We start from the raw sequence: 140,772 nt of genomic DNA on the forward strand, positions 1-140,772 counted from the left end.
GGACGGCGAAGGTGAGCGGGAGGAGGCGGGCGGCGTCCCGCATGCTGTCAGCGGCGGCGGGGCACGGGCGGCGTGCAGCGCTCAGCGCCCGGCCGGCATCCTCGGGCGGGAGCGGGGACCGCCGGCTCTCCGCCCGCCGCTCACCGCCGCATCCCGGCTCCGGGGCGCCGCCGGGACCTGCCGCCCGCCGGGGCCGGGGGCGCGGACAGCAGAGGCGAGAGGGGCGCGCGGGCTGCCGAGCAGCCCTGCAGGAGGAGGGAGAGGACGAGGAAGGCGGCCGGCCCCGCTCGCCGGGCTGGCAGCGAGCTCCCGTGCTCCGCTCCACAGGCAGCTCCGAGCACCTTCGCGCCCGCCTCTGGCACTGGCAGCGCCTAGAGGGGATGGAGGGTTTTATTTTTGGAAACCTCCCCCTTTTGTGTCTTTTTGATGCTGACATCCCCCCTCTCCAGAGGACACGGCTCGGCCCCCCTCCTTAGGAGAGGAGACATTCCAGCAACACCCACTTTGGCAAAGGGAAACAAACTACAGCGGAGACGCCTTAACCCCTGCCTGGCCGGGGAGACCCGTCCGCCGCCTGCCCGGCGGCCGGCGCGCAGCCCCGCAGCCCTCCCTGCCGCCCGGCCCGCAGCGAGCCGCCGGCTCCCGCCGCAGCTGGAAGCGCTCGGCAAGGCGGAGCAGCCCCAGTGTAGGGTGGAGGGAGCAGGAGACACGGGTCCGGAGCTAAACGGCACCGAGCCCCAGCGTCTGGGGACTTTTGCGGAGCTACATCGGCAGCGCTAGCCCCCTCGCTGCCCAAATCGCATCTCTCAGCAGAAAGGCATGGCCGTGGGAAGAGCCTTATTTGCCAGCCCACCCTGGCTACAGAGCTCTCCCATCCCTTCAAACCCAGTTCGGGGCTTTATAATGACCCACCTAAAAGCTCCAGGTCTTTCAGCTGAGAGATCTTTCGGGAGACATATCCCACCAACTTAGAGTAGATGTCCATCTCTTCCTGCATCTGTCCCTGCGTGGGCACCTGGAGGTTAAGGGATGGCTTGGAATGACTGTTTTATATACACTGAAAAAGACTGAGGGGAGAGGAAGAGGAAGGAGAAAGGGGAGGCAGAAATCCTGTCTCAGCCACACAGATCAGCTTGGCTTTGTCCTCAGACACATCTCTGCTGCCCTTGGCATTCCTGGGCAGGGCAGGGTGTCCCAGCCCAGCAACAGGGTATATTTGGGGTGGGCTTATTCTGGCCCACAGCAGCGGCTCTGCACACAAGAAGGCTGAGGAGGGCACCACAGGTGCTCATGGGAAGGAGATGTTCAGCAGCATATGTCCCTACCATGGGTGCTCTGACCAGTAACACCAATGTGTTTTCACCACGCCAAGCTCAGGCAGGCAGAAAGTGTACCTTGCCAGCCCAGCCCTGCATGCCTGTGGGAGAACAGGAGCAAATCTGTGTGAATGTGGAGCAACCCTCACAATATGCCAGCAGCCTGTGGGGTAGGGGCTCATGCTGCAGCTCAGCTGCTGGGTTTAAAAGGCAAATTGTCATATCAGCTTACCAGTTTCTGTCGTTTCTTTTGTCCCTTTTGATGTGTCAGGTATCTACAACACAGCACTGGCTTTCCTTCCATGCCCACTGCTCCCCCAGCCCTCACAGCACTCTAGCCCACTGGTGTTCCTCTCCGGCCAGCCTCTCCCACTGCAACTGCTGCCTCCCCTGGCCCTCACCAAGCTGTCTGCTTCCCAAAAAACTTAATGGCAGAGGGGTCCAGCTCTCCACCCTCCAGCTGTTGTGCTCCCAAAGCCTCACCTGTTTGAAACTGGTAGCTTCAACTCCCTTCTTCCCACTGCCCCTTGACTTTTAGGCCCTCTCAGACTACAGTCTTCTCCTTGGGATGAGAGTATGTCTGCCTGTCCTCCAGGTGCAGAGGAGCCAGGAAAGGAGCAGAAGCACAGGGAATCAATCCCCCAAAGGCATGCTGAGTCTGGAGCAGAGCAAGACCACAGCACATCCCCAGCAAGTGACAGAGAAGGGAGGTAACTTGTCAGGTAAACCAGTACAAGGGGAGCAAGGGGGCTGAGTGGGTTCAGGCAGTGACTTTGACATAGGCAGCTAGTTTACAGTGCAGCAGCATCAGAAGAGTGTGGGAGTTTAGCATTGCCTAGGATGCTACCAGCTCGCCCATCTGACCACCCAACCCACCCACTTGGGCAGAGGCTTGCAGGGCCCTGTGTGCTGGGAGCAGCGCCTGATAACAGCCTGGGCTCGTTTCTTTGTTCTAAGGAAGAGGAATGTCCTTTCCGTCCTCACCTAATTACTTTCTTATGCAGCAGTGGAAAGAATGCTTGTGCCTAAACCTGACACAAGAAAATTATCAACGCCATAAACCAAGCAGCTGAGAGCCAGGGCAGTACTCAAAGCTAGAGCAGGCAACCCTGGAGCAGGCTCGCTTGGGATACAAGTGTATTCTTCCTCCTTGGAGTGCTGAGTCTCCCCAGGGAAGCAGGGGGACCCGCAGCACCTCCACAGAAGCGTGCACTCAGGGCCCCAGCGGTAGGGAGGCTGCAGGAGCCTATGTCTCCCTAACAGGACTGGAGAATGACATGCAAACCCAACAAAGCCATCAATGGCCTTCGGTACCTCTCACAGCTGCCCAGTAGATCCTGGCCCAGGGAGCTGGCATCCCTTCTCCAACCAACTTCAATCTGTGTTCACCGTAACTACCCCCAGAGCCAGACACGGAGCTCCTTCAGCCTCACACATGCACACCCTCCTTTGCTTTTGCTGGGACAGGCACCAGCACTGTTTGATCCCAGTAGGTGCTGAGGCTGAGTGGGGGCCGTCCACAGTCCTCGACACCCCAAGACCACCTGGATCAAGGGGCTGCAGGCACAGGCCCAGGAGCCACTGCCTCCCTGGTGCAGGTGCTTGGGCATGGCCTCACTGCCTCCCACCCCCATGGTCCATTCCCTCCTTGGCCATCCCCACACACAAACCTGTTAGAAAAGAGGCAGTGTGGGGCATGTGGGGGAGACCTCGTGCTGGCTGGGCCTTAGTGTGCTGCTCAACAAACACCAAACACCTCCTTTCTCAGCAGCTCCCACAGGCAGACCGCCCAGGGTTGGTCTGCTCACTGCTGAGATCAAGCCTGTGCCTGGAAGGGAGAGCAGCAGCAGAGAGATGGGCACAGCAAGTGGGGAGCAGGGTCAGCCCCCATCAGCAAAGAGCACAGGGCTCCTCTGAGGCCATGAGCTGCAGGTTAACAGCTCAATATGCTCTTTGCTGCCTTCATTTCCCTTTAATTCACTGCACGAGTTTCTAGGCAAGAGAGATGGCACGAGAGGAGAGGCCGCAGGCAGAGGCAGCTGCAGCACCTCTTCAAGGCCATGCTTTCCAGGGCCAAGGGCGCTGAGGTAAATGAGGCAGACCTGGGAGACAGCACAGAAAACAAGGGGGTCACAGAGAAGCAAAGCAAGAGAGGACGACTGTGCTGATGGCATGGCACTTTGTTCCTGCCCCTGCTGCAGCGGACAAGGAGGGGTGCTTGGGCAGCTGAGGATCGAAGGCATGTGGCCAGAGGCAGGGGAGTCAAGGTGGGCTGTGCCCTGGAACCATGAGTACAAGTCACATCTCCTTGACCCCTCTCAAAGGACAGGGAGAAGGGACTCTTCAACACTGTGCTGATGAGGGTTCCTCTGAACCAGGATCCCTCATGCTCTCATGCCCATTGGTTTCACACCAACTATGCCTGACTCCCTCAGGGGCATAGCACCTGGAAGCCACCCTTCCAGGGCCAGTTGGCCCCCAGATGCGTCTCCTGGCACTGTATCCCTTAGATTAATTAAACACTTTTCTTCCTCTTCAGAAGAGTTCACAACCCACATGTGCTTCTTCCTCCACTGTGAGCAGACCTCTAACACGCTGCAGATGGGACACATTCCATAGATTCAGAAGCTGCCTGCAGATCCCACAGAGGAAGAAGGAGTGCTCCCGCTACTTGTGGCTGAAGGACGGGGAAAGGTTGGCCAGCCTCACCATCTTAAAAATCAGGGTGTGCAGATAGACTTTTAGAGGTACAAGTCTCAGCTTCTCTGAAAAAAAGCATCTCGCACCAGGAGGGAGGACCTGGCAGCCCTGGGGAGCTGGATGGAGAAACAACTTCAAGGCAGCAGTGCAGAGAAACCTGTGGAGAGGACCTCTGTAACCATAGACAGAGAGGCAGGAAAAGCAGCTTCTGAATTTGCAAACCCAGGCAGCAAATGCTCCATGGACAGCATTCCTATTCCTTGCTTTTGCCAGAAGATACACGCAGCTCAGCACACTGGTGCTTACGGCACCCAGGCAAGGAGATGTTCTCAGCGGACAGACAAGCCATTCCAGACAGACACCCAGCCTGGCCCTCCAGCCACCTTCACCCACTCTCCATGCATCCTTCAGAGCCTTGGGATACACTCCAGCCTCTCCCTGTGAGGGGCCTGACAGCAGTCAGCCCAGAGTCACATAAGCCATAGTTTGTTGTCAGAAAACAGAAGAGAAGCTGTCCAGCAGAAGCTCCTATTCAGAAGCCAGTGTTTGCTGGTTTCATTCTGCTTTCATTTAGCCAGGACCATGTCCAAGATGGCGAAGGGAGGCACAAACCAGCCAAGTGGGTGTCCTACAACTGGACTCCTCAGTTGTGCTGTTGTCTAAACATCTGTCTGTGCATTACCAAAGGTTGAAACCACAGGCTGGAAAAGAGGTTACAACAGGAGACAAAAACATGCTGCTAGCAACAAGAAACCTAGAGAGCAGGACCAGATGGCAGAACCCAAGGGATGGGAGTGCAGAGTGAGGCAGAGAGGAGGTTGCTGTGGGTTATTGCTGCAGAAAGGCTCTGGTAGGGCTGGCTGCAGAGCACAGCTGGTTCCTTATTTATCCATCACACTATTTCAAACCTCTGAAAAACTCCAGCTTTACTAGAATGTGACTCATGCAGAGCTACAGCAGCTCAGAGGAACCTGTACACTTATAATTAATGAAGCCGTGTTTGCAATGATCCGACTGCAATCTCCCCTCTCCCTGGGAGGCTGGTCTGGCCTCTTTGCTTCTTCCATACCTGCAGCTGGAACTTCACGTGGCAGGGGACATGAGTCTGGAAACCAGGAAAGCCTGAGGATCCCCAAGGAGCACAGAGGCTGCCCTGACCAGGAAACCCATTCCATTGTGCATTCCCTGCAGGAGCAAGCCTGCTCAGGACATCAGCCTGATGGGGGGCTTCAACTAGAGTGCTCATTAGTCAGCTGTCCTCACTGAGGGAGGAATGGAAAGGAAAAAAGGAAGCTGAATCTCGTGCCATTTTTAAGGGCTGTGACCCACAGAGGGAACACTTGCCATGTGGACAAGGCACAGTTGAGAGGAGTGTGAATTGCCATAACCTTCTCTTCTCATTCTCATTAAAGTCTTAATGCCAGGAGGCTATTCCTGAGGTGGCTGTCAAACATCAACTTGTCACAGACTGAAAGGGAACAGGGGATCAGGAGCAACGGCTTGAAGATAGGAGGGTGCTCTCCTCAGGGGAAAGTCTCCCTTCCTGATGTCTGGTACCACTTCACAAGCAGTGCTTCCCAAGGAGCCCACAGCCTGGAGAAAAGATAGAGATCCAGGCAAGATGATCCAACAGTGAGGACAGAAGAAACCAGGCAATCTCCAGACTGTGTTGAAGAAGCATTTCCTGATAAGTCCCTCCCACAGTGAACTTCTCTCAGACAAATCACAGTTCCTTTGCCTTATCTTAAACACCAAAAAGACCGGAAAAAACCTGAATCAAACTTTGAATTCTACTTATTATTTGAGATTAAAGTAATTTCATTCCTGCTTCCAACTCCAAAAACAATCTTTCTAAAAATCAATGACTCCCAGTTCCTTCAGGTTGCTGTTCCTTCCCTAAGACCTTCATGGGAGCTTAGACTGGAAGTCCTTCAGCCCATCAGCTTTGCATATGGGAGGAAAACTGATGATTCCCTGAGATGGGAATGATCAGCAGGGCTAATGTTCCATCTGTATTTTAGTCCTGTTACTCTCCCAGCCTGAAATTGCAGGCCCTCTCCCCTTCACAGGATTTTAGGTGCTTTCCTACCAATTTGGGCGCTGGAATGGCTGTATGGGCAGTGATCTCAGATCATTACAATGCAGTGATTTCAAGTAGATGTTTAATAGCTTATTAATAAGTGAATCTCAGGGAACTGCAAAAAGTGGCAATTAGGTGGCATGTGTTAGAGCTAAAGTAACAGTCACCAGGCAATAGACTGGTTCATTGACACTTTGCAGTCCCATTGGGTAACTACTGGGATTAGGCTGAGTACCCAATTTCCCAGCTATGACTGCACGGGCTGAGAATCCAGCTCTCGGGTGACATCACAGCTCCAGAAGTCTCTCTCACCAGTTGCCAACACTGACTCTGCTGTCACCCACTCTAGACACGGGAGTGGCAGAAAGCTTTAAGAAAGGGCCCAAACTCTTACAAGACATAAGAATAATGAGGAGTGAGAGTTTAACAAAGAAATAAATACAGGGCAACTGCAGAGAAGATGAGCAAAGCATTTCTGTGCCACACCATATTAGGTCATCATCTTCTGAGAAAAGCAAGGAGCTTGGGATGGGGAAGCACCCACTTCCCACCCAGACAGGGGCCACAGCAGGTGCAGAACAAGAATCTATAACAGGATTACAGAGGTAGCACTCATGAGGCTGTCCTCTGTGCCAATGATTACCTCTGCCTCCGTTCTGAGCTCTGGCAAGCACTTTCAGGACATACCTCTGCCTTCCCTCCCTCTCCCCTTCCCCTCTCTCGGCTCAGCTGAGCAGGCAAGGCAGCCTCACGCAGCTCAAGTGTGCAGCAGGGCCAGCAGCCCAGCCTGCACTCCCTCAAGGCTGCTGAGCATCCCTAAACCAAGGAAGAGTGGCAGGACTGAAGGAGGTGGGCTCCTCCTGATGTACCCGGGGGACATCCCTGCAGCAGCACTAGCAACTAGAACTACCTGTTCCAAGGCTGTGTGAGCTAGACTGGTCTACAAGCCGCTCATGCTGCTGCTGAGCAAGAGATGGGCAGGCATGCAGGCAGGGATACAAAGCAGGAAAGGTACTTGCACAAACCAGGAGTGCAACATGAGAGCAGATGAAAATGAGGCAACAACACCAGCTTGCCTTATGCCTACCAGGAGGGACGAGGGGATGTCAAAGGCTCCTGTGGCTGGGCACAGAGCACGACCAGGGCCACCCCAGGTGCAGAAGAAAGAGCTCTCTGAGGGAACTCTGCTCAATGTCACTTTGTGCTCTTGTTCTATGAAGAGAGAGAAATGATACAGCCTTTGACTTTCCTCAGTGCTGCTCCTGGTCTGAGTTACTCCTGCCTTGCAGCTCACTTTCAGTAAAGGCAGCTACCCCTATGGCACATGCTACCCACTTTGTTGCTTGGTCAGGCTCTGCTTCACTGCAAGCTTGGCTAGCTCCTTGGGGGCTCTGGAGGGTATGAACATCACTGACACAAACCACCCAGTGGTACTAGTGGAGCCAAAATCCTATGTGAAGGCAAGCTTGGGTGGTAGGGGGATAGATCATCAGCATGGCTCTCACCTCTGAGCCTGCAGGCACTATATATAGCTAAGATGGTGTGGTATCAGCACCCTGTGCTTTGCCTCATCCCATCCAAAGGCTCCCTGCCAGCCTGCACCCAGGGCTAGTGACCCCCTCTCTGTCAGCCTACTGCTGCTGTCACTAGTTCTCCCACTGAGACAGAATCATAGTTTTTGTGAGCCAGATCAAGGCCCAGCAGCAGGACATGTTCTCCAGCCCAGGAGGGGCACTTGGTTTTCAGGCCAAAGGCACAGCTGAAGTTTGGCCCAAGGAAGCACTGCCTCCTTTCAGTTCCTGGGGCAATGCCAGGAAGGAGCTGCTGTGACCTGCAGTGCCTCCCAGACCGCAGAATTCCTGAACAGGTCAAGGTAAACAACATAAAAATACCCCAGAGGCTAGCTCTAGCCCCGTGCTTCCACACCAGGACCAAGCCTGAGGCACCCCATGAATATATCCATGTTGCTCACACAATCAGGGCAGCCTCTTCTGAGAGTGTTTCTAAGCAGAAGCTGGGAGTTGAGGGAAATTCTGGCTTGTCCTTCTCTTCCCTCACAGTCTGACTCTGGGTTGCCATGAACTACGGCTGACCTACAGCTCTCTGCCTTCCCTGTCCCTGCCCCGGTATCCATATCCTATATGGCACCAGCCCTTTGGCCCTTGCTCAGTTCAAGCCTCCAGCTGGCTTTGGGGCCACTGCTAGAAACATTATAGCACACCTGTTCTTCAGATGAGGGTTTAGAGCCAAGCTAGCACATCTGGATTGTAAAATAGACATTTGGAAGTTTATCAACATGCTTCCAAACAGTCTGGGTATGGCAGAGATTCTGTCTTGATGCTTTAGTGGAGGAAGCAGCTGGGCTGGAAGGATGGTTCAGTGCCCTTCTCACGCCCCATGCAGGCTGGCCTGAGCCACCCCCACCCCCCTGAACCAAACTGCCTCTTCCTGACACAAGTGATCCAGGAAGCAGTGTCAGCAAGGCTCTAGGTGAGGAAGTGAAATCCAGTGCCCTCCCCACCTCAGAACCTGCTGATGCAGCTGCACTGAGCCCAGACTTCAGCCAAACACCTCCCAGAAACACTGCCTGCTCAGAAAATTGGTTGGGAATCTGGACCATATGTGCTGGGGGTGGATAACTGACTCCATCAGCTTGGTCTTGTGCAAAGCTTAGCTGCCAACAGCCTCTGGGGCTTTTGCTCTCAGCAAAGTCCTGATCAGCAGCAGCATCAAGCTGCCACTAATGTGTTTGTCAGCACCGTGCAGATCTAAAGGAGGAACATGGCCCGCAGTCTTGAGTTGTTCCACGTTTCCTCTCCTATTAGTTTCTCAGATGTGCAGCACTCACACCCATGGTAACAACAGACCTCCCACGCAAGCATTCAGCAACATACTCTGATTTTGGTCTTTTCCCAGCCATCTCTCACTAACAGAAACACAGCTGATACTTTGGGGTGTGAGTGATACAGAGGCAAGAAGACCTGTGAAGCTGATGCAGCAGGAGGTAGCTCTGCCCCTCATGTGCAGGTGTCCTGGTTTAGGCCCATCAGGGAACAAAAGACCACGATTAGCCTCAAGTACCAAAGACCTGAGGATTGCCAAAGGGCAGGGAGAGCTTAATTGCCACTTAAGGTTCAGGACAAAAGAGACCAGGCTACTGGGCTTGGGGAAGAAAACAGAAAGTTATTTAATACAACACCAACTAAAGCATAAAACCCCAAAACATAACCAAAATAAAACAACACAGAGTAATACAACAATGAAGAGTCCAACCAGCCCTTTAAGAACACCTTCTCCCCACTCCCTCTCTTCCCGGGCTCAGAGCCCTGATCCCCGTGTTTTTACCTCCTCCTGCCCTGAATGGCCCAGGGGGGCAGGGAATGGGGGTTTCAATCAGTCTATTCCCGATAGCTTCTGCCATTTGTCTCTCCTCAGGACAGGTGGGTTCCGCATCAGTCCTCCCTGCAAGTCCGTGGGGTACCTCACACACACAGCAGCCCTGCACGGGCTGCTCCGACATGCATTTATCCCAAAGGCTGCAGCTCCTCTCTGCCTCTCGTGTGGGGCTGCTCTGGGGCCCACAGGCTCTCCAGTATGGCCTGCGCCCCGGCCGCCTCCTCACACAGTCCCTCACCAGTCTGGGTGCTCTCACACAGAGCTGCTGGTGGCTCTCAGTCCTGCCATGGCCCTGCATGGGTTGCAGGGGCACAGCTGCATTCTCACTGCGGCTTGCAAAGGGGTCTCTGGTCTGGTGCTCCTCCTTCCTTCCTCCTCCTCTGGCTGAAGGGTCCGCGTGGTGGCCTCCATCTTGTATCACTCTTACACCTGCAGCACTTCAAATTCCCATCTCTAAATAGTGATCACAGAGGTGTCAGATTGGCCCAGCCGGGCCAGAGGTGGGTCTGAACCCAGGAGCTGGGGGGGAGTCAAAAGATTCTTTACCAGGTCTTCACTGCAACCTGCTCCCCCTGTTACCAAGCAGAAGCTGGAGGTGACAGCAGGAGGGCTTTGGTAATGTGGTGATGGTGACTTCTCACAAGATCTTTGGATTGCCCAGGTCTAAGTTCACAGCAGCAAATTAACAATCCTGATAGCACAGCAGATGCTAAATAGAGATGTGCTCTCCAAAACTGCTCCTCCTCTCATTCTCACCCCACAATAGCCTGGTTGGTCTCTCCTCACCTCCTTCCATTTTTCCAGTTCACCTACAGGTGAAGATAATGTTATGTGCAGTACTGACTTCTATGGTGTGCTCTCAGCCCTTAAGGATAGATCTCTGCTAACTCAGTGGCTGAGCACTGTATGAGTACCTACAGGAACTGGAAAAGATGGCACAAAAGGACACACTTCTTTCAAGCTGGATCAGTCTCTTTACTCCTCTGCAATGCAGTAGACTATAAATGTATTTATCCCTGTTTTACAGCCCTTTGGAGGCTTGGGCATACCCTTGATTGTTTTCCTTGGCTCCACCTGAGTAAATGTCTTTCCTTACACTGCTCTCAGTAATATTGAACTACCTCTTTAGAGGCACTAATTCAAAGTGGATTCAAACGCAGAGCACTTTGCTGGAGGAGGCTGGGGAGAGACAAGGGTGTGAGGGCCAAGGGTAACACCAAACCTTCAAACACTGTACCTCCAGTGATGAGATATAAATGCATTTCTAGAGCTCTTTGCACTCAGCCAGGTTCTTCATCCTTATGTATTTGGTGCTGGGGCTGCAGAGCACCCAACAAATCCTGGAAATACGAGCAACCTGACTTAGGTGGATGCATGGAAAAGCACCAGCAAAGAGAGATCTGACAGCATCTGAACAGAGCCCATGACAACAGGGCTGGGTCACTGCCCCATGGTGCCGATGCTGGGATGCAAGTTCAGTCCTAGCTCTGACACAAACTTTTTCTGTGATCTCAGATGAACCATCTAGCTTCAGCCCTCAGGTACAAAGTAGAAAAGAGACCACCCCACACACCCACTCTGTGCTTGACTGTATTCCTTGGCTCCCTGGCACTAGAGTGAGACACGTTACATAGAACAAAGGGTATAGTGTAGGAGAAAACATCTGAATTCATGTGAGGGCTGTACACATGCCACTGCTTAGGGAAAACAAGCATGGTTAGCTACACCCACCCCTGAGCACATACAATGTCTGAATTCCATGCTAGGGCCAAGTTCACTACTGGATATTTCTTCCACGGGACCTGGAGGGGATGCAAAGATGCTAACAGCAATTTAGGCTCAGAGACACTGTAAGATACGACAGAGAAAGATAGGTTGGAAAATAAGAAAAGGGGATACGAAACATCATTTGCATCTTAGCAGACAAATTTCCCCTTGTATCTGGATGCACCAGTGGGTGCCTCTGCCCAGGCTATGCCAGACGGTGTATTTCTACCAACAGAGCCAACGTAGCTTTGCATCTCTCAGTAAATTGAGTCGATCATCTCTAAGCTTCCAGGTCACTGGGTCTGCTCTCTCTTCCTCCCCCCTGGAGCATAAATCTGACCCCCATCCCAAGCCCTCCCTCCCGAAGGGCAGGCAGGTCTTGCTTATGACAGCCAGTGCTTTGTTCAGCAGCTGAGCCAACACTTCCTCTCAAGGGAGAGTGTAACTCCACAGAGGAAAAGGTCAAGTGTGCTCTTCTCAAAGCCGAAGATTTGCCTTTGCCACTTAATCCAGGCTGAGATCTGACAGCCGGCACAGAGCTTTCTCCAAAGACTGGGAACAGAGCCTTTGTGGGCAGAGGAAGGAGTGTGCCGGGGCACACATACGAGAGGAGACACCAAGCATCTACCCTTCATCACAAACATTTAGGGCACCAGCAAGGAGGCAGCTAGAAAAACAACCCCCTACAAGATACTTCACTGCTATTTCATGAAAGAATCCTGCCCGTGCCCCTACTGGTTCAGGCCTAATACCAGAGTCAGCCAAATGGCTGTTGGTGCCTGACTTCCAGGTTGCTTCACAGCCTTGACTCCTTTATGCAGCAGTGGAAGCAAGGCCTAGAGGCAGCAGGTCAGATGGCTTCCAACAGTGCTCTGCTGTGCCCAGGGCTCAGCCACAGCCCTGCAAGGAGCAATATGGGCAAGGGAGCGGTGAAGGACCCCATCACTGGTTTTGCAATGGAGGTGAGGAGGAAACAAGCTCCCACTGTCCTTGGCTCAGCTAGCTATGAGCCTCCCAGCCACGGCCAAGCAAGCATGTGGTCCTGGCAGCAGGAAGCATCCTCTGGTGCCCTCCCATATGATCACAGACTAGTTGAAGTGGGACATGAGCTCTGCAGATGGTCCTCTTCAGCCCCTGCTCAGGCCAGGATGTGCAGGGCCACGTTTGATTTGGTTTTTAAACCCCTCTAAGGATGGAGGCTCTCCAGCCTCCCTGGCAGTGTGGTTCAGCATCATTCACACTATCCGACCTCTAACACAAGTGGCCATCAGCCACCTTGCTGCAACGGGTTTGGTCACTACTGGAGGAGCTGGGGATGCTTCTCTTAGGGCCATGACACACACACTGCTCTTGGTTGCACCTCCTGGCTCCAGTCCGCAAGGGGGTCCCTCACCCCTAAGTTACAGGGCCATGCTGAAGAGGCTAAGCCTGGAGCACCCCTCACTCACACGGACCACACTAACACAGCAACAGCAGATCCAGCCCTTGCTGTTTCCCTCTGCTTCTTTCTGTTCAAGGGAACTGAGGAAGCAGGGGAAGGAGACAGGAGAGGGGGAGACATCCTTTGGCATGAAGACTTTCTCCTTTTTGAGTCGATTGCCTCTAATATTGAACATTAACCCTACAGGCTCCCCGCTTATGCTCCACGCTTGAAACACCAGACTCCCCACAGCAGGGCCAGCCCTCCCTCCAGCCCAGCAGCCAGCATGGATCCACCAGGATCCTGCACCCACAAGTGTATTTTCATGGATCTGTGCATTTTTACCTCCCAGTGCTTTTCTGGTTCTCATTATCTCCGCAGTGCTGATGACACTTAGATATATCATCTCCCTGAAGGCTTTTTCTGGCACTTTAGGTCCAATTTATGTAACATAGCCATGGCCTTCCTGATCACCCATGCTGATCTCTGGCCTGTTAACACCCTGGCTGGCCAAGGACCCTTCCCCTCCCACTGGCATATCCAAACCAGCTGAACCCCTGCACCAACCGGAGTTAAAGCCTTGACAGCTTTCTCCTCCTATCCCTTTGCCTCTTATTCATTGCTGGTCAGTAATCACAGCAGCCTCTTTCCACAGGGATCGGCCTCCACAGAGACCTGCCCCTGCAGCTGCCAGAACAACTCCCAGAGGCAGGCACTGAACAAGGGCAAACCCAATTAGCAGTCTTTAGGTAATGCAACCAATACCCTTAGCCTGGTCATTAACCTCAGCTGCTCATAAGGCACCAACAGCTCAGGGTCCTTCCCCAGCCCAGCAAAATGATCCTGGCAGGGAAATTATAGCCTCTTCCCCAGGCTTATGTCTTCTCCTCTTCCTAGGAACCAGTTCAGAAACACAAGTTTGGGATCTAAACAACTCTTAACACTTATCGCTGCTTGTCCCCAGAGGCAAATCCAAATCCAAAGTACAGCTACAACACATATACATCTGTTTGCAGCACCTCATTGGAGAAATTAAAGTGACAATGATACTGTACTCAGGACACGATGACAACTGCTTCCATCGAGCCAAGCAAGACAGAGGCCAACGCTGGTCCAGCCCACTAAATGGTGCTAGAGCTTCAGACTGGGCATGGTACCAAACATTACAGTGGAGCCCCTCTACATGGCCCCCAGACATCTTTGCCTTTGCAGGCCTGATGACCTTTCCAAGCTTCTCTCCACCACCCTGTTATTTCTTTTCAGGCTATTTCTTGCTCCTAGTCCACACTGCCTGACCAGACCAAGCCATTTTGCAGGAGGAAGGATCATCTCTGTTTAGCTGTCTGCACTGTACCTTATGCAAGGCCGTGTGCAGCAGTGCCTCTGCCAGGCAAACCCTGCACCTCTGCATTGGACCTGGATGCATCTGTCTGGCCTGTGCTCGGGGAAGTGCCTGCCCCCGGCCCAAGCCAGCCGCTTCAGTCACCGGGAGAGGAAGGGGGGCAGTGCTATAGCCTGGATACCCTGCACCTTCCCTCCAGGCATTGGCAGCGTTCACATCCAGCCAGACCCGTCAGGGAGGAGGACAAAACAAGGGCAGCTGGACAGGAGCCCCACAAGCCAGCCAGGCCTCCACATACCAGCCACAGAATTTGCATCCGAAGCCGCTAACAAATGAGGTGTAGGAAAAGTCTGGAACAGGGACCAAGTCTGGTTTGAGTCCTGATTTGAGAGCAGCTGGTGCAGCCTGGCAGGCAACATGCAACTCAGCTGTCCCAAACACCCTTGCTGAGCTGAAACTTCCTCCAGCATGGGCCAAACATGCCATTTCACCTCTTTCAACTCCTGCAGCCTGGTAAAATTACAGGTAAGGAAAAAACCCTGCCCTCCTCCCAAAGCAGACTTTATGCATCCCGGGTGCGATGCAAGAGCAATGGAATCAAGAAAGCAGCTGCCCAAAGTGGTTTGCAGTGATTTGTTGCAACCAAATACCGCCCATCCATCCCTCCCCCCCTGAACCTCACAGACCCAAAGACCCCAACAATGTGTCATCTAGAGCACAGCGTTCCTCAGCTCTTGCTGTGCCATGAGCTCCCCTCATAACATGGGTGCCCCTTCTTACTCTGCTTGCAGAGCTAGGGCAGGCTTTCATCCAACTGGATGCCATCCAGAGCCTCCACTGAGCTGCAGAGGAGGGAGCAGGAGGTGTTCTGAGAGGTGGGAAAAGGAACATGGAGGCCAAGGCTCACGGGTTAGGTTGCACTGCAAGACCTTATTACCTGCAGGTGTTGGGGTGAGAGGTACTGTGGGGTCAGACCTTTCTGTCACTACAGCTTTGGAGATTTCCCTCTCCATCTGCCTTCCCGCCATCTGCTGAGGCAACTGCAAGGGAGAGGAGGTTTGCAAGGGTCACTCCTGGGCCAAAGCAGATGGAAAGGACCTGCTGTGAGCATTTTACTAGAAATGAGCCAGACAGCTGCAACGTGCCCCTCAACCCCACCAGCTCACTGCATCATCCAGCGCGAGAGCCCCAGGGCCAAAGAAGCTGCTCACAACTGCACTAGTGCCCTCAGGGCTTGCTTCCATGAAAGGGGCAGCAGCTGGACAGAGGAGTGAATGAACAGGCTGTTTAAAGTCTTTCATCAGAGGCCTGAACAAACAGATGTTGCCAGGCGCTGGTCTCTCCCCTTCTTGAGGACTGTCCTTCTGGTCAGAGATGTTTTTTTCATGGTGCTTCCCAAGGGGGAAAACCAGCAGCACCTTTGTTTGGTACACACAGCTCCAGGGCCTTCTCCTCCCCCTGTGCCTTTGAACTTATTCCAGACTTCTCAGCCCTGCAAGCCTCCAGACCTGGCCTGCTGCAGACCTAATTAACTCCCTTGTTCATTTATGGTCTTTTGTCACTAAAGCAAGTAATTGGTGCACATCGGCAGCAGCTCCTTGGAGCCCTGAGTCAGCCTGCTGCTGGGGAAGCCCTCTCCCCCTCGCCACAGGTGCCTGCAGCCCCTCTCTGTGGCTAGTGGCTCCAGGAGCCTCTACAGAGAGCACGCTGCTTCCTTGCTTCCAGCAAGCTCCTTCTGTACCTCTGCAGCCATCAAAAGACAGCAGTTTCCTCGGGGCATGACACCTTTGATGTGAAGCAAGTCCATTTGTCCAGAATCGGGCAGGCAGCCTAACCTCACCTCCCCTGCTAGCCACCCCCCACTCCTCTGCCTCGCATGTTTCCCCACACCTGTACAGGCAGTTGGAAGCCTCCAGCTCCGGGGCAGGCACACACACAGGGCCTGGCAGTGGGTCCTGCCACAGTAGTTTCTCCCCACATTGGTACTCACTCAGGTCTGCACACAGCCAGCGGGATGCAAGAATGTGATCCCACTACTCTTTTACACACCAGACCCTGTTTTCCCTGTCACCCCTGGCACCACAACAATGGAGAACAGCAAGAGAGCAGTGGGGCCCTTTCACAGGGGGATAGCTAGGCAGGATTATCCCAGGGTTCCTGGACCAAACAGGCAGCTCCTCAGCCTTTGGAAACCTCCTTGCCTTTGTTCCTTGGCTTTCTAGGGTTGGGGGAAGGGATCTCAATGAACATGTTTGTGCTGTTCTTCTTAATAGGGTGTTGTGTAACACAGAGGGAAGTGACTACACCGGGGACCCCAGCTGAGAACAGAGACTTTAATCCTGCTGCCCATGGAAAACTTGGAAAAAATACCTACATCTGTTCTGTTGCATTAGGCTCATGGCTCAGAGGCTGACAGCTGACCCTGGCTGTTCATGATGCCAAGGTGCAGCCCCTGCCAAACAGTGCCAGGCTAAATTACCATGACTGATTAGAAAGACAAAAGGCAGCCAGAGAAAAAATGGGGAGGGAGCTCTCCCTGTGCAGGTTTCTGGAGAAGGGACAAAGCCAAGGCAGACTGTATCACAGCACTTTGTCTTCTCCACTGCCACATTGACAAGCAGAGCAGAGAAAGAGCAATAGTGGAAAAGAACAGGGCAGCAGATGAGATGCAGGAAGACGGATGAAGGTGAGGAGACAGTGGAGAAACCACAGTTGCATCCACCCCTCCACAGGGCTCACCAGAGATGGGCTTCAGGAAAAACCCTCCTCATCAAACCTGTGCTAGGCTGAGGCCGTGGAGGAAAAAAGGTGTTCTTGTATCGACAGGCAGGATTCATAGTTCAAGAAGAGTACAGAGCAGATGTCAGTCTCACAGAGCAGCACATACTCTCCCTGCCGTGAGTCTGCCAGCTCTAGACCATGTAGGAACACAGCTGTGGGGCTCCCTTCCACAGCACCACCGGGCAGCTCCCCTTCCAGGGCCAGGCTTTGTCATCACCTCACATCCACCCAACAGCTCAGAGAGGACTAGAAAGGAACTTAACTATCCAGGAAACAGAACACTACCAAAATTTTGGCTAACAGCAGATATCTAAGTCCTCTGGAAACATGTCATAGACTTCTCACTGTATTTGGCAGGGCTCTACATTGATACACCCACTGGTGTATCAACATGGTGCTGCTCTGTGACCACAGGGCATGAGGCAGAGCCGCTTCTATGTGGCACAGCCTCCTCTTACAGGCACAGCAGGATGCTGAGGGTGGCCCTCCCCTAGATGGGAGAGAGTTTTTGGAAAGCCGTTAACACCCAGTTCTGTGAAGGATCTGCCTGTTTATTGTTCAAGTATTAAATTGGCTAAACCTTAATTAGCATGACATCTATGAGAGGATTAAAGCAGATTCTGTGTTCCTCTTCCTGCCTAGGGCCGCCAGCTGCCAAACACTCCTCCAGGCCAGCATCCTGCACAGGATAGGGGCTAGCTTCAAGAGAAGCAGGAAGAAAACTCCTTTCTAACTCCTGTCTGTCAGAAGCAGGCTTTGGCCCTGAAGCAGGAAGGTTTGTTTGCTTTAAATCTTATTTAAGTATGGACGTTTTCATTATCCGCATCCATGTCACACTTTTATCCGCCCTTAGGAGGACAGGGAGGAAAGCTCTTGATTTCCTCACTCCATCTGTGGAGCAGATAGCTTTGATTAGCCACGTGCTCGTTGCCTTTCAATCCCTGCTTGCTGTCACTTTGACCTTGTTTGACAAGACAAAGGGCTCAGGAGGAGCTGTGCGTTTCCTCAGCCCCCTTCAGCCTTTTATAAATGTCTGCCTCAACACCACAACCTCGTATCAGACTCTGGTCCTCCATTTGTCTTCATAGGCTACCCCTTTCTCCAGTTCCAAACCTCCTGCACTGCACTGCATGCCTGAGGAATGCAGCCAGAGAGATGCCTTCAGATGTGGGAGCATTTCTGCACTAGAAACTAAAGATGTCTCTCAAGTCCAACACCACCTGTCCCATGCCTCTACCACCTTCCTCTCTTGTGCTGTTGGCTGGTTACCCTGGTGCCTTTGCCCCTGCTCCCTACGCTGCCAGGGAGCAGATCCTTCACAGTGAGAGCCTCAGGCCTAAGCAGGCTCAGGGGCATGAAGTGCATTACACCTCACTAATGTGTTTGGTATGTGGCTCCTCTGAAACCCTGCCACTTTGCACTTAAGTTGCAGCTCAGCCCTGCTTGCCAGGAGGAACCCAGAGAAGCTGAGGCACAGCAGAGCCAGCTCCTAGAAAAACATTCCCAAAGCACCTTCCAAAGCCACTTCCACTGCTGACTGCAAAGTGCGAGGTTAGCTGGGCCAAGCCACTTCTACTCAAAAACACCCTGATGCAGAGTGTCCAAGGCAGGTACTGCCTGTCCAGGAAGCACTTCAGGACAGCTGGCCCCTGAAGGCGGTAATGGGGTTCCTTTCCCCTCCTGTTCTTGGAGCTTCTGCACTGCTCCAGTCACCTGGAGCAACGCACCCATATGCCCATGTCAACTTCCACTTCTCCACGCTGTCTGGAAAGGTTAGTGCTGCCTGCAGTTAGTTAAGAGAGTCCATTTTTTTATAATGAGCTCTAAAAAGAGAACATCAGCTCCCTCTGTGCATCAGCTCAGTTCTGCTTTCATGCATTAGAACTCCCTCTCCCGTTGCAAACCAATGAGTAATTGTTCTCAGAGCCTGAGGGAACACATCTAATCTGGTTATTGTTACTGCTGTTGTTTGTTCATATTAAGCCCATTATTCTTACTAAGCTATTTGTCCTGAGCCTCCTGAGAGACTGTACTGCAGGTTTATCATACATGTGTAAATCCAACTTTCTATCACACATTTTAAATATGCTGCCTGTAGGAAAACAAATGGGCAAGGGGGAGCAGAGCAACCATGGGGACTTATGTCCAACAGGGCACTGCTTCCTAGATGCTCACTTCTCATACACTCCAGTTTGGGAATTAGAAACCCAGCAAGGGAATCTGCCAGCCAACTTGTTTGTTAGACTGAGAGGTCTGCTGAACGACAGAAATAAAACAAAAACCAGGCAAGACTAGCCCAAACTGCAGGGTTTCAGAGAGCTGAAGTTGGCCACTCTTCAACCTGGCCAGCTCAAGTTGACTATCGGTCCCCCTCTGGTGGCCAACCAGCCACTGTCACCTTCTTCAGAACAACAAGCTACCACGCTGCTCCTGTCGCTGCACCGCAACATCCCTCAGCCCAGGGAAGCACGGCTCTGCCTGCAGGGCTGCTGGGCAGCACGGCTTCAGAGCAGCACGTCTTCATGGCACAAAGCGTGACACACCAGAGCACCAGGCCATAAAAGTCTTCTAAAACAGAAGATATGAATTTCCAGGACAGCCCGCTGTTTTTCTTAAGTAGGAGGCTGAGTCTGTTCCACACCAGCAATAAAGGCCTCTGTAAATCTGAGCTAGCCTCTACACAGCAAAGCACCTCTCCAGACAAATCAAACCCCCAGAGCTGGTTTCAGCATCCTTCAAGAGGACTGCAGAGAATTCTATTTCCTTGTGTTTCTTCATCCACTGCCATAAGTAGCACCATCTCAGCTCGAGGCAACCTCACACTTCAGCTACTGAAGCACAAGAGAGCCCAAAGCATCTATTCCTCCTAGTTAAAGAGATTTCTAAGATTAGTCAGAAAACTGCAGGAGTTTTCAGGCCTTCAGAATTATGTCAGCATAAATCCCTAAATTAAGGGGTGGGTACAGGCCAACACTTCTTCCAGCTTATCAGAAAATTGCCTCAAGTGACAGAGAAGAATTTGGTTTTGGCATCCGCAGAGTCACTCCATCAAAAATCAACCAACTCCCTCTGGCCTTCCTGTGCCGCAGAGAAAGCTCTGGAGCAGCCTCAGGCCAATTTCAGTTCCTCCAGCCCTCATATGGTGCAAGAGCTTCACTTCCTCCATCTGTATTCACTGCAGCTTTATACTAATGCTGAGAGGCCTGGCTCTCGGCCTCACTTTCCAACCTCACGTGTGTTTGCCCACGCCTCAACATAACTTTGCAGCACGCCAGCCCTGCAGAAGGGTAGCTGGAAAAGCCTGATCAGGAACTTTGGGTGAACTTCAGCTACAGCTGTTTTGTTTTACTGCAAGAAAAGTTATAGCAAATTATGTCTAAAAATGAACACATTCATACAGTAACATCTCCCTCCTACAATCAAGTTTCATGCTCTGGAGAGCAGAAATTAGGGTTTCTCATGCGTTCAGTAATAAAACCCTAACAAACAAGGAAAGAGTTTAAGAGGAAGATTCTACAATGTCAGATTCTGCACCATACAGCTGATGCCAAGACAGGCCGAGGCGGACTTTGCCGTTTCCCGTAAGTGCTTTCCTTTTACAGTTCCTGTAATCATACGCTCAAACTCTTTCTGCTGTCATGTGCCAGGTCAGTCAGACACAAGATGGTAGCAGAACAGCCAAAACCATAGAAAATATAGTAACTCACTATGGGAACCAGGAGTCACAGCCTGGTTCAACTGACCAACTGAGCCATAACACTAAGAAAGCAAGAGGTCATATCCAAATCGAGATTCTTTTCTCCATTTTCTCATTCAGGTATCTGCTGAAAATCCTTCTCTGGAGTTCTACAAGTGAGAAAAACAGAAAGCTGAGCAGAGGAATGGAACGCACAAACGTCCAGCCTCCCGAGCAGCATGTTGTGATAGAGCTTAAGTCAAGGGGCTGTGTATGGAATCAAGGATCCTGAGACATCAGGCAATTCCTTGCTATTGCTGGAGACAGAAGCTGGGGCATGAAGGATTCCAGCACAAAGTGCATGGGCATGACTTCTGTCCCAGCCCCAAGTCCATGCCAGGATAAACAGAGACTGCGGAGTAAGCCACAGGTCACGGTCACCACTCCTTCTCCAAGAAGAAGAAACCAGTCATCAGAAGGGACAATGTAGGCACCCAGATCATAGCATGCATCCTGCAAAGAGAGGCAGAAACTTTAGAGCCCACTTCATGCTGAAGTAATGCAGCCTGCTGAGCACTCTCCTTCACAGCCGAACAGTTTCTGAAAACTCCAGCCTCAGTGTCCTTCCCGTGAGTAATACTGGTCATGGCACGCAGAAGCATGCCAGCATGGTCTGCTGTGTATCATTTTCCTCACGTCAGCTTTGCAGACAAAGCCACACACCTTTCTAGTGCCCTGACCCTGGCTCCAGACTCACAAGCTCCGTGATTTCCAGGCGACACTGGAGCGTCAGTTTCTAGATTCTTTATAATGCTCACCAATGCTTTATCTAACCTCCGTTTTCTCCAAGTCCAATATAAGACAACTTTGTTCCCACAGAAGCTTCTAAACAATGCCATGACACAGCAAAATGCTAACAGAGGCTGACATGAGCTGCTCCCTCTCTTCTTTAGCTAGTGCTCGAGTCTTGAACGCCAAAATCAAGGTAAGCTGCTAGTTTCATGGTATGAGAGATTATCTGCTTAGTTATATGGTGGAGCACTTACAGCCAGCCAATGCAATGCTGGCTGAAGATGGGCTAAATCTTTGTACAGCCCAGAAAACAGTGTTTGCATCATTTTACAGGCAGTAATGCTAATGGCACAGAATCATGTTGCAGAATCTTCAAGTTTTAAACTTATGATTTCAATCCTTAACCTATTAAAAAAATGCAAGGAAAACCAGTGATAAATTTAAAGCTTTTTGTTAGAGCTGGGAACTGTACTGCACAAACAGTACAAATAGCTGCAGCTCAGAGTCGGGTAATATATAGTGAAACGAAAAAGAAATTGCACCAACCACATTAATTTACAATAAGAGTCTTTAAAATACGTTCTGGCATTACCCTCTGCTCCAGTCCATTTTCCAGCCTACCGCAGAGGCCCCACGGTAGGCTGCAAGCCCCAGCCCAGAGACCTGCCTCTTCCCGGAAGCTCATTGCTGGTGAGCTCAGTCGGGCATCCGGAAAGGTTGCAGGAGAACCATTCTCCCCTCTCCTGCAGCAGACCTCAGTGATTCACCCAAAGACCTGGAGAGGTCCCTTGCACCCAAGACAGCACTAACCAGCCTCCAAAGAATGCTGAGCTGAGAAGGCAGCATTTTTAAAATATTTTATTTATTATACAAACTATTTACAAAATCAGCTACTACAACCACAGGCTTCCAAATTTTGGCTGAACTCTGCCAGAAATTCACCAGAGGGAACTAGGATTTGACCTCTATCATCCATAGGCCCTGGTTTCTAAAAACATGCCACAAGACCTGCAGATGCAGGCTGAAGCCAGGCCCTCTGCACCTCAAAGCAGCTTCAGGAAACACGGAACCCATCTGAGATGATACCAGGCTCCTAAAGATTTCTACAGAAGGGCCTCTATTAAGTGGGAATAAATAAAGGGTAAAAAGAAAAGTAACGAGCCTCTGCCAGAAGTAACATACAGTATAAGTGACCAAAGCACATCCCCGTTGCCAGCGTGAAGAGCAGCATAAAAAGTGACTGTACTGGGAAAGGGTATAAAGCTAGAGACAAGTTTAGAAACATTGTGATGGATCTCAGGAGCGTGGGACTAGCTAGGGGCCTGCAGAAACAATGGGGATGGGTTTAGCTGACTAAGAGCACCCATCACAGTTCCGACTGCACTTGTGTTAAGAAGAAAGTCCTTGGCATCTGCACAGCTGCTGCGAAGCATGGGGTGCTGGCTGCAATGCAATGAGAAGCATTTAGGAGCTCTTTCCAGCAGAGGAAGACTGCCCAATGTCCAGCTACTGCATTCCCAGAGTGTAAGAGTCCAGCTCAACAGAAGAAGGGAGAAGATTCCTGAGGAAGATGTCCCTGGCAGAGTTGGCCCATAGTTTCAAGGCTGGACATATCTTCAACAAATGAGACTGCAAGACAAGGCTGCAACTTGGGAAAAGCACCAAGCTGCACCTCCCAACAAACAGGAGTTAAGCTGAGCACTGCCACCTCCTCTCAGTCCCTGGAGACAGCAGTGAAGCGGTAACATGCAAAACACAAGAGCTGTAACTCTACTGCCATGTAAATAAAACGGTATCATACTCTCCACCCAAAGGAGGTCCGGATCTTGCAGAATGAAGCCTGCACTAAAAAACGGAGCACAGCCACTACCAAAGTGATCTGTCAGAGGGCAGTGGTGGCAACTCTCAAGCTGGCAGCTTCCTGGCACCTCGGATACCAGTGAGGGGATGAATTCACAAGGCAAAGAAGTCCCCCTGAGTAGTCTCAATGCTCAGCCGGCTGCTTTTTGGCACCAAAATGGCTTTTTTTTCTCTGTACAGGAGACTTTTACAGGCCAAGAATGGCTAAGATGGTGCCTTAAAAATATTTTCTGCATAAAAAATGTTTCTGGCAAATTCCCAACTAAGCTATACAGGAAAAGCCCACAGTTACCTTAAAGTATCCTCATTGTGCAGATCTGCCCAGATCAGCCTGAGGAGAGCAAAAGGGGACTGAAGAGGATGATGCAACTTTTTATCTAATAAGTTGTTCTAAAATTAGCTCAGGGATGCCAGGCTGAGACACTATTCTGAAAGAAATCCAGTGATCTAATGAAAGCTTACACTGCAGGTAGCAGCAATGCAGGGTTCTCACACTTCGATTCTTGCATGTCTTTGACTCCTGACCTGAGAGGAGGGACTGCTGAGAACTTAAAAGGCCTCATTCACGGAGATACCCAAATTCTCCTTCCCTTTATTTCCCCAGGAAGGGCTGAATCAGCTGCCAACAACAACACACCCTAATCATAAACTCACTACTCACACCCATCTGCCCACTCTTCTCCCCACAAGCCAGACAATGGTGAGTGCAGGCCATTGAGTGCTCACTTGAGTGACGTTCCAGTTAATATTTTGTGCTGGAAAGCCAGCAGTACTGAATGGAACGGAAAGAAAGGAGAGCTGAAAAATGAAGGTAAACAGAGTGGGAGGACGGAAAGCCAGCTGCTCTCCAGGCACCAGCACCCCTCTGGAAACTGCCTGAAATGCAGTAGAGAAAGAGAAGCCTCAGGCTGCGGCATGATAGAGGTAGAAGCCAAGACCCTGTGGGATGCTGGGGTGGAGGTACCACGTTCTGCCCAGTGCCATCACCCCAACAAGAAATGCAAGCCTAGTGCCCGCTGTAGCTGCTTACTGACCTGCCACTGTTACTACAGAACATACATACCCTGAAGGTGAATGTGGGACAGGCATTGGTGCTCAGCACTGAGGGATCACACTCATGCCCATACTCTCTCTCTTGAGGAACAGAAAAGGAGGCAAGGGCATGGGACATCTTCCTGTGCAACATCAACTGTCAGAAACATTCAATGGAGGAGAAACTCCTCTTTCAGTTCATTTACAGAGGCTCATTACCAGCCACGGCCGGAGAAGGACGCTTCTGCTGCTGGACCCTGGCGGAGGTAGTACAGGATCACTGTCAGGGTCAGCACTTGTGCTCCAATGAGATTGTTCTCTCCTTTGGGTTACTCCCTCCAGTGGATACTGCCCGTTTTAATCTGTGGCACAGGTGACAGCAGCATCCAGTGCAAGATGGAGAAGGAGAACCAGAAACCCTTCTGAGTCAGATGGACAATCCTATACTCCCCATGAGTCAGTGAGGGGAGCCATCAGGGAGCATCACTGGGGGAGCTGAGCCAAGACATAGAAAGTTACTAAGGCTTCCTGTGAGACAGGTTTCCAGCAGAACTCCATGCTGGTCTTCCTTCTTCTTCCCAGAGAGCTATGACAGAGGCAGCTCAGCAGATCTCCTGCACCTCACTAACTTCTGCTTATGAACATCTTCTCACAGAAGGATGGGTATACAGGGTGCACGGTTCTCAAGTGCAATACCTCCTTGATGAATACATCACAGTCCCTTTGCTGTTTCACACTAAACCAAAGGGAAAATGAGGGAATAAGAAAAGATGAGCTCTTGATGACATATTTGGGATACGGAAAGGCCACATGACATCTTCTATATTATAAATTTCTTTACATGGAGTTTTTGCTCTGCTTCCATTGCCCGTGTGAGGGGAAGAACAAGCAGAGGACTGAACCCAGGTCTTGCCACAAAAAGCCAGGAGGTTATGTGGTCTCCTGGAAAAGGGAAATCACAGCATGCCAAAGCCCTCACAGCCCTCATTGATAGCTAGCTGCAGCATCTTGTGCACTTCTTCATAGGAGTCATAAGTAGGGAGGCACAGCTGGTTAAAACTGTAAAACAAAAGAAAACTTTCATTCAGACTAGATCCAAGAGGGGACCATCCCCATCAGCTGCTTTTAGATTGGCTCACACTCGCACCACACACGTCATACACTGCTTGCCCACCACAGCTTGCTGGTGTCACTCCCAAAAGCACAGTGCAGAAAGTCCTAGCACCCCAGGATACTTGCCAAGTGTGGGCTGTTGGCAAAGTATTGTGAGTTGGAGCTGCAATGATCTGGAAAGATGGACAGAGGGCAGCAAACCCTCCGGGGGGCAGCTGGGAGGAACCAGTTGTGAACTGCAAGAGCCTGGCCAGCTCTTCCTGTGTGAAACTGGACACCACGGTCCAAAACCACCTCATGACCTGTTAAGAAACAGAAAAGGTAAAGCTAGGTCAGCCAAGCAAATCAAATAAGCACACAAGTAAGTTGCAGAAAGATCAGCCAACTGCCCTTGCAAGCAAGTGCTCTATTAATAGTCAGATTTTATTTTGTTTTACCGGATGAAACAGAGGCAAGGATTACAGAGTTTATTCCTAACAGTTGAGATGTTCTATGCTACTATCTCCCACCAGAACTCTCCCTTAAAGCAGAAAGGCTTCTGCTCTCCCTGCAGGGATTTTATTTTCAGAAATATCTGCAGAGGCAATGAGGTAGTTCTACAGTGTATCTCATTTGCTTCTTGCACTACGCTAACCTTTAACTTGTTCACATCCTCTGGTATTTCCTTGGGAAGGCAGAAGCATCCCAGTGTTTACAGCTAGAAGCTTTTACTCCCAACCTCTTTTCATCTTGAGTGTTTTGGCAGCTTCCATTATTTTTCTAAATGGAACTGCTGTCATTCCCATATTCTTCCCATTGGGAAAGGCAGTGAGGGATGGGAGCAACTACAGGGTACACATTTAGGCTACTACATCAGTAGTCTTTACCACAGCACTAAATTCAAACATTCCTTGTGGGCTGCAATCTCAATCTCCAAACATCCCTTCAAGATAAGCCTATCACCATGAATGTCTTCAGCAGCAGTACGTCCCACCAACTCCTCCCGATTCCCTGATGAATTTTTCTTAATTAGTGCTTTGTTGAATTTTTTTAATAAAGCCACTGCTGCTGATTTTTCACCTGCTGGTAACCTCTACTCAGCCAGGCTGAAAGACCTCCCTAGGGGGAAGCATTACTTCACAATGCGTGCAGCCCTACTCCTCACTCCAAAATCTTCCAGTTTGTCTTCTGGAGGGACCCCTTTTTCTTACCTTCTCACGGAAGTGCCAAGACCCTCCTACCACTACAGCATGTGCCTTGAAGTCACAGACACTGATATCTCCAGTACCACACATAAGCAACTGAAAGGCAAGAGACTGCAGTCAGAAAGTGCCCTGGAAACAAGGCAACAGCTACTGTGCAAACAACAAATGTTTAAAATGCTTAGAGAAGAAGCATTTTGGCTTTATTCCAGATCCAGGAAGCGCTTCAGTTGTCAGGGAGGAAGTGGACTAAGGGTAGACATGCTTAGAGATGTAGTAATTACCTCAAGCTCATTCTCATCAAAAATAGCCAGGAGGTTCTCAGGAACTAACTCATTAAGACCTGGAAGATAAGAGGAGAGAAGTGCCTCAAGTGCTATCCTCCCACTCCTGGCACATAAATGCAGAAAGGTGCAGGGAGCAGACAGCATCATTACCTTTCAGGAAGTGATCCACCTCCTCTCTAACCTGACTGGCCAGTCTGTACTGCGCAAGCAGATTCAAATACAAGATTTTGTTTTCATTGGTCACTGGTAATTGAGCCCCTCCTGCCACCAGTTCTACCACCTGAAAATGGGAGAACACTTGAAGTGTGACCAGCAGCGTCCCCTAAACCTGAACTCCCAACCACCCAGAGTAAGCTCAACCTTCTGGAGCACACAGGAGAGTTCTCAGCCTGCCCTGCTACAGGCAGAAGGAGTTAAAACTATCCTACCTTCTGGAATTGCCTCTCTCACCTTCTCCAGCTGTCCTGTTTTGCTATACTTCTCTTCAGCAAAGACCAGATCCATCTCACTCACATCATTGTTAAGTATGAAACAAACTTTGGATTTATAGAATTCTGGGTCATCCGTTTCAAAATACTGTGCGAAGGAGAAAGAAGACAGAGACATGGAGGGAGGCAAAAAACCCAACATACATCATTCAACAGGACTCTGGATCTGCTTCTGATACACCCACGTTCAGCCTCCCCCCAGACCAACAAAGACTTCACACAAGGTTGGGAAGCTTTTACCTTGTAATGCATACGAAGTCCTATGATCTGAGCCAGGAAGGATCGGGTGAAGCGAGCTCGGACCAGCTGTTTGTAAGCACCTCCCAGAGATGACTCGTACAGACACTTCCCTACCAGGCGGCCAGCAAACTCATACACTTTGAGGCGCAAATACGTTGGACGCCCTGGATTTGGATGCACCTGCAAAGAGGAAGCAAGAGGAAATATCCAAGTACCAGACAAGACTAGTATAAATAATGGAATCAGTTCAAGTCACTGCATCTCAGGATGCCTCAGGAGCTTTAGAGTAATATCCTCAAAGCAATAGAAGTAAAATGCCTGATCCTGCCCAAGAATAATACAAAATGTTTCATGTGCACAAGCCAGAAACTGTACAAAAGCAGAAATGGATTCTGAAACATTCAGACTCAACAAAACATCTAGACACTTTGATGCCACCTCCTCTTGCCCAGAAATCCAGCCTTCCTTGTTGACTGGCCACCCTCTGTTGTGCATCCAGCCAATTCTTTGACACTTCAATGGGTTTAGATTAATCAAAGATTAGTTAAGCAAAGCTCTGAGAAAGGGTTTAGAAGTAAGCTAAAGAATGTGTAAGGCAGCACACCACTTAGAGGAAACAGCATTATTTCACCATCAGTATGTCAATGCATATATTTCTGGGCATTCAGCATAGGCACTGCAGACTCACCAAGGCCTGGTTGTTATCACTGAAACGAGTGAAGAGCTGATTGGTGGTATCGAATAATGCCTTACAGATGAGCTCAAACCACTCTCTGCGTGGACCTCCCCAGTCCAGAGCTACAAGATAAAACAAGTTTGGTCACACGCACACTGGTTGGTACAATTGACAAGATAGCCCACCCCAGTGAACAGCTCTGTAGACAGGGATTCCAGAACTCTAGGTTCTGCTCTCAAACTGAGTCCTAGTATTTTTTAATTGGGCCTCACATCCCTCTGTAAAATTGGGATAGAATAGCACCAGCAGGATAATTCACTAACATCGGTGGCTTTCCAGCCCTTTCTCGCAAAGGACGGACATGCTACAAGAAACTCAAATTTCAGACTAAAACTTCACCATCATTTCTTTCACTTCCTCCTCAAAATATATTCACAGTATGACTCACCTTCCTCATCCTGAAAAATCACTTCAAAGTTTTTGCTCCAGTCAGAAACAGAAAAATTTCGTGTTGCTTTAAAAGACTGAAAAAAAAAAGAAAAAAGATAGCAGCAGCCACTCCTGCCTGGCACTCCATAACCAACACACAAACCTGCACATCTGCATGGGCAATTTAAGCCACACAAGCCAATAAATAGCCTAGTACTCTGAAATGAGGATTAGGAACTCCTAAGGTCTAATTCTAATTTGTCCAAAGCCACAGAATCCTATTCCTCCCTTTCTATTATGAGACACGTTATCCACATAAATACAGCTCATGATAGAAACCAGTGTGAGGTGTTGGCACAGCACAGATACAGCCCTCTCAAGGCTGCAATGCAGTATCATTTAAAATATTAAAATGCCTGTGGGAAGGAGCAATTTCTATAAAGCACTCCCAGCCCACGAGGTATATTTTTAAAAAGGAACATTTCAGAGAGCATTAGAAAAATAGCTTGAAGGGTTCACTGAGTTCATGCTTAAAGCAAGTCACAATGCAAAAAAGTAACAAAATATTTCAAGTGTCTAGAACTCCTGTGTCCCAATTCTGGATTCCAATCAAAGAAAGTTTTAAAGCTATGCAGCAGTCCTCAGTCATACAGGTTTGGCTTAGCTCTTCCTCAAAGAGGTTCAAGCATCATATTAGTCACACCTCTGGGCTAAACACACTGGTCACATTCATTGTGCCTGTCAGCCTTGGACACTAAAGCTTACATTTATTATTATGGCACTCAATTTATTTTGTCTTACTGGGCTGTAACACCAGCGTTCACAACAGTGCACAAATTTCCAAAATACCAGAAAAAGAGTGTAATGGAAATATTGTTTAGAAGTGAAGCCATTTTTTAGTAAGCTATTAACCAAAACACAATCTCAAAGGCTGCAAGCTCATACCTTCAGAAAATATTCCAATACACAGATTTGCTGAGTGTAAACCAGGGGAGACCCCAGCCACTCCTGTTTTCTCCAGAAATATTCTTTTCCATCTTTATAACATCACTGTTGTGAAATACATGTGGAAACAATAAGCCAGGATAACTGTCTGCCCTGCATACATGGTATTTAGAGTGGCAGTTAAGAATCATAGAATGGTAGGGGTTGGAAGGGACCTTTAGAGATCATCTAGTCCAATCCCCCTGCCAAAGCAGGTCCACCTAGATCAGGTCACACAGGAACACGTCCAGGTGGGTCTTGAAGACCTCCAAGGAAGGAGACTCCACACCCTCCCTGGGGAGTCTGTGCCAGGGCTCCCTCATTAAGTGTACTATATGAATGATTTAAGTTCAATTTTGGAAATAGATCAAGTCAGAAACAGTGAAGACTAACTCAAGGACTCTAAAGAATATTTTATCACCACACATGCATGCAGCATGCACTTGTCCTAACAGCTTATCTCACTGAATTGCTCCGTACCAGAAAAACGGTAGATAAAGACTCAGGAGCTCTAGGTTTTGCTCGCAAATCTGGTCCAGGTAGATGGGCCTGAGGTTCCAATTTAGAGTGGGGACACAATAGCACCAGCAGATTTCCTGCTTTTACAGGCTACCCTAGACATCTCTCTAGGCTTCATTTACTCTGCAACAAGTTCCTTGAAAATGTATCAGAGATGAACTTCCTGTCTTCCTGGCTGTAGAGAAGAAACACATCCCACAAAATACTAAAACTGAAGAGAAGAGTTACCTTGAGATTAATTCTAGTTTTCCTTTTTCCCTTCTCAAGCTGTCTGCTGGTATCTGCCTTGAAACAGAAGGCCTAAACATTTTTAGTGTGGTTGCCCTAGCACATGGCAGTTTGGATTCCTTCAGGCGCTGAGCGGAAGAAAAAGGATAGAGGAAGCATTGGGCTTGAGGGTGACAGAGCAGTGGCACAGGCTGCCCAGAGGGGTTGTGGAGTCTCCTTCCTTGAAGGTCTTCAAGACCCGCCTGGACATGTTCCCATGCAACCTGATCTAGGTGAACCTGCTGCTGCAGGGGGGTTGGACTAGATGATCGCTAAAGGTCTCTTCCATCCCCTACCATTCTGTTATTCTATGATTAAGCCAAGGGACCTCTACACTCACCGACTCCAGCAGACAGTGCCGGCTGACCTTCAGCGTGACCTTCGAATGAGATCTTTTCATATGGACTTGACGCAGCTCTCGCTGGAAAAAGTTCACTTTGTCCTGGAAAGTCTCTGAGCCTCCTGAAAATAGTGACAGTTTGTGTCAGGCCTGAGTTGTCAGCATCTTGAACATCTAGTAGGCATTCCCTAAATCTAACTGCACAGGTCAGCTTTACAGTCCGAGGATTAATTTATTGCAGCAAGGTTTGGAGACGGAACTCTAAAGGCAGCTTGCAGCTAGTCTTGCTGACATTTAGATGTTTAAATGTGTGCTTTCAAAGGGCCTGACAACAAAGCTAAACTGAAAAGGAACAGCTGGCATGATGAAATACATTCACTGGAAGCCCCAACAGGAACAGAACATGAGACTCCAGGAATCAGAGTTCTCATCAGAGGTTATTCAGTACTGGCAATCTTCATTCCCCAGGGAAACTAGCAGACTCAAGTGTCAACTTCCTGACTGCTGTACCCACTTCACCCCCACTTTACCTATGTTTTTATGTAGAGAGCGAATGAAAGTGGCTGCCAGGATGTTCCTCTCCTTGCAGCTGAGCTCCACAGGAGGTTGGATCCCATCATCCACCACCAGTGTCAGTAATTTGTGCACAGGGTCAGGACCAAGGTATGAAAACTAGTAGCAAGTAGCAAAAAAGATGCAAGATAGGGTAAACCCATCACGCAGAAGGCACAGTATGTTCAGCAGATAAAGCAACACCACCTGCACTCTAAGACTTTCTCTGCTCTCTCCTGCAGATGCAGTTAACAGGAACACTATTTCAAGCATTCACATTTCAGTTTGGAGGCTGCTTTAAAGTTCACGCCCCAGCCTTGGGACACAATCACAGCATTTTAGCAAGCTTATGAGGAAAATAAACAAGAGAAATGCAAAAGGAGTCAAGGTTTTTGCCTAGCATTGTGACAAAAAGCAGGAAGAAGTAATACAACTAGCTCTTATTCATAAAATATTAAGAGAATTTAGGCACTGAGAGGGAACTTCAGAGTTAAATTTTATGCAATAAAATGTTGCTCTGGGAGTGAAAGCCCTTCTCTTCAAAAGGAAATATCAGACTGGCATTCAAAAGTACCACAAACTAAGAATATGGAGCTGCAGTGACAGATACATGAAAAGACACTCACCTTTGTGCCAGGACATACTCTAAAAGTGAAAAGTCGCCACGGAATGATCTTCAGGTAAAATTCTTTCACTGAGAATTGCTGAGTAATCACAAGGAAAAGAAAATGTTAGAGGTCAGACATCTGTTAAGGGTTGTCCCTGAAGTATGAGGCACAGGACAGATCCATAAGGCCAAGATGCTTCCTCCAACCCCAGGGATGAGTTTCTGCAACATTTGGTGACAAAGTCATCTGGCAAAACACATAAAAACCTTTAAAGCCGTACAGAACTGTAAGCAACTTGTCAGTAACACTTTGCTGTATGCATTTACAATGCATATGGGATCCCAGCATGACACAGATTTTACATCAGTAAGCCACTGTGTTCAGCAGATCACCAGTCTAATTGGAAGGTATTGTTAAGTCCACTTGAGAGGTTGAATTCAGGACAGGACTGCAATGCATTGACAAAAAGGTTTTGGAAAAAGTCACAGTAACAACATCATTGCTACTACTCCCTAATTCTCACAACTATTTCAAACAACTTTTAAAAAGCACTTGCAATTGCTAAATCCAGGAGATTTGTGGAAGTTTCTTCTTAGTTTTTTATTTCTGTCAAAACAGAATCAGTACTAACTAGAACAGCTGCCTTCTGGAGAGCAAGCTAAGATGAGATTTTAGCATCTTAAGACAAAATACAAACCCATTTCCTGCACAAGTCTATCCCAGCTGCCACAACTGAAAAAAGTGCTAAGCAGTATTTATATAGAGACCAAGCAAGTGTGAACACCAACCCCTTAAAGATAAAACAGCATAGTAACAATTATTTGCTGTACAGGACAAATGTTCTACATAGCTACAGACATACCCAGGGATACAATTACACAGGCATCAGAATCATATTAACAACTTGGGTGCCTAAAGGGAACCTGCAGCAATAGTCACTTCTGGGGACCTTTACCAGGCAAATGCAATTAAAAAAAGAAAAGAGTTTAACAGTCCAGAACAATACCCCAAGGGTGAAAGGAAGTTGAGTTCACAGAGATCCAGCACTCAATCCCAAAGTCAGTTCTCAGGGCCACATGCATTAGAGATTTAGAAATCTCTAGCAACACCCCTGGTCCTGTAACAGTTTCACACCTCCTTCTCTGATGGGAAAGCAATTCCTGATTTTCACTTTGATATTTATTCGCTACATTTTTCAGAATTCATTCAGATCAACACATTAATAAAGTGAATTTAAATTTATTAATAGATTTAGTGCAATTTTCTTTCTACACTCCCTGAATGCTTGTAGGCAAGAAATAAGGGGTAATAGTTTCTGCTAACACATTCTTCTTATAAGAGAATCCCGAGTTTCTCCTTTACTTGCTTGAATCCTGCTTCTTCTACTTAAATTTTCCTCTGACCAGTTTTTTGCTTTTCTTTTCCATGAAACATTCAAGAAACTGAACAAAGGCAAAACCTGAGACTCAGTAAGTTTCAATCTACAGGTACAAGAAAGGTGAAGGTTAGACCCGATCAGAGCAAATTAGAGGCAAACAGAATATCTATGGAACGATCAGTGAGAAAACTCCCAACAGGCTTTGGATCAGACCTAGAAAGACACAAGGAGTCCTAAAACTTCAAAGAGCATTTCAAAGTTATTCTCAGTCATGTTTGCTCCACGTTTTCTGTCTAGCTTTAGGCAAATCTTGTAACCAAATCTGAGGCACTTAAATTGAAGCTAAGACATAGGGCACAAGGAAATTCTTGGGTTGCAGTGTACTTCAAACATGCACTCCAGAGTGGTAACTTTGTGATACCTACCTTAGGTGACACATAGCAGTATACTTTTTTAGGTTTCTTCACTTTCTCAGGGGTTTGACTGTCAGAGGGAGAATCTTCATCTTCATCCTCAGTTGCAGTAGAAGGACGGCGCTGGGAGGAGCTCAGTTGTGCTGGTGGAAGTTGCCACTGACTGTTGGTGTAACTGGGAGCATCATAAAGGTAGGCTTCAAAGTAAATACTGACACCTGAGGTGGACACATTGCGTTCTACAATGTTCTTTTCATTCTCTGGGGGAAAGAGATGCAAGAGAGTTGTGTATGCCTTAATGGAGACCAGGATCAAAAAGTAACAAATCCACAGACCACCACCGAATTAGTTACTGTGATTTTAAAGAAAAGGTTACACATCCAAAGGAAAACCTAGCCAAGTGAAACTCCAAAGAGAATCCAGGAATGGGATGAAAAGATTTCAAGACAGCAGTTCATCTGTCCTGGCTTCAGACTGGTGACTGGTTGAAGAAGAAAATGAAAAAGGCATTGAAGGTTGGACTAGATGATCTCTAAAGGTCCCTTTCAACCCCTACCATTCTATGATTCTAAGATAATTATACAGAACCTCTCTCTGAGAGCACTCACAGCCACACCACAGACTGGCTCACTCCTGAAGAAACCAGGATTATGAAATTGTAAAAAAGCACGTGGGTTACATGCAGTGTGCTTCATCCATATAGCTTAACATCCAATACACGACTGGCCCACTTCCAGTATGGCTCAGATGTAAAGTACTAGCAAGCAAGAAAAACTGCCTAATTTCAGAAGTAAACCTCCCACGATAAGGGGGAAAAAAACCACATGTGCTTTTAACTGACAACGGAACAGAGAGTATCAACCTTCAGAGATGATCTCAGCAGCGAATTCATTTACCTTAGCATTTTTAAATCAACAGGCATTCCTTAAGCAATTAAGCATGGCTAGTCTGCAGGGAAGCCACATTTAGATCTGCTACATGAGTGCACAAAACACCTTGTAAAAGGACACCTGGGGAATGAATACTGAATAGCTCTTGACTCACCACTTAGAACAATGATGTCAAAGTCACCATTGCTTATGGGCTGGTTCTGGTAGGAGATGCAGGCGTGGAAACAGCCCCTACAGTGCAAGGTGAGTCGGAAGAACACTTCACAAGTCTGCCGATTGGATACCACAGATTTCTCAAACACAACGCCAGAGCTCTCTTCCTCTTGAGGACCCAGCTAAACAGAAGACAAATTAATAAAGGGGGCTCTTGAGCTCACCTGAAGTCAAGCAGCAAGAGATGAAGTTGCACTCACCTCATAGATGGAGAGGTTGTAATTGTGCTCATCTATCAGGGACACAGAATTGCTGGTGGGATTGTCATATTCGTCTCTGGGAGCTATCTGCAGAGTGTGCTGCTGCCCACAGGTCAGCACCAGAGTGGAGAAATGGCAGACAATTTTTGTTTTGGAGGGAACCACCATCCCTGAAGCAAACAACAACAGTTTAGAGCTGAACAAATACCAAAGTGAAGTTAAAAAAGCAAACAAAAAAGCAACTCAGGGTACAATGCCCTTGAAACTGGATCAAATCTATACGTAGGCTATTCCCCTACACTCAAATCCCAAAAGTATCTGAGCACTGAAATACATAGTGTCATCCATAGGGTTTGCTTTGAGTCAGGAACTTAGTAGTGATAAAGCAAATCTAGTTACTAGCCCTCTACAGAATGCAGTTTCCACCATTCTAACCTTCAGCTCCAGAACTTGCTCCCACGATCAGAGGGCATCCAAGGAAACCTGCAAACTCAGCTTTGTATCTATTCACAATGCAATGGAAGAGAGGTATTTTCATATATATGAAATATAAAAGATGCTGATTGGAGTAAAAAAAAAAACCAAAAGTAGAAGGAAACAAATTTAAAATGAATAAAAAGGAAATGCTTTTTAAAAAGCTTATAATCAAAGGTATCAAATGCTCCAGTAGCTTAAAGAAAGAGTAGGGCATTTGAAAGAGGAAGAGTCAAATGACAGCATTTCCAATTCAGATAGAAATAATCCAGTGCTTTCACAAAAGGCATTCTCTGACTAGTGGATGGATCATGCAGAAGTTACTAGAAAACACAGAATGTAACACAAGTGGTTAGGAAGATTAAGCAGCACTAATGACTTATTCTGTAAGGCAGTTCCTGTTTTGACATGTACTGAAAGTCAAAAGTATGTTTTAGTCGTGGGTCTATTCTTGGGATCTACACATGGCAAGAGGAGATGGTGAAGGGTAACCCTCTCCCTGTCACCTACCTATTTTAGCCGGCATCACGTTTACCTAACTGTCTCCAATACCTCCAATTCTATTTTGTCTCATTACAGGGTCACTTAGACCTTACCTGGCTGGAACACTTTGTAGTAGGGGCTGTAGGCCACATTCAAGCCACCAAGTTTTACAGTGATCTCGTATCTCCCAGCCCTGCGCACAGTGAAGGCCACTTTCACCACATTGGAATTAGGCTCCTGAAGAACTTCCTGGGTTACAGGAATATCAATTGATAGCTCCACATGGCAGATGTGAACTCGCAGCCCCACAGGCCGGTGAGCAGGGAAGGGTTGCCCATTTTTATAGAATAACTGCATGGAAAATGGAGAAGCTCAGGTCAGCAAAAATACGCAGTGCACAGAGAAAGAAAGTTGCCTTGGTGAAACAAGGGCAAGAACCCCAGCTCAGCAAAAGAAACAAAATTAACAGCCAGCTCTGTCACACAGGCTGTGTTCTCCAAAGCAAACAGGGCACAAGTGGCCTCATTCTCTTTTTGTGAGATTTGTAGAACTGCCCTGAAAAGAACATGCCTCTAGGCATGTTTCTTCTCTGCACTGTTAGTGCAATACAGAAGCAGAAACCAAGAGAGCCCACAACTGAAAAAGAAAAGCAAAGGCACATCAGTTTGGAGAAACAAGCAAATCTTATCCGTTTGCACAGCTAAGCTCTGCAAAAAGGTCTCACCAATCTGTTACAGAAAATAGTGTGGAGAAGATGCTGACCTAAGGAGCTGACCCAGTCTGTACTAATAAGAAACATCAGCGTGAGAACAACATGTTAGACAAAATCACAGGCAGCTCAATCACAGAGGTGTTCTTCTGCCGGACAATTTCAGAAGGTAACATGCCTCTACCACAACTTCCTTACAAGGAAAGAATTACACCTTGAAACCCTATATGCACGGCTCTTCAAGAGCCAGCAGCTTGTGGGCCAGATCCTGCCTACCACCTGCAATCAGAAAAAAGTCACTATTATTTCGTTTCTAAATAAGGGAGGGCGTGGGGCCTGAAATGGTGTGTATCTTGACTGTCAATGAGAGAAACCAGTACATGCAAAAGCTACTGTTGATGAATAAAGAGCTAAGCAAATGGGAGACAAGCATGAATTGAAGGGTACATTGCTGTAGCTGTCATGACTGAGAGTCAGTAAAGTGAAGGGAATAAATTTCAACAGTGGGTACAGAATAAGTTCTTTTCCCCTCAGCTCTGCCTTAGAGGTAGAACTTTTCACTCACCCTCAAGCAGAAGGGTTTTCCTTGCCCTCCCAAAAGGGATGGGTACGACAACACATCTGAACCTTTCTTCTTGTTTTGATACCCTTCTGGGTGGAGAAGGTTGGGCAGAAAGGCAGGTATATGAGCTCAGGACAACCTGTTCAAACTTTTCCCCCATAGCTCCCAACTCTGCATTCAGGGCCCTCACTCATCTTATTTGGATACTTGCCCCATTCCCCTAAACTTGGCTTTTTGAGATTGGAGGGAAAACAAGAGTCCTTGGCATGCTTTTCCAGGTTGAATAGAATAACAGTCAATTTTGGAGGAATAGGAAGTGGTCATGAAGCTTTACAGCTCTTATGATTCTTGTGTTGATAAAATGCCCACTCCTAATATCAGTTGCACAACCAAAAGGTAGCACTAAGTTTGTTGAAGGCAAGGCTCAACCCACTCACTTCCCAGTAAAGGAAGCAGTAGACAGGACAAGCCTGGTCTCCTCCAGCTCTTCAGAGGATTCTAAAAAGAGGGAGATAATAATTTAAGGAGCGCAAACCTCGGATATGCACTTATACAGTTCTGCAACACAGTTACAGGGGGCAGAAGACAAACAGATAGTTTTCCTCCTCCTAAGTGACACCCACCTGGGCCCTAACAAACAAAAAGCATTTCAAGAGCTCATTCCTAACTCAGACCTCTCTTCCTGCCCCCAAAGCTGCATGGAATCAGAAATATTGCCTTACATGCACTCGGAAGGCCATGCTATGGCCCACCTCATAGGGGTCCTTCCAATCCCAGGAGATCTTGCAGGACCGGGGATCCAGGTAGTTGCCTCGCACGTAGTCATAAATAGTCCGCTCCCCTCGGCGCTCCCGGTCCTCATGCTGCAGGAAGCTGACTATACGTGCGGCAAGCTCAACAAGGAACTTAATGGTGAAGAAGAAAGCTACCACAGATACTGTGATTCCACCTGCAGGAAGAAGAGAATAGAGGGAGGCTGCAGCAGCATGGCTGAGTCAGGCACCAAAATCCCCTCTGCATCAGCCCAAGTTGCCTTTTCTTAATGACATTCTAATCAGCTGCAAATTAGGTGTTTAAGGCAGAAGCTGTTGTGTGAACATTGATGGTTTGTGTTATGCTACAAGTAAGGTTAAAGAATAACAAGTCCCTTAAAACTCTGGATATGACTGCAAGCAGAAGAAATACGTAAAGGTGGTACAGAGTCTCAGGTATGGCTAGCAAGTATCCCAACAGAATATGGCATTCCCTTTGAGTTGCAAATCAGAACTAGAGAGGTCCCCTCAAGGGAAACAGTCATATAGCCAGAAAACCCTTGCACATCACATTAATGCTGGATTAAGAAGCATCACAGAGGCAACAACCCTGCACTAGTTCTCAAAAGAAAAAGTGGGGGAATGGCTTAGGAATGCAACCAATGAAGGACTTTAGGAACAAGAAGAACGGTGGAGAGGCAAGTCTGCCTGACGGAGGGCACAGTGCAGGGTGACAGTAACTTCATGTTTGTTACATAGACTCTGAACTAACACAAAGGCAGAGGCTTTCAAAAAACCCTCCTAAAGCCTATGGAGAGGTCAACAAATACAGTGGCAGCCTTCCTTCACTTACCAATAATGTAAAACATCAGGTCCCTTCGATGAAACACACAGTCAAGGATCACAGCTGCATCTAGAACACAAAATACGCCAAATCCAGTCCAATGACTCTTCCTAAAACACACTGGCCTAAATTTAATCTGATTCCTCAGACAAATGCTTATCAATAACCTATCTTCCACTACACGGACATCCCTAAAACATTATTCCATAAGACTGTGAAATATGCAAAAAGCACAGTACACTACAAGAAAGAGTTCTCCCTCCAGCACAGATTCCTATTACAGATTTGGGGATCTATAAGGAGGACAACATACTATCCTCAGAAACCAATGAGAGTGAGTTCTGGGTACTGCAAGGAAGAGCTACTTCTTGCAGGATCACAAACTTCCACAGCAGCAGCGGAAAGCCCCTCATTCAAACTCTCCAACCTACTTGCTTCCACAAGTCACAGAGTTAACTCCTAGTTTGCCATGAAAGCACATCACAGATCCACCACCAAAATGGATTGAAACTGATCCTTAACCAGTAGTCTCAGAAGAAAAACTATGGAATAAAAGGATTGCAGGTAAGATTTATTCAGTCTGTCCTTCTAGGGCAGAGCAGATCCATTTTTGGCCTGTAACTCTGCTATAGAACATATGAATGCAACTGGAAAACAATCCATCTGTATTTTCCTACTCACTTTTGCAAAGCGAAGGCTCTCTGCTGAAAATTCTCACTGATCAACACACAAGCTAAAACCGTGGCTTTGTACACTAACTAGTAAGATTGTGGCAATTTTTAGACACACCAATCTAGAATGAAGTTCTCATTGAGAAGCCTGCTTAACAAACATGTAGTAAGACAACTCTGCCCAGAACAACAACATGCTGTTTGGTTGGTAAGACATAGCTGACAGATGGAACAAGAGCAGCAGCAAGGCATGTGTGTGACAATTAGATAAACAATTTGGCACACAGTAATGCATACAATAGCATAGGCCATGTCACCACTCAGTTAGTGAGAAGCTACATTGTGCATTCAAGTTGCTTTTTCTTTTCTTTTTTAAAAACAAACACAAAAGAAGAGTTATTCATCAATCATCTCAACAGCAGCAGCAATGGCCAACAGCACGCAGAAAGCTTAAATGAGGTATTTCCATTCCCCCTGCCCCCCAACAATAGCCATGACTTTACAGCCCAGCAAATCCCCTTTGCTGGCTTCTGCAGATATTCCACCCCTACAACCAAAGAGTAGCCACATACCTTTACACAACTGCCCATGTTCTAAAAGCCAAAAGGGGGGCTCTCATTCTTTAGCATCCTTCCTCTTTGTGTCCAACACTGGGGAAAATGTCAGCAAGAAGAGGTCACAGAGAAGATGATCACAGAAAATGAATTTCCTGGAACTTGCATCACAGAATCACTGCTGAAAGGTGAGGACCTGAGCACAGCAATTTCTTCGTCTTTACAGAAAAAGGGTGTCCTGCAATGCTGCTCCCTGTAGCCTGTCGTTTGCTAGCTTTCCTGGAAAATGAAAAAAAAAGTTAGATCTCTCCATTGTTGTGGATGAATCTAGCAAGTAGAAACATGAGATAGCTGTAAGATGCAAGAGTATCACTAGATGTCAAATCCATAGGAGAGGTGCTACAAAGGTATCGCTGTTGATGAGGCATCAGGCTTCACCGTATCCTCAATCTCCACTTATCGTGATCTCGTTTCATTATATGACCCCTGAAAATATCAGGTTCAAGATAGAACAAAACACATCCTGCCTCCGTGTGTTTTGTGGGGTTTATGGGTTTCACGGAGTAGCTAAGAACCTGTGTGCTATTCAAGATGAATGATAAGGGTCAAGTGTCACTTCAAGGCTTCACATCCCACAAAATGACAGGTATTATTCTCAAACTGATTTTGCCCAGACCTAGGGGGCTGAGGGCTATATTTAAAGTCAAGCCTAAAAAAACAAAACAAAAACTGTGAGAACATACTTAGACCTCAAAGCACATTAGATACCTTTTTTTTTTTCTGCTGCTGTTGTTTTAGGTATTCAGGAAACTTGTATGCTCATAAAGCACTTGAGTTTCAGCAGCACTATACACTAAATTAGTTTGCTGTCAGGATTGAGATAAAAAAAAACCTAACAGCAAGAACTGATGCAGCCTACAAAAACCAGGACATATGCCAGAAGAAAAGCCTACACAGTCAGTATCTATTCATTAAGAAGACAGATTATATAAAGCAGTGAGAATGAAATGAATAGTATCACCACCGCAGCTGTCTATAAAGACAGTTGCCTCTTCTGAGGATGCAAGCGGTGTGCTCCTCCTGCCTGCCATATTACCACCTCAGCTGCTACTTCCTCCTTACTCCCCCTTCCTCTTCACCTCTTCAGGTGTCTCTTATTTCCCTCTATCCCAATAATCATACAGATCTGGTTGCCTCTGGACATGTCCACTAAGGTTTCTAAAGCATATGAAAACCAACAGGTAAGTCCGTGCAGAGCTCTGACTGCACTGCAGAAGCAGCCAGACTCTGCCTTTCCACCCCCCACACCTCATGGAAAATCCATTCCCGCTCAGCTATTTTCTTCTTTCCTCTGCTTGAGCAAACCAGTGTCTCCAGGGTGGAAGTTCTCATTCTCTTCAAGCTTCAAGTTTCTAAACTCTTACCTCTGTGTGTTAAGAATCACAAACCTAGCAATTTCCTTGATATTTCAGTTCTTTCACAGTACACATTCAAGATGTACTGCAAACACCTGGCTGAAACTCAGCTCCAGCTTGGCCTGGATGTCAAGGGTGTGTGATTCCTCCTTACACAGCTGACAAATTTCACAGAAACTCACCTATGTCTGAGAACCTATGACATCTCCCTCCAGCATCTTACAGAACCAGTCTCTTCAAGTCACTGGAAAAACAGCAACACAAAACTAGCCTTGCAGGGTTCACCTACTCAACCTATTTCTGCTTGTCGTGGTTTAGGCCCATCAGGGAACAAAGACCACGATTAGCCTCAAGTACCGAAGAGGCTGAGAATTGCTCGAGGGCAGGGAGGGCTTAATTGCCGCTTAAGGTCCAGGACAAAACAGACCAGGCTACTCGGTTTGGGGAAGAAAACAGAAAATAATTTAATGCAACATCAACTAAAACATACCCACAAAAACCCAAAACATAACCAAAACGAAACAACACAGAGGAATACGTCAATGAAGAGTCCAACCAGCCTTTTTAAGAACACCTTCTTGACACACCTCCCCTCTTCCCGGGTTCAGAGCCCTCATCCCGGGGTTTTTACCTTGCCCCTCCCTGAACGGTTCGGGGGGGCAGGCAGTGGAGGTCTCAGTCAGTCTGCTCCCAATAGCTTCTGCCGTCTGTCCCTCCTCAGGACGGGTGAACTCCACACCAGTCCTCCCTGCAAGTCCGTGGGGTAACTCACATGCATGGCAGCCCTGCACGGGCTGCTCCGACGCGCACCCATTCCAAAGGCTGCAGCTCCTCTCTGCCTCTCGTGTGGGGCTGCTCTGCAGCGTGCAGGCTCTCCAACACGGCCTGGGCCATGGCCGTCTCCCCACACGGTCCCTCACCCGTCCGGGCTCACTCACATGGAGCTGCTGGTGGCTCTCAGTCCTGCCACGGATCTCCACAGGTTTCAGGGGCACAGCTTGCATTCTCGCCACAGCCTGCAGAAGGGTCTCCGGTCTACTGCTCCTCCTTCCTTCCTCCTCTGGCTGAAGGGTCCGCGTGGTCGCCTCCATCTTGTATCCCTCTTACACCTCCTGACTCGCATTCCAAATTCCCGTCCCCTAAATAGTGATCGCAGAGGCGCCAGATTGGCCCAGCCAGGCCGGAGGTGGGTGTGAACCCAGGAGCCGGGGGAGGGTCCGCAAACTCTTTACCGGGTCTTCACTGCAACCCGCTCCCCCTGTTACTAAGCCAAAAGCTGCTCCTTGCTAAACCAGAACACTGCTTGAAGTCCCTAACTCTTTCCCTTCTGTGAAGCACACCACAAGTCACACAGCCTCTCTCTGGAAAGTACAAAAAGAGAAAGACCCATCATTTCAAAGATAAGAGGTTTTAGGTCAATTGAAGACTGAGTTCTCTTGATCCGAGTTGCAGAATTTCAGAGCTCACTAGACACAGAGAATTGGTTATCTACCTCAATTAGCACAGTAACTTTTCATTTTATTCTCTCTATATTAAGTGACAAGTGAGACACCAACTCAGGTTGCCACCAGAGATTAAGTTGCTGTCACACAAACAACCTCCCTCCATCATACACACCACCAGCAACTTCAAGGATGCTCTTGCTGCTGGGATACACGGGAGTAAAGAACCTAGTTGCAAGTAGGTGGTATCCAAGATGTTGCCACTCATTTATCAGAATGCAGATCTAAATTAAAATAGTATCTGTGCTCAGAACTGCCAGCTAATAATCTGGGAAACAAATTCTGAAAATCAGCAATGCAAGGTGTCATTGGAGCTAAGCTGGAAAAAAATCTGCTGAATTGTCCAAAGGTCTTGGTGATCTTGATCCAAGGACAGAGCAAGCAATGGTCTCCTGCCATCTGCAGGGAAAGCAGGGATTTGGAAAGTTTCACCTTGGTTTGACTCAAGAAGTACGAGCATAATCACTGTAGACAGCAAAGAACTATAAAATAAACTATATTAGTGCCATTGCTTCTCTCAAGCCAGCAAGGAAAGGAAGGCCACTAATGGCAATACAATTTGTTTGTATTATTGCTGCAGTGAACCCAAAGGAACATAGCTCAAAAGTCCAGAAGGAGGCACAAGTGTAGCTGTACATACAAAAGAAACTAAACCACACTAATAGCACATTCTCAGGACTACAACTCCAGAGTCAGCTGTGGGGGGATGTTACTGAGGGCCTGGCAAATCTCTTGTGCCTCTTGCGGGTTTTTTGTGCACTGACAAATCTAGCTTCCCTTCTTCTCTGCTTTAACAAGCTCCAAAACTTAGAAGAAAAGATGGGTTTAAAACTCTTCTGCCAATTGATCCAAGCAATATGAAAGAATCATTTGCCTACACAGAACATGCCCTTGGTCCATGTGCACAAGCAGCCACACGCACCTCGTGACAGACACAGGACAATTCTCTTTCAAATGAATTCTCACATTAAGGAAATCATACATCAACCAACAAACAGAAATGTCCACACCAACTTCACTTTAAAATACACTCACAGGAATCCGAAGAGTCAATGCAAAAGCTACTGGGCAGGCTCTACTACCTGCTGTCAAGGAGAAAAGCCGCAAAGTCCACTGTCCATACAAAACACTCATTCTCTCATCAGGGCTAGAATTTGTCATTTACACACAAGCCAAATAAAATAGTGGCAACAGGGAAAAAAAACCCCGAGACTTTTGCCAGCTGCTCAAGTCTAAGAGCTTTTCATTTCAGCTGAAACATCCCCAAGAGTTGTCAAGTACTCCCACCCTCCTCAAAGACAGCAAGCCGGCCAGACAGCAGCTTCCAGGCCAGTCTCATCTTGACATCAGACCTGCTTCCCAAGCCAGAAGAAGACTGTCACCCTACACATTCAGCGGGAAAGCAGATCACTCCCCTCCTCCTCAATTATTTCCTTCACCCAAACCACTCAGGTCACTAAGGTAGTATCAGAAAAGCTTCACCAACTGCATTACCCTGGTCAGCAATTAAGCACAGTATGATCATTCACACAGAAAGTTCAGCCATGGTTTTCAGTATAATTTTACAATTATTAATACAATATAATACATGTAATTTACAATTAATACAACTAACACAATTCACAAGTTACAACCTCTAGTGTTGTACCTCACTGGCTGCATAAATGCTTTTTCTAACCTGCACACTAGACAAAACTGGTTGCATTTGGAAGATACCAACATCTACAAGTGCTAACTAATCTCAGAAGCTTCCATGGGAAAGATAACAGCAGGAAGGCCTCTCTCTCACCCTTTTCTGCACAAGGTACTAGAAACCAAGTGCCCACTAGTGTGAGAACTTGGAGAAAGATACCTTACATATGCAGAAAAGAGCTTTTGGGTCCAACTATGCCATTACTGCTACAGAAAGCACAGCTAAAGTTATGCTTATTTTCCAGGCTTTCGGGTCACAGTTGTTGTTAAGATCTACAGATAATGCCAATCCACATGAAGAAGTCCACGAGCTAGAGCATAGCAAGGCCAGCATTACATTTACTCTTCAAACGACATCAGCCCAGGCAGCTTAAGAAAGTGGGCTGAAGACCTCTGCAGCCCAACAGCTCTCCAAAACAGAAAAGGAGGAGGGAGGAGGATGGTCAGTGGCCTCGGTTCCCCTCCAGTCCCCACCGGCTGTGGCTCAGCGGAGCCACCAAACCCCGCGGCCTTTCCCGAAGCACCAACTCCCCCTCACCTACCCGGTGGGCCACCGATACACCGTCAGCGCAGCGCAAGCAGCACGGCTTGGCCAAAAGAACGGGCTGCAGGCCGCCGCGGGGCCAACTGAGCCGACCCTTCCCGCTCACCGGGAGCCTCGGCCCCGCTCGGCCCCGCCCGCCCCCTCCGCGGGCCTCCCGGTGCCGCAGCCGCAGCCGGCAGAGCGGGGCTCCCCACCGCGGCAGTTCCGGGCCTGCCGGGAGCGGCGGTTGGTGCAGGCCCAGCAGGGCACCCCGCGCCGCCAACCTTCCCGGGGGGACGCCCGAGCACTGCGGGGCGCACGGGCTACAGCCCCCTGGCCGTGCTAACCCCGCGCCCCTGCCGTGGCCTGCCTTCCCCCGCGGCGCAGGAGACGCGGGGAGCACCGTTACCGAGGCTCCGGCGGCAGCCGCAGCGTCGGCACCGCTCCTGCGCGCGGCCAGCGCGGGTTCCCCCGGCCACTGCCCCGGCCGCCGGAAGTGACGGCACGCCGCGACCTCCCGGCGGGCGGGGCGTAAAGACGCGGCGTGGCGGCACCGGAAGCAGCAGCGGCGGCATCATGGTGAGTTGAGCGTGGGCCGGGAGAGATCCAATACGAGCTGGGGCCGGGGCCTGGGCCTCGGTCTCAGTCTCTCCGCAGCTCATCGCGGCCGCATGTCCGTCTCCTTGCAGGGGAAGCAGAAGAAGGCGCGGAAGTACGCGGTCATGAAGCGCATGATCAGCCTCCGGGACCAGCGCATGTGAGTGTGGCAGTGGCTGCGGCCGAGGCCGGACCCAGACGGGGCCTGATAGCCGTCCCCCTGTCCCGCTCGGGACAGGATGCCGGCCCAGGCCTCTCCGCCGCAGGTCGCCCTTCCCTGTCGCTCCCCTCTAGGAGTGCCTGTGTTTCCTTGCAGCAACGAAAAGGACCGGGCCAAAGTCCTCGTAAAGAAGAAAGAAGACCCGAGTGCCATCAAGGAGCGGGAGGTGTAAGTGCCGCCTGAACTTTGAGGAGGGAGGGAGGGCTGCCCGTGCTGCAGGCCACAACCTGCAACCAAGGACGTTTCTGAATAAATCTGTCGGGGTAGGAAATGGATCCCCAAAGCACAGGATTGTGCTTGGGTGGTGGTGAGAGGCCTGACAGGTCACTATCCCACCCTGCCTTGTGTTGTTTCTTCTCATTGCCCTCCTTTCGTTCTGTGCAAGTTGTAGGATTGGATGTGTCAGTAATTGCAATTAACTGACTTGAATTCTTTGTCTTCCTGGCAGCCCCCAGCATCCCTCTTGCTTGTTCTTCCAGTATAATACACAGCTGGGCCCCCCTTATCACATCCTTGTTGACACAAACTTCATCAACTTCTCCATAAAAGCCAAGCTGGACCTCGTGCAGTCAATGATGGACTGTCTCTATGCCAAGTGTGAGTGTCTGCATCACTTGCAGCTGCTTCTGACCAGGCAGTGTCACAGCGTGTTCATGCTGGGCTTTATCAGCTTCATTGTGCTTGCTGAGGATAACACAAACCTTGAAAAAGGGATATGTGCTGTAATAATTGAGCTCATTGTTCATGGTTATGGTGACCCTGGAACTGTCTCTCGTTTCAGTCAAACAATAGTCATAAATGCTAATCTCAACGAGGTAAAGTACTGGTAACTTAAAAATCTCTAGCCAGCATGGTGTGGTTAAACTCAGGGGCCCAACATGTCAGCACTTTGCAGCCTTATCAGTTCTTGTAAGTTTAAAACTTACAAGTTGCAACTTACAGGGCTCAGTGGGGGTTCTTGGACATGTGCACAATAGGTAGGAGGCTGCAAAGAAACTGCTTGGTTTTAATCCAGGCTGGTTTTGCATGCAGGTATTCCATGCATCACAGATTGTGTCATGGGGGAAATTGAGAAGTTGGGACAGAAGTACCGTGTGGCGTTAAGGTAGGTGCAGGGTGTTCTTCTCCATTTCTAGAGCTTAACCTTTTCATATAAATAAATGAAAAGCACCTTTCGTGACAGTAGAGGGTGGTTAGGTTGTTGTCCCAAACTTGGCTTTATTTCTCTGGCTGCACGAAATCAGTATGATGGCTTGAGATTTAGACATATGGGTTTTTAAAAACTAAATGCTTGGTATGAATGCACAATATTTATCTGTAAATCTTTTTTTTCCTACCTAAGGCTTTCAAAATGCCACTCTCTCTTGTTTCTCAAAATTAGTTAATTAAATTAATTATATAAGTTTCTAAAAATAAAGAAGTGACCCAAGCCTTATGAAACTTTTCATTCATGTCTCGTGTTACTCCTGTAGGAGTAGGTTACATGTACTGATAATCTAGAGCTATCTTATTGTGTAATCTGTACAAAACTAGTCCAATGTAGTTCATGCTCTCTGGATGTACCAGTCAGAGGTGCTTTTTGTTTTGACTTGTTGTGTTGTATCCTGAACAGCTTAGAAGTGTTCCTATAATACATGGTACAAGTGGTCAGATACCAGAACTTCTAGTTTTTCTCCCAGATAACTTGTTTCAAATGACTTTGTTAGGCAAGGGCCTAACACTATAGGGCTCTTGAATCCAATTAACAAGTACTAAGAATTACTTAACCTATAACAATTAGCTAGACAAATGGCATTATTTTTTTGCTCATTTCAGATGAGACTGCTGTTACTGTTTGCTCCATCCCTTCAGCACTTACTTTGAGAATAATGTGCTGTATGTCAGAGAAAGGGCTGTTCTTGTTCTTCTGTACGGTGTGATTGTACACTCTGGTCTGTTTGCTGTGATGCTGCCTTATATTTCCCCACAGAATTGCCAAGGACCCTCGTTTCGAACGCTTGCCATGTATGCACAAAGGAACCTATGCAGACGACTGCTTGGTACAGAGGGTCACTCAGGTATTTCTGTCACTCAAATTTTCCACACTGTGCTAACACACTAAAAATTTCTGAACCCTTCTAGTTACTGATGACTTCAGTTTCCCACCAAGTAACTGTAAAATCTCACTAAGAGGTAGTTTCAGTACCCAGCACAACTTTGAAGCAAAATTTAGTCTTCCCTGAGCATTCTTGTATGGGACAGCATCAAGAAGCACTTAGGGTGGGAACACTGTCAGTGGGAAGGCTGGACAGGCTCTGGATGTTTCTACAGTCTGTTTTGCTGAGCAGAAGGAGATGCTACTGGTCTGCTGGGGAATTTTATACAAGGACCAGCAATGCCTCACTTAAGATCTCATAGCCCTCACATTAAGTGAGTTCATAGAGTAGAAAAAGCTTTTGCTCATCTTTGTCTCCTTTCTGAGGGTTCACTGGTGGTGGATTTGACTCGCTTCTTTCTCTGCAGCACAAGTGTTACATTGTGGCCACAGTGGACAAAGAGCTCAAGCGGAGAATACGGAAAATCCCAGGAGTACCTATAATGTATATTTCCCGGCACAGGTAAGGGACCTCTGACAGGGAGGAACAGCACCTGCTACGTTCCTTGTCTGACAGGGACTGTCACCTCATACTTCTCTGCTGCACTGTCTGCAGTGCAGGTTGAAGCAAAGGGCCTGGTGTTTCGACAAATGTAGAAGCACAGCTGCTGATGGGAAGAGACTGCTGGTCACAGACCCACTTTTATTGCAGTCTCCATGTTCACTTGCTTGGACCTGGAAAACTAGTTTCCTTGGGGCCAGTGTTTCCATAGATTCATTTTGTTTACTGGCAGCAGCAGCAGCAACTGGATTCTTAAGGAAAAGAACCGTTCTTGTTCCCTCTTCAGTTTGGAAGCTTTGTGTACCCTCGGCTAAGAGACTCAATTTGCTTCTTAACTAACAATCAAATGAACTTGGAAGGATACTAGTGCAGTGAATTCGGTGCAACAGATTTTTCCAGTATCTGCAAGAACTGGATAACTTTTTTTAGTTTTTAATGTGCAATAGGACCAGTCAGCTATAAAACCATCTGCTCAAATTCATTTCCTCTTCCTTCCCAAGCACTCATAAAGCCCAGACTAAGAAGTTTTTACTCACCTTTGTTATATGTAGTATTTTCACATTTCTTCTACAAATGTACAGCCCAGAAGATTTGTCTTACATCAAACCCATGCCATGCAATTGTTGCATGGCATGGTAAATATGTTTAGTAGCATGGTAAAGGGAGAAGTCAGGATGTGGAGAGAAAACAGACAAAGCCTTCAGATGGGACAGGATACTGGAAAGGAGCAGTTGTTCTAGGGGTGGAGACAGTGAGTCTAGTAATGTGCAGACAGAGCAACATGTCAGAAATGAAGAGGTTTACTCCTATAAATTTCTCTTAACTATAAGTCTTAAAAAGTCTTAACTAATCATTAGAACTTGGCTCAAAAGATTTTTCTCTCAAAACTTTTTTGCCTCTTGTTCACTGTGGCAATGAATTGTAAGTTGAATGGCCAAGGTTTTATTCACCATGCTGGCCTGCTCTGAAATTCTAAGTCGGATCTTATAGAACTACGTTTTTTTTTTCCTTCTCTGGAGATGGTAAGTTTTTGAGATGCCCTATTTCCGAGTTTGAGGTGAAGGATAACAGCAATCTTAAGAAGGCTTTTCATTTTCAGAAGTAATATTTTTATTCCTGGAAATCTGAGGCATGGACAGAAGTTACACAAAGCTTCTTGCTGTTCAATCTGCCTGTAAGCCTGTTGCTGCATGGGGAGTGGAGCAATGTGGAGCAGGTCGCTTTCATAAGTTCTCCCACTCTGTTTCTCAGATACAATATCGAGAGGATGCCAGATGATTACGGAGCTCCTCGGTTCTAACCTGACCAGCCAAGCCATCAAAGCCACGACTCTGAGCTGGGACAAGGATCTACCTGGTTTCAACCCTCCTGTTTCCTCCTTTGCTGTGACTCTGCTCAGTCAGACTCTGCTGACTGTGGGTGACACTGGACTGACTTCATAGTCACCATCTTTTAAGAAAAAGCTGCTTGGAAGAGTGGTTTTATTCATCCTTGTTCTTACTTGGCCCCATTACCTGTAGCTGGGAGAAGCATATGGGAAAGAGAGGACAGCAGTGCCCAGAACCTGCATAACTCTTTTTATTGGGAGTGTTGGAAAAAGGGATTTCAGCATTCCAAATTAAATATTGGTGACACAACTCTGGCTGAGACTGAAAACACAGGAATTATAGAAGTTTCTTCTTGCTGCACCTGCAGCAGGACAGGTATTCCTCTAGGAAACTCCCTCACACCTGCCCCGTGAGCAAAGTGGCACCTGTGTTGTGGAGTAAAGCTGGACCTGCAGCAGTTGGTGTGCCTTCTCTGGCCCAGCCCTCTGGAAGGTTTTCCTTTGGAACTGCTGGGCTTTTGCTCACGTGTGCAATGCCTGAAGCTGTGTGCCATATCCTGCTGAGGTGCCTGTGTCTGCACCAGGCCAGCAGGCAGTCCGTGCTGTGGTGGGGGCAGGGCTGTGCCAGGACACACGCTCCCTCTGCTGTGCTTGGCCTTGCACACCTCAAAGCCTTATCCCTTCCATTAGGGGTCAGGGAAGAGGAGGAGTGTATAAAATTGTGACAGGCAGGTATCAGACTGGGAAATGTATTAATTGGGCTGGGAGCAGAGTCAGTGGGGGGAATCAGAGCAATGGCTGTGGATCAAGACAGTCTCACAGAGACCTGCAGCATTTGCTGCAGGGAAGGAAGTGGTTAGAGGAGGGGGAAAAGAAATGGTTAAGCCACATGGAGAAATGCAGGGGGAAAAATATTCATAGCCATACCCCTGCATTCTCATATTTTCTGCATTCCTCTTTCATTTTTAGCAATATAATTTGCTCTTTTGATCTCTGCTCTGTGGTAAGAATTATCTCAGGACTGAGAGGCGAGAGACAATATGAGGATCACCAGAGCCCAGTGTGCCAAAGTGTGCTTCTTGGCCAAAATGCTGGAGTTTAGGTATAGTAAAGGGAGAGACTGAAAATGTTTATTCTTGGTACAATCATTTCCTATCTTTGGAAAATGCCTTGACATGCCAATAACTTTCTGGCCAGCACCCTGCCTCTACACATATGGCAGGAAACCTTGGGAACATATCAGACTTCCCCCTTGTACCATCTCCCTGCTTGCTGCAGGCTTACCTACTAAAGCCATTCCTGAAATAACAGCATACTGAGACTTCAAAAACATAGCCCCTTCCAAGTTGTTACAATTGAAGCTTATATTCTACCTTCAGCCAGGAACAGGGTAGCCAAAAACCCTGAGTTTTTACACTCGGTATATAATTGTACATTTCAAAAATAACATCCCTGGGTTTCTTCTCTTTATCCAAGTCACATTTCTTTAAGCTAAATGTTTGTGTATTGTCATGAACACTTGAGGGCTATGTTTAGTCAAATGAGAACTGAGAAACAAACTGTAGGATTAGATTTGTGTAACTTAGTTTTTGGAGAAAAACTCATGGACACACATGGTAATATTTGATAGAAGTCTTTCTGGTGCTAGAGAAGAGGTCAAATACAAAGCAACATGATGAATTTGGGGAATGTCTGCCTGCCAGTAGAATGCCTGTTGGAGGGACTTCAGGAAAATATATGTACATAGCATATATTCCTATATATTCCCACATGGGTGGGAAATGTACCCATTTAAGAAGTCTTTTGTTCCTTAAATTATCAGTTCTTGTAACTTGCCTTATTTCACCAACAGGAGGAAGAACCTGGAATAAGCATAAGATAATTGCTAAAGAAATGTTAGGAGAGTTGAAGGATGAGCAGCAGAGAGGAAGTATTGGTGTTAGTGAGTCAACTAATCTGGAAATTTTCATTAATTGAGTGTAATCAGCAAGACAGAAAAAAATCGGGTATTAACTCAAAGAGGCTGGTGAGAAGACAACCGGGACAGGAAAGGACCACCTGAATCATAAACTGCTTCCCCTGCAGTCCCAGGGAACACATGTACCAGACACTTGATGCAGAAGAAAGTGTTTACTCCATGCACTCCATGGCATCCAAGCATCAGGTCCAACTTTCAATATGATAAAGTAGGAAAGATCATTATAACAGGAAAGAGTTTGGTAAGCGAGAGTGCTTTGATGTTCCTACGGATGCAGAACTCTGCCAGTCGAAACCAGAAGACAAATTCCTTCCAGACCCAACCCTGGCAGCTGGTTTAAACCTGCACAGGAGTTAGGTATCAGATGCCTGCAGTGTTTCTCAGTAACTAGGGAATCCAGCCTCCCTCCTAACATCTTGTTTCTTGCTGTAGGCAGTTTTCACAGATGAAGTAGAACAATCAGAAGAGGCACAAAAAAAGGTCTGAAGCTATGCAAAGAATGGGAGAAAATAATGTCTGCTTCTTTCTGGAGGCCATGGGAGATTGCTGCAGTGTTACTGCCAGATGAAGTGAAGAAACTGAAGCTGCTGATCTGAGATATGACACTGGTTAATTGAGAGATAACTGAGCTGTGGTGGAATAGCATTTAGAAGCAAGAAATGCATGAATTATTTAAAAAATGAACTAAAACCAGCATGATGACATACATTAATATTACAGACTGTAAAAGAATAAAAAGGTATAATTACACACTTAACAGAGTTGCTTTAGGACAGGGTATTGGGTAAAACCAATGTATCTTGGCTAGCAGGAGTCAAGTTTACCGCTGCCCAAACCAGATTTGGAGATTGACAAAAGCATCTGTCAAGTTATTCAGAAATTACATTTCAGCGTCCTCACTGTAGGCTGGAAAACAATTGCAACTGAAAATGGCTGAATACCTGTATTTCTTCATAAGGGAAATAACAGGTTTCTTCACAATGTTGAGTAACCACATCGAACAGCAAGCTTATTGGTAGAAACCTGTCTGCAGGAAATAATAAACTGATCCAAGAGCATTCACTTTGAATGAATTGATCAGGAGTATAAATCAAAGGATGTTTGCAACAGGAATTCCTTGTTTTGAAAAGATAGACTTTCAAAAGCTTAGTTAGTAAGCTGGTCCAAAGAGCTTGGAGATACAAATGTTAAGTACTTGTACAAAGTGGAGGAGATTGGGGCTGAAAGTACAAACGTTATCTGGAAGTCATATTCACTGCAAAAGAAACCATAGAGGAGCACCAGCCTATCAGAAAAGGAACAATAATCACCTCTATATGAAAAGAAAGGATACTAAAGAATAGAAAAGATAGTTTTATATCTATATTAAATTATTGAAGATTTTTTAAAAAGATTTGCATATCATAACGTGAGTTAAAGCTTTTCTTGTAGACTTGTGCTGTATCACCTCTGCAGAGTCCCTGGAATTTAACAACAAATGAACACAAAGTCCAGTTTTTCCAAGAGGGGACAAAAGCTTTTTCTCTAACCAGTTTTTGTGATTTTTTTCTTCCTGACTGGACTTTTTTCCAACACCTGCCTTTCTGCACTGGTCAGGGACCCTCGATTCACCAAACGGAACTAGAGACTGAACATGAGAAAAATTGCTCAGGTCTTCTGTGTATGGGAAGGAGAAAAAGCAGCAGGACACCACAAGCCTGGCACACTGCTGACCAGAACCAGTTCACACACACAAGTCCTAGTATCTTTTCTCTGAAATGGGTGTTCATCACTTTGCATAGATCTTTGCTGGCTGGCTACAGAACACATTTGTATGTTTAACTCATACTTTAGTGCGGGAAGAAACACAATAAAAAAGTATTCCTTCCTCCTCAGTGCAGTAGCTTCTGTAATGGACGAGGCAATTTCACACTTTGGCTGCTCCATTCATGTTTTTGCTTCTCGGGTTTATCAGCAGCATACGCACTGGAAACGGCATAGAACTGTTCATGTCATTTCTAGGGGCTAGGCCGCCTAGCACCGCCCGTGCCGGCGGCACCACGGCCCCTCTGCGCTTGTGCGCCTTCCCCGACGCACAGCTCGGCTGCATTTATGGCCGCGCTCCTTTCACCCTTCGGTCGCTGCAATTATTTAGCTCTGCCATGCCGCCTCGGGTTAGTGGCTAAAGGAGCACGGCGATACCCTCTGTGGGCCACGGCTCCTGAGGGGAGCTGCGGGCAGCCGCGGAAACATGGCCGCCGCCCCCCAGGCCACCCATACACGGCCCGGCTTAAGGGCCCCCGGCGGCACCCAGCAGCAGCAGCCTGCGCCCCGCCGCCCGCTCTAGCGCCGCCCCAGCTCCCTTCTGTTGTCCGCCTCACGTCCCAGACACCCGGGGGCGGGCGGGAAGCGGGGCCGTGGCGCTCTGCAGCAGCCTCCGCCCGTCTCGGTGCTCCTGCACTGGGTTGGCGGCTTCCCTCCCGCAGGGACGCCAAGTGCCCGTGAGGCGGCGCGATGCCGGCGCCGAGGGGCAGACGCGCGACGCTCTGGCGCCCCGCCCGCACTCTACTGTCTGTGAGGGCGGGGCGCCGCCGCGCGCAGGCGCTGTGGGCCGCACGCGCCGCCGCCGCGGCCTGGCGAAGCTCAGCGCCCCGGTCCCGCCGCCGCAGCCCCGACATGTACCCGGCCTGGGGCTTGTACGGGGCGGCGGGGCACTACCCGCCGCCGCCCACCTCCATCCCGCCCCCGCCGCTGCCCATTCCTCCTCCCAGCGTGCCGCCTCCCGCCGTGCCGCCGATGCCGCTGCCCAGCTACCCGCCACCGGGCCCCGCGCCCCCCGCCGCTGCCGCCCCGCCGCCGCCGCCTCCCGCTGGTACCTCGGGGTTCCTGAGCCTGCAGGAGCAGCACCTGGCGCAACTGCAGCAGCTGCAGCAGATGCACCAGAAGCAGCTCCAGTCCGTGCTGCTGGGGCCGCCGCCGCCGCCGGGGCCGCCCCCTCCGGGGCTGCCGCCGCCTCCGCTGCCCGGCTCCTTCACCGACTGGCAGCAGCCGCCGCCACCCGTGCCGCCTCCGGTCCGCAGCTACCAGAAGCAGTTCGCCCACCGCGAGCCGCCGCCACCGACCCGCAAGCCGCCCACCGCCGCCCGAGAGCGCGATGGCCAGGAACCGCCGGGCGGGCACGGCGACTGGGGCGAGCCGGTGCCCTCCTCGCCGGTGCCCATGGACATGGAGTTGTCCTCGCCGCCGCAGTCCCCACAGCCCGCCGCCCAGGCCTACCTACCCCCCGCCCAGGCCTACCTGCCGCCCCCCCAGGCGGAGCCGTACCTGCCCCCCTCCCAGCCGCCCCCGGCCCACTCCCCACCGCAACAGCCCTACCTGCCCCGGACCCAGGCCTCTCAGCCGCCCCCCTCCTTCTCCGAGCCGCCGCCCTCCTACCTGGAGCCCCCGCCGGCCACCGCCTCCCAGCCCTACCTGCCGCCTCCTGCCCAGGGCTACATGGCACATCCCCAGCCCTATCTGCTCTCCTCCCAGGCCTCCCCTTCCCAGCCCGCGCAGCCTGGCCTGGCTCCCTCCATCCCTCCCCCGCCCAAGCCGTCGCAGGCTCATTTCCCCCCGCCGCAGCCATCCTTGCCGCTGCCTGCCGCTGCCCCACTGGAGACATCGCAGGGTGCCACCAAGGAGGCCGGCGGCACCGAGCAGCCGGACCCTGCCACCATGACTCCCCAGGTAAGGCATTGCCACCTTCGCGCTTGTCCCCATAGCCCCGGTTGGACACAGGGCTTTAGCAGTTGCCAGGTCAGCCAACGTTGGAGGTACCAGGTTTTGCAAAGGTCTCTCAGTAAGGGCAATTAACAAACACGCCAGTTTTGCATAGTATTGAAGGGGTTTGGGTGCAACCCTTGGAAGCCCGGGAAGGGCACAGCGCAGGCGAGGCTCTGGAAGTGCCCCATAAAATCCAGTGGTGGTTGTTGGGATGGAACAGATTGCCATTTTTCATGAGTAAATAGCTTGTCTTGGGAAATGTCAAACTCCTGGATGGATTTCATTTTCCTGGAGAGTTTGCTGTTCTCCGAAGCAACAAACTCAGGTTTTCAAACATACAGAATGTGGGCAGCCCGCACCTAACCTCTGTTGACTTCGTCCAACCTGTTGTGAGATGCAGTGGACTTTGCTTATTGGACGTTGTATGATGAGTGGCTCTAGTCTTCAGTGGTTTCTTCATGTGTTTTTTCTAACAGAATTGCGTATTTGTTGTCTGTCTGATCGATCTATAATTGAGACTATTTTCATTTTACTACACATAGTTAAAGCTGCAAAGTTTTTCTTTCGTACAATGTTGTCATATCCTTAGACTTAAGTTTCATGCTTATGTGTGCTTGATCTTAAAATATACATTGGTGTGAGGCATTGGAAGTAAATATTCTGAAACACTTTAAAGATGAAAAATATTCTTATTGTTAATAATATGTGCTTTTCACATGTACAGTAGGGCCAAAATGCCTGCAAAGTGTTTGCATACTTCACTCGCTGAATGGGGGCAGTTACAGTGAGCTTGATGTGACTGCTCCTACATATTAGGTTAGGGTCAATCCAGGTGCTTAAGGTTAAGTGTGCACAAAGGGACATGCAAGTCAAGGTTCTCAGCTGTTTGTATAGGTTGAGCAGATTCACTGAAGATTTTGCATGATTTTAAGGTTAGCAAGGTTTTAATCCAGCTGCAAGAATAAAGCTGAAGTTCACATTTTAAATGGACTTTCTTAAAATTTACAAGACATTGATATTAAGATTCTGCTTTGAAGCTCTGATTTGCGTCAAGAAAAGTGTGTCCAGCAGGTCAAGGGAGGTTCTCCTTTCCCTCTACTTTGCCCTGCTGGGGCCTCTTCTGGAGTCCTATGTCCAGGGAACTTCTGGAGAGAGTCCAGCACAGAGCCACCAAAATGATCAGGGGGCTGGAGCATCTTCCTTATGATGAAAGACTATGGGAACTGGAGCTGTTTAGTCTGGAGGAGACTGAGGGGAGATATTATTAATATTTACAAATATCTAAATGGTGGGTGTCAGGAGGTTGGGGCATCCCTTTTATTCTGTTGTATCCAGTGACAGGACAAGGGGTAATGGGATGAAGCTAGAACACAAAAAGTTCCGTTTAAACATAAGGAAAAGCTATTTCATTGTGTGGGTGATCTAGCCCTGGCACAGGCTACCCAGGGAGGATGTGGAGTCTCCTTCCTTGAAGGTCTTCCAAACCCTCCTGAATGCGTTCCTATGTGACCTCATCTAGGTGGACCTGCTTCTGCAGTGGAGTTGGACTAGATCATCTCTAAAGGTCCCTTCCAACCCTACCATTCTGTGATTCTAACTAAGTTTTCAAAAATCCTGTTGAATCATATTGAAGTCACTGACACTTAACATTTTTTAATCATTGGGACACCTTTTTAATTGTATCCATTAAAATTTCATACCAATACCTGAACACATTTGGTAATGTATAATTTAATATTTACACCGTATAACTGATCACTGCCTAGCAAAGGGGTGCTATCAGTTCATTAATTTAATTCTACAAATTCTTTGGACAGTACTAGTTGAACTTTTACAGTGATAGAAATGGGACTCATTAAAATTTGGAATGACAAAACCAAAACCTTTAAAATCAGATGTAGAAAGAGATACGTTAATTGGATATTGAGACTACTGGCAAACTTAAGTTATTAACTCAAGTTTGAACAGTAAACTGTAATTTCTTCTCCCTTATGTGGCCTGAAATTTCATTCATGTTGATTAACTATTCTTCAGCTACTCTCTCCTTTCTGGAAGAGTGACAAGTAGTGCATTATTGTGGTGCACGCATGGGAGGAGCAAAGTGGAATACTGCTGAAGTTTTACACTGTCGGGTTTATGAGGATTTATACAAGCAACTTTATTATCTAGAGTAGTTTGTTTACTGTCATGCACAACTCTGTTAATTCAAAAGCAATATGATACATTTTGGTCATAAATTTGTTACAACAGATTGATACAGTTTTGTCTCTCTTGGACTCCAAAGTGAGTCAGGATTTGGAGCAACACATTAGGAATAGGGAAAGGAAAGCATAGTGATGCTTTCTTGCTAACGATCGTAAGAGCTGAGTAGACAAATACTGTAACTTGTCATTTATAAGATCATATTAAGCCTTTGTTTAAACTGTTAGTTGAAAACAATTATTTCTGTTTTCATCCCACAGCAACAGTGGCTGCTCTTAACATAGAAAATATGTTTTCCTCTTAACATAGAAAATACTATGTGATTTGCTATAAATTAGTGTTTTTTTATTTTCCTTTCCTAAGATACTGCTCTTTGCCTTGTCAATATTGTGAGTTTAGCATAGTTTCTTACATGGGTGTACAGCTGGATTATATTGCTGGATATTTGTGTTTCTCTACCATCAGATGCATCTTTTGTCAAGTCCTGTTGAAATACCAGTGGTATTTCATTAATGCTCCTTCTGATATTTGGGTACTGTATGCTGCTCTTGGTTTACAGTGGTACATTTGTACCTGTAATAAGCATTTATCTACATCTGTTAAAGGTACCTTAGCTTTATTGTGTTACCTTTCAGCAGGCTTCTGCACTCTTCAAAATCACTGCTTCACCTTATGAAGGGTGCTAAGCCATCCTTTTCCAATCTTTACCAGAAAAAGGCTGAGCGTCTCCCAAAACAGACATTACGTTGTGGCCTGGGGTCACCTTAATTAATTTTGATATACTCAAAAGTAGTTGGCATGGGCTGTGCATTAACATTTTTGGTGATAAATTCCTGTGGTCAGGAATTTGTAGTACTGGTTTTAGTGTTCCCTGTACAATGCAACAGGTGCGGTGTCTTGGTCAGCCAAAGAGAGGGCAAAAGGCACATGCTGCTGGTGTGTTCCTCAGGCTTAAGGTTTGTAACAGGATTTGAAGAGCAACACTCATCATGGGGAGGTGAGCACTCAACTGAACTTTTCACCATCAGGAATTTTCTACACTAGCTCTTCTGTTTTTCTCAGACTAAGCTGTAGACATCTACTTTTCCACTTTTCTTGTGCTTTTCAGATAGAACCTGCAATGCATGATGTGTCACTGACTTAAACTGCTGCAAAAGAATAGGTGACAGGATATTATCATAGTTCTTTGTGTGAACACCAGTCATGAGTTTTAGACCTTTGTCCAATTGGTAGAATGAGAAAGAAACAAGATGGATCTGTGGGGACAAGAATTTTGTGGCAGTAAAACAGGTGTTCACCAACCAATAGCATCCAGCACTATCATAGTAAATTACCTTATCATGCCTTTGAGAGCAACAACTGAATTGGGTTTTGTATAGCTGGAGATGTGCACTCCTCCCTGGTGTCAAAAGTTGCACTTATCACAGCATGTGGTTGAAAGTTTCTGAGATGAATGCACATCTTCCATCCAAAGCCATGACAGCTCTTCTGAGACATATTCTTGTTAAGAAGATTCTTGGCAGGACTTATTCCAGTTATTATCAACATAAAGCCCAAAAGGCATAGACTCTGCTTTCATTGGCCTCATCTCCAAGTTACAGCTTTACATAAGTACTTTTTCAAACAAAATACAGCTGCATGTTAAATTGTGTCTGCTAGGTTGCTACATTGACCCTGATTGCTGATTTGATTGATTGATAATTGCCACATCATTCCTGATCTGCGTGTGAGGTAGGCTTTTGGAGGAAGCCTGCACTTCTTTTAAACCTGTTGTAAGGCACACAAGATAGCTCAGTTTTGAGAAATCTCATCACACAGCACCTACCACTTTGTTATTATCAGACATATTTTAAAATACCTGCGTTTTTTGGATACTTTTCTGTTTCTGAGTGGGGTTTTTATAGGTGCCTTTACTGTGTGTGCTTGGATGATAGGGAAGAACAAGGGATGTGAAAGATGTAGAGCAGTCACGGATTCTCAGAAGTGCTGTTGCCACGAGAGCACAAGAATGGTTGCACTAGTTCTGACATAAAGTATTTTATTGTTCTGTCTTTGACAGTGACTGAAAGCAGACCCTAGGAGAATAACTTAAAAATCAAGTGTGTAGCTGTACATCCTTAAAATATAGGAGCTGCCTTGGCTGCAATTGGCGTATTTATTTTTAAAATCTGTATAGATTTTTTCTTTGTGAGCTTCTGGAGCTGTGTCTTGAAACCACACAGTTTTAGCCCTTGCAGCAGTCTCTAGCAGGACCCTTGGTAGCACAGAGCCGTGGCTGGTGAGGAGTTGGCTCCTGTGCATTTGAAATCTGTGTCCTGATACTCTGATTTGATGCCTTGGAAGAGATACAAGACTGTTGGTTCTTATTTAGGTCTATTTGAGATGCACCACAACTTAAGTGTAGAGATACCTTTAGTCTTTTGTTCTTTGTATTGGTAGCAGCTGACAGTGCTTTGAATGTACTGTCATCTGGCTGAAATATCTAAAACTGAAAGCTTAATCACTTATTAAATGGTTATTTTTTTGAGTACAACTGTATCTGTTTACCTCTTCAGCTGTTGAATGAATGAGTTAATTAGCCTTCAGATGATAAATAATCCACCCTGTATGCTGGTTCTAATTGTTCTTTTTCCTTTCTGCAGTCATGATTCAAACATCTTCACCACAATTTCTTGTCTATCATTTACACTACTTGATATTTGTGTTCTCTGTTTGCCCTCTTCATCTTTTTTTATGTTTCCTCCTCTTTCTCTTTACATCTCCCTTACTCATGCTTGTTCTCCATTTTCCCTTCATTTTACTTAAGTTATCATTATAATAAGTACCTATAGTTGTTGGGAATAAAAAGCATGGAAAATACTAAGTATGGTACTTATCACGTGTTTGTAGTAATTTGTCTTATTGGCTATATTTCTGCATTTTTCTTTTTGTTGTCTTTAGGTGTAAGCTCTGTGAGGTAGGAAATAAATTCTGCTGCGACTTGCTATGCCTCATGTAGTAGTTTCTGAATTTTGAATTGATCTTCTGACATACTTTGCAATACTGTTGATCAAGTGAGTTTTCCCTCAAAAAAGATTAGAAAAGTTTTCTATAGAAGCAAATTTCTATCTGTTGTAGGAGCAGCAACAATACTGGTACCAGCAGCACTTGCTTAGCCTGCAGCAAAGGGCAAAAGCCCACGCTCAGGGACAGCAGCAAATGAAAGGTCCTGTAGTGAAGGATGCATCTGAGCAGAGAGCAAAGCCTGAAGAAGAGAAAATGTGTGCTTCAGCTCAGCACTCTGAACCTCCCCCGCTTAATGAATCTCTGCCTCCAGCTTCCAAAGAAGATGAGTCTTCTCTGACATCCACTGAAACTCAGGTAGACTTTGTAAAGTGATGCCACTGTATTTGTTGTGCTGGATGGGACAAATACTCATATATACTGTGTAATGATAACTAAATATGGTAAAGCAATCTTAAAAGAACGTTTGCTAAGGCTGCAGCAATTTAAAAAAAAAATACATAGGCTTAGATAGTCACCCACACGTACATCAAGCAAGTCCAAGCTTGACTCACTCAAATGTTCCCCTGCCTTGTCATTTTTATCTGAGAAACACTTTGTAATACCTAAATACAAGATGATGTACTCAGTAGATGAGGAATGCTGGCTTGGAAACATTGTTCCTCTTAATTCCTCTCTGGCAGTTTGTCAATTCTCACTGCCCTTCTCTCTGTGTTTGTGTTATAGTTTGTCTGAAAGCCAAGAACTTTGCACAGAATATTTTTGTCAGCATGTTTAATTACTATTACTACACAATGGATGGAGGTCACGACTGATGTTTCAACAGTTTGCTGTGGGGTGGTCAGTTACCCGCTGCACTTTAACTCACAGTGTTCAGGTTCTTACCAAGTGGCAACAATAATGCGCTCGTTAATTACCTCATCATGAAGAAGCAGATTTGCACTAATCTCCTTCCTATAGATAGCTTCTATATGTATGGGTACCTTAATTGCCACCAGCCTAACTGTTCACATTAAGAATAAATAAAACAAAAATCAGCCTCCTGGAAGCTGTGGGTGGCCCAAACACTGAAACACGGAGTGGTAAAATAACACTGAGAAAGTGCCTGTCAACTGGGTAGGCCAAGTGTGTTTTCCTTCTGACAGAAGGAGATCTCCTTTATTTATATTATTTGCCTTTCTCTAGCTCAATATTGAACCTCCTGATGACCCTGAGGAAGATTTGAGATTGCAGCAATTGCAAGAGGCAGCAGCTCAGTGGCAACAGCATCCCCATCACCGAGTTGGATTTCAGTATCAGAGAATAATGCAGAAGCATGCCCAGCTGCAGCAGATGGTACAGCAGTATCAACAGATTATGCAGCAGCCTCCACACTTACAGGTGAAACACCAAGGGGATGTTGGTGTTTGGTATCCTTCCTGGGTAACCTAGCATTCTTGGTCTGCTGAAAAACAAGTAGTTGAATATTTTTTCATGCTTGGCTTGTTGTCTAGCCACTTTTTCTGCTTGGATAGAAGTCTGTATTCCCTTTTCCTATTGTTACTCAACTTTAGAATGAAAAAAGAATTGACAGATGGTGACAAAGCTCCACTAGGATGAGAAATATAAGACTTCACACTTGCCATAAGATTTTCAGGCATACCTGGGTATTACACAAACAAAGCTGATTTTGATTTTACTTAGCTTTGAATGTTTTATTGCTGCAGAAACAAATTAGAAGACAGGTCAGATAAACAGGTGATTGCCTAGAGTACTTTGGTAGCTGCTCTTTTTTACAGCATTATGTAGTACAAAAATAAGTACAATGATGAAGTAAATGTAGATGCCAAAAATATATAATAGAAGTAATTAAGAAAATCACTCATTATTTTTTTTTTACTCAATCAGTTAAAATAAAAAATCTTAATAACAAGTTTAATTATATCAATGCGGCAACTTTTAATCTTTTAAGTAGAAGTTTACTGTAGATTTATTTTACAGAAGATTAATGAGTTGTCAGCTTTTTCTGGGTTGGTGGAGTTTGTACATTAAGAATTTCTTTGTAGCTTGGGCTTTCAGACCAGATTAAGCCACAGATATTGGGACCTGTATCTACACACAATGAAAGACAGTACCTCCTTGAAAGAAACTTCATTGTGCAAATAAGATGATCTGGCAAAGGCTTAGAGAAGAAGTAATTGCTGACAGCTGAAGCGGTTCTTGAGCAGGTTAATAGCAGAAGCTGAAACCTTTAGAAATAGCCACATACTGTAAATTTTGGAAACATGTGACTGATTTGGGCTTTAACCACTGTTAGCAACCAGCTTGAAGCCCTTTGATTTTAGTTTTCTTCAGCTATCCTGTTTAACCAAAAAAAAAGCCAAAAACTCTGCTTTTGATACATAATTGTCTTCTAGTCATAAAATCTGTAAACTGTCCCAATGACTTCAGACATCACAGTTGGTGTTTGCTTTTGTTTCAGTGTAGTTCTTCCTCAAGCTTCTACCCAAGTCAGAAATTGTGATATTACAAGTGATACTGAACTATGTGACACTGAAGATAACCTAAAATGATATCTATGATGCCATTCTTGTCTTGTTGCAGACAATGTCAGTGGAGATGCAGCTGCAACATTATGAGGCACAGCAAAAACAGTTCCAGCAGCTTCATAAAGATTGGGAGCGATCAATGAACCAACAGTGGCAGCATCAGCTTCAAACTTACCCTCACAAAGACCAGCTTCAAGAGTATGAGAAACAGTGGAAAGCATGGGATGAACAGATGAAGGTCACTCAGTCCCATCTCCAGGAGAAAGTGAGCTCACTCCAAAATCTGAAGAATCAGTATCCCGCAAATGTTTCGCTGCCACCTCCATTTGTTCCATATTCTCAAACCACTCAAGGTGGCATTCCTATGATGCCTCCAGCTTTACCTTCAACTACGCTTCCACTGGTCCCTCCGCCTCTCTCTTCTGTTTCTCAGTTATCCAATTCCTCTGTCCCTTCAGGATCCAGCTCTCAAAGCAGTCAGTCTACTGAGACACCAAGGCCTGCTCTGCTTCCCACTCCTGGTACCTATGCATCAAAAATAGGTAGTTCAACTGTCTATCCACCTTACCATTCTCAAGTAAGTTCATCCTTTGGCTCTTCAGACCATGGGAAGTCACAAGTTCACCTTGGTAAACAAAGTGTTTCTATTTCATCTGAGCAAGGATGTGGGGAACTGAAATCCACTTCTGCAGTCTCTTCAACACATACATCTACCATGCAGGATAAACCAGTGAGATCAGGTGGATTGCTTCCAGATCCTCCCAGATCAGCACGTTTTGAAGGTCCTAGAGGCCCTAGGTAAGGATGTTTTGGTTGATTTGTATATGTTCCAGGCTACAAGACATTCAGTGATGTGTTAAAAAATTAGACATATATCTGCTTCTCAGATCTTCCTGAGGTTGTGTGAAGTATGCTTGTTTGGTGGAGGTTTTGTTTTTAAGGTACAGCATGCTCTCTATTTATCTTGCTAAAGCGAGGGTAGATGGATGCCTTTCACCTGAGCATTATCTAGAGTAGAATGTCGGGTTTTTTTCCCAAGTAAAATGCTTAGACACACTGCACTCTTGTAATTTCCATAGACACCCCCTTTGTGAAAACAGGAAAGCTGTTGTAAATGTTTGATATGTTTTTACTGTTCTTAGTTTGAATATAACTCACACTTGAAAGAATGATCATTTATGAATAGCAAATTCACAGCATTTTGTCTGCAAAACTTGGAACATAGTTTAGGAAAATCTAAAAATGTTGAAGGATTGTTTGTAAGGTGTTGCTCTATGTGGTAGCACCTTAGTGAAAGGGATTCAGAAAAGTATTCAGATATATATATTCAATTTAGTACACTAAACATAGCTAATTACTGGCAATTTAGATGTTATTTATGTTTTAGAAACAGTAAAAAGTACTCTTTGTAATTCAGTATTTATTGCAGAAAGAAATGAAAATTCAAAGCTGTTCACCAGTACTTGTAGTGTGAGAGAGCTCTGCAGCTATATGATTGTCCTATTCAGTGCACTAATCAAAATGACTGATAAGAGAGGTAGTGCTTGCTTGAAGTACAAATCAGTGGTTTTCTACACATGTAGCATTACTTAACTTTTGAACAATTATAAGCAAGAGAGAGGAGGCAATGAAGATTTGAGCCTAGCTTTAGGATTCTTTGCCACTTTTTCTTCTGCATTATGTTTAGCGTTACATCATGGAGATCTCGGGTTTGAAGGTTGGTGTCTTTATCTTTGGGTAAGATACAGTTTTGTTCAAATTTAATTTTTCATTTTATCAGTTGGCCAGGTGCCTTAATGTTAAAGCTACTCTAAAAGCCAGTGTTCTGTGCCTTTTGTGTGATTTTATATCTGCTATATGTGGTTTAGTCCATGATCTTGGTTTTGGAATGTGTTTCTTTTGTACTTAATGTGATATTGAGTTGCAAAACCAACATCTATTCTGTCTGGCTATTCATTCAAGATGGGTTGATGTGATGCCTACTGGATCAAAGAACAGTGTTGTTTTGTTCAATTGTTTTTATCTTTGCATACTCTGCTAGACTTTACAATCATATCTGCGTGTTTATTTCCCTTGTCTTTGCTTCCAAAAGTGATCATTGGTGAATAATAATTCATTAATTGATAGCAGTGTAAATTAATTTCTTATAACCTTGAATCATTTTCTACCTCATGATGTTTTTTTAAAAAGAGTTTGTTCTGGTCCTAGAGGTTTGTTGGTTGTGTGGTTCTGAACAGATTGTTTTTATGAATTGCTAGTGCTATGTGTGTTTTAGATCTCAGTGATGTGTGACAGTAGGCTATAGGTAATCAAACTTCGAGAATGCAGATACAGTAGCTCTAGTTTTGGGCATACTTATATTTAATTAACACTGTAACCTTTGTGCATTCCTATATTGTGATTGTGTGACCATTCCAGCTCTTATCAAAGTTTTCCCAAAAACCTGGTTACTGTTTGTTTTCAATATGGTTAGCAAAGAGAGTCCTAATAATTTTTTTTTTTGTGATCCTGGGATGAATGAAAAATGTGTTACTTGCTGCCATCCCGGCTAAAAAGTACCATGTAATGACTAGACGTATAAAAAGATACACACACCATTCACCTCTCTTCAGCAATTAACTTTTCTCAAGAAAGATTAAAGAACTGACTTTAACTAAGTTTCAGAATTTTGGGGATGAAGCACGTCTTAAAGTAGCCAACCTTCGAGCTATACCTTCCATGTAAAATTTGATCCTTCAAATCTAAGTTATCTTGCCACTGCACTTTGTAATTTCATCTGTTTTCTCTTCCTGTTCATCTTGACCAAAAAAAACCAAAAAAGTCAGTTTATTGTGTTAACGCACCATGATTATTAAAATTCTTTGAAGTTGTTATGAGTGATCTTGTTTGGCAAATTGCTCACTGAAATGGAAAATTGTGCAACAAGTTAACTGTTGTTGGCAACTGGTCAGTAATGAATGTAATATCCATAGAATCATGGAATGGTTTGGCTTTGAAGAGACCTCTAAACATCACCTAGTCCAACTCCCCTGCCACAGGCAAAAACATCAACTAGATCTGGTTGCTTGGAGACCCATCTACCCTGATCTGGAATGTTTTCAAGGATGGGTCATCAACCACCTCTCTGGGCAACCTATGCTGGTGTTTCACCACCCTCATTGTAAAAAACTTATTCCTTATATCTAGTCTAAATCTACCTTCTTTTAGTTTTAAATGATTACCAGTTGTTATATCGCAACAGGCCCTACAAAAGAGTCTATTCCAATCTTTCTTACAAGCCTCCTTTAAATATTGAAAGGCTACATTTAAGGTCTTCCTGGAGCCTTCTCCTCTCCAGGCTGAACAACCTCAACTCTCTCAACCTGTCCTCATAGGAGAGGTGTTTTCTCCCTGTGATCATTATTGTGGCCCTCCTCTGGACCCGCTCCCAACAGGCCCCTGCCTTTCCTGTGCTGAGAGCCCCAGAGCTAGGCACAGCACTGCAGATGGGGGTTTCACCAGAGCAGAGCAGCGCAGAGAGGCAGAGCCCCCTCACTCACCTGCTGGCCACACTTCTTGTGATGCAATCCAGGATGCAGTTGGCTTTCTGGGCTGAGAGTGCACACTGTCAGCTCATGTCCAGCTTTTCATCCACCAGTATCTGCAAGTCCTTCTCTGCAGGGCTGCTCTTAATCCCTTCATCCCTCAGCCTGAATTGATGCTGGGAATTACCCCGATGCAGATGCAGTTGGCCTTGTTAAACCTCATGAGATTCACATGGGCCCACATTGTGGACTTGTCTAGGTTGCTCTGGACAGCATCCTGTCCCTCAAATGTGTCAACTGCACCACTCATCTTGAGTTCATCTGCAAACTTGCTGAGGGTGCACTTGATCCCACTGTCTGTCATTGATGAAGGTATCACACAGTACTGGTCCCACTACAGACCCCTGAGGGACACCACTTGTCACCAATCTCCATCTGGACATTGAGCTGTTAACCACTACCCTCTGGATGTGACCATCCAATCAATTCCTAACCTGTTGAGTAGTCCACCAATCAAATTCACATCCCTCCAATTTAGAGGGAAGGATATTGTAGGAGATTGTGTCAAGGGCCTTACAGAAGTCCGGGTAGATGACATCTGTAGCAGTTCCCTGTCCACTGATGTAGGAAGCCACTAGACTGGTCAGGCAGGACTTGCCCATAGTGAAGCCATGCTGGCTGTCCCAAATCACATCACCTGTCCTCTCTATGCCTTCTAAGCATGGCTTCTAAGAGGAACTGTTCCGTGATCTTCTCAGGCACAGATGTGAGCTGATGGGTGGGTAGTTCCCAGGGTCCTCCTTTCTACCCTTTTGTAAAACCGATGCAATGTTTTCCTTTTCCCAGTCACTTCACCTGCTTGCCATAACTTTCCAAATATCATGGAGAATGGCTTGGCAACTGCATCAGCCAATTCCCTCGGGGATCTGGGATATACCTTGTCAGGTCCCAGAGACTTAGGTATGTTTAAGTTCCTCTCTGGTCACAAACCTGAACTTCTCTTACAGGGTGAGGGTCTTTGCTCTCCCAGTCCCTGTCTTGTGGTCTGTCCACTTGAGAGGTGTGGAAAGAGGTTGGCAGTGAGGACTGAGGCAAAAAAATTTAGTACCTCAGCTTTGTTGTCCATTGTTACTGGCTTTCTAGTCCTGTTCATCAGGGGGATATGTTTTCTTTGACCTTGTTTTTCTGGCTGACTTACCTGTAGAAACCCTTCTCGTTACTCTTTGTGTCCCCTGAAAAGTTCAGCTCCAGCAGTGCTTTGGCCTTCCTGACCCATTCCAGTGAAACACAACTGTGAATCTCAAACATCCAAGCAACTTGACTTCAGACATGAGTTCTCTGTTTGTGTAAAATGAGTTTTATTTGTTCTCATCTATTATGTAAGTCAATATTTCAACATGAGCTTAAAGATTTTAATTTTTGCTAGATCAGTCTTGTTAAATATGATTGCATGAATTATTCTTCTTTAGTTTGCCTGACCTATTTCCTTGTATTCAAATGGTAGTAGCTGTAGGTGCACTAGAAAGGAATTTAAAAACTAATGCCATAAAAATACATTTCTTTCAAGCTTACATGCAGCTGGGTGATACCAGAGTTTGTTGCACTTTCTGAAAGAGTATGAAGATTTTTCTAGGTGGCATTCATCACCATAGTTAAGTAGGTTTGTTGCATACTATCAAAAGTTCAACAACAGTTACTGATTGCAAGAAGACTTACCTTAAACAAAAGTTGAAAGCTTTTTCAAATGAGTCTGCCAGCTTTCTTTGTCAGTCAGGTTTCAGTCCTGAGATATTTAAGTCTACTTTCCTTTTCAGGTTGCATAATCTGTTAGTTAGTTTAGGCTTAAACTAAACAATATTGATTTGAAGAATTTGTCTCTGTGCTTCTGCTTTGGTTCAGTAGGGACTGATCCTGAGGTGCTCTAGGATTCGTCAGTTAGAAGTGGCTTGGAGTGGTGAAACTCTTTTAGAGGATTTTAATTTGATGTTTTCATTTGAATAAAATTGCTGTTATGTCTTCTATAGGTTTGATGGACCTCGAGGAAGAGGATATGACAAATTTGAAGGGTCGAGACAAAGGGGACCTCGTTTTGACTCCCAGCGATCAGAAGGATACAGGTCACGTTTTGACCGACAGAATACAGATGGACAGTCTTCAAGTAGGTGGGGGCCTATTCCACGAGGACCAGCATCACAATTTTATACTTCAACAAATGCATCACATGGACGTGGTCCCCGGTGGAGGGGACCCAGGCCTCATTTGGGACAGCAGCAGCAGCAGTCACAGACAGACTCACAGTCAGAAGACAAAGAGCCATTTACAGATGTAGCTGGCAATCAGCAGGCTGTAAACAGAGCACCGTGTACTCCCGATACACAGAGCACAGGTCCCGTTGAGGTAACCGAGGACTTGACAAACACTCAACAGGAACCACCCAACCCTGAAGTCAAAGAAACCACTTCAGACCCTCCTAAAAAGTGGACATGGAGTTCACATGATCCTAACCAGCCAGTAGAAGAGTCCAAAGCACCTACTCCACCTATTCAGAACCAGAAATCAACATCCCTTTCTAGTAACCCTGTAGCTTTGCAGTCAGGTATTGCAAGAACAGGGAGTGTGGTAACTCCTGTAACAGAAAATCAGGACCTAGACTCACCAGATGGCCAACTGATTGCTTCAGATAGCACCCAGGCCCTGCCTGGGCCAGAAGGCAGAGGGAAGGGGCAGTTTATGCATGAAGACAGGGGCAAGGGACCAGTAAGCAGAGGAAGGGGCCTGGGCAGAGGACAGGGGGACGGCCGTGGCTGGGGCATGGGCCGTGGCAGGGGGATGGGCAGGATGGACGGCGGCCGGGGGATGGGCAGGATGGACGGCGGCCGGGGGATGGGCAGGATGGATGGTGGTTGGGGAATGGGCAGGATGGATGACGGCCATGGCCGGGGAATGGGCAGGATGGACGATGGCCGTGGCAGAGGATACGTATACAGAGGCAGAGGGCAGGCTAGGCAGGCGTCCATCCGTGGCAGGGGGATGTTCAGGAGAGCAGGCAGCAGGGAGAGGATGCAAGAGAGGCGATCAGGCAGCAGGGAGAGGATGCCAGATGGACGGTCTGGCAGCCGAGAGAGGGGACTGGGTGGACGGTCAGATAGCCATGAGAGGGTTTTCTCTAGCCGAGACAGAGAGCTAGGTGGGCGACCAGGCAGCCGAGACAGGGGGCGCGCGGGCAGCCGGGAGAGAGGCCCAGTCAGGCGCGCAGGCAGCCGGGAGAGGGAGCCCATGAGGCGGGCGGGCAGCCGGGAGAGGGGCCCGGTGAGGCGGGCAGGGAGCCGGGAGAGGGGCCTAGGCAGGCGGGCAGGCAGCCGGGAGAGGGGCCCAGTCAGACGGGCAGGGAGCCGGGAGAGAGGTCCCATGAGGAGGCCAGGTAGCCGGGAGAGGGAAGCAGGAAGATCTGAAGCAGGCAATATGGATAAACCCATTCATCTAGGAGATGACACTGACAAATTGCCTCCGTACCATCGAGATGAGGCTCTCAGGGGTTCTTGGGGTCATGAAGATAATAGAATGCAGGAGGAATTTCCTTTAGACAGTCAAGATGACCCTTCTTTGGAGCACGAACAATTGGATGACTGGGAAAGGGAACGATACTGGAGAGATCAGAACTCTGATTATCAGGATGAATCTGTAGATGTGTATGACAGAGATGAAAGGTTGCAGTCCCACCATTCATTGCCTCCGTTATCTCCCCTGCCGCCACTACCTCCTTTATCATCTGATCATGACAGGCGAGATTCGTGGTGGGACGACTGGAAAAGGCCTAGAGAGAGGGAAATAGAGAGAGATCTAGATAGAACTGGAAGATCTTCAGATATTTATGATCAAGATTTAGACAGAGAATGGGATAGAGACTGGGACATGAGACCTATGGATGACAGAGAAATGGGGAATCGTGACCTGGATATTCCCCCTCTACCACCATTACAGTCTCTTCCACCTCTGGACAGATACCGGGAAGACAGGTGGAGGGAGGATAGAAACAGAGATCATTATGACAGAGACTTCCGGGACAGGGGGGAACTGAGGATTCGAGAGTATCCAGAGAGGTATGATACATGGCGGGAGAAGCAAGACTACCTTCCTGAAAGGACTGACTGGGAGAGGGAACGATTGTCAGATAGGTGGTATCCAGATGATGGAGACAGACTGCGGTCTTTGGATGATCATTCAGATTCATCCCTTCCCCCCCCTTCACATTCCTCTGATATGCTGGGAGCAGATTCAAACCTGGACTCTGACCAGTCTTTGGGAGGAGTGATGGTCCTTAGCCAAAGACAACATGAGATAATTTTGAAGGCTGCCCAGGAGCTCAAAATGCTTCGGTGAGTTGCTTGGTTTTGTCCCTTCGGGTGGGAATCCAGTTCTGTGGAGGCAGTGCTCCTTTCCTAATTCATTCATTGATTTATGCAGTAAGGACTTCATTTCTTTTTGCCACAGCGTGATAGTAGGAGCTCATATGGAAGTAATTATTTGGAATACCTCCATCACAGCTCTTGTGAATGGACTTTTTTCATAAATTGTGCCTTTCCTTGTGAATATGGCATTCTGTTTGTTACTTTCCAGGAAGAGATCTGTCCACATCTGCTGACCAATCTTTTTTTGGCTTTTTGACTTTGCTTTTCAGTTTTTCAGTTAGTGTCAGGTGAACTCGGTGGTGGTTGCTTTGTAATACTTAGCTGTGAAGACCTACATTAATGTGGTTCTTAATTCACACAATGAGACCTATTTAATTTTTAGATACTGCTTACTTTTTAATTAAAGCATCCATGTTTGTGCTTTCCTTTTTTTTTTCCTTACAGTGCTTCCTCATTTTTAATCCAATGTTGCCAGTGAGTAATTTTATCATGTTTGTTTGATCTTAGTTCTGAGGATCAGCGTGACAGCAGTGATAATGATCAGGAGGATATGAATATAAGGGGTCACCAAGACCATGTTTTAGTAGTTACTAGACTTTAATAGGCTTTAATAGGTATTTATTTAAAAATAAGTAATAAAATAGTCTCTTAAACATCAGAAACATCCTAAGGCTTGGGAAGTTTAGTAATATTAGAATGAATGGAGCACATGCCATCTATCCAAGTGTTGTCTGCATTAGGTGTGTGGTTTAGGTGCACTAAATGCAGTTAAAAAACAAGCAAACAAAAAACCTCAAAGCACCTTCACAAAACAAAAAGAAAACCCATGAGTGAGTGTGTTTTCAGTGCATGAGATCTTTCAGAGGAGATTATAGAGAAAAGAGGAACTGCCTTAGAGATGGGAGGTTTGTGTGGTTTGTGAGTTACTGATAGCTAAGGATTGGTGCCTAGTAAAGACAAGGGTTTAATTTCATAACAAAATTTTACGTTAAAATAGTAGGCAATAAAAATGAATGTTTTTCATTACTATATCTACATTAGTAGGTGTTTAAGAGACGGGCGGATGTTGCATTTAGGGAGATGGTCTGGTAATTGATAGGGCTGGGACAAAAGATGGACTCGATGATCTTAAAGGTCTCTTCCAGCTGAAATGATTCTATGATTAGACTATGTTGAAAGATACGTTTTGCACTTTCCTTGAAGCCATTTTTCAGACCTGTGGGATTGCTAAACATCTGTCCCACATAGCAGGCCTTAATTGCATGCCAAAATGCAAGAAAAATAATTTTTAAAAAGGAAGGGACAACCTTTATTCTGCCTAATTTAACCTTTCACTGGAATTAGATTAATTCAACAGGAGTTGAATTAATCTAACTGTGAAATCTGTGTCATAAAGCAATATTTGCCAAAATCACAGATTGTTTTAAGCCTCCTGGCTTTTCCCATATGCCATAGGCACAAGTTTTGCTGGTTTATGTAGCTAACTGCAAGGCAGTGGACTTAAGATAAGGACCACAGTTTGGAAATAACTACCTAAATGAATAATTAATGAGAGATTAAATATTTAAACGTAGGAACTAAAACATTTTATATAAGGAAGTAGATACCTAAACTTCTTTTTTAAGGCACTAAAAGGGGAAATATGATACTGCTCTGAGCTGCATGCTCTTCTGTTTGTCTTCTGGTCTGTTTTTCCTTAGCCTGAGTGCTAGCAACTAGCAACTGCTCAGTTTATTCTTTGTGATAATGTAGCACTTGGGAGCCCTCTCTGTGAGCCAGGTTCTCCTTGTGCTGGACACTGAACACATGTATTGCTATTCAGGATAGTCTCTGTTGTGCCTAGTACAGGGGAATCCCATTCTTAGTTATTCTTTGGGAACTACTTCAATACACATGATTAATATGAGCAAAGATTTTTTAGCAATAAAACTCCTAGATGAAAAAAATGCCAACAAAACTGAAAGGAGATGAAATCATAGTGAATAGAACTTTGTAACCCGGTGGTTGTAATATTCACTGCTGGTCCTGTTCTCTATAGACTATGTATTGGTTGTATATTAAGTAGCATTTTGATAGATAAAATGAAAACAAAAGTTTAAATCACTACTTGGTTTTTAACTCTCTCTGCTGTGTTTTGACCTCAATCCTACTAGCATGCAAACAAGAGCCAAGTGACTGAGAGTGCTTTAACACATGTTTCCAATGCACTTCTTGTCAGCACAAGCGATAAATCCAGGTTTGGTCTTTACTGTGGAGGAAGTGGAGTGACTCTGAGCAAGCACAAAAGCATAACTGCGTGTCTCAGGGAAAACTTAATATCAAAAAAAGATGCAGCTAATACATTAAATACCTCTGTGGTTAGGTAGTTGTGAAACAGGGACTTCTGAATCACAACACTGACCATGTGAAGTCCACTGTGTCTTTTTCTTCTGTGGACTTGGCTCCTGATGCTTGTGTAATACATGTTTTTCACCATGAGTGTTGATTTCTTTAATTTTTGATTTAAGCTACAGCCTGATAAATGCTTTCTTGTGGTTCATGTGCAGAGAGCAAAAAGAACAGCTACAGAAGCTGAAAGAGTTTAAACCTGACATTTCCACACAGGACCCTCCAAGATCACAGAACACAAGTACAAGGCCAGGTGCCTTTCAGGTAAATTCATCTTATATTAATTAACTTAAGGACGTACTGGTGGTAGTTACTATTAATGGATATATCAGATCAGTTCAACTCTCTGATGATCCAGCTCTTTGTGGAATGCCTCCCCAGAAGCCCTTACAGTCTCATCAGTCTTCTGCTGAGACAAAGCAACTTCTTAGATTTTTCCAAAGCCTTGTCTACTCAATCATTCAGTTCACTATGTCTTCTGAGCATGATCCATTGAGGACAGTAGTGTGTGAGGTTCAGCAGCCTCGATTGCTGTAGGACGATGTGCAAGAGGAGGTGAGCTCTTCCAAAACAGGGGTGTAAGGCGCATGAGAAGACCCTTCTGTTCCTTGCCAAACTTCTGACATCTTTGCTTTTCCTACTTCAAGATCTCCCTCCTCTTTGAAGTCAGAGAGATTTGAGGATAAGTCCATCAGAAACTGAGATATTTCAATGTGGAACGGGGCACGAGCTTTCTGTTTGCTGTCTTTATTGGGAATTCGCATTAGCCTCTGAAATATCTTAAAGTGCACAGAAACTCATGTTTCTGTACCTCTGTGACTTCATCTCCCATTGTGAGGCAAGTTATTCCCTTGCTGCTTAATCTGGTTGGTCCTGGGAACTCTTCTCAGCTCCTTATGTTTGTTTTTTTTGATAATTCATACCTAGTCAGAAACCATCAGAATTTTTGCAGTCATGTTAACTCAGGTTTATAAATCCTTCCTTAGAGTGAATGAACAACTTTGTAAAATGTACTTTGGAGGAGCTACTTGAGTGGACGCACAGTCTCTATTCTTTGTCACATCTTAATCACAAAGTTACTGGTACCAATAAATTTAGCTGTGATGACCTCTGGGTCTGACATTTAAGCAAACTTTGTTTGTCCCTCCCTCCAGAGGAGTGTTACACAGTGAGACGCTGCAAGTTTTCTTTTTTGCCCAGGTGACCTCTTCCTTTTTTCAGTGTCTATAAAGTAAAATAGTGGAACAGATTTGCTACCAAGAGGTGCAGGTACGTTGATGCCTTTAGGAAGGGACTTAACTTTGATACTCAGACTACTTCAACCATCTGCCTAGAGGTATTCGTACAACTCTTGTCTTTCTTGGGATTCCTGCCTTCACATTTCTGCTGTGACTTTGAACTGTTATTATAAAGTTCAGCTTTGTACCTACAGCCATTCTGCAAGTTTTGTTGCATGTTGCTAGTAAGACTTCCTGTATCTTGGCATCTACTGTGATGCTGAAAGACACTTGTGACACAGCATGTGGGATTCTGTGGGGATGTTTCGATCACAAAGGGGTTGTTTTGTTTGGTTCTGTTCTGGTTTTTTCCACTGGGCAAAACCTCCCTATTTCTTATGTTGACCTGATGTCAATTTCATTAAGGGATTTTCAGGTGTTTCTACTCTCTGGGAATTTTTCCAGTGACTTCCAGAAAAAAATTGGCCTTACCAGTCATTTTGTGCCTCACCAAGCTGCCCTACTTTTTCAGCCTCCTCACAGACAGCAGGAATCTTTGCAGACAACAGGAGTCTTTGGGAATAAAACCATAGACACTTATGAGCTGAGATAGGCCTACTGGAGCTTAAATTGGTAAGGTTATTTTTGAAGGAGAAAAAAAAATATTATTTAAGCCTTCACATAGTGAACAAACATAAAATTGATTCACGCCACCAGTTCTCGAAATACTGGACTCGTAGCAACTTAACGAAGGTACTGGAAAATGCTTATGATTTGATTTACCAATTGCCACTGTGCTTACCACCTTACAGCGGATAAGAGAAGGCTAGTTTATAGATATACATTAAAAGTGCTTTCTGCATCTAGGTCTCTTCTCAGCTATCTTCAGAGGCACCAGTAGAAGTCCAAGCTATTAAACCTTCTCCTGCTGTTATTATAAAGCCTCCCGTGTTGTTCAGACAGCCCACCCCTGTGACAAGACCAAGTGCCCCACTGACAAGGCCTGCTACACCTATGACAAGGCCACATACTCCAGTTTCTACTCCAACTACAACCCCAAGTCATGATCAGTCTTTAAAACCATCACCTTCTACTGTGGAACAGGAACGCTGGGATGAGGATTCTTTCCACGGACTCTGGGACACAAATGAGGATAAAGGAGCAAATATGGAGTACGACATGTGCAAACAGGAGTCAGTGATGCCACCACCCACCACCTCGCCTGTGAAAGTACCTGCTGTTCACACCTCTGTTCCGTCAGCTGTACCAGTGTCCCTTCCTCCAGTTATTCCACCAGTTCCTAAACCACCTGTAATTCAGCAGACTGTGGATTATGGCCATGGACGAGGTGGGTGTTACAGTGCATTTGTTTGATCTGTAACGGAAAGTTAATTAGTCCTCCTGCCTTCTTTCTAGAAGGAGTGTGCCACGCAAAGCATGCCATGATGTTCTGCAGCTGGCCTGTAGCCTGTGTGTGTTGCGATCTAACGCTAAGCAATGCATTTTTCAGGACTCTCTAACCTCCAGCCTTGAATTTAATGTTTTCTGTAATGCTGTGATGATGAGCTATTTCATGTGAACTGAGTGGTGTGTAGCTAAGGCTGCTTCTGACAGACAACTGATGTGATCACATCAGTGTGTTATATTGATACTTGCCCTTAATCCCTTCCTAGTAGAATGTTACTAGTGTTTGCATTACTGGTATACGACTTCAAAAGTGTGAAGTGCACTCTAGACAGGGAGAGAGACAGAATTCTAGTTCTGAAGGGCATGCACCTTAAACAGGCATCTATCACATGAGCAGCGAGGAGCTCTGGTTTTTAGTGTTGAGCTTATCCAAGCTGAAATTCAACACTTTTTTTTTAATAGAATTTATTTCCTTCATTCTTAGTTTCTAATGGGAGTGCAATAATGTCACAAAGATGTTCTTAAATTGTGTGTTATTGTTTGAAGAGCATTTTTTCTGTTCCTGATGTGCCATAATGTGAATCAAAGTCATATCAGTTCCATTAAGTAGATGATTTACTAAAAGCTATTAGTCAAATTGTTGCTTAGTAATTTTAAGTGAGCATTTCAGTTAATATTCTTGACGTTACGATAGTTTAATGAGTTATTGAAACTTTCAGAGAATTTTGGTGTTTATAATCTCCTAACCATGTGTGCTGCCTGAACTCATCTGAAAAGACATTCTTAAGACAATGATATGCAGACTTACAGACACATGCATACCAACCTGCGTCAGATTTTGGAAACCATGGCATTGTACAGTTATGTATAGCTCTTTTTACATTATCTATTAAAAGGAATTTTGGTCAGTTATTCCAGTCATTTTTAATGCCATTGACTGGTTGCTTTTCATGACAGAGGAAAGGAAATGGAAGGGGGATATTTTAAGACTTCAATTATTTTTTGATTATTTTTAACCAGATATAACCACCAGTAAAGTGGAACAGATTCCATATGGGGAGAGGGTAACCCTGCGTCCAGAACCACTACCGGAGAGGCAGACATTTCAAAAAGGTAGGGAGCACTTGGCTAGCTCTCAGACAGTTGCTTAGGCCTTAGGAAAAGTTACAGGGCACTGAAAGTGTATTTTAAACTAAGTAACTCTTATTTAAGCTATTTCTTTTCTTTGGGGAACCCCTAAGAGTAACAGTTTATATTGTCAAGAGGAGCCGTGCAGTCAGTGACCTAGCCACTTCAATATTACAGGTTTGTAGCTTTAAGTAGGAGTGCATGGCATGGTTGCCTGCTACAGTTTGGAAAAGAGATTTAGTGGCTGATTAAGTCTGTTCTAGTCCTCACGTCATATGTTTTATATACTTTTCTTACACTCATGTGTTGCTTTTCCTTCAAAGATAATTAAAAAATCAGAGCATATTTTACTACTTTGGATTTCCATGGGCTTCTCCTTTCAGAGCACCCGGGTCGGTATAACAGAGAAAGAGATCGTGAGCCTTATTTTGAGCGTCAAGGTAATGCCAACACAGATCATCGGGATTTCAAGAGGGAGCGGGAATTGCACAGAGACCGTGGCTCCATGGACTATGAACGGGAGAGGTTTGAAAAGGAGCGACATCCCCGAGATGATAGGTATGTGCTTTCAATACACTATTGAAACCAATACAATTCAGGCAGTATTGAGTTCAGCTTGTATTGCTGGAGCATGTCCACAGATGGGCAATGAAGCTGGTGAAGGGTCTAGAGAAAAAGTCTTATGAGGGAGCTGGGGATGTTTAGCCTGGAAAAGAGCAAGCTGAGAGGAGATACAATCACTCTCTATAACTGCCTGAAAGGGAGCTGTAGCGAGGTGGAGGTCAATCTCTTCTCCCCAGTAACAAATTATAGAACACAAGGAAATGGGCTCATTACATGAGGGGAGGTTTAGACTGGACATTAGGAAGAACTTTTTTACCAAGAGTGTTGTTATGCATTGGAATGGGCTGCCCGGGGAGATGTTGATGGCACCATCACTGGATATATTTAAAAGGTGAGGTGCTGAGGGACATGGTTTAGTGGTGGGCTTGGCAGTGTGAGGTTAGCAGTTGGACTCGGTGATCTTAAAGGTCTTTTCCAACTGTTATAATTCTGTGAGTATCAATCTGTCCATTTTGCTGTGAGGTACGTGTTCATTTCTTTCTGAGATGTGTAGCAGAAATTCTAGAAATACACAAAATACTCTTTTGGCAGGGTTCTTCCTACTACACCTTCAAGGACTCAGTCTTACCGTGACAAGAAAGACCATCCCTCCTCCAGGCGGGGTGGTTTTGAAAGACCACCGTATGAGCGAAAGACAGATCGTCCAGCATATGATCATGGGCCTTCCATGTTTGGAGGTACAGTCTCTTAATCTTGAAACCATGCTAGAGTATTACAGAAAACACAGACTCTCAGAGGCAAAGATTAATTGGGAGAAGATTAATTGATTTGCAGTATTTCTTTCTTCAGAATATATAATTTGGGAAAAAACTTATTTGAATGGTGTCATATGGTTTTGTTTCTCAGTAGTGATGAGATCAGGAATGCAACAGTTATATATTCTGCTAAAAAATGTCTTTCATTGCAATAGGGTCAAGATTAGAAATTTGCATTCTTTTGGTGACAAATCTATGAATTTATCCTAAAATAATTAAGATCTGTTTAAATCAGTTCAGTTGGATATGAACATCTTAATTTTTTTATTTTACTGAACTAAGAAAATTCTTCTGTCCAAACACTGGAATTTGAAGGTGATCGGAGAAATTACCCTGAGGAAAGAATTCCTATTTCTGCTCCATCAATGCCCCGTCAGCCACCACCTGCTCCACGAGTGGAAAGGAAGCCAGAATCTAAAAATGTAGATGATATTTTGAAGCCACCAGGAAGAGATAGCAGGCCAGAGAGGGTGAGTATACATTCTGAAAGCAACAACTGCTTTCTGTGAGATCTGTATTCAGATAAAATGCTTATGAGCTTAGTATCTTGGAAACAAGTCATACATTTGAGGAACCTCTGGAAATTCTCTTGGTTCCTTTGCAAATGCCTAGCGTGTCGTAACATCGCTATTAGGAGGCCACATGAGATGTAAACTTCCTGGGAATGCTAAGATTAAATTCCCATTAGTGGGTAATGTTAATGTATGTTAGACCCTTCAGAAGTCTTCCCATGGGTGTTTGGCAGATCAGTGGAAAGACTTGGTATTACACAGAGTTGGTGATTTGGCAGTGCACCATATAAAATAAGAAATAACAAGATTTAGGCTATAAAACGTGCAGATGAGTTTCATTCAGTTAATTTTACCTGAACCAGATCTGTAACATCTTATACAATATAAGCTGCTGAGGTGATTAACACCATATACTCTTATTCTGTGGAACTACTGCCATTCCTCACAATTCAGCTGTAAAATTGGCAGTGAGGTTTTGCGCAGGCTTTACTTGATGATACATAAAAGTGTGTGCTCAGAGCACGTAATTTTCTAGAACACAATTTTCTTAATGTGATCTTTTTTTCAGATTGTAATCATTATGAGAGGGCTGCCTGGCAGTGGAAAAACACATGTAGCAAAACTCATCAGGGTATGTAAACAACTGCTGACTGTGTAGTGCTGCTTGTCTTGTATGTGTCCTTCCTCTTCTATTCTCTTTCTGTTTGACTGGAATTTCAACCTGCTGTTATTTCATCTTCCGTAGCTTCATATGGCGTGTGAATCCTATATACTAATAGCAAGCATGAGGCATACTGCTCTCTTGATTTGAGTATGGAGCAGGGAACTGCTGTTTGCCAAAAGTGTTTGGAGATCCTTTGTAGCAGAATGGAATTTTTACACCAAGTGTTTGTTTTTTCTTCTCAGGATAAGGAGGTAGAGTGTGGAGGACCTGCACCAAGAGTGCTCAGCCTGGACGACTATTTTATCACTGAAGTTGAAAAAGAAGAGAGAGACCCAGATACAGGGAAAAAAGTGAAAAAGAAGGTACTTTCAATTTAGTTTCTCATCTTGACAATGAAACAAAAGATGTTCTGGAGAAACACAGTGGCAAATAGAATTTCAGTCTGTGGCTTCGAAAGAGAGCAGAGGTCTGTGGGGTGTTTTTCGAAACAAGTAAGGGCAAAATGAGCAAATTCTTAAAAGCTGACCTGGAAGATGTTGTTCTTATAGCAGTATACTTTGACGTCATGACATTCAGACGTTAAACATGAGCAGTTGAATAAGTTTTCTTTCTTAAATGCTTTTATTCTTGGTAAAGGTGATGGAGTACGAATATGAAGCTGATATGGAAGAGACCTATCGTACCAGCATGTTTAAAACTTTCAAAAAGACCTTGGATGATGGCTTCTTCCCCTTCATTATCCTCGATGCTATCAATGACAGAGTGCGACATTTTGAACAATTTTGGAGTGCTGCAAAAACCAAGGGTTTTGAGGTAATCATGCCTAAAAAGCATTTGAGCTTTCTAGCACCCAAGTTTCTAAACTTTTGAATGCAAGATCCCTCTCACGTTCAGGAAAAATGCTATAGGCTACAGTTACACTCTACAATTGTACATTCTGAGAAAGGAAAATTTATACCACCGGGTAGAAAAAGAGCTCTGAAAATTGATTTACAATATTTAATATTGTCTTTTTCTTTCTAGGTGTACTTAGCTGAAATGAGTGCAGATAACCAGACGTGTTCCAAGAGGAATATTCATGGACGCAAGCTAAAGGAAATTAGCAAGGTGACTATGTATATCTTGAGTCCTAGGATTAGTGATTGATTTGATTGTGCCTTCAGGCCTGCTGTTGTTGGAACACTATTGACCTCTTTTAGACTACATACATTTTTCTGCAAAGAACAGCTGGTACTTATTTCATGATAGTGATTGAAATTACTTTTCTTAGGTACAGATAGATCTTTTTTGTGATTGGAAATCGATTTTCCATTTAATTTGTTATATTTTTAGAGGTGCTTCACTTTTATTTGGTTTTTGTTAGATGTCTGAACACTGGGAGGCAGCACCACGTCACATGATGCGCCTGGACATTCGTTCTCTATTGCAGGATGCTGCTATCGAAGAGGTGAGAATTTCTGTGCTTATTAAAATGAAAAACAGTATAGATGGTGACTGTATTGCAAATACAAAGCAGAGGAAGTTGTGATCACAACAAGGCAGTTGCACTTGGCACTGTAGGAAGCCAAAATTGATGTCAGACAACTGTATTTTGTTATTCTTATCGATTACTCAAACATGAAGGTATATGTTACTTTTTACCACCCTTTTAGAGGCCAGTCTTACACATCTTTGAGCAAGAGTTAAAGCCACTTTGTTTTTAGGACCTGCTGAGTACTAATTAAAGAGGACCTTTGCTCTCTTGGATCAAAGTCATCACTTTTTCAGATTACTGGATTAATTAGTTTGTAATTTCAGGATGTACTTCGATAAAATAAATAAATAAACAAATTTGAACTCTATTCTCCCCTTGCTTTGTGAAATACCAGCCTGTAGCAGAGGATGAAAAAATAAGTAGCGTGTAGCAGAAGATTTCACTTGCTTTAGAGGTATGCTACCTTTTCATTCCATTTGCGGTTTGCCACACCATGCATCTTGGTGTGTCAGCTTTCTGTACGGTTGCATTCTTCTTTGGCAGATGTTTCAGGAGCTCTAGGAATAAATTAGTGTGTTAATCATAAGGTCATTGCAAATGTACCATAGCTGTGTGTTGCTGTCAGAACAGCTCATGCCATGGCCGTAGAAACTGTCAACTGCTGAAGTAGGAAGAGAGCTTTGCAGTTTGTCATGAGGTCAGCAGGTTGTGTTTGAATCTCCACATTCTTTGTGTTGGAAAATTGTAATCTTTAGAAGGACAGCAAAAGGCTCAGCTTTCAAGGAGGCTCAGGGAAGTGCAGATTTGGGATTTACTCTGTTTGTATCAAGGTTTTACTAATGGCGTGAGAAACTGTACATGGAGAGTTTTAAGCATTCCACAGGATATATACACAAGTCACTGTTAGAGATGTGGACCCCAGAAGGTATTCCATTTAGATGTATGTCTTAAAGCAGCCATTTTCCTTATTGTGTTCATTTCTGTGGTGATTATTCTTCACTGTGATGTTTAAATATTTAAAAGATAAAGTTTTGATAGAGTTATTCTATGCAGAGAGCACCATTCTAGTGATGGCAAGTTCAAGATCTTTTTCTAAGATTTCAAGTTTTGAAATGCTGTTGTGTGGGAAGCAGAAGCACCTTACCACCACAGATAGTGGTAGGACAAAGAATGCGTGTGAAGGAAGAGAATAAGCAACTTCCCCACACAGTTTGTCACTCTATAGCTAGAAGGGAACTTGTTTCTAAGGAAAGCCAAAATGGAGCCAATATTCAGATGTATTACATCATCATACTTTTCAAGACTAATCCTTTCTTTTAAATTCTGTTTGAAATTGGAGTCTTCTACTTGCTCTGCTGAAAAGATAATACTTAGAAGTCAAGCAGTGCCTTCTAAGTCTGTGCTTGTGCTTTTGACACAGGTGGAGATGGAGGATTTTGATGCAAATATTGAAGACCAGAAAGAAGAAGTCAAGAAGGATACAGCGGAGGAGGAAGAAAGTGAACTGGTAGGAGAAACATCAGCCATCTCTAACAAAATGTTTTTTAATGTGTCTGAGGGAGAACCTCGGTCTTATAAATGCCAACCCATTGCCATTCTTAGCGGTGTGATATTAATACACGTGTTTCTAGTTGTTTGTTCCTTAAACATTTCTAAGAGAACTTTAATACTAAATCATATTATTCCTAACTGATTTTTTTCTAAAGAAACTGTGAGTATATACTACAAAAAGCATGATCAGTGGAGTGTGGCAACATGCCTCTTACAGATGTTTATAAATAGTATTACATTGTAGCACTGTCTTCCAGATGATCTAAGAATTACACTAAGTGGAGGGATGGGAAGAATGGGCAAAGATTAATTTAGCTTATTTCCTTTAACCTGTCTAAAGAGCTCTTCTGTACTGTCACAGTATATGACAACAGTTCTAAAGAAGAATGGTTTGTCTGCCAAGGCTTGCTGACTTTGTCAGTAGGTATTTCCAAGATGAGAGCGGGTGTCTTGGATAAATGAAGGTTAGAGAATTGACCTGAGGGCTGATGGTTTTTGGTATGTACTTAAGAGGCTGCAGAACTTCTAACTTCTTGGTATCTGTTGGAGCTGCAACTAGTAACTTCTTGGTACATGTTGGAGCTGTAACTGGTCAGTGCTCAATGAGTTGAATGCATCAAATCCTGGTTCCCACAACCAAGCAGTTAAATTCAGATAAACAGGAGGTAACTAGAAATGTCTGAGAGGAGCGAAGTCCTTTTACTGGAAGGAAATTTACTATTTCTCAGGAGTGGCAGTATAGAAAACAACTGAAAAACAACAGAAAAAAAAGCTTAGGAGGGGTGGATTTTAATAAACATCTGTTTTTTGCAACATGACTCATTCTCTTTACTAAATTATTCTTTGGTGCAGAGTATGAGACTGCATAAAGTGTGGTTAGACTATTTCAAGGATGCATCCATGTTTACAAGAATATGGCTGCTAGTCTCATTTCTTGGAAATAAGCTATATCTAGAAGATAAAGTTTTCTTTAGCTTTTGAGACATCTCTGCATATGTGTCTATATGTGTGTTTATGGGTTCTGGGGAGTGTCCTAATATACAGCACATAACAACACGCCTTTTTGAATCAGACAAGGAAAAAAGCTTGGTCGTGAAAACTATGCAACTTATTAATAACTAAAAGTAATCTACATATAAGAATGTTTTCTAATAGGATTTACAAGATGAAAAATAGCAAAGAATTACCTGCTGCATGTAATCTCTGCTATTAAGTCACATGGCTAATCTCAGAGGGCGGTATGTCATCCAGAAAGGTGGAACAGTATTTGGTATCTGCCTTTTTGAGAACAGTTGGTAAGGATTCTTCAATTTATTTTGTTGCATTTAGTCCTGTGGAAAAAGAGAGATCTGAAGCTCCTGCCATCCGGCAGATGTCATTGAAATATCCAACTGTTTTGTACTAAAGAGTGGAATCTGCATCTTTTCTTGCACAGAGGTCTGGGAATATTATACACATTCAGCACACAATAGGCCATTTCACACCATCAAAGTCACTCTCTTGTTGCTATTATCAACTCTCATAGGGTTGTTCGTGGCATTCTAATAATTCTTGCTTTTTTGTACTTGATGGTATGAATTACTGATGCATTTAAATTAGTGTTCTCACCAGTGTGTCACACATCACTTTGTTCATACAAGCTTCTAGCTGTGGTGTAAAATTTGAGCAAATTTTAATGTGCAACTTGATTTAAAAGTATAAGTATACACATAGGCATAAAATTTACTTACTTGTTACAAGGAAATAATGCAGCACAAACTGGTCCTATTAATTATTGATTTGATTAAAAGCAATAAAATACAGAAATCTGATGATCTCAAGTCACTGATACGTGCTTGATAAAAGAAAGGTCTTTCAAGGATTTTAGAAGAGCAATACTGAACATAATCAAAAGCAGTGTAGCTCTCTGGAATAGTACACTCTGAATTAGTAACCCTTACATTAACTAATACATGTATATTTTTACCACAGTAGAGACAACCTATAAATAGAGCAGGAAAGAAGTTAGTGTGATAAAACTGATCTGTGGATTTGTTTTCTTGTTGAAACTTTCTAGAGTATTTCTTTTCCATTTCTATTAAAAATCAAAATAATGAAATCCTCACAGAGGTAACATTTCACTACACTGAGCTTTAGATGTGATTGCAAAGAAACATATGTAGTTTTATGCCAAATCTGAACAGCTGAAATGGCTTATAAGGGATTGCTTAGTGAGGATTTACTTGTCTAGCAGTGTAAAATGAGAAGATAATACAAATATCTCTTTGACAAATTCGATATCATTATGCTCATTTACAAGGAACGAACTGACTAAAAATGATTACATATAAAACATGATGACATTATTTGTAGGGAAAAGGTGTCTTAAAAGAATCAGTGAACAGAGTTATTTTAAAATGAAAAATAATACTTAAATCTTAATTCAGCAGATACTGTAATTTAAACTAAGAATTTTGTTCAATTGTGGACTAACCACTCATAGAAGAATTTAGTGTGTGCCTTCGAAAGGACTATGAAGTGAAGCTTGTGTGTAGTAAATTCTTAAAAGCTTATGACTACGGTGACTTTTTCATTTGTATTTGTAAAGCTTTGAATATTCTTTATGCCTGATAAGTTGTGTTGCAATAACCTGCCACCTGGGATAATAGTATCTGTGCATGCAGCACCATTGCTGACTGTGAGACTCATTCTGGAGTTCTGTGTTTGCAGAGGGCAGCACTCTTGTAATGATTTGCAAGGGCTGCTAAAATCACTGAATGAGAAGTGGATGCAAAACTTCTGAAATACTGAGTAATTTATTTCCTTCTTCTGTTAACAAGAATTGTGCCTTACGAAAGAAATACCTTAAGCTCCCATTATAATGCTGTTTCCAGTTCAAAAGTGATATGCATGTGTGTCTCTCTCTAATCCTCCGAGCTTCTCTCTGTGTATGATTTAGGGTTACATTCCGAAAAGCAAATGGGAGATGGACACTTCTGAGGCAAAGCTAGGTGGGTATTGATTTTTTCCTGTTTCTTATAGTTGGTATCTGATGATGTTTGCAAAATCTGGATGTTCATTTTTACTGTGCTTCCGTATCAAAGACAAATAAGTGTATTGATCTCATACACATATCTTAAACTGCCAAAGCATCTATGTGGAAAAAGAATTTATCTTCTGCCAGAAGCAAGAGAGTTATAACTTTGATCATCGCTGATATACTCATTGACCTTTCTTCCATCTGTTGAAGGAAAGTACCTTGTCTGATAATTTTTAAAAAGCAGTATTTCTGTTCTTTCATCTCTTCTGTATTATAAAAAGCAAAGAGTCAGCTCACATTACACTGCCTTCTTATTCATACTGCATACCTCTTTTCCAAGTCTAAATGTTGTCAGTAGCTTCTTGCTTTCTTGGAGACATGCCTTCTAGCTTACTGTATTGAAGATGTTTCTCACTCTGCAAAATGGACATGTGTGAGGGCAAAGTAGTGTCATGCTTTGAAGTTGGTTCCGAATGATTAGGCTTCAGAGTATCTTTTCAACAGTTTAGGTATTGAAAAGTTAAAGCTTGTTGTGCTTTTTATTTCCAGGAGGGTAATAGAATTCTTCTTAGTAGAATGCAGAATGGACTTTCTGGGAGCATGAGGGCACTATTTTTGCTGTGCTTCTTGGTCTGATTAGTGTTTCTGGTTGTGTTAGGCATAAGAGTTAATACTAAGATTCTATCAAAATCAAAAGTAACTTTCAGACTGAAATGCATGCACCGTGACTCTGGTGGAAGTTATATGCATGGAAAGGAGTTTGTAGTCATTACGATAAATTTTGGGGGCTTTAACAATAACGGTTCTAAGTGAAGATTTTATTAATGCAATCTACATAAAACTATTATCTACCATGTCTATAAGAAGTAACAAATATTTGAATGGGACACAGCATGTGTTAACATTTTGAGATTTGCTTCTGCATGTGTGATACAGCCCTGTGTTTCCTTACATTCCAATAACAAAAATCACGATTAGAAACCATAGAAACAGCATTAGAAGTTCTGGCTTACATAAAGCAAGCTTTCGTCTTTCGCTGTTAATGCTTAGCTGCACCATCTGCTGCTGCTGTGCTCTCTGAAGTCATTGAAGTATTTGTGGAATATATTGTTGTGGCACGTACAGTACAGCGGGACTTGACCTTGTACTCAATGATTCCAGCATATCAGATAGCTGGACAGTTGGACTTAATTCAGGATTGCTCTGTGTTTTTATTAGAGTTGATTAAATATCTTAAGGTAATCTCTTAAGTTTATAGTGTGGGGGGTTTTTTTTGCAAATATGTATGAAATGATAGTACTGGCAAACTGTATTGTTGAAGAGTGCTCTGATCCATTGTGTTGTATTCCAAATAACCTAGACTTATTTAAGCACTGAGTAGTAGCAACAGATGCTTTGTGCTGCATATGGTGAACTTTAAGTAATCCTGTCTCTTTCACAAATATCACAGGAGCCCAAAGTATGTTCTAAAAAATTATTTAAGTTTTATGTGTAGTTTCTAGCAATATGGAGACTGTGGCTGTAGCAGAAATTTACACGTACCTTTCAAAATTTGAACCTCTCTCATGATCAATATTGCTAACAAATGGAAGCAAAGAATGGTGATGTGTTTCTTTCCATATGAAAACTCCATAATATTAAACACAGGATTTTTATATCATCTCCACTTAGTTGTAAAACAGGGAGCAAGCAGCAGAGTCAGTTTTACACTGAAATAGGTTACTTGCAAGGCTGTTGCAGTAATCCCTTAGCAGACTCTTAACAAACTGGATGTTGGCATGCTGCAAGACACTGATACTATTTCTAATAGTATTTCTATTAAATCTGTACTCACAATTTTACTGTTATAACTACCCTCTACATTATTTGTTTTTAAATACATAGAGCTATAGATTAAAAGTAAATGCTGATAGAACGTAAAAATTGCTCTGCGAAGGTAGACAACTTTTAGCTCAAGGTATGTATTTTAAGCACTTGCAGTCTGTGAATAAGAGCTATTATATTTAATTCACAGTAAGACTTTGTTGTAGTTGACCAATAAAAATTATTTCCTGAAAGATTTGTAACTGGGGTATGCATTTGTTATTCCAAAGTTGAGTTATTTCCTGGGAACTGGCACACCCATTAGGTTTATTGCTTTAGTCCCAGAGCGCACACGTTTGTAGAAGTGATGTAAGTACAAAATCCAAAACCAACACTGTGAGTCTTGTTTTGGTTTTTTGTTTTATTTCTGAGTAGGTCTTTTTGCAGGAAAGCACAGTACAATCTTACTGATTATAATAAGCCTCAGAAAAGATCTGAGAAGTTGAAGTTCTTTAGTTGCAATACTGATTTGTGACAATCACTATCCCGCAGGGCTCTTGCTTTAGTTCAGATTTACTTTGACAGGGTGATGCATTCCTCCGAGTATGTGTGTGGTATATCATTTCCTTGTGTATTATGAGTGCACAGCCACATTCTGATTCTAAAGTGTAATCACTGGTCTGTCTCAGTGCAGAGTGCATATGCGTTCTTGTATTTAAATTTACAGGAATGGACTGCCATTGTCTGACAGCATTTGCAGTGTTTAGCACAGTATGCTGTTTCAAACTGTGGCTTAGGGGTGTGTTCTACAGACTTTCAGGAAAGGAGGTATGAGCTCTGGCATAGCTGAAGTTTAATACCATTGTGAAATTTGGTCTAGAATGCAAATAACATTTTACATGAAACTTTGTGGCTTTTGTATAAGAAGGACAAAAATTTAGCTGATTGATTTAATTTCATTTTTGAAAGAGCTAATTAAGGCAGTTACTTTTAGGTGCTTTATTGTTAAAGTTATAAAGGTGAGTTTTTAAGTTGTATGGGTTTTCAGAAATGCTGCTGCTTCCTTATCTTTGATGATAAAATAATGTTTGATAGTTTAACACTAAGTAATCGTCTGCATAAATACTCATGAGCACCATTGTTACAAAATGACACCTTGTCTCATTTCCAGAAGAGAATATTCTCAAATAATGGTTGCGGTAGGCTTTTGACATTTCTGGGGTGTGTCTACTGCATGGCATGTGTATCTTGAACTATGATAGTATGGATGGAGGCAGATCCCTCTGGAAAAGCAGTTTAGCTTCAAATGTGGAAGGAGATAACATATTTTAAAATAAATTCTGAGTAGCAGTAACAAAAAGGGACAGAGGGGAAACTCACATTCTGAGCGCCTTCTGAACTCCACTGTTGGGGTTTGAGAGTTGCATGTTTCTTGGGGATGTTTTCAATTGGTCTGTGTGCAGCAGTGAGTGGGAGACTGAACTCTTTCTTCCACGTTGGTAATGAGAGGAGCTTGCATCTTAGCACATTGTCTTCCAACAGGAATATGTCTGTGTGCAGGTATTTGCCAACAGAGAGATCCTGAGTTTTCAGTTCATGTTCCTAAACGATGCTCAATGTGTTTGTTGCTCTCCTTTCAGTGTTGGTTTTTTTTTGAAACCTTTATGTTATGAATGATATACACAGATTGATCTGAGACTAAGTACCAAAGAATAGTGCAAGTATGTGATGCACTGGAGTAACAGGAATGTTCTGTAAATCAATTTTGTCTTCTAGAGGGAGTGCCGTCTTTCTGTGGAGATTGAACTTCAGCAGACTATGGCAGATTTAACTTAGAGCATAAGAAGAACCTTAACTGAATTGTGTGACAAGATATCATATAACAGATAGAAATCTTCTGCACAATTTTCTTTAAATGTTGACTTTCTTTAAAAGGCAGAGGGGGATTCAAATGTTTTCTTAGAAGAAATTCTGTGTCTGTTCCAAGGAAATGGGGCAATGAGTTGTATCAGGGAGAAATTACTTCATTAGTTTATGGCATTTAAATTATATTAGCATGTCTACATCCCCATTGCCTCACATAGTCTCTGTTGTTGCTCTTTTGTCTCCCATATTAAGTACGAAAAATCATCTCTAAACCAAGCTTCTTTAAAATACACACCTTTGAACATCTTCTTCTGCTACCTGGAAACTATGCTGCCTTGTGTTTGGTTTATTTCTGAGTATATAATTACATCAGTGACTTCTGAAACAATGTTACTGACATCACTGGAAATGGTTCACAGAATATGATGCCAACTTTAGTGATCCTTCTGCATATGCTTGAATTGTTGACTTATAAAATGGTAGCATACATCGACAGAAGTACTAGCATTGTCTTTGACTTGTAAAGCCAATTTCATTTAGATGCTTTATTGTTCATAATCTTATAATGAATGCTTCCTCTCCTCTCAAAAGCAGTTTGCCACATAATTTCAAGAATGCATTGTGTTTTTTCACTGAAAATGAGTGTCCAAAGAGGAATAAAATTTTAGAACCTAGGAATGGAATTGTTTCTCCTCATGTCTTATGGTTCAATAAGAAAAAGAAAAAAATTATGACTGTTGGACATATGTACTACTGAAATATTCGTGACTCGCCTCTTACACCGTGAAACAAAAGATTCTAAGATTTTTTTTCTTTTTCCAGCCTTGGGGAGTTTTTTGAAATATGTTTTCTTTGTCGGGAGAGAAAAAGAAAAAGGGAAGATCAGGGCTTCCAAGGAATTTTTTTGTTTAGCAGAAACACTATCTCAGAAACTCGTCTTTGATGCATTAAATTATATGATTGTCTCTTGTTCCCTGATACTACATGTATGCCATATTTGACACAATATGAAACCCGAAATTTAGGAAAAATTCTACAGCCTTAGTATTGTGTTCAAATACAGAAAGATGGATCTGTGGTTACTAGCTGTTGGTGGCTATGTTATACCTGTAAGAATAGACTCCACATAGTGTGAACATCCAGAAAAGCAAGCTTTTTTCCCTCATACAAATAATGAGACTGTTATTGCCACACAGTTAATGTGAAAGATCAATAAATCTTGAAAATGGTTGTTGAGTCTTCTCTAGTTTATTTCGATTCTCATCATTCCACCTGTCAAGACAAGCTGGGTGTAAAAATTCTGCTCCTTCTTTTGAAATTTTTCTTCCACTCTCGTCTTGTTATGTGAATAGTAGAAAAAAAATAATCTCCTTTAACTCTGAGGCTCTGTGTTTGTTCTCAGACAAGCTGGATGGTTTGCGGACTGGCACAAAAAGGAAACGTGACTGGGAAGCAATTGCCAGCAGAATGGAAGATTATCTACAGCTTCCAGATGACTATGATACACGTGCTTCTGAACCTGGAAAAAAAAGGGTAATACATTTTCAAGTGACTTAGTGTGTTTATATTACCATTTAATGGTCTCTGTGAAACAGGCTTTGTATCAAGTCATTCAGTGTCTACAAATGTGGAAGTTTCACTGGCTCACTTTTCAGTTTGCTGTTTCATTAGATTCTATAAGAGAATATTTTTGAGAGTAAGGTCTTGCAGAATTAAACAGACTAATGATAGCAAAATCAGGAATTGTACATAGTAAAGATGGACTGTTCTTCGTATGGCTTTTGAGATAGAGAATGGAATCATGTCACATTTCTTGCTGAGGGAGATAATGCACTGTGTTTCAGAACAGCCTGTAGAGATAGTGTGGTACACAGTGCAGACTCCAGGACAAGATAGTCCTTTGATTAAGGTATTTTTGGTAGGTTTTATAATAAGTAGGCAGAGTAACAGTATACTGTTCTTAGGTTCAAAAAGATTAATCTGAGGAAAGCATCAGCTATGTAGGTTTTATACCAGTTAAGTCTTGTAGATGCTATCTCCTTGCATATACCTTGCTTAGAACTTGGGAGGTAGTGTATAAAGAGATAGGCTTCAACCACCTTATCTGTAGTTCTGTTCTGAACACAAAATGCTACATCTTCAAATACCATTGTGGAATAAAGGGGAAAAAAAAAACATAGAGGAAGATGAAAGAGAGGTAATAGAAAGAGTCTGTGGGGTTGGATTGTTTTTTTGTCTCCAAAATAGAAAGATCAGCTTTGACTACTAGAAATAGTTTGAGTTAGCTGTCAGTGTTTGGGCTTTGTTTTGTACTGTAATGTCAAATAGACAGCATGCATGAGAGGAATGGAGATAGTAAGGCATTGGCAGAGGAAATGATAGTGGAAGAAAGTGGACACTACTTATCAGCAGGAATTTCTGGGAAGATCCAAGTAGACTGTAGAATAGAGAAGTGCTGGCAGACAGGTTCTAAAGTTATGTCCCCAGGTAGCAGATTGGCTTGAAATAGGATTAATCAGTTAGGATGTCAAGGATGACTTCCTTCACTTAGTGGGTTTGTTTTGGTTTTTTTCTTGTCCTGCAACAGTGTGTTCCAGCTGAGTTTCTGAACTATAGCCCTTCCTGATCACCTCACTCACTTCCCTCTCCCTGTTGCACTCCCTCCCATTGGTGTCTGCATTTGTGGGTGAGGGAGTGACTGTATATGTTTGACCAGGATGAATGCAAGGGATCTGCATGACTGGGAAGAAGTGAGAGAGGAGATAGCAGCAGCTGTTAAAGATAGGAGATAACAAATGCATAAAGAACTTAGTCTAAAGAAATAGTAGAGAGATTTAAATAGACATGTCACAGAAGACAGAAGAAAACTGTTGCTCATTCAATTCACCCATTGCTCAGCTGCTCTTTAACACTACCTTTCTGTAGTTTCATAGTCATCTTCTAGATGTTTCCACTGTGCAATTGAAAGACAGGTTGTACAGCAGATGAAGATATTAAATAACTCTGATAATTCTTCTTGCAGAAAGCATTGCTTTGGACAGAGAAATTACTGTAGTAATTACCCTTCAGCTCTCAGAATGATAGCATTGCAATGGAAAAGGCTAATCATCTATATTTCTATTCTTTGACTTCATGGAACACTTGGGATATTAAATAAAAAATATAACTGGTGTAGTTTCCTTCTTTGCCCATCAGAAAACAATCTAATACTTACCTGTCTGAATGAAAACACGCACAGATCGGAATTCTTTTACCTGCAGTGGAAACCCTAGACTTGTCTCGGGATTTCTTAAGAGATTGTCCTACTGATAGTATGTTCTCCATAGGTACGGTGGGCAGATCTAGAAGAAAAAAAAGATGCAGACAGGAAAAGGGCCATTGGTTTTGTTGTTGGCCAAACAGATTGGGAGAAGATAACAGATGAAAGTGGTCATCTTGCTGAGAGAGCCCTCAACCGCACCAAGTATATATGAAAAAGGGGTTAAATGGAAATTTGTGCCTTTAAGGTAAGTATTCAGTCCCCTACATATTTATAGCCTTGATGGTTTTTACAATTTTTTATGAGTTGAGATTGCAGTTCATGTCATTGTTAGGGTTTTCACATACAGCATTATTTGATTTGGAGTATGCCTTGCGTAATAGGTGTCAGCTATGCCCATGTTGATGTGCACTGTCCTGTAGAGCATCTAAAAATAAGAGTTGTCAGCTATCAATCTCCAGATTTTATTATCAGGAAGATAGTGCTTTCATTAAAAGAGTAGTTTTGTTCTGCTCCTAGTCCTGTCTAGTTCAGCTTTTGCTTACTGTATCTTAACTTTGAAAATTTTAATTGCTGTTTTACTCGGTGTAACAAACTTTTCCTTTCTTTACAGGCCATTTACTCTGAGAACCAAGTGAAACCAAGGTGTCATGAGCATCTTGCATGGGTCATGTCACTCCCACTTTGACGGTTTTTCTTTGTTACTTTAGTATCAGCAGTTTTCTTGAGATATTGGCAGATAACCAGTGTCCTTGAAAAAACACCAACAAATTCCGCTGCTCCTAAGTGAGAGAGGCAGTTTACTTTTTAATATTTTTGGAGGGGAGGGAGGGGGAGGGCCAATAGTTTTAGCTGCTGTTTGTGGGATAAAATGGAAGGATTAGACAGACGTTACCTGCACTGTACTGTCACAGAATGTGTATCACCTTTGCTTTGTGGCTGTTCTTGTTTTATACTGTTATGTACCTCGTAGCTTATTGTACTAGGAAGCAGAACAATAAATTTCACTATAAACTCTGTGTTCTTGGTGGACCATAGAGCATGTTTTTTGTTTGACATTTTAAATGTGGTCTGTGTTCACGCTTTGACAGTGCTCAGAACTGTCCTTACCTGGAAGAGGTGCTGTGCTTAAATTCTGGAATGTGTCCTGTCTTCTAGGTTTATCATCACCTGCTGCTCTTCTCCTATGAGCTCCATTATGGCTCCAGGTTTTGCTGGCCTTGAGGAGTCATATGTGTCTAATTCTTCCTGCGGAGCAGGAGGGATCGTTATGGATTTGGATCATAGTGTCTCAGTTATTTCAAATTTCCATTACTGCATGAGTATAAATTCTGTTGGATGGTTCTGAAATACTCAAGGTAGTAATGAATGAAAGACATTTCAGTAATGCTCAACTTGAAAACGAGCACTACAGAGTTCTCTGGAGGGCAGCCTGAAAAATTAATTGTGGTCTCACGTTGTCTTTTAGTTGACGCTGATCCCTATCAGGGTATTTTATTCCATTCATAAGTCTACTCTCTCACAGAGAAAAGTCATTAAAAAAAACAACAAAGTCAGAAGTCATACCCTTCTGTTCGTTTAAAAAAATGTGTCTAGCTTGCTAAAAAAGATAAATGAATAGTAGTCTACAGTATTAAAAATGGTGCAAATCCTTAATTGATACTGGTATTTCACTTCTGCACAGCAGTGGGTTTGCTGGTAAAAACTTTTGTCCTGTCAGGTTTTGAAGCAAATACCTTGTGTTAACAATGTTGTATTCAGGCAAAGTGTTTAAATCTGAAAATAATTACTGTTTTATTGCTGAACTGAATTTTTTTCTCCTGGTCTTTCTGAAGGAAGAAAATGAAGTCCTGAATTTCCTTCTCTGCTTTTCTTTGTTGCTCTGCTAAGTGATTCCATTGCAATTTGTGTATAAATTTATATAAAACTAGTTCTGGTGTGGTGGTATTTCATGCTGTTAAAGGAGAGCTGTGGTGCTAACAGATGGTTTTGTTTGCCATTCTGATGGTTTGGTTTCTCAGCCTTGTCTGTGGTGCATGATTGTGAAAGCTCCTTGGTAAACGAGGGAAGTAGTTGAACTTTTGTTGTGCCCTGAATGTGTTTTAATACAAGAAAATCAAGCTCCCTGACTGCACCGTTTTTTTAAGTGGAGGGTAATAAATATGCATTTTCTGTGTACACATAGTATTGTGTAGCATAAATACTTTCTTTTTTAAATGTTGCCAAGTACTCTTTGAATTCTGACTGAGATTTGTTGTCAAAGGGAAAATAATATCTAGCAAGAAATGAGTATTGCATATCGCTGTGGAAATCAGGCAAGCTTTGCTTCGGGAAAGTTCCTCTCTCAGGTATGTGTCAAATGTGTTTTGATCTCTCATCGCTGGCCAGTAACAACTGGGGTTCTTGTGGCACACCATGGTTAAGAGTTCTTTGACTTTTAAGAACTGGTAATGGTTGTGCCTGTATTTTTAGTAATACACCTAAACCAAATCCTTTTCTAACCTTTTCCTTTCCAGTCTACATAGTATTTCTAGAGCATGCAAATGCATAGCATGTGACAGAACTGATCATATTGTTTATTGTTTTTAACAATTTTGAAAATTATTTTAGCAGACAACACCTAAAGGGGTCACACTGTTCTATGGTGCATGTAGAATTGAAGAGAGATGAGCAGAGAATAAACATGAAGTTATACTTTACCCCGAGAACAGAGAGAAAATGTATCATCTTAAGTTTAGGGTAAAATTTCAGATATTAAAACATCCCGTTGCAGACTGCTTGTCAAACTGTTTGATCAGAACACGCTGAAGGACTTGGGGCTTTTTGTTGTCGTTTTCCTGGTTCCCTGAAGTTCAGGACCTTTCCATTTCTGTAGTACAGAAACATCATTCCAGTAATCTTTCGGTGATTGAAGAAATTAAGCAAAAAGGAAAAAAAAAGTCATCATTGCAGCTTGACAGAAGTGAGAATAGCTAGATAGCCCTATGCTCATCTCATAGTCAGAGGTTGATGATTAGTGATTTGAGTTGTCTGAAAAACCCCTCACTACGGAATCCAATAAGTTTTGATCTTGATTTAGTTCTTACTTGTCATCTTGCTGATACTAGCAGTAGAACCTTTCACAGCACTGAAAAGAAAGAATACCCACTTTCATTGATGACTGAATAGGAAAGTATGCATCCAACTCTCTTGGACAATCATCCATCTTTGTGCATGCAGCTGTGATAAGTTGGACTGTTTCTGTGCAGTGCATCACACTGAAAAATCCAACTCTGAAAAAATCATCAGCTGCTGCAGAATGGAGCTACAGCCTCTTGAGCAGAGTTAACTGTTAAAACAGTATTTTCTGTAAATTGCAATTCCTTATAGCACTTCCATTTTTCTCAATACTGTCTGCTTTTTAAAAAATATTTAAACTACCTGTCTCATGGTAGAACTATACGTTTTTCAAGGGAATGAGCAACCGAAGATGTGCCACTGCTGTGTGACAAGAGCTTACTTGTCATCTTCGGTCATCTTGTGTTTTACTGTAGGGTTGCTTGTTAAGCGTGATGGTCCAACTGTGGTATGAAAGAGTGAAAGTGTAGCTTAGAGTATTATGTCAGTTCTGGACATGTCATGGTTTTGTTTTAGTTAAATGTTTACATCAACACACATAAAAAACTCACCTTGCATTATTAGTTCCCAGTCTTCAGAAAGGAAGAATTGTTGTGGGTACAAGTTAGTGTTTCACTTTTTACCCATCACATTGGGTTTGGTGTCCTTTGGACTTTTCTTCAGTCATTGTTGTAAGCCCTGACCATTAATTGTTCCTTGCCTGTCTCTTGGTAAACAGAATACATCACCGTTATTGTTTGTCTGTGAGCCTGTTTTTTTACTATTTTCTGAAGCCTTTTAATCTCTGAGCAAGCATTTAGATAACATGGAGATCCTAAGTAGGATTTCAGTATTCATTTCTGTGAAAGGATTTAATTGGAAAAGTAGAGTTGTAGTAAACTTATGAACCTCTTCCCCAAGGGCACACATCTAATCCGGTCAGTTAAAAATTACAAGTTATCATCACATTAAAAAGTGTGCCCCTTGCAGAAGAGTAGTCTGTCATTAGTGTGCTTTTAAAAGAGAGAGGATGTGACTGTGCCAGCCAATATTAGTTTTTCCCAGGTCGAGATTTAAATGTCATTGGAACAGTCTAAGAATCCTTGTCAAAGAAGTTAAGTAATTCAGCCTGTGGTACAGCTTGTTGCCACCAAAACAAATTTATTGTTACCAGAAGAAAAAATATTCTTTGTCCATTTGTTTAACGCAGCTGTCACGGTGAATTGTTTCGTGCTTTTCAGACACAATTTCCCTCAACAGATTGTTCCACTTTATTATTAATATTGCTGCTGTGAAATTTTGGGAACCCACACAATATTGGACAGACCTCAGGAGTTGAAGAAAATGGGTTTGATCTGGGTTGCAGGCAAATTGTGCTTTTTTTTCTATGAAGTTCTTAGTGTCTCTGCCAGCGTGCAGCTATAGCAAGCTGTGAGTTGACTGACCTGAAACCCAGGAACTCTCTTGGACTATCATATCTCAGCACACAGGGACTGGAAAGGGAAAGCAATGCAGAGAGTTTTCTTTGCCTGTGGAACATTCATGTGCTCCGCATCTTCAGAAAGCTAAATACTGATGGATACATGATTCCTTTTTATTATGCCTCTCTTCGTTATTTAGTGTTTCCCAGATTACTTCTGGGAAATGAGGTCTCAATGCTGAAGTTGAGATTCGCTGACACTCTGTATTCAAACCACACTGGGACAAGCTGCATGTTATAAGAGAACCTACTTGGGGTGCAGAGGTGGCCATCTCATTGAGATCTGCACATTTGCATTGTGAACTTAAAGTGCTGTTATAAGAAATTCAAGTAAGGTAAGGAAAAAAAGAGATCCAAGTTCTTACAGTACGGTGGTGTACAACTATTGTGATTTTTGTTTAAAACAGGTAAGCACAAGTGGTGTTGCCAAAAAGTACAGCAAGGTACTGGAAGTTGAGAGAGCAAAGTGTGTTAGGGTTTGTGTTAGGGTTCTGGTCAGGAGACTTTGGTCACTTTGAATTGTAAGATGTAAGGTGTGAGTATGCAAAACCTTAAAGCTGCCTGAGTGGAAATGGCAGTGGTTTTGGGTTTTTCCTAATATTTTTCTGACTTGTGGAGCTCTTGGATGGAATCTCTCTGAGAGGGGAGATGTTTCCCTAGGGTCATTTCTCCCTACTGGGACAAAGTTTGTTTCCTTAACTGATCGATATACATATCTATGAATGAATGTTCAGCTTTACAGAAGAAATTTCTGATGATTTTTATTAGGATAGCATCTGAACTGTCTGCTTTGGAGAGAAATTGTAACTACAGTGCTCACTGGAAAAAAAACAAGAAAATGCCAAAACAGGAGAAGTGAAAACTCTCCATCTAAGTGAAGAAAAATCAAAACAAAAAAAACCCAAAATCAGCTAGTTTTACTCTAATTATCTGAGCTGTGACTAAAATGTGCTAGCAACTCCTCTTTCTCAGGTGTCTGCTTTAGCAACTGGCAGCATAGGTATTTGTGGAAGAGAATCTGAATCTAATCCCTACCATTTTTTATCTGTAGATCAAAAGTAGAGTTGAACAAGCTGAATTAGAAAGCAGTTTGTCTGTTAAAGGTGATTTGAAAGTAATTTTTCATTCTGTTTAAAAGCACAAGCTGTTGACTGAATACACGCAAAGTGAAACATTGCCCCTGCAAAAATAGAAGCATCTTTCAAAAAATAAGATTTCTTCTGTTTAAGTCTTGTAGGATGTACTTTTCTTCCCTGGGAATTGGCACAGAAAGGGAGCAGAGCTGCATTTTTTTCTCTGCTTCAGAGTGTAAATGACCTTCAAATGAAAGAAAAATAAGTATTTGTTTTGACAGGTAGGTGATATGGATGATGACTGTTTGGCGCTACGCCATATGTGGGTTACAAAGTATTTTAGGCAATGTTCAAAGATTATCTTTTTATTCTGTTTAGGTAAGTCTGATGCAAGTAGTAATAAGTTTTATTTGATTATCATTGCTGATCCTGTATTAAGTGTCTGCAGTACAGAAAACACAGCTTAGGTGACAAACACCTATGCTAGTCATCAGTGGATGCTCACAATTCTTGTGCAAGCGAGGAGCCTTCACCACTTGAAGAAGACGTGGCCAGATTAAGCTGGCTGTTAGCATATTTCACGGTGCTCTCCAATCAGAGTTGCACAGAAATCAAAATTCGTTGTTTTTACAGGTAATGATAACCAGTTGCCACTAAAGCTTTGATTTCATGTTGGGATTAAATTGGAGAAAATAAAACCCAAACAGAACCCGAAAGCTTGAAATTGTTTCCACTCTTAGTTAAATCTTTGTGGTTTCATGTTGCCGTATACCATTTTAAACCATTACCTTCTGCTTGTGGAAGTAAGTCACCACTTTGCTATGCAAAAAAAAATCAGTGGATTAACATTGCACTGTATGGAGTATCATTTGTGGTCCACAGTCAAAAATTTTGCGCCCCATTGAACCTAATGTGCTGCGTAAATACAGAATAAGATCTTTCTTCTGCCTTAAGGAGAGGCATCAAAATTAAGTGGTCTTTTTATATCCTGCTAAAAAGCTTGACCACTGCTGACGTCTAATGGAAAATGGGATTTAACTTGGTAGCTGCTTCTTTTGGATTGTAGAATCTTTAAATATATTGTAGCAAGAAATAGTTCTTCTGAAGACTTCCAAGGTTTTGTATTGCATCTTTTGTGCTTTTTTCCCCCCTTTGGAATGAAGAAAAATAAGGATAAATATCCAAACAAAAGCACTAAATGTACTTCTGATAGAAGGACCTGCTATCTTCACTCTGGCTAAGAAATCTCAGAACTTCACTTGCTCAGAGACGCCGCTGAGATCGCTCACAAAGAGACGAAGTCAAAGCTCTAATGTGAATGGTTCAAACAGGCTTGCCCAGTGTATGATGTGAACACCGTGCGCTCTGCAGTAGGTACTTTATAGTTAAGGAGGAATGTGAATGCCCTCTTCCAAGGAGTTTACAATCTACATATTCCTTTATTAGGAATATAATGATTTTTATTTCCTTTCCTTTCTCCCAGCAGGCAGAGGATCTACTGTAATGCTGAAGTAGTGGCCCTAAAGTAAGCTTGGGTATAAGCATCCACATTTTTACTTATAATTCTGTCTGCTATAGCTTCTTTGTAGTATATATGTTTCAGATGTAGCTTGAGAAGAATATTCAGATATCCTTTAAGCAAATTAACTACAAATACATTGGGGAAAGACACATGGTGAGTATGATGCCCTGCTGGCAGTATGCTAACAGTGAACATCTGTACCTCCTACTTGAAGGCTAACTTGGAGCAGAACAAAAAACTGACTAGAAAATCTTGATTTACCTCAGTAAAACCAGAAGTGGCTGTTTGGCTTTGGGTCAGTTTGGGGAATGGATGAAACCTGTGACTTTCAGTGATAAATATTTCTCCATCACATCCTTTGTCCCATACTGGCTTGTGGAAGACTCTCTCGGTCCTGTGGATTTCCAGCCTTCTCTTGTTCCCAAACTAGACTGTGTGCTACATTGAAGGAAAGGACTCTGATAATTCCTTGGATTCTGCATCCAAAACATAGTCTTGAATTTCATTTGAAAAGCCGTGGTTGTTCAGAGAATTTCTCTCTCAAAGGCTGTTCTCCATTACATGTTCTGATGCAGCAGTGTCCAGTGCAGAGTTTTGGAGACAAGTTCTTCAACAGTGTCTGTTATAGCTTGAGCAGTCTCGTAGAGATTGTCTTTCTCAAAGAGTATTACAAGATTTCTCTCTTCATTCAGACATTTCTTCTCAGCATCTGACCTTTTTAGTGCCAAGGTCTATAAACAGAATATGTAAGTGCTGTGTTCTTGTACTATTCCAAGTGAAACAGAACTTCAGAAACACGTTAGTCATAAGTCTGTGCAATTTTTGTGAGGTCCAGGATTGGTGATGAGGTGACTACATTTTTGCAGGAGTGTAAATTGTGTATGTGTATTCTTCATCTGGGTGTTTTTATTCACAGAGCGATTGATTTCAAATGTTTTTGAAAATACTCTTTCTGCAGCAACTCTGTATCAGTCTTTTTAGATGAATGCTTTAGGTTAAGACTTTGATATATTAGTTCTTCCAGATTAGGAGATTTACCTTTCTGAGCTAAAGATATATAGTTTATCTCTTGTAGTACACATTGATTTTTTTTTTTTCCTGGACTGTTGTGGCATTTGCTTTTATCTTAACTTTTCTGTGGCAACGTGCGTCAAATTGAGGGAAATCTGTTTTCAACAGTGGAAGCTGCTTCTTAGCCTTGATCTGCTGGAGAGACAAATAGTGTACTACTGCTGATCACTAACCTAACTGGGCTTTTTTCTTTTTTTCTTTGTATTTTCTAGCACAGATCATAAATGTGTAATGCACCTCATATGTGTGTTATATAAAACTTAAATGTGTGCTGCTGACGTCAGGTTCCTTTACACTTGGTTCTCCAGCTGGATTAGTCCAATCCAGCAGGGTTTTAAGACCTGCACATGGCCTCTGGATCCTTCTGGTTTTCAAGTTTCAGTCTTTTCAGCAATTATCTTTTTTTTTTTTCCTCTGTGTTTGTGTCAAGTTGTGTAAACCTGGTGAGTACATAGTGCAGTGTAGCTGAATGTCCAGCCAGGATCTGTGTACTGTAGAACATTGTTAACTTTTTGCCATATGGAGATTGCATTCTTTTTTTGTAATATTACTGGTTTCATTGTTCCCTGCCTGTGATACCCCAGGAGGTGGAAGACCTCTGGAAATGGTGCTAAAATTGCATTGAGTTTGAAGTCATTAACATTATTAAAGTGTTTCACAAATACGTGCCTGATTGGCATCTTCCCTGGCAAAGGGGATGTAAATTAGCAGAAAAATCAACACTGAACAGTATTCTATGGTATTTTGGAAAGTATGTAAGAATAGAAATACATTGTGAAAAAATAAGAATTGGAATTCAGCATTCATTGTCACATTCGTTTTTTGCCCTGACTTTGTAACTGTGATAACAAAGGTTTTGAAAATAGGATAAATAAAATGCTGCTTTTGGCGATCTTGGAGAACGCTCAATGGCGAGTAGGCATCGGGTTTTTTACTTACGCTGTTATCAACTGGAATCTTTTTATTTGGCAGGGTTACTTTGCTGAAGTGATTGTCATGGTGTTTGGTTTATTTTAAGAGCAGTTCTGCCTTTGGAAGCAGCAGCCTACCTCCAGCAGCATCACTGACATGTTGCCCTTGAACCCTATGCACACAGGGATTCTGTCCTGCGCCCGGAGTGCGTCTGAGCCAAGCTTTGAACTGTTAATGTGGAGCAGATAAGCCCTGTTACCAGAGAGGGAATGGCACAAAGATGCACATCTTCAGTGACGCTTCTCCAAAATCACCTTATAACTTCTCATAGACTAATTATCTTGAATTTCTCTTGGGGTTTATCCTCACGAGTCAGTCCTCTTCCATTTTGCAGATGGACTGGAGGGGTACCACATCTTAATTTGGGATGGTAAATGAATCACATGATTTTGAACTGTCTGTGGCGTGGATTCATGTGCTGGGGCACACCGAATGTCCAAAGCTACGCTACAGTCATGTATGGACAATATACCTGTGTTCTGAGTCTTGGCAGCGCAGAACAAAGTTGTCATGGCAGAGGATTTTCCCAGTGCTACAGTTCTGTTAAAATGACTTATGGGGAAAACATCAGAGAGGTGTCTGCTTAAAACTTTCCTCCCATTGATCTCGTCGCTCCTTTATTTGTACCAGGATTTAGGACTGTTGTATGTAGGCCTTTCACATGTAGGGCCTGATTTTTACTTTTTTTGTAACACAATATTTAGCCTGTCATTAGTCCATTCCTTTTAAAGATTTCTGTTTTACACTTGCATGATATCAGAGTTACATCTACAATACTTGTATTTATCTATCCTTTCTGCTGCGTTCTCCCCCAGCTCTCGTAATTGTTATTTTGTATATCTGAGAATCCTTTCTCAGCTTTAGCTTCCAGTGTGCATTATTGTGTTTTGGGCATGGGGCTCTTAACTCCGTGATTTATTTCCAGCAGAAAAAGCCACTCAGTGCTCGCAAACACGTGGCACCAGAAGGCTTATAGGAGAAGCTTTGCAAGATGGTGAACCGAGTTTTGTGAACTTCTGAACTAGCAAGATCCTTGGATCACTGGAGCATATCACAGGGATGATGCAAGGGCCAGTAAATTTTTCTGAAAAGACTTTTGGGACCTTACACGCTGCTGTCGGGTGATGTCAGTGCACTGCTCCCAAGGAACGCTTTCCATGCTGGTCCCAGCATCATTTACAAAGAGAGGAGCTGTTCTGCAAGGGATTGCTACTGCCTGTAGTTGCCAGAGAAGAACCTCTGGAGAAGGAAAAGCTGGAGCTGATAGCTGGCTATGGTTGACATAACAGGCCATACCGGTAATATTTAGAGAGATAATGTCTTCTGATGGTAGCTGCCTGTCTGCTTTCTGACAGAGGCCTTAACATTCGTTAGTTAAGAAACAGATCTTGAGAATTGAAGTTAGTGTGTTCCCACATACATGTTGGCCCATGATTCGTAGTGCAGTCAAAAACTAAACTTGGGTTTGTGTAATGGGTAAATATGAGGGCAAGCGATGGCAGATGGTGGTGTGGTGACCCAAGTAAATCTATAGCAGTGGAGATGATGGGCTCACTATGAGTGTACTGATGCAGGCAGGCTGTCGCCTTGTTAACAGACACAGGATGGCTATTGGTGTTTCTGAGTGTGTAAAGGAAAGGAATTGCTCTCTTTGTGGGACAGTGCAGTTTTATGGAAACAAGCTTAGAATTACTTGGGAGAAAGGGGATTCTCTATTTTTTTTCTCAACTATTCTAGAGTTCACGTGGCAAAACCTTGCTCAGCACCAAACATGCTCTGTGCCATTGCGCTGTTCCCACAGTAGCTGTTCAGGAAGTACTGGTCCAAAGATAATTCCTTCCAGCATGAGGTGACCCCTTCTACAAAATGAAATGCCATCATTTTTATGAACAAGCCATAAATCTGCAAAGATTTTGTTTCCCCTATTTGATGGGACTGTTCAAATGCAGACAGTACTGCACCAGCATCCTGCTTACATGACAGGTATGGAAGACGCTTACACAAGTGAATCATAAAGTATGTTGTTGAGTGTGAACATGTGGGTGAGTATAGTATTGTCACTCCTTCACATTTCAATAAACAACTGAAGCTCCGTGACGTTCTTGAAACAACGTTTGTCACCAGATCAAACATGCTTGGCTTGGCTTGTTACAGCCTTGAGAAGCCAAGATCCTGTGCCACGAATACAAAGACTTTCACTGGCTGGACCATTGCTGAGATGGTGTTTCTAACTTCCAGGTGCTGCCAGCAACTTCCAGATGCTGCCAGCTCCCCCAGAGATTGCCCTGGTCTTCTGTATGACACTGCTCATTAAAAGCTCAGTTCAGAAACAGAAGCGAGACTATTTTGAAGCTCAGGGGTTACAAATAGCTGCAGAATAAGTGGTGTGTCTGAAGTCATGATGTGATGAAGGGAAGCGTGGTGAAGGGCTGTACTGGAGCTCTGGCAGCAGCAGTGGCTGCAGGTGCTGCACAGGGGTTATTTGAGCGTACTGCTGGGTAAAAAGGCACCAGTGTTCTGTGCTTGCTTGGGAATGCCATGCTATGGGCACAGCCTTCCACAAAAGAAACAACAAACCGGAAGTCTCTGGGCCAGCAGCTATCGGAGCTGAGAAGAAACAGGTTTGCTGTTGCTTGGCCTAATGCCCACAGCTTCGGCCCACTGGAGTGGATGTGAATGGGTGAGTCACTGGTACTCTGTTGCTCAAGAGAGGAGAGTGAGCACCATGGCTTTTAGAAATACTGTTTCTGCAGCTTTATTATTGTAAGTAGCTACTCTTCCTCAAGTGTTTTGTTTAAAACAGCCTTTGTAGTTGTTTTTGTTTGAACCCAGGTTGCACTGCTGGTGATGGGGACCCAGCAGACAGAGCCATTTCCCTTGAGCGTGAATTCATGATGTTTTCAAAAGTTGTCCTTATTTCTACTATTTCTTGCAGACCTGGACATTAGAAACGGAAAACAATTACTGAAGCTGTTTAATACTCTGTGCTGTCTGAGAACCGAGTGAGGATGGGTTTTATATAGAGATGTATAGATATGTATATACACATATATGTTGTCAGGTATTTCAATTAGTTTTTTAAAATAACACATGATATTTTTTTATCCTTTCTGTTCTTTGTGTAAAGCTGTGGATGACACACCTGCTTTGGGAAATCCAGTAAAATATTTTCTGTGAAGTTTCAGTTTTTTTCTTTCTATCTTGTATTTTTCGTACTCCCAGCTTTTCACTTGACCACTTGCTTTTAGCTCTTGATTTCCCATAAGACAAGTAATACAAATAAGACAAAAAGATTGGTTCTGTTGGGTACAAACTGGCACTTTTAAGAACAATTCTTGTTAATTTAGCAGAAAAGCTAGTGGGAAAGCAACACAAGCCAGCCAGGAAGCTGCCATGTTAGGCCCATGCCAATTTGAACTAATACTGTAACATTAAGAGCTGGGTAGGTAATGGGAAATAGCCACAGAAAGTGTTGATAGGGCTTGTTTTATTGGACTAGCAAAACCAAGAACAGTGGTTTACCCTAACATGGAAAATGAAAATTACCCTTTGAATTTTTAATCAAAAGCTTAGTGCTAAAAAACAAATTGCTAAATTTGGGGAGCCTGTAGAAATACTGCAGTCTGATGGTGTGGTTGCTTACTGTAAATATGCTGGAACTCATCTTAAAAGCAGAACATAAGAAATTTCTCAAATTTTATGTCCTTGTAATGTCTGTATGTTACCAAAAAAAGGGAGGAATCATGACATGGGCCCTCACTTGCCCTGTGGCAGCCTGTACAGTTAGCTGAGAAGGAATTTGGATATAAATATGGACCGTATCCTCACAGGTATTGTGTTGACCTAAACCCTGGATCTCCATGGCACAGCTCTCACTGCCTTTACTTGAATAGCTGTTCTCAAGCATTCTAAATCAAGCCCATTTTCAGTGGATTTCCTGGTTTGGTATTTATCTGTGCACTGACATATGTGCTTGTTCTCTCTCAGCCTGCTGCCCATTTTCTCCCACTCCAACATTACCCTCAGGCAGTCTGTGGGTTTTGGGTGGTAGAGGCCAGTCTCTGTACAGCTCCCAGCAGAGATTGGCTGTCCTCCTTTGTGCACCCTTCCTTTGAGTAAATGTCTTCCTCAAAAGCCTCATGGCTATGTGATGGCCTCCCTGTCATGGCACCCAGTCCCAGCTCCCTGTGAGACATCTCCCATCTGCCCCCTGCACTTCTCTGAACTCAGGCTTTAGTGCTTGTGCCTGGGCTGCTGCAGGCTGGCTGCTGAGCCGAGGCACCCCAGAAGGGACAGTACAGCCCTCTCTGTGTGGCTCCATTGCCATTGTCTTCTCAAAATAGGGCTTTTCATGGCATAAGTCAAGGGAGAAAAGCTCAACTACTTGCTGCTGCAAAGCTGGCATGTGCCACAGCCCCACGCCCCAATTGCCACCCCCTGGTCTGTGACTCATGCTAATATGGTATTTCATGGTGTGTGAAAAATACAAGGGTTTTCTACCAGTTAGAGACACCAGTCTGTCCTGGGGAACCTCACAGGGTGTTTTGTCCTTGAGACTGAACACCACCATCTCAGTCCATTGCTTCACCTTTGGGTCTGTGGCACAGGGCAGCTCTGCACAGCACCGGTGTCTTCTCCAGCTGAGAAGTCATGTCTGATCTCTCAAATGTATTTGTGCTGCAACCTGGATTAACCCATTTTGCCAGTGTATATAATGGGACATCAAATGTTGCTGAGATTTCAAGATCACAGCTCACTGGCTAGCCAGGGGATGCTCACCTGGAGAGAGCTGCCCTTGTGCCAGATGCACATCTGAGACGTGTGTTTGAGGGAAGTCCCATTCAAGAACATCTGCTTGAGCTGGGAACCTCCAGGGCTGCTTCCATCACTGCAGACAGATCCAAGTCTTTAGCAGGAGCAAATAAAAAACAGAGATGTTTTATTGCTTCTCAGAGTTACCCTCAAGCTATTTTGTCACACAGGATGAACATTCACTAGAAACTTCTTAAAGCTCTAGTTAGCTGTACATAGGTAAATGAGGGCTTTTATGGTAAGGAAGAACGCAGCTGAGTCCATAAAGGCTGACTGAGCCTTGCCAGCTTAGTGTGATCACATCTGCCTCTTCCTGTGCTCCAGGCCACCAGCAGCCTGGAGGCAGGGAGTCAGGGTTCTCGGTGCTGGTCTTTGCTGCTGTTGCATGGGGCAGCCTGGGTGCATTGGTGTGTTGTGGGGGTGAGTGCCATTGGAGGATTGCCCCAAGGAGCTGTTCCCAGAGGATACAGCTATGGGCAGCTGGGGGCTTCTGGCATATACCACAGAAATTTGGATAGAGGGAAGGGGGAGACTTGAAAACAAGTCAGCAGTAGGTGAGTGTGCCACTATCTCCATTGCTTCCTCATGGATTTCTGGGAAGTGGGGAAGCAAGAGCCTACCCAAGCCTGCGGGTCATGACTGCAGTCACTGTGTGGGAAGTGGCTCTCTCTTCTAGTCCCAGCTCTCCAAGCAGACTCATAGTGGCAGTAGAAACCTCCTGTGACAGGTGCCCATTCATCTCTGAAAACTAGCTGCTTTAGCTTGGAAACCACTAGAATGTAAATGAAATTACACACTATACCCCATACAACACAGCCAGAATAACCCTAATTTCTGAAGAATTCACACACTATTCTCCTTCTGCTTCAGGCTCTGTTGGCCCTAGAGTAATCCCAGCTTCCTGCAGATGTGCTGTCCTCTCCATATCAGTGCTCCTGTGACCTAGGTGGAGGGAAGGCAGGTGAGTTTCCCCTTGCTTCTCTATCATCTGGCTGCTGCTTTCTAAGGCTCTCATAGGACCACGGGGCTATGTTTCCACTCACTCCATGTCAGCGTTGCAGAGTGTAGCTGTACCTGCCTGAGTGCAAACCTCTGGGCTCTGGGTAGATGAGCTGGAGGCAACTGCAGCCCAGGCTCCCCAGACAGGAGCTGTGCTTGCAGAGAGAGTATGGAGCGACTAAAAGGCAAGTAGGTGCTCTCTGTCATGCTTGGGTGAAGGTGGATAGAGGGTTAAAAAGCTATTGGGGAAGATGCCAGCTAAACAAGTGCCCTGTGGGCTCATGTCCCTCACACACTCTCTCCTGCTTTTGGTTTGGTTTGGTTTTGGGATTTTTTTCGTTTCCTCTTTTTCTGTTGAATGGAAAATCTGTTCAGGCAGAATTCAAACCATGGGTGCAGTGGCAAGGTCTCATTACCCTCACTCATGAGGTGCAGTGGTGAGGCAAAGGATAACTACTGTGAGATGCAGTTTGTTGTGGTCATGCTAGTCCCCATTTCACAAAAGCCAGTGTGAAATGCAGCTCTTCAGTTCCCACTTTCTTAGAGTTATATAGCAAACACTAGAGCAAAAACTCTGCTCCAAATACTGGGTCTAGTCCTATTCAAAACCTTCATTAACGATTGGGTGGTAGGAGTCTCCTTCCTTGGAGACACTCAGAAGGCATCCAGACATGGTCCTGGGCAAGCAGCTCTTGGTGGCCCTGCTTCAGCAAGGACCTAGGCCAGATGACCTCCAGAGGTACCTCAGCCATTCCATTACTCTGTGATTTAGGACATTGCCTTGCCCTCAGCCTCCCACCTGCTACTTTATAGACACCCACAAACCTGCACGTTAGCAGAGGAAGCAAGAAAGTGCTCTCTGAGACTCTGTGTAAAAGGGCTTTGTTCCAACAGGATGTTTTCAGTCAATCTATATCTTATGTCTCCTAATTGTTTAGCTACAGCCAAAAGAATTTACTAACCCCTTCCTTGTGCCAGGCCATGGTTTCCTTTTCCAGCAGCATCAGTTTTGTGTACCCAAGGCATTAAGCCCTGAGGTGGTTATTGCCTGCAGGAACGGCACTGTCTGGTCCTTCACAGTGATACCACCAGCAGTTCGCTGGTGCTGTCGGACGCCCATAAGCTTTGGTATATGTCTCCATCTGTTTCCAGCTCCCTCCTTCCTGATCCTCCTGACAAGTTGTGCTTTGGAGCAGACTGATCCTGAGGCACTGGGGCGAGAGTGCAGGTTTATATGAGCACATTTTTTAGTGGGGGTTGCTTGGCCCTACAGGGACGCTGCCAGGAGTGAACCCTTGTTCCTAGCAAAAGACAAGAAAGGTCCAGGGTACCTTTTAGAGCAGGAGTTGTCAAATAGTTCTCTAGGGATGTAAAAGGATAACTTAAACTGTTTATTTAAAAACAGCTCAAGGAAATTCGGTGTTGGGGTTGTAAATATACATATTTCAAGATATGGCCTCACAACAGCAGCACCTCCGGTTAGCCACACTTGCGATGGGGGAAACACTGTGGAACTGCCCATACTTTAGAGGCTCTGTCCTGCCCTGCTGTTATCACACACAGGTCCTTGCCCCTGCACACATGCTGCCTGCAGGTTGCTCCCTGTGCTCTTATGATGCCAGAGCTGTGATTTTCTTCTCCGATGTCCCTTGCTGTACTCTGGTACCCAGGGGACACCTTACAGTATTTCCAATGTCATCTTGACCTCCTCCTGATCTCCTTTGCACAGGGATGCCGTTGTCATGCACTGCTCCCTCCCAGGGCCCTCCCTCCTCTTCACAGCCTTTCCCTCCCCACAGCTGCTGCTACCAGGATGAAAGAGCTCTTAACACAAAATGCCTTGATGCACTCTCATCAGGTGGAAAAGTGGCCACTGAGTCCTGGTCACAGGGAAAAGAAATTTAATTGGATTTCCAGCCCTACAGCAATGGAGCTGCAGACCTTAGGACCCAGCTCCTCACTGGCTTGTGTTAAACCCACAGACTGACAGGTCCCAAATAATATGCTCCTCTTTTACAATGGGCAGGTTCCAGAGCCAAGATGTTTGAGGCAGTTTTGCCAGGAGAATCATGGTGTAAGGGGACAGGGGTGGGTGTTTAATGTGGGGCTCTCCTCCTAGGTGATGGGCTGATGGGGGCTGGTTGTGAGGCTGCAGCGTACAGCTGTGTGGGGGCTCTTGCCAAACAGCACAGAGGAGGCAGGAGGGGAAGTGTTGTTTGTGCTGGCTACAAGAGACTCTCTTTACATCTCCCAGACAGTGTCAACCATCCCTGCAGGGTGCTTGAAATGCTGGATTTCGCCATCTGTTTTCTTTGGATGTTGGCGTGGTGTTATCTGGACAGAAGGTGTGCTGTAGGACCGGGCACACGCGCCTGGCTGCTGTGCCAAGAAAACTTTGCCCACTCCTGGGATCTCTGCCTGTTCTATAAAAGGGAAGGCTATGTGCCTTGACCTTTGGCCCTCCGAAGAGAGAAGGAAGGCAGCTCACCAAGGTTCACAGGGAGAGCGATTTCCTAGTGGCTCCAAATCTCCATCCCTCCCTTCTGCGGGCTGCTGGCTGGACCCCGCCAGCTTTGAGCAGGGAATAAAACACGTAGCATAAAATCTCAGCACCTGAGGCAGGCAATAGACCTCACCCAAGGAGCTGTCTTGGAGGTCAGAGAGAGAAAATACTGAGTAACGGATGCTGTAGAGAGTACCCGTGAGGTGGTTAGCACGTGGTGGCTGCACACAGGACCTGGGGCTGCTTTCACAGACTCAGCTGCGGAGCAGCTCCTGGGAGCAGCTGGCAGCTTTGAACCCTTCAGGGATGTCGCTGTCCAGTTTGGAAATGATTTTGTAAATGGGTTTCTTCCAAGAGGGGTCGGTGTCCTTTCCGGCCCTGACAGCGCTGAAGAACTCCCGCAGCGTCAGGCTGGCCACCTCCAGGAACCGGCCTGGCACCTGCAGCGACATGGGCAGCAGCCCATAGCAAGGCCATATCCCCCTTGCCCCAGCAAAGCCCCCCACCCTGCCACCCCTGCCCCCAGCCCTCTCCCCCTCACCTCAAAGTCGTTCCCCTTGTTATAGTGCATGTTGAGGGCGCGGAAAAGCTCTGAGTCCCGGGAGACGTGGAGGGTGCTGGCGTCCACAACACCCTCCAGCACGGCCTGCCGGGCAAATTTCTCCACCTGGATGTAGTAGAACTCACGAAAGTTGCTGAACCACTTGATGAGCTGGGAGGTGATGCAGCGGCTGAACTGCCGAGGAGATGGAGATGGAGGACAGGCGTTCTGCCAGCATGGAGCCTCAGGGCCTGTGGGCCCCCGCAAGCCCAGCCACACACCGCTGGCCTGGCCCCAAACCCAGCCCTGCCCTGCAGAAGCACCAGCCAGGACCCTGGCACGGGGGTGTCCGTGGCACCTCTCCCCGCTGAGATTCGCATCCCAGCCACCCAGCAGTGGGGAGCCACGTCTGGGACGTGCTGTTGTGCCAATGAAGCAGACCTGGCAGCCCAGGTCTGCCACAGCCCTAAGCACGTGCTGCAGGGCAGCCCGTGCTGAAGTGGGTGCCATCTGCCCACTCCCACCAGCGAGGTGAGGGAGAGGACACAAAAGCATCCCTCCCATCCTGTTACCATGGCTACCCAGCGAGGCAGACTGGGTGCCACATAGCACGGGAGCCCTGCCTGCTCCCAGCACAAGGAGCTGCCGTTTTACCTGCACATCAAGGAAGTAGGTCTTCAGCAGAGTAGAGCTGGGGTAGCGGGTGAAGAAAAACATCAGCTTGGCCTTCTTCAGGTGTCCAGGTGTTAGTGCCTCCTGCATCTGCCTTGGGGTCAAGGAAAGCCTGTGTCCCTGAGCACTGATCCTGGTACACACCTGCCTGATGCTGGGGATAAGCCCTCCTCACAGCCTGGCAGCAGGGTGACTTTTCCCTTGGGCATCCCCAGGGAAGTTGCCAGTCCCCACAGCGCTTCCCAGGCTGGTGGGAAGAGGGATTTCTGTGGGACACCTGTTCCTGGCATAGGGTGGCAAGACCACCAGGATGGCCTAAAAGCAGGTGTGGGAGCTCCCAACTTCTACCTCCAGCTATGCTACAGCATCTAACTGGCCCTGAGGAGCACCAGTGTCCCTCCATGGCTCAGGACCCCTTTCCTGTCCACCCCTCATTAGCCCCTGTGGGGCAGGCAGCAGGAGCCCTGGCCCTGGAGAGGCTGGCAGCGCCATGCTTAGCTGTGGCTCTGGAGGACAAGGGGAGCACATCCAAGCCCAAGGACACCTCTGTCTTCAGCTGAACTCGGGGACCTCTCCAGTTGCCCCAAAGGATATATAGGTGGAGGCAAACGGTGCTTCATCCATTGCAGCCTGCAGCTCCCCGTGGCCATCCCTGCCCACTGGCAGCAGTCCTGGGCTCTCTACGTCACTAGAGCTCAGGGGCAGGGGATGCTGCTGCTGCTGTCTCACAACTGATGACCTCAGTTTGATGGTTCCCCAGGGCAAGTCAAGAGGCTCTGCAGGACCTCTTTCCAGAGCAGAGGGGCTCCTGTAAGAGCCACTGTCCCAGAGACCATGCTGGCTGTAGCCCAGTAGCTGGCTCAGCAGCTGGTTTTCCTGGGCAGGGGCACCTGAGCCCAAAGAATAACCCATACTGGATGCCTGAGTGGATTTTCTAGCTGTCTTTGAACTGAAGGAGCCAGCAGGAGAGCCCAGACTCTTTCCCAAAGCTCCTGATGGTGCCTCAGTGTGGGGCGAGCCCAGCAAGCCTGGTGTGTTTGTGGAAGGTGGTTTAGCAGGTGGCTTTCTGCATTTCCCAGCAGCAAAATACTCTCTTCTGGCCTCTGTCTCCGGCACCGGGAGGCTGCGATGCTGCTGCAGGAGGTGGCTGGCTGCCTTCGGCCAGAGGCTCTTCAGGACAGAGTCCACCGCCTGGGACGTCACCCCAGCCAGCTCATGCTTCAGCACCTGTGAGAGGACCCTTGCTGCCGAGGGCAGGCCACCTAGGTCACCTCCATCCTCCTCCTTCTCTGGCCCGTGCATCTCCAAGATGCTCCTCCAGAGAGGCAGTTTGGGCATGTCACTGGTGGCAGCAGAGCTGCCCCTGTCCCCTCTGTCTCCAGGCTTTCCAGGCAGTGGATGCACTTTCTTGGCACCTTCCTGGGCCTGGGCAGCATCCCCAGAGTCACAGACCTGGGAGAACTTCTCCTGAAGCCACTTCAGCTGCTGCTCCAAAAGGCACAGCTGCTCCTTCAGCTGCTGGCAGCCCTGGCCATGGGGGCTGCTTCCAGTGGCAGCCACTCGCCCAGCCAACCCCAAGCCCTGCTGGGGTACTTTTGGCTTCCTCTTGCCCTCACAGGGCATCTCACCACCGCTCTCCCTCTCGTGCCCAAAAGCTGCCTCCAAGCCGGTGCCAAATGCCTGAGGGGTTGGTGGGAGGCTCATACCTTGGATGATGCTCTCCACTCTCGCCCGCTTGGCTTGTAGGTGCTGGTCAGAGAGCTGGTCCTGTAGGTGCTGATGGGAGAGCTGGGTTCTGTTGCCTGAACGGGGCCCAGGAGCCGGGGCACGGGTCCTGGGGAAAGCCAGGGCTTGCACTCCTTCCCCAGGAGACGCACTGTGCTCATAGTCCTGAGGCAGAGCCACTGCTTGAGAGGAAGGGAAAAGGATGGTTGGATCCAGGCTCCTGCCAACAATGGGGTGGCTGAGGAGTTGGGATATCAGGGACATGCTGGGGGAAGGCAAGAGAGAGTCAGTCTGGAAACAGGGCTCTGATTTCAGTCCTTGCCCGTGCCCTGAAGAGTTCCAGTTTCTGTCCTGCTCAGAGCCAGTCCTGACATCCATCGTCTCTTCTTCCTGCCTGGACACCACAGAGCTGATGCTAAACTGGTAGGGAATCATTTCCAGTGACAGACTGGCAGGCTTCCTAGGTGTTTGATGGTTCAGCCTGCTAGTGGTGTGGAGCTGGAGAAAGAGCAAGAAACATCAGTGAGCAGGAGGACCTCACACAGCAGTTCTCCATGTACATGGCCAGATATTTTTCCTACCAGATTACGAGGGCATCCCAGCAACTCTGCAACATGTGTTTTGCCAGGGAATGACCAAATGATGCAGACAGAAAACTCTGGGCACTGCAGAACCCATAAGGAGGCTGTCAGATGTTGCATGACAGCAGCAACACCCTGGACGCTGTCACAGCTCCCTTCTACCAGCCAGGCATTCATCATGCCCAAGCATGCCACGTGGTCTGGGCCCTGATGTGCCCAGCAGCCTGGACTCCTGGCACCAGCAGCTGCGCCCACACCGCAGGCATTTGGGCTCATGGACTTGGGTAAAGGGTGGCAAGCACAAGCTGGAGCCCTTTGCCACACACAGCTGGGCAAAGGTAGCTTTGTGTGCTGCCAGGTGCTGGCAGAGCACATGGATGGCAGCTACATCCCTGGTGAAGGTAGCCACAACATGTAGCAGCGAGGCCAGTGCATGGCTGCTGCCTGCTGCTCCCAGCACCCACCACCACAGCTTCAATGGCATGGTGATGGGTGGCAGCGCTGGCTGGAGGGCTGAGATGGCCCAAACAGGCTGGTGGAAAGGGCCACAGCAAGGGTGAAAGTGTGACGTGAGCTGGTGTGAGCAAGACACACCAGGATGTTCAGGCTAACACCGCACAGGGCTCCGCAGCGCTTGGCAAAACACTGAATAAAATGGGTGGGGATTACCAGGGAAGAGAAAAACTACTGAGCCAGCAGCCTTGGGCTTAAAATTGTCACACACGCTCCAGGCAGGGATCCACCCCCTCGGCTTGTTGCTTGCTCGGGGAGCTTTGCAAAAGAAAGCACAAAAGCTCACACTCGGGAAATGACAGACTAATCATCCCTGGGAGTGCTTCTTCCTCATCCAGGTTAGTTACCAGTAACTTTGCATCTCTGAAGTAGGACAGTTTATGTCTTTTCCAGACACATTTAAAATGTCTGAGATTCTTTTACTATACCCAGAAATGCCTGATCATTTTCAGTACCATCAGCCCCCTGTCCCCCTGCTTTGTGGTGAGTGCCCCAGGCCCATGAGCAATGTAGAAAATGGGTTTCTTCTCACTGTTTTTTTTTTTTTAATCAGGTTTCCTTTCTTAGAACATCCCTGTACTCCAGGCAGGTATCTGGGAGAGCTCTACCTTTTGCAGGTCTCTAGTCTTGACAAACCAAGTATTTTCGGGGTGGTCTGACACCACTTGTTGCTATCCTGTGTTGTTCCCCCTCCAGGCTCCTGACCCTTGGGGTTTCTTTTTCCCAAGTCTGTTGTGGAGGCATTCAGACTGTTCAGCTTACCCATGCCCAGTGTCAGGCCAGGGTGCTGGCAGCTCTCAGCATCATCTCTGGCCCTCCCATATAATAAGCACTGCCAGTGGGTGCCCTCGAGCCTGCCAGCCACTTCCAGCAAAGCCACGTGGCAAGTCAGAGATTTCAGCCATTCTTCAGCCTTTCTGTGTGGTATGGACACAAGACAGCCTGTCCTGCTGCTTCCCTCGCTTTGTTACAGAAACACGTTATTTTGGCACATAGTCACAATTTCTCACCTCTGTGTCCAACTGCGAGGTCTGAGTGCCTACCCGTCCTCCACACCGAGGCATGCCAGCCCCAGAAACCTGGGTGATGCACCTCTTGTAAGCAGATCAACTCAGAGCTGGCAAAAGCCCTCCACTTGACTCAGGCTGCCAGCACCACCATCTTTCTGCCAGAGACTCGGAGAGTCCGTGGCAGCCCATGATGAGTGGCTGCAGCTGCCCCCGCAGCCACCCCAGCGCCAGGCGGTGCTGCCCCGAGCAGTCTGCTCCGGCTGATGCAGCAGATGCGCGCTTCATTCCCTACTCTGCCTTCACCAGTACCACCTTCCGAAACACTAAAAGCAGCGAGGCTCCTCTTACCTGCAGAGTGAGGAGTCAAATGAGGATGCTCAGAAGAGAAGGCGAGTGTGTCCTCTCCAAAACGAGAGCTCCTCGGGCTCCTCGGTGGGAGAGCCGTTCGAGGAGCAGCCTGCGGCCCCTCCGGCATAGCCAGTGCCCCCAGAGCCTTCGGCAGCCCCTCTGTCTTGAGCAAGCGGGCCGCTCGCCTCTCGGCGCTGCTCGCCCTGGCTGGCAGAGCCCCGGGGTCCGGGGGCGAACGCCGCGGAGCCAGCGCCTGCTCAGCCCCCGCGCCGCGCTCGGGTCTTTTAAAGAGGGAGTGGGGAGGCCGGAGGCAGCCAACCGGCTGGGAACAACTTCTGAATATGCAGATAGACGGCCAGGAGGTCAGGTCCAGCGCCGGGGTGCAGCCACCTTCCCTGCCGCTCGGCTGTCTCCCGCGCTCATGGTCCCCGGCGTCGGCCGGCCAAGGGCTGGTGCCGACCCCGCTGGCTGACCGGGGGAGCACAGGGCGACACGAGCTCCTCACGTATGACAGGGTGTTTTAGAGACACCGCTGCAGCACACACCCTGACCCCGGCCCGGAACAAATCCACCTGCCCCAGGGCATCCGTGGACGAGAGAGGCTTGGTACAGGAGCTACGGGGTGGACGGAGGAGCTGGGGGGTGGGTGGTCAAAGCCTGGCCATGCTCCTGGGGCTTCCTCTGCTTTGCCCCCCCATGCTCACTGAACACAGCTGTATTTGGTGTATTCAGGAACGCTCTTCAGTGGGACCTACACAGGCTGCAGCAATGGGCTGAGGCCAAGGGCCAGGTCATGCACTTGGGCCATAACAGCTCCACACAATGCTACAGGCTTGGGCAGAGTGGCTGGAAAGCTGACTTGCAGTAAAGGACCTGGGGGTGTTGGCCAACAGCAGGCTGAACATGAGCCAGCAGTGTGCCCAGGTGGCCAAGAAGGCCAATGGCATCCTGGCCTGTATCAGGAGCAGTGTGACCAGCAAGGCCAGGGCAGTGATTATGGCCCTATAGTGGGCACTGATGAGGCCACACTTTGAATACTGTGTTCAGTTTTGGGCTCTTCACTGCAAGAAGGACACTGAAGTGCTGGAGCATGTCTAGGGATGGACAATGAAGCTGGTGATGGGTCTGGAGAACAAGTCTGATGTGTAACAGCTGAGGGAGCTGGGGATGTTTAGCCTGGAGAAGAGGCGGCTGAGAGGAGACATGATCACTCTACAACTACCTGAAAGGTGGTTTTAGCATGGTGGGAGTCAATCTCTTCTCCCAAGCAATTAGTTACAGGACAAGAGGAAATAGCCTCACGATATGCCAGGGAAGGTTTAGAGACGGCATTACGAAGAATTTTTTTCCCCGAGAGGGTCATTAGAAACTGGCACAGGCTGCCCAGGGAGGTGTTGGAGTCACCATCCCTAGAGGTATTTAAGAGATGTGTAGAATAGGTGTCGAGGGACATGGTTTAGTGGTGGGCTTGGCAGTGTGAGGTAAGTGGTTGGGCTCGATGATCTTAAAGGCTTTTTCCAACCAAAATGATTCTATGGTTCTGTGATTCATTTGGTAGGCAGCAGGCTGTTGTTAAAAGTAGTTGACATCAGGTGGTCTTCTTCAAGGATATTGAACAAGCCCTCAAAAGATCTGAGAGAGATCTGTCAGAGAGCCTTTCTGGCTCAATTGCCTTTCATTAAACAGTCGGTACATCCTCAAAGCCTCCCACTGATTTTTATTCAGCTTCTTTTGTTTGAAAATGATCCTAAGGATGTTTGTGGCAAATTTATATTATAAGACTCTTTTGAAGGTTGCGGTTTAGCATTCATATATTATTAAGCAATGGCTAAATTAAGGATGTGTACGCAACCTGAACTTGGCTCTGAGAGATTCCTGGCTGCCAGACTATCCCAAGCTAGTTCCGATTCTGTGAATGGGTTCCTTGGGTTTTCTTCCACCAGTGGTCTCCTCACCTGGAAGCAGGCAGAAAACAGCAGCTCATTTGGGGACTCTCAAATGCCCAAACCTGAACGGGCCTTACTTGTGGACTCATTTGCCCATCTGCCATGGTAAGATGACCTCCTTGTCCATCTCTAAGCACACCACGACTCCACCGATCATCGTACGCGAGCCTGACCCTGTGATTTGTCAAGGTGAGCAGCAGGACCAGCAGTACTGCTGTCCCGCAGCAGTCTGGAGCTGGCTGCACAGAGGGAGCGGTGAACATTGACTTTTGTTGCCACGTTGCTGTGGCCCTACCAGGGAGGTAAGGCAGCTCGCACGTAAGGCGATGTGTGATGCGAAAGCCCCGGTACCTGCTCGTGTCTGCAGCAGGGGGTGGGCAGCGACACACCAGCGTCCGGACAGCCGGGACACAAGGCGTAACCGAGCCGCCGCCTATGGCTCACACCCTGCGTATGCCTCAACGGGAGCTACCACAGCGCGGCCCCGGCCCGGCCCGCAGCCCCCTCCCCAGCGCTGCACCCCCCGCCCGCCATGGTACCGCCCCGCCGCACCCCGTTCCGGAGAGCTTGGTCGGGCCCTGCGCACTTCCGGCTCGCGCCGGGCCTGCTTCCGGTGTCCGCCCTCCGGCTCCTCCCGCCGCCGCCGCCGCGATGCTGCTGCTGTGGCGGTCGCGCTGCCTGGGCCGGGCGCTGGGCCGCTCGCTGCGCGCCTTCCGGCAGGTACCGCCCGCCTGGGCACCGGGGCGCGAGGCGGGAGGGTGCGGCGGGGAGGGAGGCGGGGAGGGCGGCGGTTGGGCGGGCAGGGATGGCGGCGCCAAGGGCACCGGGACGCGTCCCCCTTCTCCCTCTCAGGCCCGCCGCCCCGGTCTCCCGGGAGGGACTGGGCCGGGCCGAGGGCCGCTCTGCCTGTGCTCCGATGCCGCCGGAGCGTGTGCCGGCTGCCCCGTGCCGTGCCGCCCCGCCGCGCCGGGCCCGCCGCGCCCCTCCGCCCGCTGGGGCTGCGGCCCCCGGGGGCCCTTCCGCTGGCAGCCGGCACTCGCCGCGCACACCACCCCCGGTCTGGGGCAGAAACGGTCGGTAGACGGGGATCTGCTGTCCGGTTAATTTCTGCGCTCCGTTCTCGTAGCAGCCGTTGAGCCGTCGCGAACGGCAGCCCCCGGTGCTGACGGTGGCAGGGGCTCGGCAGAGGCCAATCGCCAGAGACGGCGAACAGCAGCCCCGGGGCTGCGCTCGGCCACCCGCTTTCTTGTGGCCACATCTTCGGTTTAAGTGGCAAGCATGCATAGCGTTATGTACATACATAGATATATGTGCATGTGTAGGCACACATACACGTGCACAGCTGCGGGGGATCACTTCGAGATAAGCTCTGCCAGAAGCCTTAGAGCATGAGATTTTACTTTAGTCGTCCTGTGAACGGAGGCGAGCAAGTGTTGGCAGCTGATTGTAATGTTGAACAGTTAACTATGTCATACTTCCCCACGGGGCTGTGGTGTGGTAAATGCCTGGCTCTGGGCGATACAGAGAGATTTGTGTTTATAAATGTATTTAAAACCACAGTATAAACAGTTTATAATTGTATTTTGTTATATCTCTGTGTAGATACAGATTGGTTTTAATGCATTTTAAAATGAGCTTGTTTAAGCAACACTTTTACACTATTTAAGCTTTGTCACCAAAAGCTTAAATTACATGGTTGCACCATGTAATTATACAGAAGGAGGGAGGGGGTAAGGTGAGATGGAGTATTCACACCTTTTACAAAGCTGGTCTGCAAATCAGGAGGCTACAGGAAGTAGTGGCAGAATACTAAGCAGAGGAGATAATTGTAGTTAATGTTAGACATACTAGAAAGTTGAGAGGTCAAGATGGTGGCAGTAGTAGTAGTAATTTCCATTTGAGTAGGGATATGGGAAGTAAGTTCTGTCCAAGGGGGTAATGCAGGCATTTTGAAGAGGCAGAAACGCCGGAACTCAGCAAACCTCTGATGGGAGAAGTGAGAATAAGAGATGTACAAAATTCAGAAGTGTAGGACTGGTGGGAGAACAGTGCAGTCAGCAAGAGACAATGAGGGTAGGGAAAGATGATCTGAATTTTTGACAATCTCATCAAAGAGAAAAAGGTGCTGGATTCATGTATGTGCATCAACAGTCTGTCTCTGAGCATGTAAGGCTAGGCGGGGAGGACAGCTGTTGAAGCATGACCTGAAAAAGTCCAGGGAAGAGCTAGCCTGAAAAAGCATGGTTTGATCAGGAGCTGCATTCAGTGTGTTGAGAGTCAAGTTCTGTTTGTCTGGGGAAGAGTTTGTAAAGAACTTCCCTGTGTGATCTACCCCGCATGCTGGAGGAGTTCTCCACCTGTCATCTTGGCAACAGGATCCTTTACCGCTCGACTCTGTCATTTCCATCCCATCTTGCATGTGCCCTGCCATGCTGGATGTGATTGTGTCACAGCCCACAGCAGATGTGCAGTGGGTTTCTGGTGTGTAGTGATGATTTGCACTCAGTGTTAAAGCAGCAGCCTCTTTGCTTTGAAGAAGCTGGAGCTGGAGAACTAGTGCCTGCTTTGCCCATCACCAGGCTTCTGTTGTGGAAGTTAACTGTACCCTCCTGTTAGGTTATTATCCTTACCTGGAGCAGTCCCAGCTACCAGTGCTGGAGACACTATCTGGCACTTTGGCTGATGTGTTCCGTGGTTTATTTCGATGTGTAGTGATCTGCTGGACTGTGACTGCTCCTTGAAAGGTGTGGTCTGGGACACTGTGGGTCAGGGTTGCTTTGACATCATTAACAGTTACACAAGCAACTCTGAGAAGTCATGTGAAATGTAGGGGGAAAAATTAATCACTTGGTGCATGAATCACTAGCTAATTAGACCAAGATTTATCTCTCCAAGTGAAGGCTGTCTCATTGAAGTGGCTCAAAGTGTTCATACCAGCTAGCCAAACCTAACTGTCTTCACTGAAGGAGCTCCAAGATCAGGCAGGTCCAGGGTGGTTGGTCCTTGCAGTGGGCCAGCGAGCAAGTTAGCTCTGCTGGGGCTGCTGAACTCTGCCAGACCCAGGCTGGCTTAGCAACAAGTCAGCCTGGCAGCCTGCATCCTTGGCACAGCTGGTTATAACCCTGTTGAACTGCTCACCAACCACTGAATTGACTGGGCATTAATATCCGAGTAGCCAAAGCCATCAGTAAGTTGGGATAATTAAACTGCCACACAATTAATTCCAGGCCTACTGGTAGTTTTGGTGGTATGAAGCGTGCACTGAATGTATTTTTGACTGCTGCAGCAGTCAGTGCTGTAGACGGTGTGATAACCTTCAGTATCTCTCGAGTCTTTGATCTCGTCTGTTGTTTTATCACACACAGCTCCACAAATAATTTTGATATTTGAGATCAGTTATATCCCATCCTGCTTCCTCTGGTGAAGCTGAAACCAGGCCTTACACTGGAGATGTGAATGAAATCTAATTTTTGCCTCTTAGCTTAGCTGCAGGGTTAAGAGGGCTTTCAGCTGTTCAATAGCTGTCGTTCCAAACCAGTCAACTGCATTTTAGTCATGATTACAAGGGTGCTTTCCTGTAGCTTTTAAAGAGTTCTTGGGTTCCCTAGATCTGCAGGTTCAATGCTAAGGGTGTGTATAATAACAATAGGGGAAGTAATGGAATATCTTGAAATGCTTTTTACTTCTGAGAAATGCTATGCTGAGCTAAGAGTGCAGTTAATGATTACATGGGTACGAAGTGGAACATCATCAGAAGGTGGAATTCCTGGCTCACTGAAGGCAGAAATGTTGCCGTTGAGGGAAATTCTGGCCTTCTGGAGTTCAAAGGCTCCATAGCCTTAAAACAAACAAACAAAAACCCCAAACACCAATGCTGTATTCATGACTGTAGAAGTAAACATCATGGGATGTTTTTTTATTGTATGCAGTAGCTACCATTGACCTTCTCATTCATAGTGAATGAATCTTTAGAAATCTGTTCCTTCTTGAAGAGGCAACTGTACCTGAGCTGGAGCCACAACTGAAAACCAAGTGCATCAGTGGTACATCACTCCCCAGGAAAGCATTGTGAAAGGAGACAAAGCAAAGAGCCGGGTGTTCTCATCATCTCCAGCTCTTGCACACTGTGGGAGAGCAGCATGCCTGCAGTCTGGAGCATGGGAATGGTGGATCCTGTCTCTGATCCAAATCTCATGGGATAACTGAAGTCCTTCTAGGGTGGGTCTGTCTTTTTGCAACACTGATCGTTCCTCTTCGTTCTGACAGGGGAACTGTACTCTGGCAAGATGCTCTCTGTCTGGTAAGTCTTACTTATTTCACTTCAAACTGCCTAGACAGAACAGGGCTGGTGATGGAAATTGGTAATAGGTTTGATTGTGGTTTATGTCTGTCAATCATGTAATGAAGAAACAGTTGGTGAAATGAGCTGTATTTCCATGAGCTGTATTCCCTTGCCTAATGAATATCCTGCCCAATCCGTTTCACAGCAGTGTTTCACAGTGTGTTTGGAGCGCTGCAGCGCTTGAAGCGCTTGCTGTTGCAGAGCCTGGCTCTCTAATAAACTCGCTTGAAAGTGACGGGTGAATATTAAATGACATGTCAAATCCAGTGTGCCTGTGACCTCCTCCTCTTTGGTGCTTTACGTGACTTTTCCCAGAATTATGTTTTGAGCTGTGCTGTGTTAAGATGGCATTACATCGCTCATTCCCGGTTCAGCATTGAGAAACCAGTTTCATCTGCTTACCTTTTCTGGTCTCTAGAGTTCCAGTATCAGATCTTTAGTGGGGGATGGTGTCAACATTTTAGGGCTTTTTTGAAAAAAGCAAGTGGGGAAATGGTTCTTGCTTCTGTCATTGTGTAATTGAAATAGCTACATTCTCCAGTTGCTACGCCTAACTCTCTTAAAGATCAGTCTGGAAAACTGCCCAGTGCCCTGAAAGAGACAAAGGACAGGAGTTCAGTTCATAGTAAAAATTGCAGCGTCAGGGGATGTGAGCAGTGTGGGAAGGGGACAGTAGGACATGTGAAACTGAGAAGCTATGCAAATACCTCCCTGCTGTGAGTTTTGGAAAGTAAGTGTTCCTGGGACGGGTTGTACAGAGATTAGGGATGATGGTGACCTGCTACTCTGCCCTACACCCGGTTTTGATTTTTTCTTGCTTTTTTCACTCCTTACCTGTCATGTGACTGACGCTTCCCGAGGGCTTCCCCTTTAGGGGACCGATGCCTTGCTCCTATTAGGAGCACGTTTATATTGTTGAGGATATCTCAGCAGCCACTCAGGGTTTAGCAGTCCCAGAGGTGTCCCTCTAAGGGTTTTCCTGGTTTTACTCTGGGGCAGCTGCTGCTTTGTTTGCCCTTTTCAAAAGTTACCCTTGCAGACAAATCCACTGTCATTGGCAAGCTCTGGTTAGGCTTGACAGCACTACAGTGTCTCTACATGGCTATATTCCCCACTTAGTCCCAAGCTTCTTTCAAAGTGGATGTTCTTTTACCTGACAGGGACAGTTGAGGGCTGGATGGCTGCGTAATGCTCCAGTGGGGTAACATCATTCTCATTCACAGGTGTGGCTGGGAGCCAGGGACTGGCTTACACCAACAGCAGGAACCTTATGTAAGTATCCCCAGAAAAACTGTGATGTGGAGAGGCTGGGGCTGCTCTAGCCATGAGAAGATCTGGGGGCTGGGGGACAGAATATGGTTGGCTGTCATAAAATCTCTGTGTACATCACAGCAACATGGAGCTAGCCATAGCAAAATATAGGTTTTGCACATCAGGAACTGTGGCAAGCTTAAAGAAAGTAAGCTTTGTTTGGAACCAAATTCTGAGGCAGGGAAAGGACAGGAATGGGAAAACTGGTGATAATGGATCTCTAATAATCTCTTTGGTTATTTGACTGGAAGCCTTGTTTGCTCTATGGTGGCTATCTGGTAGGATTTCTATCAAGAGAAGTGGAGTGGTTCAGGGAGCTGTTGTTTATATGGCAAGGCTTGCATTGCTGAGATGGTCTTGTAAAAGTGTATTTGGGGAAATAACCTTACGAGCATATCTGTAAAAGCCTGCGATGCTGGTCTGTTGGCACCAAGTAGCCTGCGTTAGAGGAAATGCTGAAGCATGTGTGCTTCAGGTTTCCACCTGTGATGTTAGTTTGGAACACTTGGGATTGCCAGCTCCCTGTGAAGAGACTTGGTGGAGAGAAACAGCTGACTCTTGGATGTGTTGCCAGAGGCACTTTATGGTGCTTTGTCTCTCTCATGGAGATATCTCGCAGCTTCCATAGAGATAGCAGTCCTGATCTGGAGGGAGAAATGGTTATTGCACTAGTATTGGGCATAGGGTGGACTGGCCAGGTCATCTTTTTATCTGTCTTTAAAGCACAGGGGTTCTGTTGAGTTGTCTGTCTAAATGAAAATTCTGTCCATGTCAGCTCTCACTGGGTTTCTGAAAGAACTACTGATGGTGAGCTGCAATGTGTCTGTCCTTAGTGGGACTGGTGCAGCTTGAATGGTAAGTAGGAGTCCCATGAAACAAATCCATCAGCATAGCTGACCAGCCTTTCAGATTAGTTAAGCAAATGTAAATTCTGTACCTGAGCTCGGTGCTGGCAGCCTGCAGAGGAACATACTTCCGTGTTCATATCTCTCTCTCTTTCTGCAGAGTAAATAGCTCCAGTGTCTTCACTGTCCGTTGCTTCAGAACCACTGCAGTACGTAGTAAGTAAAAAGTCAGGAGTCAGCAGGATGGCTCTTGTGATACCAGTTGCTGTCCTGACAGCAGCTGAGGCTGTCTGTTCTGCCCTTGGTTTAGGCCCACTGCTGTCCCACCTCAATGGAAGGATGACAGTTTAGGTCCTTGGGCCCTAAAGATTTTGTCTGGTATTGCTGTCACGATGTGGGAATTTCTCTTGTGTTGAAGTGTGAGTCGATGTTTAAGTAAGGAGAACGCCAACATTCAATGTCTGTTGAGCTGCCCCCTCTAGTAGAGTCCCGATCACAAGAATGCAGCAATGTTCTGAGCTCTGCACGTGTTCAAGTGTGTCCTGTGTCTCCTACAGGGGATGACGTGGTTACGGTGAACACACCAGCCTTTGCAGAGTCAGTCACAGAAGGAGATGTCAGGTGGGAGAAAGGTAAGCAGCTATCTGTTCCCTGAGATTGTCAATGCCATTGCTGGCTCAGTGGGCAGCTCGGGAGTGGGTTGTAGTTCACTGTCTGACAGCCTGCTCTATGCCTTTCAGCCTGTGACAAATGAGGCAGTTAATTGCAGCTCTCCTAAGGGATAAGGATTGAAGTTATGGCCTCAGCACCTCTGTATCATAGGTGATGTTGGGTGAAGGGTGATGTTTAAACGGGAATCTGACTGTGCAGTAGATCATTTGAGCTGGACTTTTTCTTTAGAGGTGGTGGAAAACTGGGGTGAGAAAGTTCTGGGTTAGTGGGGAAGACTGCTGTGGGTTAAGAGGGGGAGGCTGGAGCACACCTCCCTCCTCACAGTGGTCTTCATATCTATCATTCAGCTGTTGGAGACACAGTGGCGGAAGATGAAGTGGTGTGTGAGATTGAAACAGACAAGGTAGGAATTTTCTGGACCAAAACTTTTTCTAGTTTTGTAGAGGGTACCCTGTATGGCTCCTCTCCTGCTAAGAGCCTACAGGCCCTGCCTGTGTCTCCTGCTCCCTTCATGGAGAAAAGCTTTTCTTATTTAATATGAAAGCTGGCAGTGCCTGAAGTGAGAATTCTTTGATAACTCTTTTTTTCCTCATACATTTGATAAAGCATCAGTGGTGCTGATGTTTCTTGGAGCTGCAAATTCCACTCCTTCCAATTGCAATGCTATAAGCTCTGAAACCTGTTTGTGTCTAAACAGGAGAAATCTGCAGAGCCTTCAGATTGTTTTAAATGTAGTATTTAAGTTTACTTACTCCTTAAAGGACTCTTAAGCTTTGAAGTTCTTGCTAAAGCTCCCTGCCAAGTTCTGCTTCTGCTGTTGCCATCGGGAAGATGCTGGCAGCAGGTCAACTCTTGATTATACCCTGGAGTAGGAAGATCAGGCTGTAAGTTACACTGCCAGCATCTCCCAAAACCTCTAAGTGTTGGCACGAAATCCCAGTGGAGGGTGTGAAATCTGGTGCAAATGGTGTGAGACGGAGCTGCTCTCTGTGCCAAAGTACAGTCTCTGTCTGCATGCCTTGGCATCTTCTCTTGGACGCTGTTCTCCATCCAGTGTTTAAGGGAATTTCACTGATTCTCTTCTTTGCAGACATCAGTGCAAGTTCCAGCCCCGGCAGCTGGTGTGATTGAAGCCCTTCTGGTACCTGATGGTGGCAAAGTGGAAGGGGGGACACCTCTGTTCAAACTCAGGAAAACTGGAGGTAAGTCAGGCATGTATAATTTGCACAGGCCTTCCTGTTTCCACCAGTCTTTTTCTGAAGATGGAAGCAAGGTCTTTAGAGGGATCCTCAGAGCGGTTAAACGTTTCCTCCACCCGCTTCTGTAGCTGGAAGAAAGTACTCCTATTCTTTTGTCCATTAGAAAAGCATAATTTTGGTCCTCCTGAGGGGGTAACTTGCTCCCTCTGGAGGAGACTGCAGCTTTAAGCTAAAATTAACTGAGAATTCCCCTGATATAACTCCTTTCTCCAACCTCTTCTGTTTAACATCCAGTTTCCTGCACAGTGAGAAATTCTAGGCTGTTGATAAGTAAAACACCTCCACTCTTGTAGTGGCTTCTGTCAGTGCAGCAGAACTGAGAACATGAAGGCACTCTGATGCAGGGTGAAATTTTATCAGGTTGGTTGGACTGGGAGATCCTTGGCAAGGTAAGCTATCGTCACCCTTACTGTGGTTCTTCCTTGTCTTCCAGCTGCCCCTGCCAAGGCCAAGCCAGCAGCAGCTCCTCCTCCTCCTGCAGCCCCTGAACCTGTAGCTGCGGTTGCTCCTCCCCCTGCAGCAGCACCAATTCCCACTACCATGCCACCAGTGCCACCTGTGTCAGCTCAGCCCATTGACAGCAAACCCGGTAAGGCCACAGTCATTTCCTTCTGTTTCCAAGCTTCTCTTCCTTGGGGAGAGTGTGTAAGGTTAAGGATGGCAAACAGTCTGTTGTTTATGATGAAGGCTTCTCTGCATCATTGCTCTGCATGCTCCAGACTGGAGAGCTCAGCTGCACCTGGAACCAGCCCAGTCCAAACCAAGGCTGATTAAGCTCCCTGTTGCTTGAGCAAGGAGCTCAAAGGAGCTTTCTCCATCGGGGCATTGCGATCAACCCCTGGCTTCTGTTTTTGACTGATGTGTTCTTTACCCTCAGTGTCTGCGGTGAAGCCGGCTGCAGCCCCAGCAGCAGCCCCTCCTGGGGAGGCAGTGCCCACCAAAGGTGCCAGATCAGAGCATAGGGTAAGCCATGGGATAGGGGCCTTGCCAGTGCTCCTGTTGCTGGGCAACAATCTGCCCTGGCATAAGCCTTGAGCTTTCTGGGTGTGTCCTTATCTACCTGTTCACACTTAGGTCAGGGTTGCTGTGAGATGGGGAAATTTTCTACATGAGGACACCACTCAAGGTTGGGGTGGAGGAAGAGGCAGGTCTGATCTGACACAGGTCTTTTCTAGGCAACAGTCTTGGCTGGAGCTGTGCTGACCAAGCACAGAAGGCTCAGTGTGATCTGCTTGGTCTGCCTGCAAGCCCTCAGCAAAGGGCTGAGGCTGCTGCCACTGCTTTGTACATTCTTAAAGAGCACATGGTCAAGCAGCCTGCTTTTGTAGCAGTTTGCTCTTCTCACATTAGCTGCATGCTTGGAGGTCCTGAGGAACACATAGGCTGTAAGTCTTTACACTGTGATATGTTTCAGTGCAGCTTTTCATGAGAACTCTATTTGGCTGAGCAGCTCTGTAGTGAAATCAATTCCTCAGCCTGTCATGCTCCTCAGGGAGAGCTGGAGTGAAAACCTTGGCCACAGGCATCTATTCCTAGTCCACCAGATGGCAAGAAGAAGGGCTTTTTGCGTTTCTTGTGTGTTTTGTCCATTGGATGAGCTTAAGGCAGCTTCTCCTTATATCTTTTTGATTTTCAGGTGAAAATGAATAGAATGCGTCAGCGTATTGCTCAGCGTCTGAAAGAGGCTCAGAATACTTGTGCCATGCTGACCACTTTCAATGAGATTGATATGAGGTGAGGACCAAACTTCTTCTAACCTTTATGAGTAGAAATGGATGTAGGCAGTCATCTTAAATAGCAGTGCTTTTTAAAAAAGCCTTGCTGGTTGTCCCTGGAGAGATCGTCAACATATCTTTTGGGTCCTCTTTGGACCCGTCCTTCCTTGAGAGTCTTCTGCTGCTTGTCAAAGGGGCAGTGTGGCTCCTCATCTATGTGCTGCTTGGTTGAGGACTGGTAGATCCAGGAGTGACTAGTACCACTTGTAGAGTGACTATTAGAAGACAGCAAGATGTAGCATCTGCTTTCTGCCACCCCACCAGGTCACTGCTTTTGCAGGTGAGCCTATTTAGCTGCCAATGAGGTGGTTCCCTGGGGCTCACCAGCCTTTCAGGTGAGGATTACATAGGTCTGAGGCCTTTGCTGTCGGACAGTGCAGCTTTCCAGAGAGGGACTAGCATCCTTCCTCAGCCCCTCCGGCCAGGTGGGGGTCTCCCAACTCAAGCACTTGCAGGGACTGAATGGCTAATGGCTTTGGAAGGTGAGCAGCTTATGTTACAGTGCATTAAGGGGAAATTGTGGCCAAATCAAATTGCCTTGTGAAATCCTATTCTGCTCCTTAAGACAAAAGATGTAAATATTTAGGTCTCTGAACAATGAGGTTGGCAAAATAGTCTCGATTGCAGGGGAAGTGCTGCAGCTTTATCTCCTCTCTGAGGCTCTTTGAGGTGTCGCTTTACACTGGCCTCGGGCTCTTGTTGCCTCTGGTAATCTGGTTTGGATTGATTGCTGTGAGGCTGACTGGTGAGGACCTGTGCTGGGGCCTCCTGCTTCCCAGGGTAGGGGCTCAGTGTCTGAAAGGAGGAAGCCATAATGAGCCAGTTTCATAGCAAACCTCAACCTTATTGCTGCAGTCTTTGTGTCTTGGGAGGCACTAATGTCTTTGGGCAGTAATTCTAGCCCTAAACAAGGTTAGGTTCAGGAAAACAAACACTCTAAACTGTGGAGACCCCTGCCCCTTGGTGAAACTGTCTCTTCAAAGACTCTAGGTCTCTGGAGCGGGGAGGGCATTGGCCGTGCAGTTCCACAGCATCTGGTATTAGCCCGGAATAGGCAGAACTTGTAGCCACAGCTTGGTTGACTCTTTGTAAGTGGCCTCAGTTCTGATAAACAGAAGCAGTGGGCAAACACGACCAGTCTGAGGGCTGTGATTAGGCTGGCACCCACTGCCATAGCATCTGGGAAGATTTATTCACTCCATTCCCAAAACCAGAGAATTGAGTACAGAGGCATCGTTGTGCTGCCTGGTGCTGGACTTGCACACTGATTGAAGCTTTTCCCTTCCAGCATCATGTGCATCTTCTCTGCTCTCAGCCTGTCCCAGGATTGACCTGGCCTCACCTGTAGTTGCTGCCAGTGCTGCCATGTCGTGTCAGTGCTGGCATCTCCAGAGGACTGGTGGCAGTGCCAGGCCTAAGCTGGAAATATGCCTTGCCCCATCTTGCTTTTGTGCCTGGCAGTGTGGGCCGTGCAGGTTAACCCTGTCCTCTGGAGCCTGTGGGCCAGGGCTGGTTGGGTCCCCTGGCAGGGTCTGAGAGCCCTGTGCAGCCCCTGGCATTGGCAGGCCCTTTCAGCTGGCGGGTTGTGGCGTGGGCTTGCAGGCCCTGGGGCTGGCACCACAATCTGCTCCAGAGCCAGGGAGGAGGGTTTGTGGGACACCTCCTGACCCGCCTTACCGTGGGTTTTGCAGCAACATCCGGGAAATGAGAGCTGTGCACAAGGATCCCTTCCTGAAAAAGCACAACCTGAAGCTGGGGTTCATGTCAGCGTTTGTGAAAGCTGCAGCTTTTGCCCTGCAGGACCAGCCCGTTGTGAATGCAGGTGAGCGCTGGCCCTTGCTGGTGAGTTGCACTCTCACTGCTGAACGTGGCTTTTCCACTCTTGGAGAGCAGGTGGCCACAGCAGGACGAACAGCTTTGGCAAGCAAGTCAGATGCCCAGGGAGAGAGGGACAGTCATACCGACTGCAGCTGCTTTCTGTAGGCCAAGGCCAGCTTGCCAAGGGGGCTGTGTTGGGAGGGAGTGCCAGGAGGGAGGCTGGGGCCGTGGATACGCAACCTGCAGAGGGCAGAGCTGCTGTGGGTGCAGAGGTGGCTGCTACTGGTGCAGTGCAGCTCTCAGGGGTGGCAGGGGTGCTTGCTCAAACCCAGAAGAGGGCTAAGCAAGGGCACATCTCAGCAGGGCTGACCTGTCTAGACCATGTTTTCTTCCTGATTATCCTGATGCTTCTCCCACAAGTGCAGTGAGGGCTCGTTCTTCTCTGGAGTTCTATTTAAGCTAGAGATGGACATGTTGTTATGATTTTGTGGCTAGTCCTGACCTGTGTGCCCCTTGATTTTGGGTACTGCATTTGTAACATGGCTTTTTTCTCATCCTAGTGATTGATGACACGACCAAAGAGATTGTGTACAGGGACTATGTGGACATCAGTGTTGCTGTAGCAACTCCCCGGGTAGGTACTTGGAGGCTTCAGCTGTGTTCCCTGCAGCCTCACCTCTGGGTTGGTCACGTACTTTGAGCCAGCTCAGCTTTGAGCTCTGCTGCAGCAGAAACATGCTGGTGAAACTGATCTTCTAAATGAGACTTCTCATACGTTGTGGACTGCTGAGATGGATCTGGGGAGAAGATCAAGGACTCTTCTGCCCATGTACTAGGAGATGTAGTAACGAGGTCAATACAGATCTCAGTGGTTAATGAGTACGGCCAGGTTAGGGAAACCTTTTTTACTTTTAATGAAACCATGAGAATATGACATAGACAGTAAAAGCCTTGTATGCCCTGCCTTTTGGCTAACCCTGCCATGCTGTTCCACATGCATGACACTGCTGCTTCAAAGATGTACCTGTCCAGAAAAAGCATGGGATGGAGATAGGTGTTGAATGAGTTGGTTCTGCTGTGAGGCGGAGGTGTGGCCAGGACGGCCAGTCTGGGGAGGGGACTACAGCATAAAGGGTCTCCAATCTTGTGGAGAAAGAGGTGGCAGCTGAACTCTGCCCAGTGCCTCACCTGCTTTTATGGATGGAAGCTGGATCCAGACAGACTTGGTTGATTCATGAGACAAGCCTACAAAGGCGGAGATGATGTCACACGATGTAGGTGTTCAGGCCAGGTTGTGCCAGGTTCCCCAACAGCTGCCAGGGTACCAGGCAGTTCCGCTCACTGCCCACCATGTGCTGAGGCAGGAACTCTCCTGGACTGAGGTCAGGCACCTGCCCCATCACACTGATCTGTGTGTAACTGCCCTGAATTTGCTGATCATGCTTTTTGCTTCTCCCTAGGGTCTTGTGGTCCCTGTTGTTAGGAATGTAGAAAACATGAACTTTGCTGATATAGAGCGTGCTATCTATGAACTGGGGGAGAAGGTAAGGAAAGGCGGGGGGATTTTCTGAAAAGAATTGGGAGGAATGGGAAGGGTTGGAGGTGCTGGATAGGCATGGGTGGCTTTGGTCCCACAGCGTCATCATCCCTGACCTGACACATGAGCCATACTGGGGGGTGATGCAGTTCCATCTGTGACTGTACCCCTGCCTTACAGGGAACACCTATCTACTGTCAGTCTGCTGGGACACCACAAGCTACGTGATAGTGACATGCTGTACCTTCACTTTCATTTTTAGAGGCCAAAGCTGGGGTAGGAATCCTTGTGTCTGTCTCCTGCAAAAGCAGGAGTTAGAAGTGAAGGCGGGAGAATCCTTCCCCAAAGTCAGTTAATGTTCAGATGTGAAGATGAGATGTATTTTCAAGTAATTTGTGCTGCTTTTCAACAGAATAGATCAATAAGTGCTGGCCATCAGCATTTATTCCTGGAGTAGAATTTCTCAACCCTTGTCCTTTGCTTCATGTGATCTGTGTGGCTTTCTAAGACCCGACTTATCTTCTAGGCAAGGAAGAATGAACTGGCCATTGAAGATATGGACGGCGGCACTTTCACAATCAGCAATGGAGGGGTTTTTGGGTCACTCTTCGGGACACCTATCATTAACCCACCCCAGTCTGCCATCTTGGGCATGCACGCCATCTTTGACAGGCCTGTGGCTGTGGGAGGCAAGGTGAGTGCCAGGGGTCAGAGGGAAGGGCTCAGTGGGGTAAGGACTGTAGTCTGTATGCTTTTTGTAGGGGGCTGGTGTCAACTTCTGAAAGGCTTTACTGTGAAGGAGGAGCAGAGACTACTGGGTGTAGGGCAGCTTTGTTGGCAGTGGTACTTGCCTAAAGTGTGCAGGGGACCTTGTCCCGTCTGTGAGGGGGAGAGCTGGATAACCTGCTGCGCTGTGGGGAGGAAGAGGTGGCTGGAGAACAGCTCCAGAAAGGAACCTGGCCCTGTGGGACACGATGCTACCCAGGTGCTGATGGATGCCTGGGCGAGTGGGCAGGACCTGGCATCTGGGGGGCAGAGCCTCGTGTTTGGGCAAGGAAGAAGCCAGGCACTGGCCGCGTGGGCAGGAGGGAGGTGAGGCGGGCAGTAGGGCTGAGCTGACGCGCCTGTGTCGCTGCTGCCCACAGGTGGAGGTGCGGCCCATGATGTACGTGGCGCTGACTTACGACCACCGGCTGATCGACGGCAGAGAGGCCGTGACCTTCCTGCGCAAGATCAAGGCGGCGGTGGAGGATCCGCGCGTCCTGCTGCTCGACCTGTAGGGCGGCCCCCCCACCCCCGGCAGGGCCAGCACCGGCAGGGCAGGGGGCACCCTCCCTCCCTCCCTCGCGGGGAGCGGGGCTGTCCTAGAGGGAATGCTGGGGACAGCTCCTGCCTCCTGCCCTCTTCTTTTTCACAAAGGTTGGGTATCTCACGAGGATTGCCACACAGTGGGCCACCCACTGCATGGCACTGCCTTTCCAGAACCGTCTGTACGGCATCCTCTCCCTCACGGCACCAAACTCTCACCTCCTGCTTGTCCTATACCACTGGAAACTGCTTGCTGCTGCTGTGCTAGGGTACCTTTCCCTGCCACTCTTAAGGCGGGTTCAGCTTTATTTCCTAGCACTGAGGTTTCCGGGAGGGAGAGGAGAGGAAAGGCCTACTGTTCTGTCCCTGTTTTGCTTGACAATACGTCACACCTTACCTAGCAAGAGCAGTCTGGGGCCTCCCAGACCGCTCACTGCACAGTTTTTGACCAGAGCAGGGCATGAGGTAGGTGTCATGCCTCTGGCAGTGACCTGGTTACACTCCCTCCACAAACAGGAATGCAGTGGTGGTGGCAGCTCCCCTGCTTTCCTGTGGAGATTCTCTCTCCAGCCTGGTCACTGTGGTGTGAATGTCCATGTGGGGGTGGGCAGAACCTGTGACCTCTGGTGGAGGTAGCACTGTTCTGAGGTGGGGGAGGGGGGAGGACACAACCTTTTCACCATTAACATGCCCGACACGGGGGTAAGAAGCAGCCCCCAGCAGCTGTCCTTGAATCACAGCCCACAGACGTGGATCTGGATGCTGCCTTCCTGCCTGTGAAGGCTTGACCACCAGAGACAGTTTCAGGGGCTCGGGTCTTTCACTGTCAGCTGCATCCCAGCCCAGAGCTGCTGGTTTGGGGGGAGGGGGACAGTCCTTAATCTGATAGCGCACACATATATGGGGGAGCGAGGGGATTGCTGGTGCCTGCAGAGTCTATTACTCTTACCCTCTACACACAACTTGTAACTAAAATATTTAACGCAGCAGATTTTAAATGAAATAAAACTGGGCAACAACTGTGAGGTGAGGTGTGTGTGAAGGGATGAGCAGCAGCTCCTGGCTAGGGCTTGGGCAGCAGCAGCATCACTAGTGCAGTGTTAAAGAGCCTGGTAGCTGATGGGGAGAGAAAAGGGCATGGAAGCTGGACCCATCACTGGTGCTACTAAATTGAAACTTCTCTCGCTTTTTGTGAACCCTGTTGCACTCAGACCCTCTTTGGTGCAGAATTGGCTTTTCCAGCAAATAAGGGGGTTTTGAGGCTGTCTAGAGACAGATGAGGACATCCCAGTGTTTGCTAATTGGTGTGGTGGCCAGGAGGGAGACCTGGGGCAGGCTCCTAGAATACAGATGTGGAGCAGGGTTAGTTTTTACCTGGTACAGCAGGGGAGAGCTGTAAATCATGCAGATGGGGGAAAAGGCTGCTCTGCATTGTGGAGAGAGAAAGGGTGTGAGATGAAAGAACTGCACAGCAGAAGCTGGCTGTGGTGCTGTGAGTGTTTCCCCAAGGAGCTGGCCCTGTTGGAATGACAGCAGCTCGTTCCTGGATTTGGGCAGGGTTTTTCCAGCTCTGACCTCAAGTTCAGAGGATGGTTTGTCCTTCCCTGTGCTGAGTGAGGGCAGCAGCCCCTCTTAGCAGCAAAGGACTTCTTGTCCTGCTGCTGGGTCCTGCAGCTTCCTGGCAGTGATGAACAAACTTCTGCCTGGAGTCAGCTCTCTTCTGAATGTCCCTGCTTGAGGTGGAAAGTTAGGGAGAGAGGAAGAAACCCTTCCCTGTGCCGAAGGAAGGCTGAAGAGTCTGGCTGCTCTTGCATGGGTACGTTGAGTGAAAGAAGGTTCTGATCAAAACTGCTGCTAGCACCCAGCCCTCAGTGCTGGTTTAGGGTACACCGTGACTCAATAGATGAGCAGTTGGACGGGCAATGCCTGTTATGGCTGGAGCTGCAATAAATGAGGCCTTTTAACTATGCAGGGAGGGAATGCACAGTCAGGCTCTTAAAATGATGCAGCCCAGCAGACTGCTGCATTGGATCTGCCTTGCTGGGGCCTGCTGTAGCGGGGTCACGCAGCTGCCCTGCTTAGTGCTTCATTGAGTTTACTTTCCCCCTCCAGAGTGACAGCTGTGGCACTGCCATGGGAGGAGAGGAGCACTCCTGGGCTCTGCTTCCCTCTGGCGGCCATGGGCCAGGCTGACAGCTCAGCTCGGAGCAGGGTGGCACTGCAGGAGCTGGAGCTAAAAAGACACGGGCACATTTTCCTGGTGCCAGCAACTCCTCACTTAAAGCTGAGGGAATGCTGGAGAGCGGGACCAGAACGGCACTGCTGCCACTGCCTGCACGGCCTTCAGCCTCAGCCTCACACAAACGAGCACAGATCTGCTGCTTGGGGCTGTGCACAGGCACCGCCAGTGTTGAAGTCAGTCAGTGGGAAAGGTCAAAGCAGGCAGGAAAGCCTGACGTAGCTCGTCAGAACCACTCAAAACCAGATGGGACCTGTTCCTTGTCCTGTTTAATATCTTTATCAGTGACCTGTAAGAGGGGACGAGTGCAAGCCTCTTAAGTTTGTGAATAAAACTGAAGGGAGCAGTTGGTAACGCTCAGGGGCATCTCTCTGCCAGTCAGACAGACAAGCCAGCAACACACTCCATTCATAAAGGAGAAGCTCCAGGTTGCACACCTGGAATCAAACTACCTCTTGCCACAGTGCGGGCTGTGACTTCAGTAGAGCTGTGTCCTAGTCCAAGGTCCAGGATTGCCTAGGAGGTAAAAAAGGAGCCAGCAGACACCTGGCAGCAACAATGACTGCCTGGGCTGTATCAACAGAAGCACAGTCAGATCAAGGGATGCAGCTGCCATCCTTTCCTCAACACTTCAAGGAGCCCACATCTGCAATACCAAATCCAGTTTTCAGTCCCTAATAAAACAGATGTCCATAAATGAGCAAGTCCAGCACTGGTACACAAAAACACAGGGACTGGAGCACTTGCCCTTAAGAGAAGATTAAGGTAGGTGGACTTGTTTAGGCTGGAGAAGATGAGGCTTAGGGGGGACCTGACAGCAGCCTTCCAATACCTAATAAGAAGAAACTTAGCAGACAGAGACAAGCTATGTCTGTCAAGGTGTATGCCAGAAGAATGAGAGAATTGGAATAAACTGAAAACAAGTGTTCTGATGTGACATGAGGAAAAACCCATTCAGCCCGAGGACAGTCAAACCCTGGAATGGACTCAGAGAGACTGCAGCTTCTGTCCTTGGAGGCTCTCAAGGGCCAAGAAAGCCCTGACCAACCTCACCTGAGCTCAGAGGTGGCCACACTGTGTGCAAGGGGTTAGAGCAGAAAGCTCCTCAGCTCCCCTCCAAGCCAAACAACTCCCTGATTTTATACTCCCATCTGAAGAGCTCACTGTACTTCCATCCATTTTGCGAGAGCTAAAAAAAGCTGGAATGCTCCTCAGGCCTCTGCAAGTCCAAAGAAACTCGAGCATTTAAGACCAGAGTCAGCAAATGCAGGTGGCTGGTTGTAAGAGCAGCCCAGGTGTCACAGAGCACAGCATGTCAGGCCGTTGGCCATGGAGCAAAGGTGCTTTGGCTGCAAAGCCATGTGTCCCGCTTGGAAGCACCCTGCGGGCTGGCACTGCTCCTGGGGCCGAGTCCCTGGCAGCAAGGACACAGGCAGCCTGGCCAGCTGCTCCTCTCCCTCTGCAGCCGCTGAGGGAGGAAGCCTGACGTGGCGGGGCGCTCAGGTTTTGTCTAGAAGTGGTGGGATGGAGCAGAGAAACAATTTCAGAACATTTTCTGCGAGGCTGCAGTGTCCAGAGTGGGGTCTTTGCTTTGTTAACTGGAAAATTAATACTACACCCCTTGGACACCCCTAAGTATGCTAATGAGATGAAAGGGGAGCAGGCTGAGCATAACCGTGTCTATCTGAGCATATCTGCGGCTTTCTCACACTAAAGGCAGCGTCAGAGAGCCCCTTAGGAGCCGCTTTTGAGGTACAGCGGGCCATAGTGAAAACAATGTTTGTCAATAAGGACGTCACGCGTTTGGGGCTCTCGGGAAGTGTAGCCTTGCAGCAAAGCAGCCCCCGCTTTCCAGTGCAAAAGCAGAGATCTCCAATCCCATGACCGGGTGGAAAAGTGCTAAAACGCCCTGGAGCTGGAATGGGCCGTCCCACGGTACGGTCCCGCCCCGCTCCGCGGGCTCCGGCCGCCCTTCCCTGCGCGCTCACGGTTCGGCGCCGGCGGGCGGCCGGGGGCCGTGGGGAGCCGGGCGGCCGGGGGCCGTGGGGAGCCGTGGGGAGCCGGGCGCCGGCCCCGCGGGACAACGGCGATTGTCCCGGGCAGGGCGGCCGCCGCCGTCCGTGCTGCAGCGGCGGCGTCCGCGCGCGGCGGCGGGAGCGAGGACGGGACGTGCTTTTGCCCTTCAGGCGAGCGGCAGCAGTAAAGGTGCTGCTTTCTAAAGCGACAGCACGGGTCTCTGCGAGTTTCTCTGCCGACTTTTAGGGTAACATTTTGGCGCCCATGTAGGGCCGTTCTGCCGTGTTTCAGCCGTGGGGAGCCTCAGGGACCTTCATGCAGGCGTCAGGAACCTTTCCTGAGAAGGAACCACAGATCCCCCTCGGACCGACTCGGGACACCAGTAATACCCCCTGTTTATTTCTCTTCTCAAGGGTAATCTTAAAAGCTTCAACGAACACGCAGTCACTGGTTGCACATTTCACACAAACACTGGTGGTACCCAGAGTGAAGGGTGGGGAGGGGGTGTGCAGAGACCAGCTCTGCAGGTGTCTTTACTTAAGAGCACACACGACTGCTGCAGTTTCATTTTTATTTTTTCCTCATATACTGACAGCAAACAAGACAATGCATTCAGCCATCATAAACAGCCCACTGCACTCTAGGCAACAACCAAAAAATTAAACAACATGACTGTCATGGTTTGACATGACAGCCTTTTCTGGTAAGGGGGAAGGGGCTGTAAAGATGGCTCCTGTAAGAAGTTGCTCACAACTCTCCCCAGCTCTGAGCCAGACCCGCTTCTGGGGCTGAGCCAATTAGATGCCTCCACGATCACTTTTAAGAAGCTGGAAGAGGAGGGGTTTTTTTCTCCATCTTCCTCCATCTTCTTCCTTCCACTCTGCCCCTTCTTTTTCTTCTGGCTGGTGGTGGTGCAAGGAGTAGGAACAGTGAGAGAAACAACCATGCAGGAGGAGGTGTGCTGGAGCAGAGACGCCCCTGGGTTCTACGGAGAGAACTGGCCAAGCTGAGATTTATTTTCATTTCTTTAAAGACCCCGCATCAGCGGTAGAGACTCATTTTGATAATGAGCCCGTAACAGGGGCAGAGACTCATTTTGCTAAAGCTGGTCCCAGACCAGGGACAGCGATTCACTTCATTAAAGGCCCCGAGCCAGGGACAGTGACTATGGCCGGAGGAGGCCGTGTCCTGTGGGAGGGACCCAATCACTTCACTGCAGACCCCGAGCCAGGGGCAGTGGTCTTCTTTAAAACTATGGCCAGAAGAGGCTGTGTTCTGAAGGAGGGACCCTTTATCACTATGGCCAGAGCAGGCCATGTCCTGAGGAAGGGACCCAATATCCACAGCTGTAACTGTGGGGAGGAACCCACGACAAAGCAGCTCATCAAACTTATGCCCAGAAGAGGCCTTGTCCCTAGAGAGGGACCCTGTAACTGCAGAAACTGCAACCGTGGCGAAGAATCCACGCCTGAGATATTCACCAAGGACTGCGTCCCGTGTGAGGGGCCCTGTATTGGCAGAAGCTGCAGCTGCTGGGAAGAACCCACACCAGATTAAGGACTGTGTCCTGGGGGAGGAACCCTGTGTTGGAGCAGGGGAAGAATGCCAGGAGTCATCCTCTTCTGAGAGGAGAGAAGCGACAGAGCCCATCTGTGAGAGACTGACCACATCCCCCATTCCCTGTCCCCCTGAGCCATTGAGGGGGGAGGAGGTAGAGATATCAGGAGCAGTGAGCTGGGCCTAGAAAGAAAGGAGGGATGGGGGAGGGAGATCTTAAAGTGCTGGTTGTAATTTTCTCATCATCCTACTCCCTTTTTGCTTTATTCCATTCTGTTTCTTCTGGAATAAACTCTCCTTCTTTCCTCTCTAAGTCGAGTACTGGAGTCTGTTTTGCCCAAAACCATAATTGGCAGCGAGCTCTCCCTGCCCTTGTCTCAATCCACAACAACCTTGCTTATCTTTTTACTCCCATTTCGCTGGGGCCTCCACCATCCTAATGAGGGTGGGGGTGAATGGGGGCACCCAATGAGAGACTGTTGTGGTGCTGCTGTGCTAGCTGGACCAAACCACAACGACACAGGTAGTAATTTCTTTCCCTGAAGTGATAAACAGCACTGCAGGGAACACCTAGAGTAGGTAAGAGTGTGCATAACATTGCCATGTAAACAGCTGAACTCCAATTGTGGCCAGCTGCTGCCTTTAACCACAAAAGAAAACTGTGTAACAAATTCCAGTGCACCCTGGTCAGATCTGTCCTTAACGCCTGGTGTCCCAAATTGAGTGCCAAAAAGACTGTGGTGCTTTAAACCCAGATGACAATAACCAAACCACACAGTTACTCACTCCTCCCCACCTCAGCAGGATGAGAAGGAGAGTCGAGGAAATCACAGAGCTTTGTGGATTGACATAAGGACAATTTAACAAAACAACACTGAGAATAAGGAGTTATGATGGCCAAGGGATACAGCCTGGTGTAACTGCTCAGTACCTGCAACCCAATGCTCAGCCCCACACCCTGGCAGCTGCCCTGATATCCCAAGCATGACATTAAATGGCACTGAATAGCCTGGGGAGAGTTAACCCCATCCCTGCCAAACCCAAGACATTATCCACCCCTTATTCTATGCCCAGATAAGAGCTCCTATACATGCTTGAATCAAAAAGGGTAAGCCATTGACTTGTATAAAAATATATCAATACAACAAAGAAAATATTGCTTGTTCAGTATTGGTTATCTATCCTTCAACAGGCACCTCTCACTCAGAAGCCAAAATAACACTCAAGTCTGTTTGAAAATCTGCCCTTAAACAATAAAGGAGGACAAAATTGTATAATTTGGAGGAAACCTTTAAGTCCAGCCATTAACCCAGCAATGCCAGGTCCATCACTAAACCATGTCCCTCAGCACCTCATCTACACATCTTTTACATAACTCCAGAGATGGTGCCTCAGCTTTCTTGGGCAGCCTGTTCCAGCAAATGCCTTCATCTTAAAAACAAAGAGTGGCTTATAAAAATCATCTCAGCTTATTTACCTGTCAAACACTTGTGTATGTCCGGTTGACTGGGCTGATTCATCAGAAGTTGTACACCTCTGAAACCTGATTTATTCAAAGAAGTCTTAGGACTGAAAAGGATGTTACAGCAGAGAAGATAATGCAGTTTTGGTAGCACTTGCTTCCCTGAGCACACTTAAGCAGAACACTTAATCTTTTTAACATAAAGCGAAGGTTTGCCTGCACATGCAGAATTGAAAGAACTTTACTTTTAGGCTCAAGAGATGCAACTTCAACCTGACAATGAAAAACACCACAGTGATTCAATGACCACGTAATTTTGGCCAACCCAGTAGTTTTCTGACACTGTCTGTCTTGAGCAAAGCAAGTGCTCCTAGGTCTTGCCATGCTTTTTAAAAGCAGAGGTTTTAAACATACCACACGGCAAACTTCAGGCCCAGGAACGACTGTAAAAAAAGGACATCATTACAAACTCAACTCAGTGACTGTGTAGTCAGGAAAAAAGGGCAAAAGCTAGCACAAAAGATATGTAGTAATTGATGAGGAAGGCATGCAAGACTGGAGGCCACAAGAAGAGAAAAGCTGAGACACCACTAAATTTCACTAAAAGGCAGGTGAGAAACAGTGGAAAGTGGTATGGAAGAAGAATACAGAATAAAAGGGAACTTTCAAATGATGAAAAATGCTGAGGTGAATTAACTTGAAGAGCAAGAGCTCTAGCAGAGATAGTCTATTTGCACAGAAGCTTTGCTTATGAAGATTAGAGGCAGAATATCTCAGAGGCAGCAGAGCAAGAGAGTTTGTTGAGACAAGTTAC

The 140,772-nt window shown here is 46.2% G+C and overlaps 5 protein-coding genes across 12 annotated transcripts; 3 read left to right on the forward strand and 2 right to left on the reverse strand.

Annotated features, from left to right (window-relative positions):
• Nucleotides 1-9,320: 9,320 nt before the first annotated feature.
• AREL1 (apoptosis resistant E3 ubiquitin protein ligase 1) lies at nt 9,321-45,617 on the reverse strand. 5 transcript variants are annotated; one of them, XR_009818981.1, is made up of 21 exons: nt 45,141-45,617; nt 40,008-40,268; nt 38,774-38,833; nt 37,891-38,117; nt 36,011-36,248; nt 34,941-35,110; nt 34,682-34,862; nt 33,650-33,897; nt 31,865-31,942; nt 31,217-31,358; nt 30,687-30,808; nt 28,596-28,671; nt 28,160-28,269; nt 27,472-27,651; nt 27,194-27,319; nt 26,894-27,023; nt 26,741-26,799; nt 26,466-26,555; nt 25,402-25,577; nt 24,194-25,221; nt 9,321-20,991 (listed from the first exon to the last, which is right to left on the reverse strand). XR_009818981.1 is itself a non-coding variant. In XM_061998855.1 (20 exons), exons 3-20 carry the CDS (start codon nt 38,787-38,789, stop codon nt 25,119-25,121), a joined length of 2,472 nt encoding a protein of 823 aa, XP_061854839.1. In that variant the 5' UTR covers nt 38,790-38,833; nt 40,008-40,268; nt 45,531-45,617; the 3' UTR covers nt 22,113-25,118. The 5 variants fall into 5 exon arrangements, 4 of the variants coding, with proteins under 4 accessions (XP_061854839.1, XP_061854840.1, XP_061854838.1 ...); XM_061998855.1 differs by lacking the exon at nt 9,321-20,991 and having other exon boundaries at nt 22,113-25,221; nt 45,531-45,617; XM_061998856.1 differs by lacking the exon at nt 9,321-20,991 and having other exon boundaries at nt 22,113-25,221; nt 37,921-38,117.
• A 54-nt stretch (nt 45,618-45,671) lies between these two features.
• Nucleotides 45,672-53,753, forward strand: FCF1 (FCF1 rRNA-processing protein). 3 transcript variants are annotated; one of them, XM_061998629.1, is made up of 8 exons: nt 45,672-45,700; nt 45,811-45,878; nt 46,035-46,106; nt 46,387-46,535; nt 46,971-47,043; nt 47,908-47,995; nt 48,441-48,535; nt 49,826-53,753. In XM_061998629.1, the coding sequence occupies exons 1-8, from the start codon at nt 45,698-45,700 to the stop codon at nt 49,872-49,874; spliced, it is 597 nt and encodes a 198-aa protein (XP_061854613.1). In that variant the 5' UTR covers nt 45,672-45,697; the 3' UTR covers nt 49,875-53,753. The 3 variants fall into 3 exon arrangements, 2 of the variants coding, with proteins under 2 accessions (XP_061854613.1, XP_010199732.2); XR_009818949.1 differs by lacking the exon at nt 45,672-45,700 and having other exon boundaries at nt 45,709-45,878; nt 49,826-50,277; nt 51,754-53,753; XM_010201430.2 differs by lacking the exon at nt 45,672-45,700 and having other exon boundaries at nt 45,709-45,878.
• A 717-nt stretch (nt 53,754-54,470) lies between these two features.
• Nucleotides 54,471-94,847, forward strand: YLPM1 (YLP motif containing 1). The gene is made up of 21 exons (XM_061998064.1): nt 54,471-55,584; nt 60,940-61,182; nt 62,011-62,205; nt 63,409-64,151; nt 68,902-71,253; nt 73,833-73,938; nt 75,759-76,239; nt 77,319-77,411; nt 77,810-77,984; nt 78,582-78,727; nt 79,088-79,275; nt 79,886-79,948; nt 80,224-80,343; nt 80,618-80,794; nt 81,005-81,088; nt 81,345-81,428; nt 82,876-82,962; nt 85,945-85,996; nt 91,097-91,227; nt 93,021-93,200; nt 93,567-94,847. The coding sequence occupies exons 1-20, from the start codon at nt 54,535-54,537 to the stop codon at nt 93,165-93,167; spliced, it is 6,717 nt and encodes a 2,238-aa protein (XP_061854048.1). The 5' UTR covers nt 54,471-54,534; the 3' UTR covers nt 93,168-93,200; nt 93,567-94,847.
• A 15,888-nt stretch (nt 94,848-110,735) lies between these two features.
• Nucleotides 110,736-113,854, reverse strand: PROX2 (prospero homeobox 2). Its single transcript, XM_061998911.1, has 4 exons — nt 112,265-113,854; nt 111,677-111,784; nt 111,023-111,217; nt 110,736-110,921 (listed from the first exon to the last, which is right to left on the reverse strand). Exons 1-4 carry the CDS (start codon nt 113,852-113,854, stop codon nt 110,736-110,738), a joined length of 2,079 nt encoding a protein of 692 aa, XP_061854895.1.
• A 4,575-nt stretch (nt 113,855-118,429) lies between these two features.
• Nucleotides 118,430-135,269, forward strand: DLST (dihydrolipoamide S-succinyltransferase). Of its 2 annotated transcripts, none has more exons than XM_061997778.1 (15): nt 118,430-118,537; nt 122,084-122,117; nt 123,383-123,431; nt 124,476-124,531; nt 124,873-124,947; nt 125,335-125,390; nt 126,078-126,189; nt 126,680-126,835; nt 127,124-127,209; nt 127,883-127,980; nt 129,713-129,843; nt 130,400-130,473; nt 131,300-131,383; nt 131,903-132,052; nt 133,342-135,269. In XM_061997778.1, exons 1-15 carry the CDS (start codon nt 118,469-118,471, stop codon nt 133,462-133,464), a joined length of 1,353 nt encoding a protein of 450 aa, XP_061853762.1. In that variant the 5' UTR covers nt 118,430-118,468; the 3' UTR covers nt 133,465-135,269. The 2 variants fall into 2 exon arrangements, with proteins under 2 accessions (XP_061853762.1, XP_061853760.1); XM_061997776.1 differs by having other exon boundaries at nt 131,903-132,070; nt 132,522-133,472.
• The last annotated feature ends 5,503 nt before the right edge of the window (nt 135,270-140,772 follow it).

The sequence above is a fragment of the Colius striatus genome, chromosome 6 (genome assembly GCF_028858725.1).
Source record: "Colius striatus isolate bColStr4 chromosome 6, bColStr4.1.hap1, whole genome shotgun sequence".
In the NCBI taxonomy this organism is placed as follows: Eukaryota; Metazoa; Chordata; class Aves; order Coliiformes; family Coliidae; genus Colius; species Colius striatus.

Bases quoted from the DNA above. Each gene is read 5' to 3' on its own strand.
- AREL1 (XM_061998855.1), bottom strand. The intron at 31,359-31,864 runs GTGAGTGTCTTT...ACTTGCTACTAG, and splicing joins GAGTATGTCCTGGCACAAAG to TTTTCATACCTTGGTCCTGA. The intron at 26,556-26,740 runs GTAATTACTACA...CTTGCCTTTCAG, and splicing joins TTGATGAGAATGAGCTTGAG to TTGCTTATGTGTGGTACTGG.
- FCF1 (XM_010201430.2), top strand. From the start codon at position 45,793: ATGTCCGTCTCCTTGCAGGGGAAGCAGAAGAAGGCGCGGAAGTACGCG. The intron at 46,107-46,386 runs GTAAGTGCCGCC...TCTTCCTGGCAG, and splicing joins GCCATCAAGGAGCGGGAGGT to CCCCCAGCATCCCTCTTGCT. The intron at 47,044-47,907 runs GTAGGTGCAGGG...ATTTCCCCACAG, and splicing joins AAGTACCGTGTGGCGTTAAG to AATTGCCAAGGACCCTCGTT.
- YLPM1 (XM_061998064.1), top strand. From the start codon at position 54,535: ATGTACCCGGCCTGGGGCTTGTACGGGGCGGCGGGGCACTACCCGCCG. The intron at 71,254-73,832 runs GTGAGTTGCTTG...GTTCATGTGCAG, and splicing joins CAGGAGCTCAAAATGCTTCG to AGAGCAAAAAGAACAGCTAC. The intron at 76,240-77,318 runs GTGGGTGTTACA...ATTTTTAACCAG, and splicing joins GGATTATGGCCATGGACGAG to ATATAACCACCAGTAAAGTG.
- PROX2 (XM_061998911.1), bottom strand. From the start codon at position 113,854: ATGATTCCCTACCAGTTTAGCATCAGCTCTGTGGTGTCCAGGCAGGAA. The intron at 111,785-112,264 runs GTCCCCGAGTTC...ACCCCAAGGCAG, and splicing joins CCTTTGGGGCAACTGGAGAG to ATGCAGGAGGCACTAACACC. The intron at 111,218-111,676 runs GTAAAACGGCAG...TCTCCTCGGCAG, and splicing joins CCTACTTCCTTGATGTGCAG to TTCAGCCGCTGCATCACCTC.
- DLST (XM_061997776.1), top strand. From the start codon at position 118,469: ATGCTGCTGCTGTGGCGGTCGCGCTGCCTGGGCCGGGCGCTGGGCCGC. The intron at 124,532-124,872 runs GTAAGTAAAAAG...TGTCTCCTACAG, and splicing joins CAGAACCACTGCAGTACGTA to GGGATGACGTGGTTACGGTG. The intron at 125,391-126,077 runs GTAGGAATTTTC...TCTTCTTTGCAG, and splicing joins GTGAGATTGAAACAGACAAG to ACATCAGTGCAAGTTCCAGC.